Source organism: Microchirus variegatus (assembly GCF_963457635.1).
Source record: "Microchirus variegatus genome assembly, chromosome: 5".
NCBI lineage: Eukaryota > Metazoa > Chordata > Actinopteri > Pleuronectiformes > Soleidae > Microchirus > Microchirus variegatus.
Genome location: NC_139806.1, coordinates 17,438,762 through 17,582,940, shown reverse-complemented (window position 1 = coordinate 17,582,940; position 144,179 = coordinate 17,438,762). Strand labels below are relative to the sequence as shown.

The 144,179-nt window shown below is 40.4% G+C and overlaps 5 protein-coding genes across 7 annotated transcripts; 3 read left to right on the top strand and 2 right to left on the bottom strand.

The window, feature by feature from the left end:
- The first annotated feature begins 223 nt into the window (after window positions 1-223).
- Window positions 224-9,099, top strand: vps4b (vacuolar protein sorting 4 homolog B). Of its 2 annotated transcripts, XM_083890083.1 has the most exons (13): window positions 224-348; window positions 1,792-1,903; window positions 2,866-2,966; window positions 4,832-4,943; window positions 5,297-5,447; window positions 5,582-5,640; window positions 5,742-5,861; window positions 6,425-6,581; window positions 6,704-6,852; window positions 7,047-7,128; window positions 7,220-7,439; window positions 7,518-7,658; window positions 7,747-9,099. In XM_083890083.1, the coding sequence occupies exons 1-13, from the start codon at window positions 328-330 to the stop codon at window positions 7,846-7,848; spliced, it is 1,527 nt and encodes a 508-aa protein (XP_083746209.1). In that variant the 5' UTR covers window positions 224-327; the 3' UTR covers window positions 7,849-9,099. The 2 variants fall into 2 exon arrangements, with proteins under 2 accessions (XP_083746209.1, XP_083746210.1); XM_083890084.1 differs by lacking the exons at window positions 224-348; window positions 1,792-1,903; window positions 2,866-2,966 and adding an exon at window positions 3,508-3,709.
- A 1,142-nt stretch (window positions 9,100-10,241) lies between these two features.
- On the top strand, window positions 10,242-16,954 carry kdsr (3-ketodihydrosphingosine reductase). The gene is made up of 10 exons (XM_083890277.1): window positions 10,242-10,609; window positions 12,188-12,277; window positions 12,415-12,471; window positions 12,590-12,655; window positions 12,749-12,844; window positions 12,979-13,170; window positions 13,457-13,540; window positions 13,633-13,716; window positions 14,318-14,419; window positions 14,498-16,954. Exons 1-10 carry the CDS (start codon window positions 10,421-10,423, stop codon window positions 14,615-14,617), a joined length of 1,080 nt encoding a protein of 359 aa, XP_083746403.1. The 5' UTR covers window positions 10,242-10,420; the 3' UTR covers window positions 14,618-16,954.
- Window positions 16,955-18,424: 1,470 nt separating this feature from the next.
- bcl2b (BCL2 apoptosis regulator b) lies at window positions 18,425-47,866 on the top strand. Its single transcript, XM_083890221.1, has 2 exons — window positions 18,425-19,473; window positions 46,726-47,866. The coding sequence occupies exons 1-2, from the start codon at window positions 18,925-18,927 to the stop codon at window positions 46,861-46,863; spliced, it is 687 nt and encodes a 228-aa protein (XP_083746347.1). The 5' UTR covers window positions 18,425-18,924; the 3' UTR covers window positions 46,864-47,866.
- A 4,584-nt stretch (window positions 47,867-52,450) lies between these two features.
- On the bottom strand, window positions 52,451-77,389 carry LOC310926918 (5'-AMP-activated protein kinase subunit gamma-1-like). 2 transcript variants are annotated; one of them, XR_014592818.1, is made up of 16 exons: window positions 77,182-77,389; window positions 75,089-75,154; window positions 72,747-73,011; window positions 64,326-64,552; window positions 60,797-60,848; window positions 59,381-59,487; window positions 58,712-58,793; window positions 57,589-57,647; window positions 57,427-57,472; window positions 57,287-57,341; window positions 57,026-57,152; window positions 56,627-56,792; window positions 55,958-55,995; window positions 55,709-55,855; window positions 55,440-55,622; window positions 52,451-53,807 (listed from the first exon to the last, which is right to left on the bottom strand). XR_014592818.1 is itself a non-coding variant. In XM_083889130.1 (16 exons), exons 1-16 carry the CDS (start codon window positions 77,263-77,265, stop codon window positions 53,716-53,718), a joined length of 1,707 nt encoding a protein of 568 aa, XP_083745256.1. In that variant the 5' UTR covers window positions 77,266-77,389; the 3' UTR covers window positions 52,451-53,715. The 2 variants fall into 2 exon arrangements, 1 of the variants encoding a protein (XP_083745256.1); XM_083889130.1 differs by having other exon boundaries at window positions 55,529-55,622.
- A 1,597-nt stretch (window positions 77,390-78,986) lies between these two features.
- Window positions 78,987-143,901, bottom strand: kmt2cb (lysine (K)-specific methyltransferase 2Cb). The gene is made up of 61 exons (XM_083889355.1): window positions 143,828-143,901; window positions 138,269-138,457; window positions 132,055-132,143; window positions 130,252-130,399; window positions 129,126-129,332; window positions 126,413-126,528; window positions 126,226-126,335; window positions 125,205-125,367; window positions 124,776-124,947; window positions 122,902-123,016; window positions 120,919-121,094; window positions 119,784-120,136; window positions 116,808-116,885; window positions 115,676-116,400; window positions 114,247-114,369; window positions 111,474-111,593; window positions 111,035-111,139; window positions 110,260-110,364; window positions 109,969-110,150; window positions 108,851-109,015; window positions 108,639-108,745; window positions 108,449-108,520; window positions 108,124-108,336; window positions 107,526-107,645; window positions 107,145-107,270; window positions 106,379-106,509; window positions 105,444-105,636; window positions 104,250-104,342; window positions 103,930-103,974; window positions 102,210-102,350; window positions 102,079-102,111; window positions 101,501-101,629; window positions 101,257-101,398; window positions 100,918-101,153; window positions 100,678-100,751; window positions 99,699-99,896; window positions 97,491-99,470; window positions 96,555-96,862; window positions 94,899-96,469; window positions 94,680-94,791; window positions 94,034-94,184; window positions 93,876-93,936; window positions 93,499-93,731; window positions 90,587-92,209; window positions 90,132-90,323; window positions 89,192-89,356; window positions 88,961-89,090; window positions 88,386-88,533; window positions 87,968-88,152; window positions 87,696-87,832; window positions 87,059-87,344; window positions 86,417-86,544; window positions 85,288-85,401; window positions 83,247-84,363; window positions 83,003-83,139; window positions 82,766-82,908; window positions 81,731-81,905; window positions 81,527-81,643; window positions 81,369-81,442; window positions 80,771-80,879; window positions 78,987-80,674 (listed from the first exon to the last, which is right to left on the bottom strand). Exons 2-61 carry the CDS (start codon window positions 138,454-138,456, stop codon window positions 80,582-80,584), a joined length of 14,982 nt encoding a protein of 4,993 aa, XP_083745481.1. The 5' UTR covers window position 138,457; window positions 143,828-143,901; the 3' UTR covers window positions 78,987-80,581.
- Between the last annotated feature and the right edge of the window lie 278 nt (window positions 143,902-144,179).

Below are 144,179 nucleotides of genomic sequence, written 5' to 3'. Positions count from 1 at the left end.
GCTCTCACAGAGTGTAAAGAATCAGGCATTCAGTCACAGATGATCATTAAAAGCTCTATTTCTTGCGTTGTCTTGGTAACGTACTGAACAACCGTGAGTCACAGACTCAGCAGACTTTCCCCTTGGCCCGGCATCGCTGCCATTCCTCAGACTGGGCAGACGACTTTCTTAGTTTCTTTTCTGGAACGCTCGTGTCAGTGCTGAGGAGGGAGTGACAAGCAAACAGGAACTGGTTGTGCGGAGACTGGGCTCACACACACACACACCACTGAATAAACCAAACAAGGCTGGTGAGGATCACAAGCTACGTTTTTTTTATTTCTCCACATGGACGCAACAAATCTCCAGGTAGGTCGAATAATAACACGGTTCGCTGAAACCGGAAACCTGCCTGTTTGTTGATTATTGATGCGGGTGTCACAAGTTTGGTGACGTGTGGGAACAACAACACAGCATGTGTATGACCTTATTGTTTGCTGTTGTGCTGTACGTTTGTTGAATTTAAGCAGTGCAGATGCAGTCTGAGTCTACTGACGATGACTGTGTTGGTATGTTTATGTTTCTGTGTCTGTCAACTGAACTTCATCACTGACCTAAAACAGCGAATGACATCAATCGGAATCAGATTGCCAGGTGAAGTTTCCACAGTGTTGTAACAACACTGTACACATACTTCGTTACTGTACCTAAGTACTTTGTTATTAATATTTCTAGCAAATTGAACTAATTTCCTGTAACTATCTTCCTTACTACCAAACAAAACCAAAAGAAGAAGAGTTGGTAATGGTCTGTATTTATATAGAGCTTTTCTAGTCTTGATGCTTTTACACTATAGTTCTGCCATTCACACATCTTTTCATTCATATGCTGCAACATGGAAGTGTCTTGCTCAAGGACACATACATATATATTATATATATATATATAGAAAGACTTTCCAGCAGAAAGACTTTCCAGTTGAAACACAGCTCACCCTACCATGTACCAAGTACAGTAATTGTCATATACTTATAATATATAGAATAATAAGAAGAATTTTACTTAGGTAATATTGTTTTTTTTTTTTTGTTTTTGTTTTTTTTTAATGACTTCAACTTCTACCAAAGTAATTTTCTGGTAAGATACTTGTAAAGTATCCCTTATAGGTACTTTATAAAAGACTGAGTTTACACATTACTAGGATTTTGTCAGTGGTGCACATACATGTATAGTATAAGAAGAGAGTGCCCTGATTCCGTGTTAGTATGTGAAAATATTCATTTACTGTTTGTTTTTTTTTGTTGTTGTTGTTTTTTAAAGGGGGTTGTGTTTGTGTTTTATATGTCATATATATATAGCAGGGTAAGACCCGGGTTCCCTGGGTTCAATCCCCGGTTTGAACAAGGTCCTTTCTGCAAGGAGTTTGCACGTTCTCCCTGTGTGTGCATGGGTTTTCTCAGTGTTCTCCAGCTTTCTCCCATAGTCCAAAAACATGCAGATTTGGGGATTAGGTGAAATGGTCACTCTAAATTGACCGTAGGTGTGAGAGTGTGAGTGGATGGTTGTTTGTCTCTATGTGTGGCCTTGTGATGGACTGGCAAACTGTCCAGAGTGTACCCCGCCTATCGCCCTATGTCAGGTGAGATAGGCACAGCACCCCCCGCGACCCTCCGAGAGGATAAAGCGGTAGATAATGGATGTATGATGGATTGATGGATAAAGCAGGGTTCTCTTGATATGGCAGATCCCCACCCATAATATGTGGCATTATTCTTTAATTATATAATAATGATTCATTACATGCTGTTGCAGAAAGCCATTGCGGTAGCCCAGAAGGCCTCGCAGGAGGATGAGGCTGGGAACTATGAGGAGGCCATTCGCTCCTACCAACATGCAGTCAAGTACTTTCTACATATTGTTAAACGTGAGTCAGAATGTCAACATTGATCATGTTGATGGTTGTCTGTATGTTTGTGTTTACTAATTTGGGACCTTTTCTGGTATATAACACTAACCTTTTTAGGATCAGTAGTCCTCATATGGACCAAAGCCTGGTCCAAATTTGGCAAAAATACAACACATTTTTGAGATGTAGTAAAGATGTGAACCATTTACATGCATATAAAAAAATCGGATTTTAGTCAGACTAAGACAATAATTTGGTTTTCTTAATGTCATGTAAACACGTTAGTCTAACTAACATAACTGGATAATGTGATTCATAGTCGGATTACTCCAGCATGTATATGCTTAGTGGGACTGGACTCAGACTTTGTGTTCTGCGCATGCACCAACATTTCCTTCCAGCCTTTGACACGGAAGTAAAACGAGACGACGTATAAACTGCAGTGCTGCGGCGTTGTCTTTCTTCAGACAACACAGCGACCACAAGAGCCATGCTCCATCTAATTTTTATTCCGTTTAACATGTACAGCAAGTATGAAACATGCAGAACCACAGCACGATCCAGCTCACTGGTTGTTTTTCTGTGACATAAAGGTCAACAAGGAACTGATTAAATAAATATCGTGTTCTACTAAACATAGTGAGTGATGGTGTGAGAAGCCATATCAAGAAGGCACAGTGTTTTGGTAATTACTCAGAAGTCCACAGAGCGCAGTAGAAATTCCACACTGGAGTTTGAACTGGGTCGTGTCAAGGTTTGGGAGAAGGTTTTATTAAGCTCTCCAAATGAATGTACATAGGTGCACAAGCCTGTGTGCGTGCGTGTGTGCGTGCATGTGTGTGTGCGTGTGTGTGTGTGTGTGTGTGCTCGTGCGTGCATGTGCGTGTGTGTGTGTGTGTGTGTTTACTTGTAAAATGTTATTAACTAAAATACGTAACACTCAATGACGATTAATTGAATGCTCTCCTTTCCATCATCAGGTGAACCACAGGGTAAAGATGGCAACCAGAAGATCAGAGATAAATGTAAACAGTACCTGGACAGAGTGGAAGAACTTCAGGAGTACCTCGTGAATAAAGAGGTTCTTACAAAATTACACTTTGTTTCAGGAATATACACAGGGTGTCAGATTTGTGGCTAACGAAAAGTCTCCTGAGATTTATTTTGGGTAAACCCATTGACTGCAGTGTACGTATGTGAGAGGTAAAGGGTATTAGCTATGGATAAAACAAAAAAAAAAGCCACATCAACAGCAAACAAAAATAAAAGTAATATATAAATAGATTTTTTTTTTTAATGAGGAAAAAGGTGGTACACATAAGAGTTCCATAGTCTGTGCTGTATATGTTTGGAATCAAAATTAGTTAGCATTTGTCTTCCAGGTGATGCATGCCTAAAAATATGATATGTGGCTCCAAGTATTTTTGGTTTAATAACACTTTTGGGTTGGCGTTTTATTGGGGAGGCTTGTATATTAACGTTGTCATTAGGTAAGTGTAGGGTTTGAGCCGAATCAGTTTCTGGCAGACAAATTATTTTTGGCACGACACCAAAGGCAAGCCACTTGTACGTCTTGACGTCATTACATTCCGTGTACGCCAGTATCGACTTTTCAATGCGGAAGTTTCCTCCTTGCTGTGACTCGGTAGCGATCCAGGAAACGAAAACAAGTCTGAAAAAGATCGATATTCCAGTTAATTTGCAATTGTGAGGCTAAACTTCATAGCAGGATAAAGAAGAGTTGTTTAACCGCGGCGGTGTAACATTCCTTTGGATTATTGGACAGAGTGATCGGCCCTTATGGCTACCAACAATAATTTACAGGTAAGTTGAAGAACCACCACGGAGCTAAACACACTGCGTAAATGCGGTATCAAAGTTGTCAACGTCTTGAAATAAACCGGCAAAAGTGCTCTTGTTTGTGTTGACTAAAAGTGTGAGCTGCTTGTGTTAGGTAGTGTTCGTTTATTATGCTTCTGGTAGTTTTACACGCAAGTTAGCATTAGCATGCTAACTAGCATGCTAGCTAGCGCAGCCAACATGACATAAATCCCGTGTTTAACTTTGCAGTAACTAACAGATCGACAAAAACTAATGCTACGAGTAGTGCGCAATGTGTATGGTTTATTTGGTTACAGTATGTGCCGAAAGGTGGCAGGTATTTTCTACTGACTACGTAGAGTCTGCTAATGAGATTACTATTGCTAAGTGAGTGATTTTATTTGGCCTTTAAAAACAGCAAACTCAGAACGCAGAACTGTTCAGGTGATATGGTTGTGCTTATTTACAGTATTTTTTTTTAAATTATTTTATTATTAGTGTTAGACATTCCTGACTCTAGTGTGTGACATCAACCAAAACCAGCGCCTGAGTGATGTCATGGCGTTTAATAATATCATTACATAATAAAGTACAGTACATAAAGGCCATTTGTAAAGCGACATGGCACCTACTAATTTTCTTTTACATATTTGTACTTGCATATCTTCATGTAGACACTTAATTATGACAAATGTATGTGGGTTACACGTTTTTTTTTTAAATGTCTAAGTCTATTTCTTCAATTACTTAGTTTGTATGTTAATATTATGTTTACGTCAATTTAGTTCAGTTATGTTACTTCAGTGACTATAAGCCACTAATAAAATCTAATGGTGTTTGAGTCATGCTATACTGTGTATCATTTATTATGTGACATATCAAATGGAGGGGAAAATAACACACACCATCCAAATATACTACTCAGAATAAATTGGCATCATATAAGGACATCAGCTGATCTTATATATGAATATTGGCATCTGCCATAGAAAAATGTATATTGGTAAACCTTTAGTTACTTGTAATATTAGTTCATGTTTTTTCTGTGTTATTGACCTTTCTTTGCCAGTGCCAGACTGGACACCTGCCAATGTAGCTGAAGTTGTTCTTTCCGTTTTCTTTCAGAAAGCAATTGATCTTGCCAGCAAGGCGGCTCAGGAGGATAAAGCTCAGAACTTTGAGGAGGCACTGCGTCTCTACCAGGCTGCTGTTCAGTACTTCCTACACGTGGTGAAATGTAAGACATAAATAAGACGACACATTGGCATTACATACAGTATGTTGTTTTTTTCTATCTGATATCTGTCTATTCTATCTGAATAATTACAGGGCCTTTATCGACAATCATGAATAGACAATTATGGTAGCGGCAGAAATAACCAGATAAAACACAGAGAGAGCACACATCTTTAACATGACCACTCAGTTTCCAACGTTGTCAATCCAGTCCTCCCCATGTTAACAATCCTTTTTCAAATGAAAAATCCTGAATCTAGATCAGTGTTCAGATCACTGCGACAATCTAATAATATGACTGACAAACATGGCTAAAAATTAACCTTTTCTCCTTTGTGCTTTTGTTCCCCACAGATGAAGCTCAAGGAGATAAAGCTAAACAAAGCATCCGGGCAAAATGTGCTGAATACTTGGACAGAGCAGAGAAGTTGAAGGAGTATCTAAAGAAGAAAGAGAAAGCTCCTCCTGCTAAGCCTGTCAAAGAGTCACAGTCAGATGATAAAGGGTGTGTTTATGGGTGGGGCAGTGGGGTATGTCTGCTCATGTCATGCCATTTAAAGCCGGGTTAAAATGTCCACATTGTCCAACCATGTGTAGGCAATACAAGCATGTTTAACGATGGTGTGTTTGTGAGTCTAGGAATGAAAGTGATGAAGGTGATGATCCAGAGAAAAAGAAGTTCCAAAATCAGCTCTCAGGTTTGTGATATTTTATGCTGTGATAATTATGCTATCAAATGTTATGTGGGCTTTGCATATTTATGAATTGTAACTTACAAGCAATGTACTTTGTTTTTTAGGTGCAATTGTCATGGAGAAACCAAATATCAAATGGAATGATGTTGCTGGTTTAGAAGGAGCCAAGGAGGCCTTGAAAGAAGCTGTTATTCTTCCTATCAAATTCCCACACCTTTTCACAGGTATTTAATGTTAGTTAATAGGAAGATCACCTCTCTACTTTGTTCTAGAATGATACATCTACACTTACTTGCCACTTTATTAGGTACACATGACACCTAATTAAGTGGCAGGGGTGGTTCTGAGCAACAGCATTGTGGTCTTTGTGCTGTAGCACATCAGTATCAAGGTTTGATGTGTTGTGTGTTCAGAGGTGGTCTGCACACCTGTGATGATTGGTTACTTGTCACAAGTTTCTATAATTTCTTTGGCATCATCAATACATTTTTCCACCAGAGGCTTGCTGGTTATTTTCTCTCTTTTTTAACCATTCTCTGTAAACCGCACTGATGGTTGTGTGTGAAAAGGGTAGATTAGCAGTTTCTGAAATTCTCAGACCGGCTTCTCTGGCACCATCAACCCGTGCCAAGTAATTTAAATCACATTTCTTTCATTTTGTGATGCTCGGTCTGTTTTAGCAGGTTGTCTTGACCATGCCTAAATGTATGGAGTTGATGGTTCTTTGTTGATACTAAATTAGTATAGGCTGAAGTTATTAAGTTGTTAAGTTGTGCTTCAATAACAGGAAAGAGAACTCCATGGAGGGGGATCTTGCTCTTTGGACCTCCAGGTACAGGAAAGTCCTATCTAGCTAAGGCTGTGGCCACAGAGGCAAACAACTCAACATTCTTCTCCATCTCCTCATCTGACCTTGTCTCCAAATGGCTGGGAGAGAGTGAAAAGTGAGTAATTTCATCAGCAATCCACATGCGTGTTTAAGTTAAAAATACATTTAAAAAAAAGAAGCTACATCCAGCTGCACACTCCGATTTCTTGTCTTGAAAGTTTTCTTTCTTTTTCTCAGATTGGTCAAGAACCTTTTTAGTCTTGCAAGGGAGCACAAGCCTTCCATCATCTTCATTGATGAGATTGACTCTCTTTGCGGCTCAAGAAGTGAGAACGAGAGTGAGGCTGCTCGTCGTATTAAGACAGAATTCCTGGTTCAGATGCAGGGTGAGTGTGAAAATAAGTAGTAACTGCTAAATATTGTCATGTGTCACATTGCTTTTTCTTTTTAGAATAGCCTCCTTGCCTATAAGACAGACTTTATGTAAAACATAGCAGAAGCCCCACAGTGGGTGTGCAGCAGATCATTGCTGCTGGTAGTGTAATACATTTTTTTTTTATTTGTTATTGTCATTAAACAGGTGTGGGGAATGACAATGAGGGAGTGCTGGTACTTGGGGCAACAAACATCCCATGGACTCTAGACTCAGCCATCAGAAGAAGGTTGATAACTTTTTTATTAATTAAAAGTGATTATGAACCATGTGGCCCTTCAAGAGTACGCTGACTGTCCATGAATAATGCTTTGTTTCAGATTTGAGAAAAGGATCTACATCCCTCTGCCTGAGGAGCACGCCCGCTCTTTCATGTTCAAACTCCACCTGGGATCAACTCCTAACAGCCTCAATGAATCTGACTTTGTCACTCTGGGCAAGAAGACTGATGGATATTCAGGAGCAGATATAAGTGTCATTGTCAGAGACGCTCTAATGCAGCCAGTTCGAAAGGTCCAGTCAGCAACCCACTTCAAACGGGTATGTCTTTTATATCACAGTTTATTCTGTACGTCAGTGTAATGTCTTATTATAGCTATATTTTTTGTTATAAATAAGGCACGAGGTCCATCCAGAGATGACCCTAAAATGATCATAGAGGACCTTTTGACTCCATGCTCACCTGGTGATCCCAATGCAGTTGAAATGACATGGATGGAGGTTCCCAGCGACAAACTATTGGAGCCTGTAGTTTGCACGGTCAGTGTATTAAAATACTAAATGGTAATAAAAATGCATGTCAGAACCCGTACTTAAAATACCATTTCGTATTTGTTCCTCTTTTCAGTCTGACATGCTGAGGTCTCTGTCCAACACAAAGCCAACAGTCAACGATCAAGATCTGGACAAACTGAAAAAATTCACAGATGACTTTGGACAGGAAGGCTAGGCAAGATGAATCGGTCAAATTGAACCAAAGCAAAAGAAGTGTGATTGTTTCTCTTTACTGTCCTTGTCGTTTTTGTTTGTTTCTCTGTTTCAGCCATTCATTAGATTTGGTTGTGCATCATAAATGGGCAAGAATACTCTCTTCTGCCACTCTGATAACCACACTAAAGTTGGAAGGTGTACTTTTATTTGATATTCACTCGTGTCCAAAGAAGATTAAAGGCTTCCCATCTGCAACTGTCCTGATTAAAAAAATCAATGCCACAGACTCTAGAGGGTTGTTGACTCAAGACGTAAGGTGTTGATGAGCTGAATACTACGCAGACTATGGAAACCAACTGAAGATGATATACACAACAGTTACTGCAAATGAGATTTTAAGTGAGGACTAGTTATTTCATACTTAATTTTTAGTCAATTCATCTCACCAGGCTAATAATTACCCCTTATATATTCTCTCTTGTAGTAAGAAAAACAAGCATTTTACTGTGTATACTGTACTTTGGAATATATACCTTGGAGTGGGGATGTGAACTGGGGAAGCATTAGTTCACAGGATTTGTGTCGGTGAAATATCATTATCATCACAAGGTGGCAGACATTGCAGAGTTTGAGACAGAGATACTCAGCATTAGCCCCAGTGGCAATTTTGGTTCCATGGTTCACCAATCGTGCCGTATCAGAATTATTTTCCCTTTTTATTTTTTGAAAGACTTGTTAGCTTTGTCCCTCAGCTCATGTTTATTCTCACAACCCACAGGCTGATTATTCTTCATAGATACTGCAAAAAAAAACTAAGCCTTACACTAAAAACAAATTACACAGCAAAATTTGGTCAAACAATCTTGATTTGGTGAAGCTGGACACAGGTGGTTCAGGTTAAACTTGTACACTTAACAACATTGGAATGCATCGCCCTGCGTGGAGTATGTGTAGCCATAAGTGTCGGTGTGTACCATGTGCCTTCGAGAAATGCAGCATAATCCTTTTTTACAGGATTATTTCTAAATTGTCAAACTGCATAAACGAGTGATTTGTCATTACAGCTAAGTAGAATACTTGCACATTTCATTTAAGCTCTTTTAGAGATCGTACTTACTAAACGCTGAAGGTGTGCAAACTGTCTCTTTTGAGTTTTGATGGGAAATGTCTTTTATCTCACTGTTAATGTCTATACATGTACCCAACTCTTCAGACTTTATTTTATGAAGACGTCAACCCATGCATAAGATTTTCTGTTTTTCATTTCCAACATGTAAATAAAGGTTATAGCTATATCAGGAACAGTTTTTTACTTTTTGTAAGGGGGAAAAAACAACTTATTTCATATTTAAGTTTTTCAGTAGTGGTGTAGGATTGTTAATAAAGGTTGCACACTTTATTTTTATACTTATTTATATTCTCTTACCAATTGACAAACCTGTTTTTTAAATATTTATTAACGTTTTTTAGGTAGTTCAATGTACCAAACAAATAGTCTTCTAATCAAACAGAGAGGTAAAACAACATAATAACTAAGGTTATTAATGCAGAATGAATCTGTTCAGCGTTACGAAGGCATTGAACAAATCCAATTTAAAAATGAAACTGAGGGGAAAAAGTATAATGGATAAATCCATTTTGACAGGATCCTTGTATAACGGTTATGTCGACCAGCAGCTCCTGTTGGCCTGTAAGCTAAAAATGCTGACTTTTCTCTTGGACTTTGGCACAGAAGATTGGGCAGTTTACAACATTCATTTTCCAGTCAGAATAGTCCAAAAGTGAGATAAAGCAGCAAACACAAGACATCGAAGACTTGACAGACACTTTGTCAAGTGAGACTTCAGTCAAGCTAACCCACGCTACCACGAGATCTGTCATTTTTGTGTCAAAAGTTGTGAAGGCAGCTCTATTTTAGCGCTACTGTAAAATTAAAAGGGAGCACATTTCAGTGGATTCTTGTTCATGTCAACTTTTAAGCTATTTTACATTATTATATCAAAATGGAGATTAATACTCCTTAGTGTTTAAAACTAGTTATTGTTTTAGGTGTAAGACTTCTTAAAAGGTGAAAAACATTTAATATATAAATTAATATTTGAGAAAATGAAAATGAAAAAAGTCAGTTAATCTGTTTTTATAAGTCAGTTTTTATAGCTAATTGACGGTCAACTGCTTGAAACCGCCCCGACACGGATACGACGAATGAGAAAGCAGTGCGTTGCATTCTGGTAGTTGTAGTTCATACCCAACCAATGTGATGGCGCAATAGCAGAGATGCTCTCTTGTTAAGGACTACAAGTACCGAATGCAACCACACGGCGTCCGTTCACAGTGCACAGTTGTATTTGTTTTGGTTTATGCAGACTGCGTTTTTGTCACGGGGGCCAAGGTCCATCCCGGTACTTTGGCTTCGAACCTGACTGTTCACTTCTTTGAACCAGCGCCAGTCCTTCCATCAACTCCTCCTCCGACTTTTGCGTTTCCCCACCCCCTTTTCCAGGGCCGCCACCTGCTTTTGGGGCTGTTATCGCACGGTAGAAGCTGGCCTGCTAGTTAGCAAATAAGCTAACGACTGCCAGATTTCACCCATGTCCTCTGAGGAAGGGTTGATCTCCACGATCGCGGATTGGCTTTTCATAAATTCCTGGTGGCTCCTTCTGCCGTTCATCATGCTTCTGGTAGTCGCTGCATTCATCGTTGCCTTTGTGTTGCTGTTATACATGATATCGCCTCTCATCAGCCCCAAACCCCTGAAACTGAACGGGGCCCACGTCGTGGTAAGTACACCGGAGAGCTAGCATCTCTCTGCACGGGAGCTAACATTCACTTCACAGTGGGGAAACTCAGAAGCTACCTTTTAGACTAAACAACACCAGAGTTAATGCTCTGTATGCCTGCTGGGGCTGTATAACCATTATAACATTTAATAGCTTGTCTACTAATGTGACGTCATTTGTCTCAGTAATAATAAAGGTGTTGATGTTTTCTCCCTCACTGTATCTTCTGTGCCTGTCACAGCACTCTTTACACGCCTCCTTCCACAGTGAGAGGTGTATATTGCATATTATGCAAAAATCTTGTGATCAAAAAATTATAATTGACCTTTATATTTTGTTTTTCATTATTTATTATTGGTCATTCTGCTGATATTTTGTCGACATCTGTTTGCTGCTATAACAAGTGAATTTTTGTGATCAAGAAAGTTACATTTAATCTAACCAAAGATCTAATATTAGAAATGACCACTGAGGACAGGAAGAATATCACTTTGTGTATCTGAAATTTTAATTTAGATGAGGAAGAATTACATTACAGATGTTTTATTGCCTATCCAGACTAGATGAAGTTGACACAGTCCATTAGTAGCTACTTACTGATTTACAACAAAAATTAAAATAAAATGCATAGTGCATCATTTATCACAGTTAACTGTCGGGTTTGAACAGTGACCTAACCATACAGCGATGAAAAATACATATGTGTTTTAGTTTTTGAGTCTGGGGATTGTCTGGAGAATATTGTGTGAAGTGGATCTGTTAAAATATGAATTTATTTCCTGTCCATTGCATATACTCACAATGTGGTATGCATTGTTCTTTATCATATATAATAGGGCTGGTGCATGTTCTTAATCATGCGGTATGCAATAACATTTAATATTGTGATGATGATGATGATATGACTTGTGATAAGTAATCAAATACTTAGGTAAGTATACAGTGTAGATGTATTTCTATTTTGGGTTGGCTGCTAACATAGAGTAGCCTACACAGACACTGGGGGGAAAGCATTCATAATTTCCATTTCAACAGAATCTATAATGTATTTATTTCGCAAGTTAACAAAGAGCATTTGAAAACAGTTCACCTAGATAAAACGGCTCATTTCATGCTCCTCAGATAAAAGCGCTCTAGAAATGTAATGAATAATAATAATAATAATAATAATAGCAATTTACATTTTGCTTTGTAATTTTGCTTAGTAACTAGAGACATTACGTGTAACATAGCAAACTGCTGGCATTTTTATCCCTGAAGTTGAACATACGTCTGTATAGCAGTCTAACCAAAGCTATGTGTAATTGTCCAGTCTGCTGTTCTGCTCATTTCATTATGCAGATATGGTAACAGCCTATGGTAGATGTGGCATATGTAGATGTAAAATATAATGGAATGTTTTAGAAGATGAATGTTCACAAAAATCCAACAGACAAAACATAGATAAAAAAAGATTTTAAAAAACAGGCGACTGTAACATTTATCTATTTTAAGATGCTTTCCTTGCTGCACCACCCATAATGTTGATTTTATTAGTCCTTTGATGAATGATCCTCTCACCTTTTCTTTAATTTGTAGGTGACAGGAGGCTCCAGTGGGATTGGGAAATGCATTGCAATGGAGTGTTACAGACAAGGTGCATTCATCACGTTGGTGGCACGAGATGAGGTGAGCACAAAACTCTGTCAAAACCTGGTGAGACTAATTCTCCAGGGAAACTGGTTCTGTATCAAGTTTAGGGATGTGCTCAACTCCTTTGCTTAGTGTGCTCTATTTTTAATTTAACACGTTTGTTTCCCCTTCAGGCCAAATTACTTCAAGCTAAGAAAGAGGTGGAGAAATTTGCCATCAATGACAAGCAGGTTTGGATTTAGTTTGTTTTCCTTTTTTATTAAAAACAAAGACTGTTTAAATGTTTGGAAAGGATAATGCCGCTTTGTATTAAATCCAAAAAGATCATGTAATATTTTCTGTGTTCAGGTGGTGCTCTGTATATCAGTGGATGTCTCCAGTGATTATAATCAAGTGGAAAGTGTGATAAAACAGGTAATGTTACCCTCGCCATCACAGTGGAACATCTCAGACGTATTTAATAATGCAGGGCTGAAGGGCTGAGGTGGAGTTTTTCCTTTCATGCAGGCTCAAGAGAAGCTGGGACCTGTTGATATGCTTGTGAACTGTGCCGGAACGTCCATTTCTGGGAAGTTTGACGAAATGGAGGTGGACCGCTTTAAAGTAAGTGCCTACGCATAACACCAAGGCCACCCACGTTATAAAGACGAATCGTGCTTAAGATCGACGTAATGATTGAAGACCACAGATGAGTTTGCATTATTTTATGTGAAAACTTTGGCCATTTTTCCCAAAAGAAACTGATGGAGGTGAACTACCTGGGCAGCGTTTACCCGACACGGGCTGTCATCACCACCATGAAGGAGCGAAGAATGGGTCGCATCATGTTTGTGTCCTCCCAGGCAGGTCAGATTGGCCTGTTTGGATATACAGCTTACTCCCCATCTAAGTTTGCCCTGCGTGGCTTAGCAGAGTCGCTTCAGATGGAGGTGAGTTTTGCCTTCTCATGTCTCATTATCCTTTAGCACAGGTTTTCATGTGTATATCTTAGAAATTCACTGCAGCCGAAGTGGAATTTTCAGGTTTGTGTTATGTGTCTGATAGTTTATTATTACTATTACTATTGTTATTATTATTATTATTATTATTGACTGTTGGGATTTCTAATATACCATAACCTTATTTAATTTCCTCTATTTAAGTGAGTTTTTTTTTTTTATCAATAAGGTCAAAAGCTAGCACATGATAGAGAGTTTTACTGTTTTTCTACTCCAGATAAAGCCCTACAATATCTATGTGACTGTGGCGTACCCACCTGACACCGACACTCCAGGACTGACTGAGGAAAATAAGACAAAGGTTAATAACTCTTCAACACAATTATCAGTAACAGCATTTTTACTTCCCATGTAACGTCTCCTTTTTTTGTTCCCTGTTTTGTTCTCTCAAAGCCTCTAGAGACCAAATTAATCTCTGAAACGTCTGGAGTGTGTCAACCAGACCAAGTAGCCAAAGTTATTGTGCGAGATGCAGTGGTAAGCAATTCAGTTCAATCACTGCTGTGCTGCGTGTACTGTTTTTTGTTGTTGTTGAAATGTATTTATTGGAAACATGTTGGTGTATCTGCTTGTGTACATCCTTTTTTTTTATTAAAGTGTGGCTTTTTTTGGCCAAAGCACATACTGTTAAAAAAGTATATAAACGGGTGGTAATACAGAATCATAATAATGAAAATAAGAAAATCAAAGATAACCTTTCTCAGAGAAGAGTGCTTAGCCACAATTCATAACAATCGTATGTCCGTTATAGAACAGGGTTTACATCACTCAATGATAATTACTCCTTGTCATTATCTACTAAATTCGGGTTGAATGGTCCCCATATTTTCTCAAACGCTACCTTCTCAAAAGGAAAGTTGTTAATGGTATTAGTTTCAACCAGCATGCAAAAGTTGAAGTACTGGTGTGTTACCAGAATAATTAAATAGTTGTTATAGCATATAGGAGACACATTATTGTGCTTTCTTTCCTAGTGTAGAGGCCAATAATTAAATAACTAAAGATATTCTAGGCTGCTTGTTCTATTAAACAACCAAGTAAATCATTTTTGGTGTCCTTTTTTTCGTTGTTTTTGCAGCAGGGGAATTTCAACAGCTCAGTTGGACCTGATGGTTACATGCTGTCAGCCCTCACTTGTGGAATGTCACCTGTCACCTCTATCACAGAAGGTCTCCAGCAGGTACAGGAACACGAATGACACTGTGACTGTGAATTAAGTGAGCTACAGGTCTCTAACCTCAGGTTATCTTCTGTTCAGATCGTTACGATGGGATTATTCAGGACCATCGCCCTCTTCTACCTGGGGAGTTTCGATAGCATTGTGCGCCGCTGCATGATTCAGAGGGAGCAGTTAAAAGCAGCTGACAAGAGGGACTAACGGCAGCCTTACCTTTGTCAAAAGCCCAGTTCCTGTCCTCCTCCTGGTTCTCCTCCACAGCCCCTATCCCTTCCCTTCATCCAGCTGTACAAGTGCACAACCGTAGGTGGGAAATAGGCTAAGCTTTGAGTGCATACCTGATGGGATGAAAGAAAATGGTAGATGATTACTCTTTGCTTGCCCTCAGTAGACTTCACAGCCATTTCAAATTGTCTGTCTTCTCAGAGCATTCCAGTGACTTTTCAGTTTGTGTGTCCACCTGCTTCTTTTGTCGGAGCAGCCTTACATTTTGTGGAATGAGGGCAGCCTAAACATCCCACAGCCTGTCTTTTGAAGTAGGTAGACTTTGTGAGCAACCTAAACGTTTGATATCGGGCCACCCTGCCTCTTCTCGCACAGTGTTAATCTTCCCCTCACCGAGAGGAATAGCAGCAGCGTCTCACCATTTGTGCCAAATATGGCTTGAAAATCCCTCCCACCACGAGTTATGGAAATCAGAATGGTAACGTTTCACGTTTTTTTTTTTTCCATATTGTTGCATGTTATTACAAACTGGGTGACACCTTGTAAGAATTTTTTTTTCTTTACTAGAATCTCTCTCCTTCTTGACCCTCGTTTTTGTACCACAAGTCTTTGCAGGCAAAGCACCTTCCTTTACCACTGTTTGAAACCAGTTGTAACCAGTAGCGTTTTGTGTCTGCTGTGGGGTGTTTTGCTTTTGTTGCATCTGAAACAAACTGTACTCCTGATATCAGAGAGCCAGAGAGGATGTGGTGTTTCTTTTCTTTTCTTTTTTAAAATCAATGCAAATATATACAGTTCTCTCCAAAAAAAACAAAAAAACATTCAAGAATTTTACAGTTTTGGGTGAATCATTTCCATGATGGTGTGTGTTGATATTTGCTGTGACTGAGCCACCCACCCCCGACCCCCCCAGGGAGAGAAAAGCCATTCAATTATATTGTCTCGGGAATAAATGCACCAAATTATTTTTTGCTTATTTCCAGCTTATTTCGTTGGGAAAAGAAACAGGTACTATGTGAGCTGAAGCCATGACAATGAAAATGAGAGGGGGGGACTTAAGTTCAGGTGATTTTTCACCTGTGTAAAGGAAACAAACAAATTTGACATACAATTTTGTGTGTCTGTGCACATTTTCAGTCACTCCCGTCAAGATCCACGTAGGATTCATTAACTGTTGGGGTGGTGAAAGTCATGACTGGGCATATGGGGGACGACTTGCTGGCTCGAGTCATGTCCCTGCCAGTCTAGAGAGGGCGCTAGAGATTTGTTTTACATAAAGGGTAATATAGTAGGGTGGCCAAGATAGAAGTGTGAGTCTTGTCCTGATTTTTGACCTGCTGTCACTCTGCCATGCACAGTTAGGACTCTGTAGCTCCCTTCCTGAATTCTGTCAAGCATTTGGAAAAAAAAAAATCACCTACTTATCATATGACCTTACATAAAGGGAGGAAAAAGTACAGCTTCAACTCTTGCAAGTCTTCCTTTGGTCTATCGTAAACGGGGAGAATGTACTTTTAATACAAAGCAAATGAATCAGAACCTAGTGATGTTGTTTTTTAAATACACCAACATCTGAATGCCAAAATGTGTTAAGACAATTTTTGTAGGTGCAATGCATTTATTTGAGATTCATTTTAATGTTGCTGCTCTGTTGATCTTTAGAGATTGTTTGTAAAAAAAAAAAAAAGTTGTGGAGCAGTGTGGGGACCCATTCTTAGCAGCCTTAAGACATGACTACTGATGAAGCTAATGCTTTAAGAATGGACCTGTCCACAGAACAATGTGGCCTAACCCACACGTGGTTCACCAGTTCATTTAATAATGTGACTTTTCCGTGTACGACATGTTTTTTTTCTGTGAATTTTGACAATTTTCAGTCTTTGTATGACAAAAAGAAGCCTTAGTGAAATCCAAGAAATGAAAGTGGGAATGGATGACTTTGTGTTTGATGATGTTCTCATTTGACATTGGTTAAAAGGCATACTGTTCTGCACTTCAGGCGTTTTCATAACTGTACATTTATTGCTTTCAGGCGTTCTCTGTTTTCCTCGAGGTAGCAACACATAGTCAATAGAACATGTAGCTCATGTAAAAGCAGTTCCGTTATAATGCCTTTTAAGCTATGCAAAGAAACATATGCTTACACTATGTTGAAACTAATATGATTTCTCCGACATGACGGTCACTCATTTCCCCAATTTAATAATTTCATCATTGCATACTGAATATTGAACATGGAAGTTATGACGCATGTTTCATTCTTCTTCTCTTTTTTTCTGGCTTTTTACTTTCATTTTTTTCCTTTCTGCCGAAAAAAACTTAACACCTTCACCTTGTGTGCCATTGAAAGATAATGTGAGTGAACGTTTCTTTGTCTTATTTTCTTACATGATAAACTAAATAAATACCTGTGAGGAAAAACAAACTCCTAGTTTTCATGCTTGGTTTTAGGAGTCAATTAATGTTTGTACGATTTAATCCCACTTGTGTCTTTATTTGATGCACAGAAAAGACAGAACTGTGCACATAATACTGGAAATGTAACATGACTTCAGACCACTCGACTCGACTCTGTCGCTCAAATATCACTCTAAATTACAGTTTGCACAAATAGAACCAGCACACTTTGTTCACCCAGAGACACTGACCTTTAAAATGCAACTCGGTCTCACTTGTGCAAACTCAACTGGAGGAACAATCGAGTGACTTTGTAACTGATTTTCTGTTTGTTTTCTGAAGCGTTTCTTTGTACTGGCAGTTTTGCTACATAGCGTGAGAAATTGCTAAAAAAAATATGTGTTGCATATATGATGTTAATGCTGTTTTGCATTTTATGTTCACCAGAACAAGAAAAAAAACTGACGATGAGTCAGTTTCTGAGAAGCGAATTTCCACTTAGTCGACTCTTTTCAATTTACATTTTGAGAAATTGAGTCACAGTTTTAGGAAATGTGTTCAGACGTGCCGAAAATGAAGCTGCCTCTTGTCCATTTTACTTCCCGTTATATGCAACTTTACAGCATTTATGGCTGTGATCTAGTTCAGGCAAATACTGAGCCAAGTTTCATGTCGGCGTGAGTGACTTTAGCCTTTCAGAAGTTTGATGTATGAGTGTTCGTTGAGGGTTGTGGTAAAATTGAAGTATTCTGTTTGATGAGATTTTAATCTTCCATGCAGGGACTTTCCTGGGGAGCTGCTTTCTCTTATATTTGCTGCATGCAGAATTTCAGATGCCTTTGTCTGTCCCATCTGAGAATAAGAAGCAGACGTGTGGTATAAAAAAAACGCTAAAGGAGACTGGAGAGGGCATCAAAGACCTCAGGGAAACTGTATACAGGTACATTAATTTTGCACTGCAACACTGGATCTCGACCCACAAGGGGGTGGCTGGACCACATCAAAGCAGCACTTCCTCTGAATGGAATGGTCTCGTTCTCCTCATGAATTAACCACAACTGTTTTAAAAGCGCACTTGCAGGTGAGGAGCCCAATGAAAACTGTCCCTTTTTCTATTCATTTGGGTGAAATTTGATTTTTTTTTTTTTTAGCTTTTATTGGTGGATTTGAATGTGCAATGATGAGAAAAGGAGACGTGGATCTTTCATTTTAGTGCAGTCACTTGGAGTCTCCGAGCGCAGCCACAGGAATAACTGCGCGTCGGTGACGTCAGGAAATACCTCACCAGCAGAGTGCGGCCCACTGGCGGTGGGCAGGGTGATCTGCCTCTACAGAGGAGGATATGAGGAGCAATCGTGGAAGAAGGGGACTCAGTCCGACCTTGTCTGACTCACAGTCCCGCGCACGGTCGTGCGTAAACGCCGCTAAAGCAGTCGGTGGCGTTTGAAGCCCCCGCCGGACGCGCACAACTCAGGCCTTCATTCATGTTTTCTTTATTTGCAACATATTCACTTCTGGGTTGTGTGCACAGGAGAGCAACAGCACTCCAACCGTCTTCCGCATAGTGGATTACCACGCAAAGAGAAGGTCGCCTGTGTTTCTCCAAGGGTTCGGGAAATGAAGACAGCTGCCCGCAAGGAATCGGACATAATTAGGACTTTGGAAACGTTTCCTGTTCAGCTTTAATTGAGGAATTGCTTCAACTCTAAAAAGCTTCTCTTTTTTTTTGCTCCCTGGCGGGGGATTTGCATTGCTCGCATTTGAATATAGTTGACCGATTTTCGGACCAGCCCGTGCTGGAGGAGTGTACGGCGCACGAATCCGAGCAAGAATGCATTTGATTTAAGGTCACTCTGTGTGCGTACTCAGTGCCAAATTCAGCCGGAATGGCGAGCGAGTGCAACCGCAGCATAGTGGAAAAGTACATCTACCATAAACTCTCCAAACGTGGTTACGCGTGGTCGTTTGGGGATGTCCGGGATGAAGATGATGCTAATAACGGGTCGATAGTTTCCCCTCCACCGACTTTGGTCCGCCGGTGCCGTGAAGCCAGCACCGGGCCTGACAATGACAGCAGCCCCAACCTCTGCAGGCGACAGCCCGCGTCCGAGCCGCACGCCGCCATCCACAGAGTCCTGCGCGAAGCTGGAGACGAGCTGGAGAGACTGTACCAGCCGGACTTCACGGAGATGTCGCGGCAGCTGTATCTCACCTCCACCACGGCGCAGAGAAGATTCGCCGAGGTGATAGACGAACTGTTCCGGGACGGAGTGAACTGGGGCCGGATTATCGCCTTCTTCGAGTTCGGCGGCACCGTGTGCGTGGAGTGTGCGGCCAAGGAGGAGATGTCATCCCAGGTGGACAACATCGCGGAGTGGATGACAGAGTATTTAAATGGACCTCTTAACAGCTGGATTAAAGAGAACGGGGGATGGGTAGGTGTGATTCCGTGTAGATTTAGCGATTTGCAATTCTGTGCCACGGTGGCGCAAAAAGTCATCTTTGTTTACTCAGTTAATTCAGCCGCTGACATGTTTTTATTTCAAACATGAACGCGTATTTCGCGTCAGAACCACATATGTAGGCGACCATAACTAATAAAAAAGTAAATAAATAAATAAACCAGCTCTAAATGTGTCCGAGATGATCGGCCTCACTCAAGAGCGGCTCCGATTGGAGGTTCTCCGTGACTGTTGGTGTACTTTGACCAATCAGGCAGGGTTTTCTGTCACACCTCCCGACGAGAGCCCGCCCAGTCAAGTGGAGCGCCAGTGGCAGCCACGCAGATGTCAGGAAGTGTAGTGGGTCTTTATATGCGTCTGCGTAATCCAGAGGAAAAACTGAGCTCACACAGCCAGTACTTGATGCGTCACATCAGAGAAGCATTTGATTCTCTCTCTCCTAAGCCTCTTGTGAAGCTGTGATGTGACGCATGTAGTCATGACTCCTGCAGCAGGGAGGAGGTCAGACATATTCAATTATTAACCTTGTTCATAAATCTTTTTTTTTTTGCATATTTGAATTGAATCCATAATTTATTTTGAAAGTCTGGGGGTTTTTTCCAACCACATTTGAATGTGGTTACAAATGTGATCAGATTTCTACAGATGCTTCTCAGTCTGACCCACTGACTGTTGAGGACATTGTACTCCTCTGGTTGCAGAAATAACTAAATTGTCGTCTAACTTGATTGATAAACATTTGCATGAGGGGTTACTGTTCCCAATCCCCAGTTTTATGATTTCCTCATTAGAACATGATGTTAATTTTGTAAATTATGTCCCCATTTAGTTCGAACAAGAACCTTCTCCCACAGTAAATTGGACACTTTAAATTGTGAATGGTTGTTTGTCTCTACATGTGGCCCTGTGATGGACCTGTGATGGACCGGTGACCTCCGATAACGGAGCCTGGATGCAGATGCAGCCTGTGGCTTTAAAATGGGAGTTTGTTTTGCACCCGGATGACTATGTCCACTTTTGTATTATGGTCTAGGCTCTGAACACGACACACGTGTTGCACAGTGAAACACAGGATTACTACTGCAACTGTACATCATCAGTAGAGGAAAATCTAACCTGGCTCATATTCCATGCTTTTGTGTGTACAATCCAGTGTTTGGTGAATTCTGCTTCACAGAGATAGGATCGACCAGCACAAACATCATGAATACAACATGGATAATTGCGATGCAAACATAGTTTCTTTTGTTGGTTTTCTTGTGCGATGGAGCGACTCTTTCCTGTGACCAAACGGGGCTTTTTGTTCGGCATTTTTTGCTCCATCCACATTTCAAAGTCACTTTTACAAATCTTACTTTCGCTTAACAGTGCAGACTTACCTGCAGTCCAATTTGTTGAGGTCTCTCGCAGTGGCTGGTCAGGGTTCAGTTGTTATGACTGTGTTCTGCTGCTGTTAGCTCCAGGTACAGATGAGGACACGTGTCAGACACGCATATTAATAAAGTGCCTTTTTCTGCATTGTTCCCAGTAAGCAGCCTCCTCTTCTGTGCTCCTCAGCAACTTTTGAACCGAATACCTGCCACGTATTAGCCCCTAATTAGCAGAGGTGCTTTTAATGAGAGCATAACATTTGTGCTCCTTGGATATCTTAGCTGGAAGGTATCAGTTTTGTAGGGGAGGAGGGGGAATCATCAATGATTCATATTGAACACTTCTTCTCAAAGGGAAGGACCGTTTAACATTCCCCTTGAGTGTGCCTTGCCCCTGGAGGTGGCAGGTTGTGGCACATATCAAAGGCAGCAACAGAGGGAAAGGCCCTGCAGGAACACGGAGTGCTCATCCACAGCCGCTGTGTTTAACATGCAGTCCCTCTGTGCAATTGAGGCTGCAACTCTTTTGTCTGCTTTTTGTTTTTTATACCTGTGCCTTGAAGCTGGCAGGGGCAGAAACTGCTCGAGGTCTCTGGAGCCTGTGCTCACTGTACAATAATGTAGGTCATCAGACACTCTGTTTTCCAGCTGGATGAAGAGGGGATGTGTCTCTGCTGTGCGAGAGAGAGAGAGAGAGAGAGAGAGAGAAATCAGTCTTTTAATCCAAAGGATTATTTAGGATTGTACTGTTAAAGTGTATGTGACCAGTTTGGGTTGAGCACTTTAAAACATATCCACGATTTGGGTTCAAATTCGGGGCTTTAAAACAATCAAATGCAGAACACATAATCACCATGGAAGTTTCAGCGCCTCAGCTTATGCGTGTTGGGTTTTTAACAGCTATTGAAGTTGATTCATGTGTTCATTTGAATATCTATCAGGTGGGGAATTTCCTAAGGTGCGTGTTTCTCTTATTACATGACCTTTACTAACTGCCACTGCAGGCAGGTGTTTGTGATATTCAGCTTCTGCTTTTTTTTTTTTTTACAAACTTGTCAGCTCGGTATTGAAATATGAATGGAATAATTTACAAACAGGCTGGTTACTTGTTATTCATAGGTTCACTTAGAGCTCAAGAGTTGGCTCTATTCTCAGTTTTAAGTAAGTAAGGTGTATTTACTTATTTACGTTTTGATATAGATCTGGGAGAGGTTGTTGATTTCTTTGTTCACGTAACCCTTGAATCATCTCAGGGCATTGACCTGGATTTAAGAGAGTAATTATATCTGTTGGAGATAATATTAGAGCCAACCTTTTGAGCACTCATTATGTCTAGGTTTTTTTTTTATTTTTTAATGCACATAAACACTCTCAGTTGCAGGAAAAAAAAACAGAGGACATGACCTCTGTGTTGTTAGTTGTTGCTCAGTATGGACGCGACAAAGGCTGCCACTGTTTGGAAATAATGTGGGTTTGTTTGCGTAAGCCTGGAGTGAAATGCAATGAAGCAAATGCACTCGATTTCTGTGTCCAATCCACTCAATTGTGGAGGGACTTCGGCCATTTAGGGGCCACATTTTTTGGAGGCACAAATGGGTCAGTGAGACTTTCCTTCATTTCATCCACCATCTGCCAGAAGGTCATTCAAACTGGAATCCTATTGAAGCCCATTTCATGTTTCAATCACTGCATTTTCTTTTTTTTATAAACGAGACTCTGTCACATTAAGCTATCTAACATTGATAATGTGTAACAAACATGGTTATATAATCCTGTATTTTCCTTCCTCTTAATAACAAGTGGGAGCTAATCAAGCTTTTAATGACATTTTGACATGTGAGAGTGCTGTGGAAACACCTTTCTATCAGCCACCCTCTTGCTTCCTGTTGTTTCTGAGACAATTTCAGCTCAAATGTGCCTGCTAATTGTTGTTGAGTCTAGGCATCAACAGTGAGTCAAATATAGCCGAAGTTAAATCAAACTATCTCCCTCGTAAACCCAGCTTAGATTGAAATTGCTGCTCTTCTGCACTGATTAGCTTCCCACACTCCAGGATGTGAAACACTGTCCTTTCATTGTCCTCGACACTCAGTTTTGAATTCAGCCCTTGTGGTGACAGAAAAATGCTCTCATCAGAGGACAATTGCATGAGCGCTACAGTCTCACTTCACATACGGTGCACCTGTGTTTATTTACCGGCACTCGCAGTAAATGCAAAAAAAATATAACGACTGAAATAAGTGGCAGGCAGCATACAACCTCTGAAATTACACACTTAACCTCAGAGGTTTGATTGGCAGGGGGCAGCACAGAGCAAAATGCCTAAATGTGTTGCAAAGAAAAACAACACTTTCACAATCTGGAAGATTGTGTTATTTTTAGCTTTGTGCTGTCATGTTCAAGTGGGCCAGAGTGGAACAGTTTGGTACAGAATGGTATTTTTTTAAAATTTTATTTTGCGTTTCTATTAGGAATAGTACTAAAATAACCAGCCTCTACCGTTCCATTTTTTGGCACCCTTTTCTTGGAGTACAATGATACAGTAAGGTCAGTCCAGACCTGCTGGATGTCCTCCATTGTTGTCTGTTGTGTCACATTCAATGTCGTCATTCCTTGACGTTGCACCGGTAAAACGTCGCGGTGCGTATCACGCTGACATCGCCGTTGGGCACAGCACAAACCCCCATCTACCAAGTGAAGGTACTGTTCTCAGTTGAAACTCAACTTAAATTGGCATTCCCCACAGGATTAACGATATTACCTTTTGGTTAAAATAACCTGTATGCTACATCTGCATTAGCTGTTAATTTATTTGCATGTTCGGTTCGATACAGAATGGTATGCATTTTTTTGGATTTACATTAGGAATAGAACCAGAATAACTGGCCCCAACCATTCCCTTTTTCAGAACCCTTCCCCTGGGATACCAGAGAAATTGTACGGTAAGGTCAGGGTGGAGCAAGTCCCACTACAATCAGCTAATTGGATGACCGAACAGCGCCACTCCCTTGCGATGGATGGTTCTTCGATGCTGCTTCAGAGCTGCTCTGTTGTGTTGTTGTACCCACTGTACCATGATGGAGACATGGCTTTATTTTCATGTAGAAGATGAGAGTAAGGAGTAAAGTCATTGTTGAAGCAGGAGGATCAGGTGTCTGAGGAATGCTGCTAACCAGGTGGCCTATTTTTCTGCATGAGCACAGGACAATATAACTGTATGTTGGCTTGGTTTGGGTCCAGCCAGTGGGGGATTCCCCGAGCACAATCTGCTCATCGACGGGTGGGACCCGCATGCTGCTACGGTGTTGTGGATATCTGGCTACTCCCCCAATACTCCCGCGTTGTGGCTGAGTGGATTTAGTGCAGCGAGGAAGTCATTAATCTTCATATAGGTGACATGTCTGCGTAGTAGAGGAGAGGAAACGAAAAGCAAACTGAAAAGCAGGAGGCACATACAGTCCATGACAGTAGAGCCAAAAAAGAAAATCTCACTTGTATTCAATATTTGTCTCCTTGATGCTAATTATTTATCTTTCACACGTCCGTGCTAACCATGGCACCATTTATGGGGTGTTCAAGGCTGCGCTTCCACAGGCTTAACTAACAAAAAGCAGCCTCATTCAAGAATGAATGGAATTCTACATTTGAGAAGACATGTTCATAGTGAGCTCTATATTCAAAGTCATAGTTGATCCAGCTGAAATCTTCTTTTTCGCTCTGTCTCGCCCTCTGTCCGTCAGTTTGTAGCCGTTGTGTCAGTCTGTCCTCACAAACTAGACTGTGGGACTGACTCTGATTTCTCGTTCCCATGCATCAGACAGAGCAGCGATTACTCATGCAAATAGCATTCAGGGTTTTTTTCTCTCCCAGCCATCATTTGAAAACAGAGAAATAACATAATTTCACTGCTTTGAGAAAGTAGAAATCTCTGCAACTGAGAGAGGGTTTGGAGATATCGACGACAATGTTATCGCATGTTGTGGACTGAGAGCTGTGTAACAGAGACTGCACCACCAAAGGGCTTTAGTGTGGCGAGAGGCAGCCAAGATTTCCCCCCCTGTACTGTACCCCTTTTTGCTGCGCAGGCCTCAGTCGCTCACCATCTGCCGCTGTGTTTACACCCTTCAGTCGGCTGCGACCGTAATCGCAGAAACGCTTCTTACAAACACGGGCTGTAACTTTTGAATCAAACTGCAATGAATGCTTTCCTTTAGGAGCAACCCAGGGGATACGGGGCCTCTCTGGGTCTGAGTGTGTGGATTATTAAGGAGTGCATAGTTAACCCTGCACAGTTGAGGCTGTGCAGTCTGAATGACAGTTATGGGGTCCATTTCAGTGTCTGTATCACTGCTGAAAATAATAATAATGCTTTTGTTAATTAAGAAGAATGTTTACTTGAAAATACATTTCATTACTTTAGAGGCACAAGACAAAGTTGCTCTTTTTCATTGTTCCGTTGAGCCTTTGGCTGAGAGCAAACATTTGACAAACCTCTTTACCAAAGGTAAATTATAGAAGACGACATGAAAAGCTGCAACAGGTGATGTCACTCACAGTCTATACAGGCTCACGTTGTTGCTTCACAAACCTTCGTTACACACAATAACAAACGTGAGCTTTTGTGGCAGCGGGATAATAAATAATTCAGCTATTTATTCAAAAAGTTCAACTGCAATTCTTTTATTTTCTGCCAATAAGATGGAATTGATTCTCACCCTGCAGACACGCTGTCACTCTTAATCACAGGAGCACAGCGTTTCTCTTCAACTAAATTCAACCAAATAAGGCTTTTTTTTTCCTTTGAACTTGAGGTCAGACAATCACTTTGAGATCTTTTCAGCTTGACGGGACACTCGATTACCATTCAATGCATTCCGTGCACTGCATGAATGGAGCAATAATGTGCACCTTTGGTGTGTGTGTGTGTGTGTGTGTGTGTGCAGAGAAATACAGTTTAATGGAACATTTTATGATTCTTTCCAAGTTGCTCTGCCTGTTTCCATGACCTCTAGTTTCCCTCAGAGACCCTCCACCCCGTCCTGTGTGCTTATTTCCGGGCGAGCTCAGGAGACCCGGAGGAATGTCTGCTGGGGAACGGTGACTGTAAATAAATAATAGAGATGACCTGGGTGTTCCTTTCCTGTGCAGAGGGTGTGTGCAGGTTTTGTTCTGTTGTCGGGCGATCTCGTCGGCTGAGCTTGTTTCATTTAGCAGTCACTGTAGGTAGCCACCATGCTGAGGTGTGTGTGTGTGTGGTTTTTGTTTTGTTTGCTTATTTTGTACTTCAGAAAAGCTGAGACTATACAGACTGGATTTTGTCACTTAAAACATATATTTGTGTTTACTTTTTACTGCAAAACTGCAGTTTTCCTGTTACACGAGTGACGTCTACGCTCTTAGAAATGAAGTTTCCAAAAGTGTTCTTCTACAAGGGCTGAGGTTCTACCTGGAACCATTTGCTTCTGAAAAACCCTTTCCCAAAGAAAGGGTTTTTCAATGGTTCTTGGTAACACTAATGGTTCCAGTAAGAACCATTTTGATCCAGAGAACCCTTTAAAACCCCTTTCCTGATTAAAGGATTTTACAAGGGTTCTTGGTGGAGGAACCTTTATAAAAAGGTTCTACCTGGAGCCAAATGGGTTCTCCTATGAAGACAAGCCGAAGAACCTTATATGGTTCTGCTTAACACTTTTATATTTAAGAGTGTACCTGAACTGTTTAAAATTAGAACTCTCTCAGTCTGAATGCCACCCGTGATGAATAATATATAGACAATATAAACTCGGACATTTCCCTCAAGCTTAATTTTAAAGGCTGTCTAAGACCCTTATTGCATCCTCATGTGCTACCTGTTTCTGTTTCTCACTCCACCACCACAACACCACACTCATTTAAGCACATACACGTGCCCAGTCCCTTTACAAACAACACGCTAATACCCAGAGACGTGCCTCTCAGTGTCAGGTAACACCCCGCATCCCTGAAAAATGCAGGAACAACACGTGAGAGGCTTCTATATATAGTAGCGTTGCCATCACTGCTCCTCTCCTCTGGTCCTCTTAATTGTCATATTACGCACATATTAATCCCTGTCCTCGTTTGCTTCTGTGCTCTCGTGATGCCTCACTCACTCTCACGCTGATAATTTGCATAGACAAAAATGTCGGAATGAGCCTTTTAGAGTTGGCAGACGAGAGTTTCCCCACCTTCCCTGTCAAAGTGGGAGCTGGATAATGAGGAGCCTACTGAGACGTGCTGTGACTTTGCCACTGGGCACACTCTTGCAAGCGACACAATTTATTGATTTAGGGCAAGGTTAAATGGTTCCTCCTATTGTCTCGCTTCTGTAGATATTTTTGGGACAAACCCCCCCCAAAAGAGTCTTTAAAAGATTGTATATTCCCTATTCATATCCAGAGCAACAAAGGCTGTTAGGAAAAGCATAATTAAAATAAATGAATACCAAAAATAAATCTGTGTTAAACATATCAGCCAATGATTGACAGCTTTCATTAGGAAACAGTATTAACTGATATCCTAATATTAAAAATAAACCCAGAGGTCTGTGAGATTAGTACTGACCCTACTGTTCCTGGAGGAAAATTAATTTTTAATGATGAAAACAAATACTTTTTGTTCTGTTTTTGAGGAGGAGAGAGTGTGTAAAGGTGGCATTTCCACTTTGGATCAGTGGAACTGGCACAGATTATCATCACCTGCCTGCTGGTTGTTTACATATGTAGCAGAGTGGAAGTAACATTAGCATTTATATGAACCCATGATCCTGACATCCAAAAAAAGGTCTATTCTCTCCTGTGCTTTTTGGTCACCTGACTTTTTTTTTACCTTTTTCTTCTGTTTGGAGCAGATTAGGTGACATATAGTGGGTTTTTAGACTTTACGTTGTTTGATGCAGCTGAACATATCCACGTGAGGGTGAAAGACCGAAAAACAGCAACCTGTGTTTATTCTCGATTACAACTATATTACGTAGTTATTCAATCAAGTTAGTTATTTTGGTGAACTGATCCTTTTAGGCATTATACATGTACACACACGCGCGCACACACACACACACACACACACACTGGCAAACACAAAAGCGGATGTCCTGGTGCTAATCAATTATTTGCTGTTCACAAAATGGCTGTGTACACACACACACACACACACACACACACAGTGTGCAGACACAGAAGTGGATGTGATGGTGTGAATCAATAATGCTGTGTTGTCACAGGGTGACATGTGAGCCATGGCAGTGAGCAGATGGCCCCGGGGTGCCTTGCTTCCTGTTAGTGGTGCTCATACACACTACATGCATATACACACACACACACAGAGAGACACACACCACTACTATCTCCATTGGGATTTCCCGGTGCAACTAGCCACAGCACTGGCCATTAACAAACAGCAAGCCATTATTGCCTCCTCTCTTAAATGCTGAGTACATGCCCTCCCCAAAAAAAAAAAAATGACAACAGCCAGATAATGGTAAATAGATTGCTCTGCCTCGTCCATGGAGGTCTGGGGTAAATAATTCTGCACACCCCCCTCCCCGATGTGATATTTGGTAGAGGAGCGAAATAGCCCACAGGAAATGCGATCTATTTCAGTGGACACTGAGTGAGGTCAGCCAACGCTCCCATTTCACTTTGACTATGTTGTATTGATTGAGTGTTTCCGATGGTTTGTGTTGGTATCTCTGAGCAAAGACTCAATTAACACAGTGAACTGCAGTGGCTGGAAATGGCAGCTGAAATAGACGGGTGATTTATTGAAATTCATGCCGAGGTAAAAAGTGAACCGCCCTAAAGACTCTTAAGAGACATTCCTGTGTTTTGAGCTGATGGCGTTCACCTGTTGCAGGTGCAGAGAAAGCAGCTCGTCCTTAAAGTCTGTAAACTGAGATAAAAAGAATGTCACTCCGTATGTTTCCATGCACAGTTAAGTTTGTGGCGGGGTGGTCTGGTCCAAATAATTTGTTTTTTTTCTTATGTCTTAATGTATTTCAGGGGAGCTTGAGGCCACATTGACATACTCCTGCATTTAAAAACACATCATTCCGCTGTGGATCCACCTGCCAGCCACAGAATTCGTCTTTTCGTCTCCATTTTTCTAGTACTGAAAATGGAAAAGTTTGAAAAACGCCACTGGCTCACATTTTTTTTAATGCGAATACGTTTGATTTCGAAAACACAATTATCTGCATTCACTCCCCCCGAGTGGGTTTTATCAGCTACTGCTTGCATGCCAGCTGCGGAAAGGAAAGCTTTGTGAAAAAGCTTACTTTCTGTTTTAGTTTGACCCCGTTATTTGTCCATTACCGTGTCTTCTCAGTGGTTCTTTCTGAATTGAATCGAGCAGAAGAAAGAATCTGGCACAAACATGCTCAGTGTACCTGAATAGTCTTGTGATATACTTTTTCAGGTGTGGTAGTATCTGGACACAGGTCGTTTTTTTAAATTTATTTATTTTTATCTTTAAACAGTGTTTTCAAATTAAATTGCAGCAGTGTTGATGTTTCCTGAGTGTAGTCAGCATGCTGCAGTGGTGAGGACATTTTGTTGTTGTCACAGTCAGACACTGCTGTTGCCTCTGGAGACCACCTCGGCCTACAGACCTACTTCAGACAGGAATATTCTGGCAAAAACATAACCAGGACTATGACAGTGTTATATTACATCAATTGCTCTGAGTCTGCCGTGGAAGGCTGCCTTTTAATTGGTTGCTGGGCTGTTATTGCAACTCAAATAATGACATGATACTTCAAAGAAAGTGGGACGGATTGAAAACATGAAAAGTGACAGTGAGTCCTTTTCTTCTTAGGTATTTTCTTTAGCTTTTTTTTTTTTTGTATTTTTTTGACAACACAGTGATTTATGTCTGTTTGTGTTCCAGTTTTTTCTTCTTCTTCTTCTTTATTTATTTTTAAAGATTCCTTGATTCAGTGATGTCAGGCGCCGTCTTTGCTTTATAGAGGTGTTAGCTCTGTGACATGTCTAGACGAGGCTCATGTCTGCAGATCTAACCACCAGTAGTTCAATCATCTCTGTAAAAATGACCTATAAAACGCTTCATTTATCTTTTACATTTTATGACCACTTGTGGTTTCGAAAAAGAAGAAGAAACGCGTTAAACAAGAACGAGCGCGAGAAAGTATATTCTCTCCCTTTAATGAACAGAATCTCATTAAGCCATTGTAAAAGAAAAAAAAGAAAGAAGGGACATTTGATTACCAGTGTGCCACATTATCAGCCGTCTGAGCAAACTCTATATTCTGATAGCACCCAGTCTATCAGTGTCACCTAGGCTCCTTGACCTTCAATATTTCCCCCTGTTTGAATTAATACGAGTCCACATTCCTCCACTCCAGGGAGGCTATGGGTTTGAAGAATATTTACTGGATGAAATAGCCAGACTTCACAAGGTGTCTTTGATCACAAGGTGAAGCTAACAGGGTTATGGAGGAGGAGGAGGAGGAGAGATGGAAGGGCGAGCAGGGAGAGGAGGCTCATAAACAGACAGTCCGGTGACTCTGACCGTCACATGTACTGCAGCCAGTATGTTTATGGATGGAAAAATGTGATTATTGTTGGCAAAGTCTGACGAGGCCACCGGGGTTGACGGATCAAAACAAGAAACGAACTGATAAAACGGTTTTGCTTTCACTGGAGTTCCTGCTGTGAGAGTTTCTGTTTTGTGTGTTTTGGATTAGCTCACTGCACAGTCTCCTGTTAAAGTCATCTGACTAAACAAGCATCTGATGCTCAGCTGATCCAGCTCCTGACGAGAAAGCACAGGAATGTTTACGCAGGCACTAAATCTAAATAGCACAAAGTAAAAAAAATAACACTTTCAACACGGTTTCCAGTGTTTTCCCTTCATGCACAAGCGTCTCCGTTTGACGTCATTCATGTTTTCTCATTCTTGGTGCACGCCAGCGTCAAGGCTTCTTACATGGAAACAGTCATTAAAGGCACCTAACAACATTTTCCATGGATTATCCTAAAGAGACAGTGCCCCCCTAAAAAGAACTCTATCATGAGTCTCATTAGCTTTCCGCACATTTTCTCACCAGAGCGTCAATGTCACAATAGGCACCTGATTATCATTCGCCGTGGAGGCTGTGCTTGTTCTCCTCTCGTGGTGTGTACAGAATGGGAAGGTCACACAGCTTCGACTGAGCCAACCTGCAGCGATATTTCAAACAATCCCCGTTTTTAAAGTATACTGATCCACGTAGTTTTTTTCCAAGGTCACTTTTTAAGCACAGGGGGCTATAAACGACTGTCCTCCCCAGCTCTTAGCTGCTTTATTAGGCTTTAATTACTCTCATTTATTGAGTTTTTGTTATTTTGTGACATAAAGTGTGAGTCTTAGAGGTGCTCCTTGCCGTCGACTCGATTATCTCAAAGTTCATTCCTTCTCATATCAGGCCTCTTGGGTACGCACAGTGCAGTTGTTTGTCTCCACACATCAATGCATTCCTCACATTCCTCTCCCCCGTCCTGGATGAAAATCAGCTGGTTGCCTGAGAGAGGTCATTGAACTTTTCCTCCAGTATTCCCAGTCTGAGAAAAGAAGAACAAGAGGGAAGAGGGGGTGTGGGGGGGGTGGTTCTCCGTGGAGAACGCCTATGTTGAAAACAGAGATGATATGGGCTGTGTGGACATTCAGCATTAGATTTTTCACTCTGAAGTTGTGTTAGGAATAATTATATCCTTCCCTTCCCCTTGTTGATAAATGACCTCATGCACGATGCAGCACGGAGATGTTTTGTCACGCATTTCACAATTTTCAGTCTGTGGGGAAGCTGTGCTTACCTTCCAAAAACTGACTTTGGCTTTTGTCTGCACACACACCACATACTTTAGTTTTTAATCACCAGATGCAAATGTGATGGAATTTTTCTTTGACTGAACAAATAGTACAGGTACAACACCTTTAAAGTGGTCTCTGACAAAGTAAACATCCTTAATTCAAATCCAGAAGTCCTATAATTTAGTCTTGCAGTACATTAGCTTCCATCCTGTGTATCAGTATCAGCCTCCTAAGGGCATAACATAAATTAAGAGGTCATCATGATATTATTAATAGGAGTACATGGAAGCACATGGCACATTTTGAACTGTACTCTCTCGCACTCTTTGCTCTGTTATTTGTAAAATATTGCCCTGTGGGTTTACTTGTTTATGTACCTACGTTTCTAAAAGAAGAGTGCAAACTGTAACTGAAAATTACTTACAGCTTTCAGGAAAAAGTGTTACAGTAAAAAAAAAAGCACAGTTTTTCTCCCAAAATGTCAACAGTGTTGAATAAATAACAGAATATGAATAAATGCATTTTCAACACTGGCAGGAGATGCTGTCACTGAGACTTTGTGGGAAAACGTTTTTCCGTTCACTCCAGCTCCTCTTGTTTGCTCCTGACGGAGCTGCACCGCACACAGATGATTGTTTCCTCGGACATTATCGGACATCTGAGATCCTCAGTGTTTCGCCGCATGCTCCGCGGTGCTCGCAGCACGTCCCGTCGCACAACGCGGCCTCTTTCATTTACATGCATACATGGAGACGGGAGCTTAATCTGAAACCTGGCCTCCGTGCAAACCGCTCCAGTGCCCTCCTGCCAAAACTGACAAGCTTTCATTTAACAGCTGACTTTATTCAAGATGTCTATGAAAGAGGAGACTGCAGGAGGCGTTGGCTGACTAGCTTTGATGTCCTAATATGTTCTCCTCCGCTGACATGCTTAATTCTCTATCGGATGATATTACACTCGACTTGTTTGCCAATGCTTCCTAAATTACGGAGGCGAATTGGGCTTCCATCAAAGGCAAAATCACAACATTGCCGCTTTTAGTGAAAATAAAACCTTCCCTTTTGTTACAGTTTGGTTTTATGCTTTGACTCGGGGCTAAGATTTAGGAGTCGGCTAATGGTTCAAAACAAATACAAATCTCTTGGTTACAGTGTCTAACCAACTGTAGCTTTCCACCTCTCCTCCCCCACCCTTTCTCCATGGCATTAGTGTGACTACATGTTTGGCTTGCTTGTACTCTTTCCCTAGTTACCCACACAGAGTCTGTGATTTAGCCATACTTGGCCTTCGCTACCACAGAGAAGCCATAGTCTCAGCTTAGACAGTGATGTCATCCCCCCCTCCGTATCTGCACAGGAAGTGACTTCACACTTTACTGAACTGTTGAGGTCTTTCACAAAGACCTGACCTATCACTGTTGAGTGAAAAGGATTGTGTAACTTTGTTACATCATTGCTCAAAAGAAAGAAACGCTCAGATGCAAAGCACACAAAACCACAGTCGGCGCAATGCATCATTACAAGAAAGCACCATTACTAGCACCATGTTTGGGGCTCGATCGGGACAATTAGCCACCACATGCGCTTCACACTGTGTTTGCTGCAGCTGGTGTTCCCGACATGGCAACAGGTTGTGATGTCACACATAAGAATCTGAACTCCCGTTTTGAAGTGACGTGAGCTATTTGAGTAGCACAATGTTGAGCTTTTTTAACTGGAAATCCACAGACATGGCCTCCAACCAATAAGAAGATATTAGACTTCATAGACATTCAAGTACATTTATTTTTAAAACTAGCAGGGTCACCCTGCTGGGACAATATCCACTATTTGTATATGGTCTATGGTTCCCACACAAGCCATTACTCCATGTGAAATATTTATTTTTAACTCATATTGTTATGCTTGTTTTCAGCTTGGCTACTCAAAATTTGGTTGTTGTGTGGTCTCTAGGCTTCAGTGGATCTGACTTCAGCGTGCCGAAGCAGCGTGCTGCTGCCCCTTTCACAGGAAGTGAATCTCGTCTGTCACAAGAGAAGCAACAGGCCACTTGGGAATCCGCTGATTCCCACGGTCTCTATCAGTGTTTTTTATCTGAACAGCCTCTTGTGCTCCCTTGTTTTGCCAAAAATAAAGGGTGTTTTACTTCCTGTACAAAGCAATCTAACGCTGATAAAAGGAGTAAAAAATGTCGCCTAATAATTAACCTAAAGCATAGACTGGATGGGAAATACAACCTTGTCCTTCTGTCCAGTGAGTGCGTCTGCATGTTTTAAATGCCATAGATGCTGCATTCCAGTACCAACTGGCTCTTTATAGAAGTGCCCTTGCATGCCTGAGAGCAAAATTTGTACAAAAGGATGAGAGTTTCACACACACACACACACACACACACACACAAAAAAAAGTACCACAGCTCACTGGCTTCCACATGGTGTCCATGGATTTCTAAAGCCACAAACACGTCACTGGAGCTGCTGATGCGTAACGTGTGACTTCCTTGGAGAGAACACAGATTTATTAGACACTAACGTGGCAGACATCCGTTCTTGTCTTGAAAGCCGCTCTTGCCAGGTTTAATGCACTCCAAACACACTCCACACGTGTGTTTGTGCGTCGTGACTCACCGGCCCTTTTCCGTTCTCTGTACTTGTGCATCATAAATGGCCTTTACAGAGGCCGTGCAGCTGAAATGAGAGTTGTTTTATTAAACTGGGCAGCACTGAACCAGAAGCTGAGATGAAGCCGTCTCTTGATATTTGCAGCAGCGCGGCAGCTGCACTTCTGCCTGACTTAACTCTGTCACTTCCTCCCCGGATGGGCTTGGTGTAGACATCCTCAGACGCGCCAAACATCCCCTTTTAGCTGCATTGTATCTATTTCAGTGAGCCATTGTGGCAAGTTTCATCATATGTAAAGGGTTAAGGATTAATTGTTGCGGTTAAAATAGGTTTCAAGGCCAGAATCATGGGAACGGATCGTTTTAAAGAATAAAAGAAACGTATTGTCTGAGCTGCAGAGGCTGTCTGATTTAATGTGAGAGAAAAGAACGCTCTCCCTGGCTTTCCCTTTGCTTTGATGTCTCATCGCTCTGAATGCACAAGCGACTGATTGTAAATGATACTCTGACGTGCCAATAAACCAGGAGAGCAGAAGGAGAGAAGGTGACTGAGGAGGAAACTCTCACTGCATCCATCCACTGACACTCACTCCTCTGAACCTGCAAGGTCACCCAGTCATTTTATGTTGGAACAAAGATTTCCCAATAAAAAAGCAACAGGCTCGACGAGAATAAATGGCCTGCAGTGATGATACAGTTGTTCAGTCACGGTTACGGGAAGAGATGAGCAATGTTTGTCACTTCTTAATCTGTCTGTTCTTCCCGAAAACCTCAGAAACCTACAGTCGATGCTTCTGCACAATTTGCCTGGTTTAACTTCAATGTTTCTCCTCCCGCCGCCTCCTCGATGGGATGGAAAAAACGAAAAAAAAAAAAAAGTTCACTGAAGCATTATTCATCTCCTAAGAAACCAAAGTCTCATGTGTAAAGTTACAGTCCTTCCTTTATATGGCAGTTCAGACAATAAATAATGGCGACAATAATAAAAAAAAAAAAAACTACACAGGAGTGTGGGTGATTTAGTGGCGATGGCGTTTCATGTTCCAGTGGAGCGGGCCTACTCCCATGGGAGAAAGCACTGTTTTGTAAACACACAAACGCTGCTGCTGATGCAAATTTGAATATTTATGAGCCTTTAGGGTTGTATCCAGCGTCAAAAAATAGTTTTTGCCTTTTTTATGCCGGAGTTCAGGGTAATGAACTCGAGCGTAAAGACTGTTGAACTTAAATATGCGAGTGTGAAACATTAATTAAATTCTAGATGAGGAGGTTTAAAACAGTTTCCCATGTTGTCTAGAATCCTCTTTTGATATGTTTTTTTTTTCCACACAAGCTGATATTACATTTAAAAGGCTGTTATTTCCTTTATGGAGATAGTTATAACGCTTGAAAGGCCTTTTAAAGGATGTGTATCTGTCGGCCACCTGAGAGGTTAAATGCTCTTTGTGCTTAATACGCTAATAATATGATTTATCCTGATGCCACTGTGTTTCAGACTGTAAATGTACAGCATTTATTGCTTTTTAACACTGAATTAGTTTTTATTGGGAATTTAGAGAACATTGTAAAAATATTTATACACTGTTTTTACATCTGAGAATGAGGTTCCTAAATTCTTAATGTCTGTTTGTCAGAAACAACTTCCCGGGGTTTAAAACCTTTTCTCTTTCAACAAAAATGTGATTTTGAGAAGTCACAAATTGGCTTTGTAGATAGTGGTTAGTGTAGTTAAAAATGTGGTGGGTTGTGTGCTGCTTAACTGGGAACAATAACCTCATAGAAGCTCTGCCTGAGAACATTGAAGAGGATTGACTGGCAGAAATTGAATAGACCACCTTTAATGTCTTTAAAATGAAGGAGAAATGTTAGCCTAAACCATTTGTATGTACTTTGAGCAAGGCCCTTGCTGTATGGAGGCCACCATCTTGTGCCGACTTGTTTCTACAACAGCATGAGGGTGGTATATGTTATCACTTCTCTCACATAACTCAGAAAACGAATGAGCATCCACAGTGTTGTTTATGCAAAAATGATAGGTGATGGTTTTCTTATTTTACAGAAGATTTTTGAGCGGCTTCCCGTTAACCAGCTGCCGTGCTGTTTCCAGGTGTTGCACTATTGTCACAGTAAAGTGATTTGTGAAGCGCTCGGTGTCCCCAGCTCCGAGCTGTTTGCTGATGCTGACACAGCAGGGACTCACCGGGTAATGACTATTGCAACAAACTCGCCCGTCATCTCGTCTTTGCCAGTCCAGTCGATGGATGACAGTCTCACTCCAGAGACATTTGATCGAACCTGACCTTGCTGCCAGACGAGAGGGCTGCTGTGTTTTTCCCCCGTGTGTGTGTGTATGTATAAATAAAGTAATAATGGGATAGATATATATGTATAAATGCAGCCTATATTTTTGATCAAAACAGATAAATTACAGTACAGGACATCCATGCCTTTCTTGTGTTTCTCTCACATTACTTCCCCGTGGCTCCTGAAATGGGAGTTTTGTTTGACTTTAATTAGCTGCGGCGAAGTCTGCGAGAAGCTCATTAGAAAATCAAAGAGCAGCAGCGTATGCAATATTGTAAGTGTGTTACTATATGAATGCTTAGGAAATAAACAGAGCGTGGGGAGAAACTCGCTTCACAAGTGGATATAGCAGCAAAGCCACAGCAGGCACTTTAATTACAAGTTGAACTTTAACCCTCATTCCTTTCTCTCGGTCTCAGCCTGCCCGCAATTACCCACACAAACGTCCCAAAACAGAGATCACTGCCTAATCATTTTTCTGTTTTGGCAGAGGCACTTGCTTGGGGTTTTAACGGAGGTACAGCTGAGTGCACAAGATGACTCATTATCCTCCACACAAGCCAGGGGATACCCAAAGGAGTTGGCAAATCTTTGGTAGGCTTATTTCCTGTTGCCCTTAAGACAGCGAAAGGCCATCCTACAAAGACAACACTGACATTCTTTATGCTCGTGAGCAAAACCTGGAGGTCGAAATCATGCGGAAAAACAAATCAGAGGTCGATGACAAGCTCTTTCCTGCTGGTGGGAAAAGCAAATCATGTGTGAAGTTTCCAGCCTGGGTAACAATGACACTCAGGCAGCGAGTTGCCACCCCAGCGTGGCTGAGTATGAGATCCTCTCAAGTCTTTACTGTTCAGTCTGACTCCTTTACTCTGTATGTGTCTCTCCCAGGGATTCATTGTTTGCAGTAAAAACGAGAGGAAGGGAGTGTGTAAACCTGGCGTGGCATTTTCCCCTCTGGATTCATGGCTTCTGTGGGGCAGCTGTGACCTTTTAAAAGCCATTGATCCAAAAAACTGAATACTGTAGTGAGTTGCAGCCAGGACTTTATTTCCCAGATGCACACCTGCTGCTTGTGGCAGATGGTTTGCTGCAGGGCAAAGATGAGTTTTTTGAGGATTATAGTCTTTTGTTGATGTGATGAATGCAGATGTTTTGTCCTCTACTGTCCCGGCTACCCTTCTGTGTCCTCCTTTGCCAGCTGCTTATTGTTATTGTGACTTTCTTCAAAGGCTAGGGTTTTTCTCGCAATGGCGGTCAACGCAGGCGGAGGGAGAGAGGGAAGAGAGAGGAGAAAATAGAGAGCGCCGAGGTTTGTTTTTCACACCGCTCACATGGTTGTGTGGCAGTGCTGCTCGCTAACGTGTGAGTGAAAAAAGTTCCAGTGAAGTGGAGCATGCCTCAGTCTCATGATATCCACCTGACACCCCCTACTCCCCTCCTCTGTCTCTGCTCTCTCCCCTGACTCACTCTGGAGTTATTACCATCCCTGTCCTTGTGGGATTCTTTAAACATCCATCACCGCTGTTACGAACCTCTTACTGTAATTGGCTCGCTTTTGTTTCAGACTTAAATAGATGATAATCTATGCTGACTGTCTGGGACATATCAAGGACACACATCATGAGGTTGTCATTTTTTATTTCTAGCCTTGATAGTGGTCAGATATGCACAGTCTGTGCTGCTGGACCTTTAGTGGCTGTTTGGTGCTCCTCCCTCAATAGATTTCCAGAACTAGTTGAAGAAGTACAATAAGAGCAGTGGTTTTGCCAACCAAGTCATTCAGCTCTGCTGGAGGTCTAACTGAAGAGCTCATTCTATAATTAGTACCTGAACCCTGGGGGGCACAAGTGGGGGGTAACCAAGCCTTCAGTGAGAGAGACAGGGCATGTTTCGAGTTCAGAGATGGCAGTGTTGGTCTGTCAGTCAGTCCAGAGTAAAATACTGTATCTCACAAACTGTTGGGCATATTTTTACAGACTTCCTTAGTTCTAAGGGCAACTGATTGTACTGACTTGATATATCCCATGGATGATCACGCTGGTAGTCAAATTCACGTCCCTCTCAAGATTTAGGTCTTCTGTGATTACACGCCATATAGCACCATCATTGTTCTATACCCTTTACAATGTGAAAACCTGCAACATATGTACTTACTGCTGCTATTCTCTATCAAAACAGTAACAAAAGGCAGAGTTTGATGTCACTGGGAAGATGTGTGGGATCCTGGGAACTGTTGTTCTGCGGGTTTTATGGCAGCGCTGAATAGTTGTGAACCATGACTTTATTGTTTTTGCCTCACAAGTTATAGCAGGAATGGATAGAGTGGACTACGTCATTAAAAGGCAGCCAAAACAAAGAGGTCCGGACCTTGAATATGAATATGGATTTCTATGGATTTAAAGAGTGTTTGGAGAACTCTTTGGAGCACTCTTGCCTTTGCAGCAAGAAGACCCAGGTCTGCGACTCAGTCGGAACAACGTCCTTTCTGTATGGAGTTTTGGAGTTTGCGTGTTCTCCCCGTGTGTGTGTGGGTTTTCTCCGGGTTCTCCAGTTTCCTCCTACAGTCCAAAAACATTTTGGGGATGCAGCAAATTAGACAGTCTAAATTGACCGTAGGTGTGAGAGTGAATGGTTTGTCTCTATGTGGCCCTGTGATAGACCCGCCCAGGATGTACCCTGCCTTTCACCCTATGCCAGCTGAGTTCGACACCAGTGCCCCCCGCGACCCTCATTTGGGTTTTACCTATTTTGGTTACACTTTACAATAAGGATCCCTTAATTAACGTTAGTTAGTGCATTATATTAATTAACTGTTTAATAATATATTGGTAATCATCATTATGTATTACTTAGCTTTAGTTCACATTGGTTTGTCGTCCAAAATTTGACAAAAAAAGTCATAGTATAGTATGTCGTCCAAAAATGGTCAAAAGTTGTCAAAAACTTAATAGTATAGTATGTCGTCCAAAACTGGTCAAAAACATCATAGTATAGTATGTTGTCCAAAAATGGTCAAAATGTCATTGTATAGTTTGTAATCAAAAATGGTCAAAAACATCATAAACGTCACATTAACGGAGATTTAGAAATAGTATAGTATGATGCTTTGGACCAAAAAAATTGTCAGTTTTTGGACGACATAGTTTAGTATGTCGTTTTTGTCAAATATTTGACTCAATAAATGTTACTAAAAAAACAATTCTATTCAACTTTGTCTTTGGCTCAGGTGCTAGAGCACCCAACTTGCCACATGTGTTGAAGCTTTTGTCCACTCTGCATGTGGCCCTGGTTCGAATCCCGTGTCGAGTGGCCGATCCAGTATGTCATTCTCCCCCTCTCTGCCTCCCATTAACGGAGATGTAGAAATTTAGACAAAGTATAATATGACTTTTTTGTCTCATTTGGACCAAAAAAATGTTTTTCAAAAAAATTGTCAGATTTTGGACGACATTGTGTAGTATGACGTACTACATAGTATAGTATGACGTTTTTGTCAAGTTTTGGACCAAAAAAAAGTTTTTCAAAAATATTGTCAGATTTTGGACGACATAGTATAGTATGTCGTTTTTGTCAAATTTTGGACCAAAATTTTTGTTCAAAAAATGGTCACATTGTGGACGACATAGTGTAGTAATACGTACTACATAGTATAGTATGACGTTTTTGTCAGGTATTGGACCTTAAAAATGTTTTTCAAAAAAATTGTCAGATTTTGGACCACATAGTATAGTATGTCGCTTCTGTCAAATTTTGGACCAAATTTTTTTTTCCAAAAATGGTCACATTTTGGATGACATAGTGTAGTATGACGTACTACATAGTATAGTATGACGTTTTTGTCAAGTTTTGGACCAAAAAAAATGTTATTCAAAAAAAATTTCTGATTTTGGACGACATAGTATAGTATGTCGTTTTTGTCAAATTTTGGACCAAATTTTTTTTTCAAAAAATTGTCACATTGTGGACGACATAGTGTAGTTATACGTACTACATAGTATAGTATGACGTTTTGTCAAGTTTTGGACCTAAAAAGTGTTTTTCAAAAAAATGGTCAGATTTTGGACAACATAGTATAGTATGTTGTTCTTGTCAAATTTTGGACCAAAATTTTTCTTCAAAAAATGGTCACATTGTGGACGACATAGTGTAGTAATACGTACTAAATAGTATAGTATGACGTTTTTGTCAAGTTTTGGACCTAAAAAGTGTTTTTCAAAATAATTGTCAGATTTTGGACGACATAGTATAGTATGTCGTCTTTGTCAAATATTCGACTCAATAAATCTTACTAAAAAAGCAGTTCTATTCAACTTCCTCTTTGGCTCAGATGGTAGAGCACCCGACCTGCCCCATGTGTTGAACCTTTGGTCCCCTCTGCATGTGGCTATGGTTCGAATCCCGCGTCGGGTGTTCTGATCCGGTATGTCATTCTCCCCCTCTCTGCCTCCCATTAACGGAGATGTAGAAATTAAGACATAGTATGGTATGATGTATTTGGCAAGTTTTGGACCAAAAAAGTGTTTTTCAAAAAAAAATTCAGATTTTGGACGACATTGTATAGTATGTCGTTTTTGTCAAATATTTGACTCAATAAATGTTACCAAAAAAAACTGTTCTATTCAACTTTGTCTTTGGCTCAGATGGTAGCGCACCCGACTTGCCACATGTGTTGAAGCATATGTGGCCCTGGTTCGAATCCCGCATCGAGTGTTCTGATCTAATATGTCATTCTGCCTCCCACTAACGGAGATGTCGAAATTTAGACAAAGTATAGTATGATGTTTTTGTCTCTTTTGGACCTAAAAAGTGTTTTTCAAAAAAATTGTCAGCTTTTGGACGACATAGTGTAGTATGACGTTTTTGTCAAGTTCTGGACCACAGCTTTTTGTTCAAAAAATGATCACATTTTGGTCGACAGTGTAGTATGACGTACGTACTATGTCGTCCAAAATCGGACCATTTTTTTGAAAAAAAAATTTGGTCCAAAACTTGACATAAACGTCATACTATACTATGTAGTATGTCATACTACACTATGTCGTCCAAAATGTGACCATTTTTAAAAAAAAATTTTTTTTCAAAATTTGTCAAAAACGTCATAGTATAGTATGTCGTCCAAATATGATCAAAAATGCATAGTATAGTAAGTTGTACAAAAACGGTCACAAACGTCATAGTATAGTATGTCGTCCAAATATGATCAAAAATGCATAGTATAGTACGTTGTCTAAAAATGATCAAAAACGTCATAGTATAGTATGTCGTCCAAAAATCGTCAAAATTGGTCAAAAACCTCATATTAAAGTATGTCGTCCAAATATGATAAAAAATGTCATAGTATAGTATGGCGTCCAAAAATGGTCAAAAACATCATTGTATAGTATGTCGTCCAAAAATGGTCAAAAAGGTCATATTATATATCTCGTCCAAAAATGGCCAAAAATGCCATTGTATAGTATGTCATCCAAAATTTGTCAAAATTGGTCAAAAACATCATACTATACGTATGTCATCCAAATATGGTCAAAAACGTCATAGTACAGTATGTTGTCCAAAAATGGTCAAAATTGGCCAAAAACATCAGACTATAGTAAATCGTCCAAAAATGGTCAACAACGTCATAGTATAGTATGTTATTAAAAAATGGTCAAAGACATCATAGTATAGTTTGTCGTCCAAAAATTATCAAAATTGGTCATAAATGTCATAGTATAGTATGTCGTCCAAAAAGGTCAAAAACGTCATAGTATAGTATGTCGTCCAAAAATGGTCAGAATTGGTCGAAAACGTCATAGTATAGTATGTCGTCCAAAAATGGTCAAAAACGTCATTGTATAGTATGTCGTCCAAAAATGGTCAGAATTGGTCGAAAACATCATACTATAGTATGTCGTCCAAAAATGGTCAAAAACGTCATAGTATAGTATGTCGTCCAAAAATGGTCAGAATTGGTCGAAAACGTCATACTATAGTATGTCGTCCAAAAATGGTCAAAAACGTCAATGTAAAGTATGTCGTCCAAAGATGGTCGAAATTTGTGAAAAATTGCCATAGTATAGTATGTCGTCCAAAAATGGTCAAAAACGTCTATAGTATTTCGTCAAAAATTGTCGAAATTAGTAAAAAACATCATAGTGTAGTATGTCGATGAAAAATTGTCTGAATTGGTCAAAAACATTATAGTGTAGTATGTCATCCAAAAGTGGTCAAAAACGTCATAGTATAGTATGTCGTCCAAAAAGGTCAAAAACGTCATAGTATAGTATGTCGTCCAAAAATGGTCAGAATTGGTCAAAAACGTCATAGTATAGTATGTCGTCCAAAAATGGTCAGAATTGGTCAAAAACGTCATTGTATAGTATGTCGTCCAAAAATGGTCAGAATTGGTCGAAAACATCATACTATAGTATGTCGTCCAAAAATGGTCAAAAACGTCATAGTATAGTATGTCGTCCAAAAATGGTCAGAATTGGTCGAAAACGTCATACTATAGTATGTCGTCCAAAAATGGTCAAAAACGTCAATGTAAAGTATGTCGTCCAAAGATGGTCGAAATTTGTGAAAAATTGCCATAGTATAGTATGTCGTCCAAAAATGGTCAAAAACGTCTATAGTATTTCGTCAAAAATTGTCGAAATTAGTAAAAAACATCATAGTGTAGTATGTCGATGAAAAATTGTCTGAATTGGTCAAAAACATTATAGTGTAGTATGTCATCCAAAAGTGGTCAAAAACGTCATAGTATAGTATGTCGTCCAAAAAGGTCAAAAACGTCATAGTATAGTATGTCGTCCAAAAATGGTCAGAATTGGTCGAAAACGTCATACTATAATATGTCGTCCAAAAATGGTCAAAAACGTCATTGTATAGTATGTCGTCCAAAAATGGTCATAGTATAGTATGTCGTCCAAAAATGGCCAAAAACATCATAGTATAGTATGTCGTCCAAAAATGGTCAAAATTGGTCAAAAACGTCATAGTATAGTATGTCGTCCAAAAATGGTCATAGTATAGTATGTCGTCAAAAATTGACAAAAACATCATAGTATAGTATGTCGTCCAAAGATGGTCAAAAATTGTCAAAAACATCATAGTAAAGTATGTCGTCCAAAAATGGTCAAAAACGTCATAGTATAGTATTTCGTCAAAAATTGTCGAAATTAGTAAAAAACATCATAGTGTAGTATGTCGATGAAAAATTGTCTAAATTGGTCAAAAACATTATAGTGTAGTATGTCATCCAAAAGTGGTCAAAAATGTCATAGTATAGTATGTTGTCAAAAAATGGTCAAAATTGGTAAAAATCGTCATAGTATAGTATGTCATCAAAAACTGGTCAAAAAAGTCTTCGTATAGTATGTCGTTCAAAAATGGTCAAATTGGTCAAAAACGTCATAGTATAGTATGTCGTCCAGAAACAAGTGGTTAAGTTTTGGGCATGATCCATAGACGATATCACTATTTCTATCGCTATTTTGTGGGGGGCTGATCTGCCCTGGTGGAGGTCTGCGCTCTCCTAGGGCTACTAGTTATATAAGTTACTATAACACTATAGAATGAGTCATTTTACCCTCCTTGCATTAGCATGTTAGTATTGCACAAGCTACAGTTGTTATAGTTGGTTCAAGCTATTTCCAGCTGATTTGAGAGTGCTGTGTGTTTTGCATAAAGAGGATCTAAACTGGGAAGAAACTGCTGATCCTTCATCCTCTGTGTCACTGACTTGCCCCCCAACCTCAAGAATGCCAGAGGAACGGGAAGGGAGGAGAGGGAAACAGGAAATACTTCTGTCTCCACGCTGAACTTCAGAATGGATATGCCTTTTTTAGTCCTGTGTGGGCTTTTGTTTGATTATAGGAAGCTATATATTAATGACAACTTTTGGAAAGGAGTCCAATGACCCAGTTTTGTTCCTGTTGGATCAAGGTCGAATAAAATGTGTGTATTTCAGCTCAAGTTTCATGCAAAACACAATAACTGCAAAGCTATGCAAGTCTTTACACAGTGTAATGGCTGTTTATACTATTTCAACTTCATTTATATTCCATCTTAACCTAAATTGATACAGTTTTCTTATTACGCAGACTCACATTTTACTTCCTACTTGCAGCGGAGACATATTAAAATTAAACGTTGATAGATTCCTATGGGAACGGACAGTTATATTTCAGGGGAATTGCTAAACATGTCTCCAAATAAAGGTCAAATTTTTTTTTAGACACTTACATATTCATTTGGAAACACTGGCAATAATGCACTATAGTAGTTTAGTTTTAGGATAATCGTGTCTGTGTGTGTGTGTATGTGTGTGTGTGTGTGTGCGGTTTAGCGGCTTAGCGCCATGACTTCCTGTCCAGCTGTTCCTGCTGTCACCTCTTGTGAGCAGATGTCTGTATTTCCTATTATAAGACACACACACACACACACACACACACACACACACACATTCATGGTATTCAGTGTTGAGGGCTTGTGTGCTTTGCCCACGCTCTCAGTTTGTTAGCAGCAGAGAGCGTACACGAGTATCATTAATATATTAATGCTAATGCTCAAGTGTTGCGGTGCACGTCCACATGCAACAAAAAAAAAAAAAAAGGAAGAAAAAAAATTGTTGATATGCAGTTTCCAATGGGCTCTTTGTGATTCCCCTGTTTGTTTATTGTGTGTTTCTGGGCGTGTTGCGTCTGAGGTTGTGCGTAGGAGAGTGTTAGAGACAATTAACAGTGGATGGTTGGATATGCTGCCAACCTAAATGTAGTAACACTGTTTACATCTTAATGGGTCTTTCCAAAGATTGATGCAAGCACAGAGTTTGCACTGTGTTCATGTTTCAGACTCCCACAGCCACCTCCAAAACAAACTGACGTGGATGCAGTTGAGTTTTTAAAAAGACGCAACTAAACCACAACATCGTGCAAACTAAAAAACTAGAAAACTAAAACTGTCCCTTTAAAAACTGCTCACACTGAAGTCTGTGAATATTTAAAGCTCCAGTTTGTATTGTACAACTGCATTGGCAACCGAAGTAGACATTTGAAATCATAATTTGGATGGCTATCCCTAAAGGATATATCTTCAACTGTAATACATAATAATAGTAATATTTATAATAATACGTGTTCAGTGAACAGTTTTCTATGTTTTCAAAGCCAGAAATAATCTATTTTATCACCCTGTGCCACGGATGCACCCTTGGTAAATTGCCGTGGGAATAACACACAACTCCTTATATGGACATCCTGTGGGTGTGTGTTTCGGTCACATATTCAGGCTTTAAAAAACTTTCTTACGTGTTGTTGTGTCAAAGTTATGATTCAGTAAATATCGCATTTTTAGTCGTGATATAAAGTAGCAATAATTATGCAGAAGCCACAAAATAGAGCGTCTTTTCTTTTTTTAAATCTTTAAAATGAGCCAAGTGGATTTTGAACTGTGACGTATTTCCAAATTCACAAATCCAATCTGATTTTTAAACATTTTGAGTACTTTTTGCTCAGGTGTGTTTGTGAAAATGAAAAAAAAAAAACGACGTTTCGACACATTGCATAGGTTGTGCTGGGGAAAAAAAGGATGTAAGACATTCCATATTGCACATTCTTATAGCCTCTGTATACACTGTACAACATAGTCATGGAAAAATGCTAAGGGTTAACCTGAAGCTATTAAAAAACTGACAATGTTCCTTTATAATAATGAACATATGGCACTGCATCTATATTGAGTCAGTCTGGCACATCCATAGCTGTAAATACTCACTAAAATACCAAATGTGTATCAACGGCTAAGGGTCTACTTCCTCCTGTTGGAACTACCGTCCACAGATATTTTAGAAAATCCCTGTGGGGTTTTTCCAATTTGTGAAATGACATATTCGGACCACATTTGAATGTACGCACCCCGTGTTGTCAGATGTCGTGTTTGTCTTCAAGCACGCCTGCATTATCTGCCGTCATGTCTTCTTCTAGCAGACAACACCCATCTGATAAAGAACAAATGATGCAACAACACAAACACAGGTAAACACATAGTAATTCTTCAACAGTCGCAATTAATCAACTGTCTCTCCCTGTGTGTGTGTGTGTGTGTGTGTGTGTTTTCCCAGGATGCCTTTGTGGAGCTGTATGACAGAAAGGGGGAGTCGGTGTTCAGTTGCTCCTGGCCCTCCATCAAGACCGTGTTCGGTCTGGCTGCACTCGGGGCCGCGAGCCTCACCATCGGAGCATACCTGACACAGAAGTGAACGAGGCCTGGGCTCCGTCAACTCCACTTTATTTCTCAACATCCTGCTCTATTTCCTCGTGCCTCTCTTTATTTCTTCTACAGCCGCTCCTGACCCCCTCAGAGACGAACCTTCAGACTCTTCCCAAACCCCTGGCTCCCTTCAAAGCCTTCTCTCTTAAAAAAAACAAAAAAAAAAAAAAAAAAAACAATCTCCCCTCTTCCTCGCCCCTTCACGTCAAAGCAGACACAAATCAAAAACAAGTGAAAGAACCAGACGCGCGGCCCATGCAGAGCAAAGGAATTCTTGAAGAGAGGCGGCTTAGATGTAATCACACTAAGCTGAGAGTGGAGGGATCACTGGTATGCATCTCTCTCTTTTTTTCTTTTTGCTTTTGTTTTGTTTTGTTTTTCGTTCTGCCTGCTTGTGTAGTTATAGCATGAACGTCGAGTGTTAGTGTAGATGCTGCATGTGTCAGAGCTGTCTGTTTGAAGGCCTTGATGATGAGGTGTCGGGACAATGATGATGATGATGATGATGATTATGCTGGAGAGAAAACAGCCGCAGACCCGCACCCCTGCAAGTTTGGTTGAAAAACCCTGTTTGAACTGTGGACTCAGGTCCACCCCCCTCACGCCGCCTCCACACAGCCGTCCTCCAAAGGACTTCCTCCACAGAACAGCTGCTCAGAATGTATAATGGACACATCCTGACGGAAGCAGCCTGGTGTGCGTCTGCTGCTTTTCACGCCTCGGACAGCTCCGGTGATCACCGTTCACTACTTTCCCTGGTGTCTAATCGAAGACGGGCCGGAGACAGACTGAGCTCAGCTGCTTCTCCCAAGTTTTTAAAAGCTCCTTGTTTTTTTTTTTTATGTTAATTTTTATTCTTGCAACACACTAAATCCTTCTTCTTTTTTTTCCCCGAGTGAAAAACATACCAGGGAAGCCTGCTGTTGCTGAGAAATGACATATTCAAATGAATATACTGCAAGGAACGATGAGCTCAGCACAAAACAGTGAAGTCAAAGTCAAAAAACTGTCTTTTTTTTTTGGGGGGGGGGGGGGGGTTGTTATGAGTGAAGGCTCATGCAGCGGGAAAAAAAATATGGGATTTTTGGAGTGCATTCCTCAAGCAAAGTGTAAACAAGCTTCATTATTCCACCTCAGAACTCCACAGGGCTCACACTGTTAGCACGAAGCCACCACTTTGTATTTTCTATCCCTGTTGCAGCGTTTGTACTCTTCAACTCAGAGGTGACCGGTCAACACGTGGCTCCTCCAGCTGCCGAGGCCACACAGTGACTCTGTCGTGTTAGAAATCCGCTCTGTCGTCGTTGGCACAAACAGAGTAAGTGAAACAGCACAGCAGCAGAGTCTCAGTGAATCCCGTGTGATGAAACCTGAGACGTCCCCTCTGTCTCTCTCCCTCTCTCTCCAGTCTGCAGATCCATTCACCCATTCATTTGTTCCGTTCAGCCTGTTTTCTTTTCTTTAAGGTATTGTTTTGTCTTGTGTTACAGCCTGATAGAACGTGTGGAAAGGCTCATGTCAGCTCTGGGATGTTTTTATTGTTGTTTGCAGTTCTTGGAAAAAAGTTGGTTATAGAAAAGTAATTTGAGATCTCATTCAAAAATCTTTATCTTTCTTTGTTGCACGGTCACTGTCTTCGCACAATCTCTATTGTGTGCAGCCATATTTATAACTGAATAGGTTAGAGGATAACAAATAACAACAAGGAAGTCGCGTTTTCTATTTATTGAGAGGTACCAGATCAGATTTCTAATAGTCCTTTGATGAGAAATAAGACGTTTTCACCTCTGTTCTATGGAATAACACTGTAACTACATTATTTCCTCGCTGCTATTATAACAACAACAACAACAACAACAAAAAAATAAAGTACAAAAAAAAGTGAATTGTGTTGTATTAATATCGGCTAATGGCTGCTATACTGTTGATTTCACTTTAATTTACAGCTTAAACTGCCACAAATTAACAGTATGGTTGTAGAGAGCTGGAAACCAAAGTTAGCTTGTATTAATCTTTGATTTAAAACAAACAAAAAAAATAAAAGAAAAGAAAAGAAAAGCAAAAGAAAAAATAATAAAATAAACCACAAAAACAAAAGTAGAATACATGTGGCTTCCCTTCACTGTGGCGTCGGCTCAGTGAAGGGTTGGTGATCTCTCTCTCTCTCTGTGTGGAGGGTTTGTCTAAGTGTTACTGTACTATATCACATTAACTTTGTGCTCCAATGATAACTCAGTGCTTAACTGTAAAATGTTCACCTGCCTGACCCACAACTTCCTCAGTTATCACATACAAACGCACACACACACACAAACACAAACACACGTCACGCTCATCGTCACAAACAGCAGTGTGTGATATAATTCCAGTGATGTGTATGTGAGAGACGAGCGGAGGGTGATTTATGAGCAGTTTCACAGCAATATACTGTCATTTTATATTCTCTGTGCATATATGAATGTAGGGCACGATGGTTGCTGTACTGTTTTATGTCTATAATCGCAAAAACCTGTAGCACTTAACAAAAAAAAAAAGAAAAAAAGAAAGTGAATTGTGTTTCTGTTGTTTACTGCTATATCCACAATAAGCTAGTGGGATCATATTGTTCCTAATAAACCAGATTTCTCAAGCAGCACAAGTCCAAGTGCCTTTGTCTGTTTGTTTATTCTACGCCTTTGTTAGGGCTGCAACTAACGATTGTTTTCATTATCAATTAATCTGTTGATTGTTTTCATGATTAACTGAGTCAAGAAATATCAGAAAACTTGAAAAAAACAAAAAAATCTTGATCAAACGTGGAAATCATGATGTTCTCGAATGTCTTCGTTTTGTCCACAAACCAAAATGATTCAGTTTTTAATGATTTCTTTGTTTTATGGAGCAAAGAAACCAGAAAATATTCACATTTAAGAAGCTGAAACAATCAGAAATCTGGTTTTAATCACGATAAAAAGCTTCAAACCGATGAATCGATTATCAAAATAGTTGACGATTAACTCAGTAATCGGTTAATAATCGATTCATTGAGTAATTGTTTCAGCTCTACTTGTCATGTTTTGATTATATCGCATTACTTAATATAATAAGTAATACAAATTTGCAATTCGATAGTATCAATAATTGAGATTTTCTTTTCCTCCCCTGAAATGGAATGGTGTCATTTTCCCCACAATCAAAGCACATCACCTGTCAATTCTCAGTCTGTGCCACAATGAACGGAGCTTTTCAAAAAGCCTGGATTGCAGATAACTCATAAACACACACAGTCTTCAACTATGTGTTCCAATGATGAATTGACAACTGTTTCTTTTAGCAGTTTCAGTTCATCAAGCTTGTTAAAATAAAAACCTCTCGGGGGCAGAAAACCAAAATTTCAAATTGCCTTAAAGAAAAATCACCATATTTCACAATTCAGTCACCAGCAGCAGCCCGAGTTCTTATCCCTGTGGATGTCAACAAGGCAGCAGCAGAAGACTCGGAGATGGTTATGATGAGCTGTTATCAGTCCAGGCCTGAGAACTGTGCTCGTTTCACTGTGACACACACACAGTCTTCTTGTTAAGGACTGGTGCAGAAGCAGCAGCCACACCCCATCACACATCAAAGCTGTCCCCAAACACTGCACTTGTCAGCCTCCCTCTTCTGCTCCATTCACAGCTAAACATAAGTGCAAAAACCCCAAATGCCCTGCGGCTAGTTTTTTTTTCCTTGCCTCTGTTCTGATCACACTTGTCTTCAAAGGCCATGGCACTCGGCCTGCTTTGTGGAATTTGTAAAAAGCACGATACTCTAAGACTAATGTTGAATGAGTGGAGTTGGTGCAGGAAAAAGGAGGAAAGACGTGGTAGAGAGTGCGTGTGTGTGGATGTATTTCCCTGAGGAGACGAAACAGTGTGGGGAAGTTCATTTGGGCTTGAGCCCCATGCAATCCCTCCTCTCTCTCCCCACTCGCCATGCATATAAAATGCATGACACGGTCTGAAGAGGAATTTTAAATCAAGCCCTAGACTTTCAAAAGAGAGTCCAGTGTGGGTGTGGATGGTGAAAGTGTGTAAAGAAAAACCAGTGGAAGAGGAGGAGGAGGAGAGGGGGGAGATAGTGAAGCCCTCCTGCCTTTTCTGCTTTAGGGCTACAAGGTGTAGATGAGGCTTTCCCAGCGCTGGCTTTCACAGGGGAGATTGGGAGATCAAAGCAGATTGTCTGGAGTCAGTCTGGTCCACTTTAATCCCTAATTTGGAAGTCCATCAGATCCATGCATGAAATCTGTGCCTCATTTAGAGGCAAGCTCAAAAAAACACATTAAAAACTTCCCTCTGAGATCTGGTAATTTCCATGAAAGAGGTCAAATAAAGCACAGCCTGGGAAAAATCATTAATCTCTAATATGTCCAATAAATGTAAATAATGAATGAGAAAGTGGTCAGTACTTATCACAGAATATTACATCAACCACACAAACTGACCAGTTTCTTCATATAGTCTGTAGCTGAAACCTCCAAACAGCACTGTGCTACAGTGCCACCTGGTGGCTGCAACGCATCACAACACCACAAGCACTCCCGCAACTAGTGATTAGAGAGTGTGATTACCTCTTCAGCTACAGGAAATGGCAGCTGACGACACACAGAGCAGATCATCTTCATTTTCAGTTGCTGAGCTCTCAGCTGCTGTGGCGCTCATCTGAAATAAAAACCAGCCTTTTCCCAGCACTCCACCACTCGGCTGCCTATCCCTGCTCAAAATATCCTGGGGGCAGCATGCCATGAGGAGAAAAAGGCTCCAGGGCTGAAAGCTCAACAGCTCACAGCTTTGGGGATGACTGCTCGGCCATCTGTGGCCGGGGAAGCATTCACTCCAACAGAAATGTTTAAAGAACTGTGCACGTACAGTAAATCTCACGCTCAGTGGGAGGGCGGTGTAGAGAGAATATGGTGTTTAGGAAGTACAAATTATGCCGGTGATCAAACTGAAAGAGAATTATTTAATCAAAGCTTAAAAGGATTTAAAATCTAATTCTACAAAGTTACTTCAAAATGAAACGCTGACGCTGCTTCTTGCTTCTGTCTATGAACGGTCAGTCTCTGCTGTTTGAATCAGTGTAACTGAATAAAAATGATACTACACATACACATCCCTGCCACCAAGTCAAGGATTTGGTAAAAGAGATATGTAAATAAAACCGTGGATTAGCATACTTGATTTAAACCATTCTGTGTAATGTGAGTGACTTGGTAAAGAAAAAAACTGGTGCCACAACAAAACCAGTAACCACGAGGCCAAAAACACAGGAATGAACTGAGTCAGTTTAAAAACCACGTAGCGCTGAGTCAGCATTAAAAACGAGTCGGAACAAATACACAAAAGCAACAACAGCTGATGCATAATTGACTTGACTGTAAAAAAAACCTGAAACTCCAGAATCACCGTGATCATATTCATGTTCCACATAATCAGCACAGGCACTGTTTGCTCTGCAGTGAAACACTCATTCATAAACAGTACATCTATCCAAGGATTAGGATGAAAAATATGCTCTGGATTCCCAAAATACGTGATGTAAGAAGTATGAACCGGGCGTACATTCAGTGTCAATTTATTTTTCTGCAGCCAGAAAAATAGAAAAAGTAAAACAAGGAACATTCATACTGCTGAAGTGTAGGTTCTCATGCTTGCACATTTACAGTACACGTTGATCTGATACAAAGTTTGGTAGAACTCGACATATTGCCACAAGATATTTACAAAAATAACGTTAAAACTGCAGTCTCTTTAAACACGTCGACACGTTCATAAAAATAAAGCTTTCTGTGACACTTTTTACCCCCAAAAGAACAACAAACCTATATACAGTCGATGATGGAGATGAGTCCTGTGGAGCCACAGCTGAGGGGAGTAAAGCAACTATCAGATTATGTGTAGCAACAAAACCACAGAAGAAAAAAGCATCTAAAAACATTCAGTCTCGTCATACCATCATAAATATGCATCTCCGTATTCGGGATGTCTCGATGTACGACAGATTCTCACTCACACTTATATTATATTTGCCTCTGATAGATGCACTTTGTGTCAAAAAATATTTTGATTTTATTCATCATATCATTTTTCATGTACGTAACAAATTCAAAAAGATGTGAATTATAGACACAGAGAATGAATCCTTATACAGGAGAAGGTACTACTCATCTTATCACACCAATACATTGTTAAAATTACAAAGGGACTGCACTGTTGTGACAAAAAAAAAAGAAAAAAAAACAGCATTACTGGTGTGGGCAAACCAAAAGGCACAAATAAAGCCTGGGCATGGAGTGTTCCATAATGGCACTGGCAAATCGTTTTTGTTTTAACAGTCGTAAAATGGCCACGTTGTCGGTGAAGCGCGGTTTTAAACGCGTCTGTTTCGTCTCCACCTTTCACAGCAAACGCTGAGGAAAAGAGCGTTTTCCTGATTCAGCATCGGCCACCTGAACGTGACGTCACAATCGACGGACGACAGCAACGCGGTCGTAAAAATATACAAAACAACTGAAGCCCAAATCCACGAGAACTCGCGTCAACGTCCCCACTAAACCATAAACGATACCCATGATGCATCTCTGTGTGTGTACGAGCGCGTGCGCCTTTATACAGTGTAATGTACATGTGTGCAACTGATCAGCGTTCAAACAAATGCAAAAAAAACCACAAACAAACTCTGAAAAAAAAAATCACTCATCAGTGCAGGGACTCCACTTCACTCAGCTGTCTAGCTCTTTGGTTTCCAAGCGTCTATAGTGCATCAACTTGCAGGCGTCAACTGTGACTTTCTTCAGACCGGCTCTGCTCACCCTCACACTGCCTTAACCTTCACACTTAGTCCCTCCCACCACGTCTTCACTGCTGCTGACGGTTCCTCCCTCGTACACGGTCAGGTTCTCCTCCTTACAGGTGTCTGGTGAGGAGATGAGGAGAGGACACATGTTAAGACAGAGATGTGTGAGTGTATATGAAGACAGTTATCAACCCCAACTGTGTATAAAGGTCCAGTGTGTAAGAATAAGTGACATCTAGTGGAGAGACTGCAGAGTGCAAGAGAGAAGACTATTGGGCCGAACAACTAATAGTTTTAAAATCGAAGTTTTTTTTTAATGTTATGGCTGCAGTAATGTCAGCTAAATTAACACCAACCCTGTGATATCAGCTCCTCAAATGTGTTGGTTTCTTATATTTCTGAGAAGTTGCAGATTTCCTGAAACCAGAAATTAAAAATTGGGAGCAAAACTAAATCTTGAATTAATTGATATTTATTGTGCTGATACTGACCGATTAAAACCTTTGTGGTAATGTTTTTCGTCATAGTCTACATAGCCTTAGGTTTTGCATTAAATTTCTGCCAACAGGCTTTCTTTTTTTAAATCATCATTATAAATGATGCAAAACAAAACTTCACTGATATCTTAATAATTTCAGATGAACTTCCTGCTCTGCTGCAGAATCTCACTGGGGAAACAACATTCATGTCATATCTTGCAAAAGTTTTGCTATAAACATGCAAGTAAATCCTGCATCAAAATACCACTTCTGTTTCTTCTGTTTCATTGACAATACAGTCACTAAATTCATGCAAGCATTCTTTTTCACACAACATTTCCAAAACAGTGTATTATATATAATGTGTGAAGTGTCTCAATAGTGAAGATCAGTAGTGCATGAGACTTCTTTGACTCAAACTACAATGGAGACGTAACTATTTTGTATCCTTTGGTTAATTAACAGGTTGAGTTAAAAACAAACCAAGTTCTAGCAGCTACGTCTAATACCACAGCTGAATACGGTCATCTAAACTGAACTGAAGTTCATCTTGATTCAACAAATGTCAACACATTCACACACTGAAACACCCTTAGAGTTACATTCAAGATTATGTACTTTGTCCAACCACGAACCTGTGGATATCAGTCGTGTCGATCTAACGTCGTACACCGGAGAAAAACATGTATCGGTGTCAAATTGTATTCTCCTCACAAACAAGAGAGTCAAGAGTGTCTGACAAATGTTCTAGTGATCCGCTCAGACCATGATAGTACGACTGTGCTCTAGTTTGAGTGTCAATAGCCTTCTTTGTTGTCAAAACCTAGAACCTGCGATACCCACAATGCAACGTAGCTGCTGATTCGTTTGTGATCAGTCTGCATTTTTAATTGGTGTTTGCTGCAGCTAATGTAGCCATGAGCTTCTCGACTCCACAACAAACAAGTGGATTACTCCACACTCAGTCGAGCTACAAAGAGCTGGTAAATGCCAACTCCAGTGAAAAACTCAGACTTTGCCACAAAATGCTTGACAAGTTCTTAATCCCACTTTGACAAAACAAAACAAAGTTAACTCCTCCTACATTTTGTGTGAAAGTAAATGCTTTCATTCAATCTGTCCATCTGCTCAAATCTCTATTCGCTCTATTGCATTATATGTGGAACTGGCAGCGAGTTCTTGTCCTGACCGAGAATCACCCTGAAACAAAAGAACACCACTGCAACCATGCCTCCTCACAGCCAGCCGCGAGCAAAACTGGCGTGATTCCTACCTGGGGCAAGGTTAAAGGGCAGGTGAGGGGAGAGAGCTCAGGGTCCAGGACAGAAGGAGGGAGTCGGTGCTAATGCTGAGCATCTATACCTGTAGGGCTGAGCACCAGAGCCTGGAGGATGTCCGACAGGGAGACGATGCCCTCGATGCTGGAGCGCTTGTCCACCACCACCAACCGATGCACCTGGAATAAACAAAATCGGATGAACTGAACAGAGCGGAACAAATGTTAAAGTTTGTCACGTAAGCACGTTAGCGTTGGAGCCTCACCTCAGCTTTGACTATTCTGTCCACGATGGTCTCCATCGTTTCTGTTTTATGGCACTTGACTACTCCTTCAAAGTACTGGGAGCGATGTTTCAGAGCCTGTGTCACCGTATTGTCCAGGTTGTTGTACGTCTTCTCAGCAGCCAAATTCTACACACACACACACACAAGCATTAGAGTGTATTGTATAAAGTAAGACAATACATCTAATATTTGCCTTTACGGCTCTTCCTCAAAAAGATTTCGACTTACAATCACATCGAACTTGGAGTAAATATCCACAACTTTACCTGTAAGAGAACAAGAGCAACATAAATTAATTTAGAGAATATTCAAAACATACAGAAAGTATGTACCATAGACTGCATATAAACATGAGTAGTAAAGCCAAGGAAGTAGGACAGAAGTAGCATTTAGCCACCAGGGGGCAATGGTTGCAAAGTGAACTCAGTTTAAATGGAAGTAAATGGTAAAATGAGTCTCTTTCTGACAATATTTGTTAATTAATGGTCTCAATTGTTATTTCTTCTTCTTCAATAGAACACAGTGCTGATTTTGTAGATTATGTTGTCATTTGGAGGTAAACAGATGATTAACTCACTGGCTGCCAGCCATTTTCAGCACTGCCAAGCATTTTACAGCATTTTGACTGATATTCCAAGACACACAAAATGGTGTATGACGATGTGAACGCCAACACTACCAAGAGAAAGAGTAGACTCTATTCTTTCATCAGACGTCATGAGTTAAGTGAAGCACACCGAGTGACCACTAGTGTGTTAGACAGATGGTTTTGCCCAAAAGGTTCTGGTGAAATCACAAACCTTGAGGCTTCAAAATGGGAGTCTGTTTTACAACCGCAGGACTGTGTTCCTCTTTTATATACAGTCTATGGTCAGTGGCAGAAGGTTGTCAGCTTACCCGAGTCATCCACCACAGGCAGAGCAGACACTCGTCTCTCCACAAAGATGTTGAGTGCTTTAATGATGGGCGTGTCCGGGTGGATAAAAGCAATGTCATGGTACGTACCAATGCCCAGCTCCTCGACAGTCTGCTTCATGAAGGCCGGCTTAGGCATTTCACACATCTGCGTTACACAGGAACACAAGGAGACATGGACACACTAAATGTGAACGCCGTCCAGACTCACTGAGGTTAAAAAATACATTTCATTAATGTGCACATTAAACCACAAGGGGGCAGCAGACAATGAAAGCAGGAGGAGAGATTGTTTTCCAGCAGAAGTCATCATAATGGCTCATATTTTAAAAACAGTCCGGCTTAACACAAGTTCACAGATGATTGTGCTGCTGGACTCACAAAGAGCTGGAGGAACTTGAGGATCCGCTTGTGTGTGAGAATATAAAGTGCATTCCCCGTGACGGGGTCAATGACAGGCAGACGGTGAATTTTGTTTTTGATGAGGGTGTACACTGCATCAAACAGGCTGCAAACACAACACACACAAGGACCAGTTAGGGAAAGCACAAAAACCTGCTCACAGATATGTACCTAAGCAGGTTCACTTATCTACAGCCAAAATAGATGGATACATACATACATACACACATACATACATACCTTGCATCGGGTGATATGTTGACCAGAGGTTTGAACGTTGCTTGAAGGTAAACCTCTGTGTAAGCAAGAAATATTTGCATATTCAGTTTGGACTTTTTCATTCTACTCGTATAAGAACGTGACATAAATATGTTAATCACCTCTCCACGTCTCAAGCTTATGTTCCTCTAATTCATAAATCTGCACCTGCAACAACAAAGAATTTAAGTTGGTTTTGGAATAAAAAAAATAAAAATAAAAAAAAGGAGAAATTCCTAATTTGGTGAGAAGCAAACGACATGCAACATCTGAAGTGAGCCTACCATTGGTGACTTATAGTATCTGTGTAGTATGATGATGAAATCTGTGATGGTCAGCATTCCTGCAATGGACGGGAGCAAAGAAACACTGAATCAGTAAACAACATACAGTGGAATTGCCTGCGGGCATAGCACAATTGGTAGAAGAGACAGTGCATACAAGGGTGCGGTTCAAACAACACATCACCCACCCCACCACCACCACCTTTACCCTCGAGCTGAGTGGGCATTCATTATTTATCACAGGCTGACTTGCAATAAACGAAGCACAACAAAATAAATTCACTGCTGGGTTGGATTTTAACACCGCCTTCCTGGCACCAAGCTCATTTTTCTGAGACGCCCAACCTGACCATGTGCTGGTCAACACAGCGGAGTCATTGCTGTGCTTAATGGCTTATGACAGCTCTAATGACTACTGCTTAATATAGCGTCATGCTCCCCTAGTCATGGCCACCGTCATTAATACGCAGCACTGTCTGCCTCTGTGTCCGTCTGGCAAAAGGTGCACAGACACTGCAAGAACATTCTCCATCTCATTTTTGTGGAGTTGTGAAATAGAAATGAGCATGGCAGAAGCAGCTGCAGCCATTTTGACAGGTCACAGTGGGAAAACTCACAGATGTAAATCATCATGGCCGAGTACTATTTAGCTTCCTCATTTTCAGGGTGCATGCTCGTTCACCGCCTCACACTGTCCTGATTTGCATAACCTGAACATAGCCATTGCTACTGTGATCGGATACACCTGTTCTTTCCTGGGTAAAACATGTCAAAATGGCCGCTGTAAAAAGATAAAAAAATAAATAAATGGGGGATAAAAACACTGTTTGCCTTGAGTCTACAGAGCAGAACACATTTAATTTGAGATATTCTGTAAACATTTCAACTCATCTTTAAAGGAAGACACTGGACTCAAAGGAAAGCGAGTCAATCTCAAAAGATATGGACGCCTTTTTTCTTTGCTTATTTGAAAACTGTAAACTGAGAAAGCACTAGACATTCTTTAAAAGACAGACAAAATACTCACAAAACCCACAGTGCATATCCTTTTGTAAACACTGTTATTTTAGTATGTGACAGGAAAAAAAATAAAATAAATATTCCCACGTTTTGGGCTCCTTACCCACAAAGCTTTGCTTCTCTGTGTCCCATAATGGTGCAGCTCGCACACCATTTGATACCAAGGCGAAGAATGCTTTCTTAACCTGTCAAGCAACATTTGAAAGGAAGCGCTGCAATCAAGTCGTTAATAAGAAACCATTTGGATGCACAACAACAAGTTATTTTAAGATGTCACCTCCTCATACATGAAACTACTGAGCAAAAACTAAAAACCTCAACAAAACAATATCTAATCAACATCACATTTGCATGAGTGGTGAAGTGTGGTGTAACCTCTGGATGTTTGTGTTGTTTGTTTGTTTTTCCCTCTTGGCATCCGTGGATTTTGTGGTTGAAGATCTACACATCAAAGAGGTCACATCTCCCAAAGGATTACTGTTTAACAGCTTTATGACAATCCCAACATACCATCTCAGAGAAATGGACCCAAGGTAAAAATGATCCTGTTCATTTTATTGAACATTAACTTTCACTCGTCACAACAAGCAACCTCTAAATCATAGAACTGTTGTAAATTCTACTGTGAAGCAGTATGTGACGGTGTTAAGGGTATTTTTAATGAAACCAAGGCAAAAAAATGCAGGCAAGACACTGAATACTGATGCAAAACTGAGCTGACAATGTATTATTTTTCATGAATATATATAAAAACAAAAATATAAATACTAACTTGGAGTGCCGTGTCGAACACAACCAGCTTGGAGCTTGTGGGGACAATATCGTAGCACTTGTGTGATTTCATAAAGCGTGTGTAAATATCACTCTCAGGTTCAGCAGCTGGAAGAAGAAGAAGAAGAAAAAAAGGCAGGATAATGTTTTCAGAGGAAGGAGAAATCTCACAGGGAATAATATAATGAGAACGCCTAAAAACAAAAACAGACTCTGGGAGCCTAAACAACCATTACAGGTCTGAGCCACTTACTGCCACTTTAGCGTTCCGTGTTACTGATAATTATGCTCCGCTTTAAGCACAGAAACAGTAGTGGCTTGGATCTCCTCACAGACGATGCAATTTGAACATTACAGTAATCTCTTTCCAACAAGCACTGAGCAGATTAGCTGATTTACAGAAAATTATCAAGTGATATTATTTGTCCCACCTCAAGATTTGCTAATTTTAAATGATCTTGAACAGAAAAAGAAAAGGTTTGTAGTATCAGTTAGATATAAATGCATCTTTTTAACTCATTGGCTACCAATGACGCCTATAGACGTCAAATGAAACAGTCACTGCCAATGACGTCTGATGAAAGAAGAGAGTCTACTCTTTCTTTTGGTCGTTCCAGTGTTTACATCATAGAACACACCATTTTGTGGGTCTTGGAAAATCAGTCAAAATGCTGTAAAGCACTTCTGTTCAGAGATTACCTCCACTAAGGAGGTTATGTTTTAGCCATATTTGTCTGTTTTTCCTTTTTTCCCCCCAGTTTTTCAGTAGCACAACTCAAAAACTGAAAGACAGATTTGGATTACATTTGGTGAGGCTGTAAGATTATGGCTCCAGAAAGTAATGAATAGATTTTGGTTGGTATGTAAATATAGATCAGGATGTTTTTTGAAAAACAACTGTTAACCTTGAAAGTTTAGGGAGCATTATAACACTGTGGGAAACTGAGCGGCCTTGGTAGAGGTTTTCACCCTCTGGGTGATTTTCTTTAGTTATCTATTAATCAGGGAGGCCAGATACCGCTTACATCTGTACTCAATCTAGTTAAATAACAACATACTGCAAAAACACACATGTATCAATGCATTCCATTCAAGTACCATAATAAAAGGTAGATCATAATTTGTTATATATTTTATTTACATGCACCGGGATTTGCCAACTGTGACCTCTGCGTCAAATGTATATGAATGAAGAGACAAAAAGAAGAAGTCAGCAGCCTATAAAGTCCACAGTGAATGACTCTTTGTGAATGAGACTGGACAGATGCTATCCATGGCACACAGCTCACGCAACTCCAATAATCCTGTGACATAGACTATTTTAATGTGTCAGTGTAACTCAAACACCTATGGCACAATGATCACCTTTATGATGAACGGAAGCAGTAAAGAGCAGCAGCAGCAGCAGAACTCTTACCTTCATCATCTAGTTCAAGTTTCTCCAGCATGCCTTCAGATAATCCGTAGACCTGAGAGAAGAGGGAAGACAAGTTTGCGGTGAAACCTTCACAACAGCGCACCGCAAAACTTTGCTGTAAATAGTGAGTGAGCAGCGGGTTGAAGCTACTTCCCCCCAGCGGCCCCCAACAAACTGTGGTCACGGCGCGAGATAGCGGTGCGCAAACGTAAGGAAAATAAACACGAAATAAAACCACACGTCGTGCTCCCAAAGCGATAACATGAAACTCTAAGAGGTCCGCTACATATAAACGGGCGACACGACAAAAACAATGTGGAGCAGCAACTTCAGTGGCATGTTATTAATAGACGGCGCGCACACCCCCCTTAACCGCGGAGTGGAACAGTCCTGATCCATTTGCTGCAGTAGAGGGAGAACCACAACACACACGCTGCTCAAACAACCACACGCGTGTCACATTTAATCCCACCAGGACTAAACACTGGAATTCACGGTTTAAAACCACAATGTGCCGCTCAACACTGACTCACCTGAGGAAAAGTGTGACATGAAGCGTAGGCTACAAAGCAGGAAGCTCCATACACGCTGTGGACACACCCCTCCATGCAGACGGAGACAGAGGGGTGCCTCTCCATATTAGGAAATCCCTTGCGTTGCTAAGCAGCAAGAAGCTAAGGATACCTTGTCACACCCTCCTCCAATGTGGGTCGATATGATCATGTTCCGTCACGATTGTACTCAGAAAAAAACAATTGCGATTCACGATAATATTGTAATAATTAATAATAATAAAAAATAATGATAATAAAAAAAATGGTTTGACAGTTTTTCTACTTTCTTAATGATACCTAAATGATATACCTTAGTTAATTTGCTTCTTGTCCATAATCTTACAAATACATAATGTTATGTAAAGAAAATGTGACCTGGTAAAGAATGTTGAAATGTTAAAAAAATTTAAGCAAATACGTTATATTAATAAAAAAAAAAAAAACACATGATAATAAAATGCATTACTTACAAAAATATTACTTGTATTATGAAACAAGTAACATCATTTTGTAATGTTACCAAAACATACCAATGCTATAACTAAATTATTTACCATAGAAATGTTTTTTTTTTAAATTATGTGATATTGTAGTGATGTTACTACATTATCAAAATATATATATCAAAAAATCACACAATATTGTAACGTTACAAAAATGTTTACATACAAATATACTTACAATTAAAAAAAATAAAATAAGGATACATGCTTTCTGTGAACATTCTAAAACAGGAATTAGAATCTGACGCCCCCTTGTGGCAATAAAACATTAGGAGTTTACTAAAGATTTTCTCCATTTATGACTATCTTCATCATGGAAATTCACCATGATCGATTTATTGGGAGCGCTTTTTATCACACGAATGTGTTGTATATATGTAATCCTTGCAATTCATTTCATTTGAAAAGAAAAACCCAACATGGTTAAGATCTACAAATACTCTCATCCTTGGCTACAGCAATCTGGGCTTGTTGTTGCATCTCACACTAAGCACAGGCAAGTTCCCAGCACCAACTATGCTGTGTCATGTTAATACATTTGCATAGGCTACTATAGGAACACAGAGCATTTAAACTGCTTTTTTCCATCACTTTGTTAAAACATATATACAGAGGCTACAAATGTGCAATATTAAGTGTCTTATATCCTTTTACAGCTCAAACTATAGGCAATCTGATGATAATTTTTTTTTCCATTTTCCCTGAACTATATAAACACACCTGAGCACAAAGTACTACAATTAAAAAAAAAAAAATTGGATTGGAATTTGTGAAATATGGAAATATGTCAAACTCAAAATTTGCTTGGCTCATTTTTATGAACAAAAATAAGAATGAAATAGTCTATTTTGTGATACAAAAACAACACATACAAAGACAAAAACAATTATTTTGTAAAGTCTGAAGATCCGACCTGTAAACACACCCCAGGATGTCCATTTAAGGAATTGTGTATTACTGCAACTGCAGTGACACAGATCTGTGCCACATGAGCACTCAGGGTTAAAAGGTGCTTCTTATTTACACTTTTCCTTTGGTCTCAGGTTTTGCTGGTACGTTCACAACAAGCCACTGCAGTAGTATGAGGAGGCTTGCATACCTGCTGTGGGACGTTAAAACAGTCCCGAGTGTCGCCCCTGCAGTGGTGACACAGCAATTCTCTTGCCAAAAACTACTCCCGCACTTTCATAAATCTCACGCTGCAGTGGCCATGCCGTCTGCTCTACTATTTCACACAGATTCGTAAAATTAACCAAAAAAGATTAAACTAAAAGTAAACTAAAAAGCCACATGTTTTTGTTAGCCTTCTTTTTACATGATGGAGGAGGACACTGAAGACTCATCACTGTTCAACCACAATCATGAGTCCTTGGGTGTTATTCTCAACAGTATACAATGATGCTGATGAAATATTGATTTATCCTCTCTGGCTAGGATCCACCATCACTCACAGCAGACATGTTCGGCACAGACCTTCAAATAATTATTCATTAAATCTGCAGAGCAAGCCGTGAAGTCATTTGTCATTAGCAGTGGAAACCTGGTATGACATCCTGACTCAGACCGCCTGAATCCTGATAAACCTTCACTGAGAAGTCTTGTGACAGTGACTATGTTTGTTCTCTGCTCTGTTTCTCAGTAACAGTCAACTTTGCAGTGGCTTTGCTGACATCTAACACTATTTGAGATACAGGGTCGATGCCAAAGCAATGTTAGCACCTTCACTTGTGCCAGTGATGCAGAGCAAACAGAGGCTTGATGCTATAGACATCTGTATCATACACTGTTAACTATGACTGAATAAAGTAACACATTATTCAAGGCATGCCACTTTATATGACTATAAAAAATGGAAAATGGCATCTATGAATGACAAAAGTTAATATAGTATTGTGATTTAAGAGGTTGTTGGTGCCAGATGGGCTGATCTGAGTATTTCAGAAACTGCTGATCTGCTGATCTTTCACGCACAACCATCTTGAGGGTTTACAGAGGATGGTGTAAAAAAAGAGAGAGCTCCCAGTGAGTGGGAGTTCTCTGAGTGAAAATGCTGTGTTGATGCCAGAGGTCAGAGGAGAATGAACAGACTGGTTTGGAATGATAGTAAGGACAACAGTAACTCAAGGTATGCAAAAGACAGTCTGTGTCATGTGTACCTTATAAAGTGGCCAGTGACTGTCATTTCATTTTTCAGTAAAACCATATCAGACAGTTCAGTATATACTTGTGCTATGATCTGAAACGTTTGTACCTTAACTAATTAGTTAATATTCTAATATTGCTGACTAGAGCAATAATAAGTCACATTTAAATCTCTTTAAGAATGTGTCACTGTCACATTAATTTACATATCTGAGTTAACAAGCAGCCAATGAACCGCTGCAAGGCAACGACTCACATTCCTAAAATAGATGGCATTGCAAATTTAACAGCTTCCTAAAACGATTGACATTTTACTGCATCGCGACTCACTTGTCGTGAGGTAGAATAAGACGACCCAGGGTTTGAGGAAGGGATCGGGGGTTTAGCAGAGGGGAGGCTTAGCTGCTGTCCAGTGTCCGGAGGTGTGGAGAGGGAGCGGGTTCTGTAGCTTGGTTCCATCCGCTCCGGACTGAGCCAACTCTGCGGTGCTTCCTGGGTGAACACAGGTTGGCTGGTCACCTGGGTCGGCGTGGTGGGTGGTGTGGAAAGTCCTGAGGCTGTGGAGAGACAAAAAGTGTCAACTGTCAACCAATCCTGCGTTAGTAATGTCACCAAGAAACTGCACAGATTGACATGGGTGATAGGTTTAGTTCAAGACTGAGGTGATATATTCATTACTGCTATAGATACTATAAATGTTGTCACATGCTAGGACAGAGAGGGAATGAGTATCTGATCCATCAGGGACTGATAGGCCCGAGTACGGCACAGATACCAGAGCTAAACCAAAGCCAAGTCGCTGACAGACAGGGATGCATCATGTGAACCAGCATTACAAATGAAGTGAGAAAACGGAGCTGCGTTAACTTATCAAGCGCATTTCCACTATGTGTCACCTTTAAGAGGTGAATGACAAATATAATTTTGAAATGTTCAAATATAAACATTTAGGGTCCAGTAAGTCGATGTATGATGGAAGTTGCAATTTCTCATGTATGTAAGACATAAATAGATAAACAGATAGTCATCAATGAAAACTAAACTTTTTTTGTATTTGCTGTGGGGCTACATATGTGGACATATGACCGTATTCTTACCCAGTGAATATCTAAATCTCTTCAAAATCTATACGTGAACAAATTACATACAGCCTGTAATGTCATTTTAATTGTAATTAAGATGTTAATGATGCTCACACTAGCTAAAAGAAAATCTGAAAACATGCTCTGTCAAGCAGAATCACAACTGACTGAGGGAGCGTTTGTGTGTATACACCAGCAGCGTAAGGGCGTGTTGGAGAAAGAAACACCAGACAATGAACTAAATAACACTAAGAAACACACAGAGTCTATGGACCTGATAGGCTTCATTACAATGCTTTGAATGTAGCAGACATCTTTTAGATCCACAAGTTACGCACTGCAGTTTTAAGTAATGATAAAAACTACTTTCAAGGAGACATTTTTTGAGTCAAATTCCTAAAGCCCTAAACATCCAGGGTTTACTCACACAGATATTTCCATGTATTTTGTCTACTGAGAACCTATCTGACATCTGTGTGCAGGGAAGTGAAGACACCATAGTTTCTCTGAACCTCAGCCTGAGGTGAAGTCTAAACAGTCAGAAACAAAAACACCTGTGTGGGCGTGCACTGCCTTTCACTTTTGTTACTTACAAATACGTCTTCCAAACGTACACTTATTTTATCTAATTATTTTAATGTCGTTGTAGGTTGTTTATACCCACAACTTCAATGAAATCCACTTTTCTCTCTAATTCCAAGTCTCCTTCAGACATTACAGCATCATATACATGCTATATGATGCTGTAGGAGGTGGGATTGTTCCAGTGTGGGGATCAGAGGGTGAAGGCTAACCAGTGAGATCTCCTGTTACGTCTCTGCGTGTGGCACCTCATTAAAGTTTTACAGCGACAAATTTGCTCCATGTTCAGAAAATAAAATATGGATGATAAACAAGCTGTAAGTCAGAAAATTTGAGTTTAATTGTTTTAACTGTTCCACAATAAAGCATTATAAGCAATGAATTATGCTTAACTGCCGTCTATAGGCTAGAGCTATTATGTGGTGTATTACACAAGACACAAGACAATAGTCTAATTCCAACATTAAGCCCAGTGCTAGCGTAACAGTCAGCTGTCTGTGATGTAGCCACCCCTGTGACATGTCACAGGACCCTTTCACATCAGGTGTCACAAGCTTACGCATGACGACATGCGACACTCACGCTGTGCTGGCTCCTCCCCACTGACATGTTTCTCAAACTATCCAACGAGGGACACGGATGATCGGGACCAAATGGGTCGCGTTACAAATCTTCCACGATGAGACGCCATGTTTACACTTGTGTGACAGGAGTGCCAAGATAAGATGTGTAAAGATCACATGATGTTCAGGACTCGACCTCCTGCATTAAAATACTAAAATAATACTAAATAGTAAAATAATAATCAGTTTCTGTCATTTTCTTTTTCTGCAAGATGAATTCAAGAATGGTTTGTCATAAATGAGGCCCTGTGCGTTAGGTGAAATGTTTTCCTTGGTCTGTCTATTTGCACTCCACACTATCTCTCTTGACATTTAGTTGGCGTATATGGACCCTCTTTGGCGCGCTCTGCTTCCGCCCTGTAGCCTTCTTATTTTAGCCACGCTGTTGTGGCACATTCCACAGACAGAGATAACAGCGGGACTGGGAGTCCTCTCCTGAGCCTGGTTGATAGGGGGCAGCCAGGCACCACCAAGGAAACAGGAAATGGATGGAAAATGGAAACTAACATGCTAGCATTATATACAAGTTAGTTTCAACTAACTTACCAGCATTTAAGTGTATGAGTTTAACACAAATTAAAGTGTCTAAACACTGATCCAATGCACCTATGCATTGGACACAGCTTTGTCAGTGCAACCGATCAACCCATAGAAAATGTACTTATTTACAATTTTAGTAATTGAGTGGTTGTTTTAATAATTTCTAAAGAAAAGTGACAAACATTTCCATGAGTGAGGACTTCCATGATAGTGGAATGGACTGTCTATTATTGGATTTGAGCTGTGTTTTTCTTAAAACCACAGTTTTCTGATTTAGTACAGATCAAGCAATGAATCTAGAGAAATCACTCCGAATTTTGCAAACAAAATGGCTGCTTAGTTTCCCACAGTGTCAATACACTCATCAAAATTAAATCACTTCCTTCCTAGGCCATAACCTAAACCCTGAGAAAATTCAATCAAAAATCAGTCTTAAGTATGTATTAAAGCAGGGGTGTCAAACAAATTTTCACTGAGGGCCACATCAGCATAATGGTTGACAGAATAAATGTAACTAAATGTAAACACACCATCAGAAAAAGACTCAGAAAAGCAGAGGTGATTTCTTCAGCCACAATAAAGCTAGCTTTCACTGCCGCATCATTTTTGGTTATGGCTTTTGTGAACACATTCTGCTGCGATCGCAGATTGTTGTTTTTCTCGAAGGCTAACTTTGGCATACTTGGTGTCAAAATGCCGACTGGATTGTACTCTTTGACGACGGTCACCGCCTCACAACACAAAAGACATACTGGTTTGTCGGTATGTCTTTTGTGTTAAATATCTTTCTCTTCCTGGATATTTTGGGATCATTTGTGGATATTTCAATCTCAATTTCATTCGTTGCATGATGCATATACAATGATACACTGCAAACTAGTGGCGGGATGCCGTCACTTCACGGGTAACACAATCACTATGCATCGTGGGAAATGTAGTTTATTGTCAATACACACCTTAAAGCAGCATAGACCTCGCGGGCCACATCTAGCCCCCGGGCCTTGAGTTTGACACATGTGTTTTAAAGAGTATTAAATATCATAATATTTCCAGCCATTATACTGTATGTTTTGCTGGTAAAAAAAACCCTGTTATTTGCGAAGTTGCAAGTTGGGTTAGTAATCAGGCTAGTAAGGCTAAGCTTATATTTTACTGCAAATTTGCAATATTAATGCAACACCATTAAAAGTGGGCCATGTATGTGTGGGTGTCCTATGACTTTGTTTTGACCTCTGAGCGGCACTTAGGTCAACGCAGACACAATGGGCCTACTGTATTCATCTCTGCTCAGGCATGCAACACAAGGTATCACAACTGAGAATGGCTGTTCATGCACTGCTTAGAACAGGTGTGTAGACTGAATGCTGTGAAATGACAGTCAGTCACAACAAGGGTTTCAAAATAATGTGGTAAGTACACTGTGGTGCACAGGAGCAGTGAAAAGAAAAAAAAGAGTTCACGAAATCACACAAGAGTGCAAACTAGGTCATTTGAATGAGCAGTCACGTTTCAAACTGACATACAGCACACTTATGAAGTCCTCTTATTGGCTACTAATGAAATTTCACATGGAAATGGCAACTTATTTTTTATCTGTGCCTCTGTTTGATGAAAATGAGGGAGCAGGAGTGACATGTAGTAAATAGTTCAGTCAGTAAAACACACTTGCTGCTTTATAGGACAACTCCTTGTGTTGTGTTCTTAAAAAGGTGCCATGAGTACCATAAGCAGCATCGCTGCCACCTTTATAGAGTAGAGGCTCTGGATCAAAGGGCTTATAATTCAGACTGATGTGTCAACACGCTGTTCACTGCTGTTACAATCAACCCTACATCCTTCCACAACCACATATAGACGTGCATCAATATGACAGGACCCTGCTCCTCTCACCAACTCCACCGAGGTCAGCCTGGCTCTAAATCAGGAACTGTGAAGTCTGTGATGAAGAGCCACTTAAACACCACACAGTGGGGCCCCGGCACACCACTCATCAAACATTATGAGGAAAACACTTTACAGTAGCTGCAGTTCTTATATTAAAAGCCTGAAACAACATTAGGTGGCAGGAGATTTAAGACCAAGTGAAGAAACTCCACTTAGTTTCACAATAAAGTGTCTTGTCTATTTTAATGACGTTTTCAAATGGGGCAGCTATTTTTAAGAGATTCTCTTTGGATATGGGACAGCATACTGACATTAACCTCACACGTACTACGCAGAGGGGCTACCAATTACATAATGACACTACTTTGAAATAAGTAGCTTTTATTTTTATTCAGATGCCGCATGATACAACAAGCTTTCAATTAATTATTTCACATACCACTAAAACAATTAAATTACAGGGAACCTTTTAACGCAATGCATAAATGACAGTGCAGTAAATCTGTGATGGCAAACCTCTTGCCACTGCTCTGCCTCTCATCCAGTTTTACCACTTGCCTATGTCCTGTCACTGTAGACTAGAGACCAGTCATGTAATCAACACCTACAGCTATATGGAGCACACACAGCTACAACGAACAACATTCATCACAGACACCGATACCATATAAAATATATAGACATCCTCTCTTCAAATTAAGACTATTTATGCAGGAGTTTAATTATTGTAAAACATCAAAAACAGCCTGCCGTTACCGGTAGTATAAATGCTGTTATGTGTGGAAGAAGTGGCAGCATAATTTAAATGCAAAGGGCTAATGTAGCAAATGGAGAGCTCAGCACATTACCAGACAGACATGATGCCATGGACTGAGGTCTCCCTCCTAACCCATCTTGCTCCTTCCGTTTCTTGCTCCTTCTTAAGCTGCCAAACCTCTTCATGGAACACAGTGGGTTGTGCGATCAAAACTGAATCCAACCATGACCATCCACATAACGAAAGGGGCGCTTAAAGTGAGAGTCACTCCATTCCTTGGCGAGGAAAGTTGTCGAGAAATTAAAGGTAAATAAGAATATCTGACTGATGACCAGGGATGGGTCACAAAATACAGAGAATGGTTAGTCTTTTAAGTGGTTTGGTCCTTTTTCAGGCACAATAGCCTCTACGTCTGGATCAAGAAGCATACAATAGTCCCTTTAACCTTGTATTAATCCACAAGAGAAAAAAATATTTTGATTATGCCAATAAGTTGCACATTCCAATTTTTCTTGAAGCCAGCATTAGCAGAAAACAAATCCTCCAGAGAGAATGGAGCCAGAAGGAGGCAGCGCATAAGATGGAGTATGAAAGCTGTTAATTCCACACAGCTTCAGCCAAGAAATGTCCCTCTCACAAGTGATCCGAAATTACAACCAGAGCAGACCACAGCGCCTCTTCAACCTCGCAGCAGTGTCAGTGCTTTAAATTGTCAGGTGCAGCTGTGGGTGGCATCTCTTTAATATAGCGGCCGTGTCAGCAGCCTGTAAAAGGAGGCCAGTCAGCGAAGGTTACACCAGCGATTGGCTCAGGCCGCACATCTCCCCACCCCCCCATCTTTCAATGCCCTCCCTCTGCCAGAGAGTAAATTCAACATGCACATCTGTCTCACTCCGTCCAACAATATAAGACACAATTTAAGTTTTCCAGAGAATAAAATCCTCGACTTTAAATTCTTCTGAATCTGCAGCTCAGCCATTAAAGAGACAGTGAGATCAGAGGCACACAGTCATGCAGCTCTGTCATTTGTACACTCAGTTGTCCGTAACTTTTGGGGGGGCCTGACCTTTAAAGAGTGTGTGGGCCTGCCCCTGTCAGATGACAGCAGGGGGACATCCCATGTTCTGTCAGCTGATCAGAACACTTCCATTATCAGCACCAATGGCCTCTCCTACCCTTAACAGATGGCCCACTCAGTATCTGCTTCTCACATTAGCTACAGCATATCCAGTACAGATCTCAATTATCATGTTATGCAAGTGCCCCACTCTGCTCAGTAGGTCAAAATGAGGTAGTATCTGAGACGTCAGTGACAAAAGCAAATGTCATGTGACACTCATTGTGTTTCCATTTATAGTGCAGGCTGCCAGGTTTCATATCCAAGAGGATTTTAAATATTTCTTCACATCTATGTCTTCAAGGTGTCTTATGTTAATCTTTCCAGCTCAAGTTTCCCACACAGAAAAAGAAAAAAAGAGAAAGAGACTCACCCAGGCCTTGTAAGGCCGGTGTTTTGTGAATTTGGAAAGTCAAAACTGCCCAGTTACTTTATTTACTGTCAACATGCAGTACGCACTAGCAACAGGGAGAGTGAAAGTGAGAGAGAGAAAACCTTGCATGGTTGTGTGAAGAGCTCGTGTGAGTCTGGTCGACTTCCAGATAAGGATATGAGAGTTGCCTTTAGCAGTGAGAGACTCACAATGTCCAGGCGATGGGAAATCAGAAGGTATTCTGATCCTATTTGTGGCAAATGTAAAATACTATGGAGGGAAAGGAATCTGTTATATCATCTATAATTATATAACTTTATAATAACTTAGTTATGCACATGATCAGAAAGATCAGGTGCTCATGAAAGGTTAAAATTCCAATTTTCCAAGTATAATCAAGTGAAAACATTTCAAAGTCAAACCAAGACAAGAGCACACCCTTGTGGCGAACCTAGGTTGTCTACAAAAGCACCCCGACTAATAAAAACACAGTTGTACCCTCTCACTTGTAAGATATTCATTCATACACATATTTTACTGCTGCTACCATTGGTCACTATTCCCTTAAAACCACATAATTAGTCAGTGAACCACTGGAGAGGATGTCGGGTCTCAAACCGCACCACGTCATGGCAGCTGCCCAGGCCACTGAGTTAAGGTGTGCTGGTGTGCTTTAGTTTACAAAGTCTACAGAGTAAACAGAACAGAGCCGTGAGGTCTGGCTCGAGCAGTAGATATTCCACCAAACACTGCCAACCCATTTACCAGGAAATAGAGAAGAATGGGCGGGTTACATGTACAAGCCAAAAACACATGAGTCATCACTGTACTGTTTGATGCTGCTTCCATCATGGCTGTTGTCACGAAGAACAAGCTAGCTTTTGTTATGTAATGATGAGCTTCACAAATACATGGAGAGACTAAGGAGAGCTAAAACCTTGCCTGACACTTTTGTGCCTCATAAGACAAGGCCTTATTCTGCCTCGTCTGTCACAGTTTCACTTCCTTGCACACATCAGTGGCACCACTGTGTTATTACTAGGTTCTTATGATGATATGGAGACTGTACTGTAGCTGTGGGACAACATGTCTGTAACCTAATCTAATCTGTAATGCAGCGCTCAGTGCTAAGAACAGATAAGAGAGACACAATATGTTTTGATTTTCAAAAACAACAAACGTTAACCATTTCCCTTCCTTCTTACGTGACAGTTGTTGGCGTCAATAAGAAGACGGTGACAATGAAGGAATGTCTGTCTGTCCTCGAGTGATGGCCCATGTCTCTGCTGAGGATCTTAACCAGGTTGGCTTGCAGGTCACAAAACATTGCAGTGGAATTTTCTGTTTTGTTTTGGTTTAACATGAACAAAACAAGGCTTATACTTCCTGACTAGCACAATAATGTCCATTGTGCATCACAGGGATGAACTTATACAATACTAAGAATTGGTATAAGGCTGATACTGGTCAAAATCACGAGATCGGTTATCGGACGCATAAAAATCGCATGCTTCACTATGCACAGATGGAGAAAACGTAAATAATAACAGAATATTAGCTGAGACATGTTGTGATCATGTCTTGGAAAACACTTGAAATGGCTAGGTGGGGAATGCACCAGGTGTAATATGACTGCATTGGACCGATATCAGTATCGGACTTTAAAAGTGACATTGAGCCAACCCTAGTGCATACACGAATCTGTAAAAAAATGCAACAGGACACATTCTGAAGTCTGTTCTGAACATTACCTTACTGACTTTCTAGAATAATTAAACTTCTTCTCAACTCACCTCTCCTGGTTCGAGAGAAGATTTTGATGCTTGCAGGTGTGGAGTTGGATGATGAGCGGAAGATACCACTGAAGCTTAGGCGGTGGGGGGATTTCGGAGATTTTGGTGGGGAGTTCTGGTGGGAGGCAAACGGGAAGATATTTCTGGGTGAACTTGAGCTCGTCTTTGTCTGGACTGGAGCAGACTGGGGACATGCTGGCATTATGGCTCTGGCAGGACTCCTCGCAAACACTCCTATGGTGGGGCTTGCTGTACGGATCTCTCCCTGTGAGACAGTTAGGAAGAAGTTTTATTTTCATGTGCTTGACGTTATGTTCAGTGTTTTCACATAATACCAAAGCAGGGCCTAACTGTAAAAACCGCAAGTAAAAGACGACAAACAAAAAGCTGTGAAGAGAGTATTATGAAATGACAGCTGCTGATTGCACTGATTTTTTGTGGAGCTGCTATAGTGGTTCTCCTTTTTCACTATTTGTCATATTTGCTGCACTGTCACACATGCCACTAGGGGTCTCTCATTCAAAACAGTAACAAAACACCACACAATAAGATGACGCGAACACAAGTCAACTAGTAGTAATAAATATTTCCTTCCTCACTCTAACGAGGGTTTGACCCATATGTTATAAATGTTAAAGCTGATGACATCGTTAAAAGGAGTGCATTACCTTGAACAGAAATATGGATTTCAACAGATTTAAAGAGTATCGGAAATGTTTTGGCTAATGCAGATACACTCATTTACTCATCTTCTACAGCTTTATCCTCCACATGAGGGTCACAGGGGGGTATGTAGATACACTAATCAACAAAATATATACCACTAGTCTCCTGATGTTTTAATGCAGAAATTACACGAATTACAGCTTTTGGAGGCATGTTGAAAAAGTCTGCATGAGAATGCATTGGGTGCAAAATGCAAAAAGGCATGTTCATGTTGTTTCACAACATCTCTTTTACCTGTGTAGTAACTCTGCATAATGTTTTACTCAAAGCAACAAAATTCAGAGAGCAGACTCTAACTAACTAAGATACCCTGTGATGTTGAAGATGATATATCGTTTGGCACAGAGCAAAACATCTCCTTCGAAACAGGCTTTAATCTGCATTTTTTTTTCTTTAATTATGACTTTTAATGTCTGTTTAATGTAAACAGGCAGAAAATCTCTTACTCCCTACTGACGGTGCAGTCACAGCAGACAAACTAACTGCAGACACGGAAAGCCTCTTCCCACCACTGACTGCTGCTGGCTCTGAATATGCCAACAACAAATCTTTTAACCATTTGTGGGCTCTGATGCAGTGAAGCCTGATACAGTAATATCCAGTGCTGGGGTTACCAGAAACAGATAAAGATAATATGAAGTAGAAAGACTATATTTTGGGTCTGTGTGTCTCTCTGATCATTTAAATTTCCTTTAAAACAAGTCTTTGTTTGATTTTGGTAAATATGAGAAGATCAAAATCTAAAAAGTGGTGTTGAATTTAAAACAGAAACCAAAAACAGAGACAAAAAAATGCCTTTTTTATACTTGAGAAAACTACAAACATTACATTACAGCAACAACAAGCAGTCAAACCATCACACCCTGTGATAGAGCCACATGCTATAATTTGGCCAGTTTAGAAAAAAAAAAGGTCTTTAAATGTCCTCATCTCTAGGATTTGTGTGCACACTGTCAAGACACAAGACACACTTTATAAAACCATCAGATTGTCCACCTCTTGTGCAGGTAGGATAGTTATTTGTTGAAGGCTTGTCCTTCATGTGCACATTTTTTAACCAATCCTGTGACAACAAATCTGAGGGTGTGAGCACACACACCCATCCCCCGTTTGTTTGCCAAAAACTCTCACTCCGACGTTGAGCAAGAGCTTGCTGAGGTGGCGAATGAACCAGCAGCTATGGACTTTGACTAGATATTAATCAGCTCTTTAATACAGACACGTGTCATATATTTATCATCACTGCAGTTGAACGGAATATGCGCTATGGTTGACTTATGGTAAGCTAACAGTCAATGATTAATCCTATTTAGGGCAATTAGACTAGACAGAATTGCAGAGGCTGATTTCTTTTAGAAAAATCAATTTCCTCTATTCCTGCTCTTGCCATGGCTGAACACAGTGGGCGTAATGTTACTGTAAGCAAGGGTTGGCAGTAGAAGATGGCCTTGTGTATTATTTTGCTCTCCTTAATCCTTGCTAAATGTGCTCAAAGCCAAACAAACAGAGCCAAGTGATAAATCACGTGTGTGGGGAGAAAGCAAGGTTGAGAAAACAACAACAAATGGATGAAAAATAATGACACAAAAACCATGAAATAAAAATCATTTCCATACCGTTTGAGAGCCACTTTTATTCGGGCCACTTCTCTCCACTTGTGAGGAAGTAAATGCTCCAAAATCCTACACAGAAAAAAACAAACAGATCCAGGTGTCAAGGATCAAGACAACATTCAGGAAAAACAGCAGGAAAAACAAAATGACAAGTCATAACAGGAAATACAATGAATGGTGCTCTTTTCTATCACCTTGAGGGAAAGTGAAAAGTGTACTGTACACCCCACCGATTATTTAGCTTTTAGCGCTGCCACTCAAAAAAGAAGACAGACATGTTATGCCACAGCAGGAACCTTGGCAAGACAACGCAACATAGCTTCTTCCCCATTCCAAGGGCTGGGTTTGTGCGGGACATTTTAGAGTAGTGATGATAAACATTCTGCTGCAAAAAATGCCATTTACTTAGACAGGATTGATTATGTGACAAAGAAAACCTGTTCCGTTTACGTGGTTTCAACTCAGTTGAATTTTAAGAATAGTTCATGTATTGGTGTAAAACCCAAGTATGTCGCACTTTATGGTTTGTCACAAAAGCACTGTTGCTTTTGCTGATAAATACAAACATATTATACATCATACACAAAATCCTGAGTGGGATCATATGCAGTCAGTGTCTGATCGAAGATGGACAGGATGGATGCAATCAAAGAAAAATAAATAACTCGAAATCAAAATACCTGAGCTACATGCATACATACAACATGCTACACAACAAAACATACTAGTGTCAACACAGTTTGCTCGTGGGACTGAGGAGACACTGACCTTGATAAACAGGATGTTGAAGAGAGCTTTTAAGTGTCTTGTACAATGATTCCATTCAGTTCATAAGACTCATTAAGCAAAGAAAAGCACAATCCCTAACATGGCCTGATGAATAGAGGCTGAATCTGGCCCCACTACAGACATTTTTGTTAAATAAAGCAAGCGCCTCCAAGAGGTGATCATAATGAGTCATGACTCGCCGGTTTGAACTCGGCTCGTTAATCTGAAACAAAAATACAAAAATAATATATATTTCACAGGTCAATCAATATGGGTTTTTCCTTAAAAACCTGGGCAGTCGATACTGATTTTTTTGCATATGTTGCTGCCTGGCTTTCATTTTTCCTCCAAGTGATAAAATATAACATTTTAACATGAAAAAACAATGTGCAAAATTGCTCAAACTTGGTGGTGGTGTGCTTCTTTAATCTCCATTTTGTGTATGCATTGTTAAGTTTTAGTGACCTAGCAGCCTTCAGCAAATTTCTGAGAACAAAATCAGCCGACGGCGAGACAACAATCAGCTGAGGCCACTGTCATTCCACGTATACATCAATACACAACGTCAAGAGACACATGAATACTATTCCAGCTGCACATATGAGATTATCCTGTGTTGTTCACTGTGAGATGAATATGTTTTGGGTTTTGACGGCTGATGCAACGAGACATTTGAATGAATTTCCTGAAAATGTACATGAAAATTTCCTGGAATTTGAATCCTTTTTTATATTGTTGATATGTTGTTTATTTATAGCTAGTGGATATTGCATCTATCTATCTATCTATCTATCTATCTATCTATCTATCTATCTATCTATCTATCTAGTTGTGTTTTGTGAACTGTTTTGGAAAATGTTAAATGTTGTTGTATTGTGTCAAATGCTATGTAAAACGTTGTGTTTTCTATAATGCTGCAGTGCATTGACCTTCCACCTTAGAGGAATCCATCAGTACAAACAAGGACTTTTCTGGAAAACAACAGACAGTGATATGACACTGAAGGGCTGAAGTTAAATAGCCTGAATACGATTATTTTAATACGGAAGACAAAAGGTCCATCAGCACAGATGTCGTGGACTTTTGAGTTGTGGACTTTTGAGTAACATAAGTGAGGAAATGTAGGTCGCGGTGCAGGGTCAGCTGTCAATCACACTCACTCAATACGTCACGTGCGAGGCAACAAACGCAAACACACGTCCAAAAATGACGACTAAAAACTCCAGCTACTCCTGCTTTCAAAACCAAAACTTTAATAGGTCGATTTTTTTTTTTTTGAACAGTCACGGCATAAAGAAGACAATTTAGTTGATACTTCACCGACTCACTGGCATGTTAATACGCAGACTCCGTCTCTTCTTTGGCGTTTTCTTTGAGTCCTGCTTGTTGGACTCCATCACTGTGCTTCCCATGTTTTTTGTTTTTACTTCAAAAACACACAATAACACTCGTGTTTACAAAAGAGAACAGCGAAGCAGCTGCACGGACACTCCAGAGTCCTGTACACCGCCTGCGCCTTCGCTTTTATCTGCTGCCCCTTTTACTTTGTACGACAACAGTGAGGAGCTGCTGCCTCCCCTCTCCACCAGGAAGTAGACGCACAGAGGCAGGGCACACTCATCATCTCTGTTTACAGGTGCTGTGTCATAATCTGTACCCCGCACACACCAATGTGCGCGCCCCCTTACTCTGAAACACTAAAGTCGTTTTTTGAAGCGACAAAATATACGTAATAGTACATTTTCTGTTAATATTATTATTATTATTATTATTATTGGATAGTGGTGATAGCTTCAATTATCTCTCTTCCACCCCCCTTGCAGTGACTAAATAAGAACAGGCACAACTGAGGGCACACAACCAGGAAGACACAGTTTCGTGAAGGGGAAGCTAATTCTAACACAACACCAGGCAGATTTATCTGGCTTATTTATACACACAAGCTTCACCATCATGTCAGTGCGAGTCAGATTTTAAATGGATTATGACGCGAATATAGTACATTTGCTGCCATAATCTGCCCGTAAACATGACACTATAGCATTATTAGGTTGATTATTATCATCATTAGTAGTAGAAGCAGTAGTGGTAGCTATGTGAGTGGTTGGGTTAGAAGTGGTCTTAGCAATAGAATAAAATATAAATCATTTCGCTAGGATTTGTGTTACAGCAGCAGAACAAACAGTAGACAGAATAATGACTAGATAATAGTGAATACTAAATACAAGGTAAATGCAATGCAAATTGAAGTAGTTGTTGTAAGCAGTATCAGAGGTAGTATGGGAATAATAACTATCACAGGTTTATTTTAACTATTACAGGTTTGTAATTAAAAAAAAAATAATAATAAAAAATCCAAACTCTGGGCCATTTGGTTTCAGATTCAGATTACTTTATTAATCCCAGGGGGAAATTGTTCCATGGGGCCAATAAAAAAAATACTAATTTTGGGACATTGTTGTTGCCAAGATGATGCAGCTGCAAATATTACGGTACTATGGTACAGTAAACAAAACTATTCACTCACCTCAAATGAACTAAGACAGGGAAATCTGCTCTCATGTGCAGCCACTGCTACCTGAAGAATAAACAAGTAGAGAAACAAATATTAAGTTGTAATGTCATTTTTACACTTTGTCACCTACTCCATGTATGTTGGATATTTCATAGTTCCGTGTTTTACACAGCATCATGAAGCAGCAGCATTTTTATTCACAAAGGTCCAGCATAGAGAGGATGATTGATTCATCATCTGTGGTGACAGGACACAGCAGTTTTATTTTTGAAGATTGTTTACATTTTCTCAAAACCAAAGATCTCAGCTTCTTGGTCCAGCTCCTCAAGAGGGAGTATTTGTTTATTTTCCCAATCCTCTCCATCTGCACTACCATGAGAGATATTCAAACAAATAACTGCAGATGCTAAAAGTGGTAGCTTAAAACAAACAACACATACAACATACAAACATGTAAAATAGTTTATTTTTGTAAATGTTTCTAAATTCAATTCCACAAACTCCATAATCTGTACACTTCAAAAGGCATTTTCAAAAAAAAAGAAAGAGAAAAGAAACAAAAAAGGAACAAAGAAAGAAAAAATTCTGACTACTTTACACGACCAAGAAAATGTTGCACAAACACACTGGCAGGATGATGTAATATCATACAAGAGAAGAAAAATATCAAGAAACAATTTTGTTACAACCATTCATTGAGAAAATATATACAATTGAGTCTTCGGAAAGTTAAAAAAATACATGCCATATACATTACAAGTTCTACGACTGTCTCCAAAATTTTACAGTCAACTTGAAATTGTGCACGCAAAAACTCTTCCGCTTCTAAGCATGTGACTTGTGAAGTGTCAGTATAAGAAATATTTCTGATTAAGGAGAATGCCATTTCTGTTCAAAAAAGGTAGAACCACATGATTCCATGTCCTTGTGTCACACACCAGTTCGTCTAATTCAAAACACCATTAGACGTTTGCACCTTGTTTTAAAAGTAAAGTAAAAACAGAAACAGATAAATACATTGTTGGTGTTCCTATTTGTGTTAAAAAGTTAAAAAGCTGTTTTTTTGGGTTTCAAAACCTAATTCACAGTTCTTTAAAATTAAACCTGATTAACAGCAATCAGATTACAATGATCTCTTACTATCTTGAAGTCTTTCTTTTCTGTAACTGATAACTTGTGCTAGTCGACAAAAATATTTATTTTTTGAGTGGTCAAAGTATGTGTAAGTCACAAAACAATACGCTACAATACCTTACTTTTAATACAACAAAAATACTTTGCGAATTATTGTGGTTATATTACAAATTCTGTACAGAATAATCATAATATATACTCTCAAACTGAAATAACGTCCATCTTAAATAAATTTCAATGACAAACAGAACAGAAACAGTTCAAAAAACACCCAAACATCAAGAAGGTTAAGGTAGTATTTGGTCGGTTATTCCTATAGTTTTCTTTATGTACATTTATACAAAAAGTAACAGCATGTCTTCTTCAGTCTTCAAAAACAATAGCAATCTAGCCTTCTTCAACACAATCTCATCATTTTGAGAATAAAATTCATTCATTCAGTAATAAATACAAAACCTCTCAAATTCCACACAAATCACATGACAGAGACCTATGATAAAACTGACTCATGGAATCAAGTATTTTAAAAGTTTTTGTGTGTATGTGTGTTTTGTTTTTGTTTATTTTCTTTTTTTTTAGTGCAAGTTAATATTCCCTTCGCAGTATTCGTTGCTGTACATTCCTCATTCAGTGATGTCTACATTTAGTCATACGGTATACATTAACAGTATGTAACAAAAGGGCCTGCCCTTAGTACGCAATAAGGCCGCACCCTGCACAGTGCTTTCTCATTCGCTGGTGGATTCCGCACCCCATGTACACCGAACACACACACACACACACACACACACACACACACTCACACACACACAGATACATACAGTCAGAGGCTTCACATACAACACAGCCCCTCACAATATGGCACAAGTCACATCCTGCTACTGTGTTAACGTTTTCCCTTCCTCCACCACAACACGGTTTTCTCCACGATCTTAATGAACCAACTTGTAAAATTCATTCATCTCATTCCAAGGGTTCATAAAAATGACTAAGGTGTGAAGCCTCCATTTCTCTGAGCAGAGATCCACAGCATCCACACACTATAGCAAGGAATGCATTTAGGTTTGTCGTTTTTTTTCTTAGTTAATCCACTTCCTGCACTCGGGAGCTCCACAGTGGCAGGCGATCTTTTGCCGATCCTCCATGGCGTCAAACTGGTAGTCGAAGCACAGCTAAAGAAACACGGAGAGAAACACAGGTTCTCAGGGCCATAGTTGCATGTGTAAAATCCAATGTAATCACAGTCTGGTTGAACACAGAAAACTCACCTCCTCTCCTTTTTCAAGTCTGCGATTGCAGCTGATGATGATTTTGTAACCCCTCTCGAATGTTACTACCTCAGCAACACAGTTCGGGGCACAAGAGTGGTTGATATATCTGTTGGAGAAAAATGGGAAGAGACACATTTATCAATTTCTTTTTTTATTTTTACATTTGAAATTTATGCATACAACTCAACTAGTTTTAAAAGACCTTTCAAAATTTCAAATACTTTTCCAGACATAATACGGTTTAAAAACAGCCTTTAGTATATTATTACCTCCGCCAAGGAGGTTATGTTTTTGCTGGAGTTTTTATGTATTTATGTAAAGAAACCTTACAAAAGACTTAATCCTGCTCTGGTTGAATGACTTGGGGATAAAATGTTCTTGTACAGATATACTTGTACAAATGTACAGATTTTCGATTGCAATGGCAATGCAAGGTCAAATTTCAATTCAATATTCAACGTGTAACACATTGAGAAAGGGAGCATGAACACCACACACCATCAAACTATTAATGAAAGGAAAATGAGAATATATTTAAAATCAAAATGATCAAATTCACATAACCACAGACAATGCATACAGAATATCACTGTACCTTGCAAGCCCTCCGGTTCGAGACGCGTCAACAACATGTTCACTATCGATGCGGAACATGAACACTTCCCGGTTCTATAAGACAGAAATGTTTTTTAACTGTGGACAAAAGTAACTTTACACAAAGGGAATTTCAAATGGTTTTGCACAAACAGGAACCTGAGATCTGTAGGTCTTCTCCTTCCTGACAGCGACCTCATTACGGAGGACGGTTCCATTGTACTCAATCACCATAGTTTGTTTTTCGATGTCTCTCGCAGAAAACAGCCCCAAGCCCTGTGAATGCATCACATATGTAGCCCTTCATTTTTTCCATGAGGCCAAGAATACTCGTGTCACATCATTAGTTCATGCAAAACTCACCTGGATGCGGGAGCGGCCCAGATACACGTTGGCTCTCCACTCGCTCTTCATCCAGCGGTACTGAGAAGACCTGGGGTGGATGACTGGAGGCTTGGTATGGGGGGCGCCACCTTCTCCTTGAGCCACATTCTGATTAGACCTGGCGTTGCTGCTGGGTACAGCCTGTGGTTGTGGCCTGTAATTGAAAGGGGGAAATCATTAAACACAAGCATGCAGTGTGTAGCCACTGTGAGGCGCTGTGAGGCCAACACAACTCACAATTCCACTTCTTCTAATGAATTCTAACTAGCAATACACCAAGAGGTTAAAGGTCACCCACCACAGTACGAAGTCCTGAATCCTGACTCTTAATTTAACCCATATTTAAACCCAGTATGAGACATTGGTCTGACCTTCATTGTTTGACTTGATTATATGTTTTTATATTTTATTTGTTTTATTTATCTCTGATGTACAGCACTGTGTTTCACCTGTCGTTTTTAAAAAGCTTTAAAAATAATTTTGATTGGATAAGGAAATGTTACTATGGAGTATGATTAACGTTTATAATTCATCTCCCCACAAATTTCAGGGATAATTTGTACTAAAATAAAACCCTACAACAGTAGTTAAACAACATCATCATATGTAGGTCAACTATTCAACCAACACCATGAACTCTATAAACATTATTAAATATATCAATTACTCACAGCAGCATCATTTTTGATATGAAGTAGTAGGACAAACACAGGTATGACAAGGTAAAATAAACATAGTTAAACTTCCTGTAAATTTTTAATCCGCAAATAGATTCTTCAGAACTAAATCCTGTTTAAATAATGAGGAATTTGTTGAAATTATTGGAGGAACCAAATATTAAATGTGACAATTGGGACAACTCGCATCTGTGACGCATTTTGACAAACAACCAGTCAAATCCACATTTGTAACGATCTAGCTCTAGGATTCGGATACAGCTCCTGACTGAATAATATCTTTGGAAAAGTGAGAATTGTTTGCTTTGGGTTAACAGTTGCTTCCACCAAAAGGTACCTTATGATCAGTGAAGTGAAGAGAGAACTCGTCCTTGGCTGGGCACGGGCACTGCCAGCTGGGCTGAAAATGATAGGCACCTCCACAAGAGGGTTTCGTCCATAACGGAACGAGTATCTGTCACAGGCCTCCACCCCTGGGAGCTAATATAAATGGGAAAAATTACAAGTGAGTTGTATCCTACAGAATATTTGTTCAAATGTTAAATAAATCTAATAACAAAAGGCAGCTACAAACCGATTCAGTGATCTTGGTGACAGCAGGGACTGTGAGCCCAAACAGATCCTCTCCTTTCAGGTAAACAGGAAAGAGTTTCAGCGTCCCTAATTCGGCTCTTTTCTCAGCTACAGGACCCAGAACCTTATCCCACACGCCTATTTGCAGAGAAACAAAGACACATGATGGTTATAAACTATTCTCCTCAAACTCCACTGGAACACAACAGTCAAACTATTTCTGTCAGGCATCAGCAAGGACATACCTTTAACAGAAGTGTCAGTCAGCAGAATGTCTTGGTAGCCTTGTTCAATGACTCTAATTGTAAACTCCGGCAGACCTTCTCTTTCTTCAACAGAACAGATGTAGCGGCAACGACGGTTGCCATGCCGCATGCTCCAGTAAATGCGGCAAGCCTCATAGCCGATTGGAAAGATGGCTGTTGTGGAATGGAAAGCTGCCATCTGTGGAGGCGTTAGTTGGCCCATAGCATGCAACACCAGGCTGCCTACTCGAAAGGTGTAGCCCAACTCGGGGTGCCGCACTGCAGCGGCGATCTGACGCAATTCATCTCTTTGGACGTAGACACGTCGAAAGACAGCAAAGCAACGCAGCTCATGATCCAGCGCTTGTCCTGTTGTTCCGCGAGGCCGGTGGGCGTGACACAGCATGGTCTTATCCTTAAAGAAGGTGCAGTGAGCATGCAGAGCACAGGTGAAATGGTAGACATTGGTGCAGCGCAGGCGATGGCAGCCACTTGTGGCTCCAGTCTGCTGGCAGTAGGCACAACGTACAGTTTGACCTCGACGTAGCGCAAGCTCCACGTTGATAAGGGCTCCAGCCTGGGTTTCATACACCTCGGTCGACCACAGGGCGCAGTTTAGGTGAACCCATACATCAAGATCGAGATTAAGCAGCCTAGCTGGGCCATCGGTGTTTCCGTCACCAAACTGGTGGCAAAAACAACAACGTCTGTGATCCCGGAGCAGGGCAGGAGGGCGAAGGGAGGCCCCAAGTTTCCTGAGGAGATCGTCAATTTTATCCTCGTCTGGGAGTTGGGAATTCCCTCTAGGCACAACTATCTGGACAGTCCACTTTCTCCATCGCAGCCCTTTCTGTCGTTTTCCCTGATTCCAGCCATCATGGGACCTTGGCCGGGCCTTCAGCTTTACTGTCACTTTGATGGCATCAGACTTTAATTCCATCTTTGGTGTTTCACCTGCTCTGGGGAAGGGAATAGGAGGGGTCGAAGGGGGAGACTGCTTGGGCTGAAGCTGGGCCAGGCAATGAACATCCAGTGATGACATGTTGTTACTGTACTGGTGCTGAGCTTTAGAAAGGCACTCAGTTTGCTGCGAGGCTGGGAGGAGGGACCCTGATTCCTGAAATCAAGGAAAGACAGCCATGACAATCAGCAAAATACAAAATGGCCATATGCCACACGCCACACTTTTAACCCATTGACGCCAGGAAAGCATTGCCGCATTTCTACCATTAGAGCCGGGAGAGAGGCTGCGCGTTTTATTCTACCATAGACGCCAGTAAAGCAGATACGTCAAATTTCTTCGAGCAAATATGGAGAACTTTGACAGCGGAAAGATTTCTGAAGGCAGTGATTTTGAGTTTCTCGTCTTCGATGATGTCATCGCTGATAACTTCGAACGCACTGAACAAATCGACCGGGATGGTTAAGACATAATTATGTTTGAAGACGACGAGGTCGGCGATAATGACGATACGTACCACCGGAATCAAAGGAGTGTTCACAACCGCGCACCAGGGGTGACAGTGGATTTACCTCCAGATGCCACAGCGCTGTAAGCACTATCACTGTTGCATGTGAAGCAGACTGTTACAGTCGTTACATGCTGTTCTTGTTCTTCACACTCCATCAGGACTAAATCAAGGCACTGACACAAGTTGATATTACTTTATTTTCTTACTGTTTTTTAATTGAAAATAGTTATTCACTTTACTTTTACATTTTTCTATCTAAATAAGCTAGATTTCACAGGAGAGCCACCGGTGTAAGCTCTCAAATACTTTTTGAAATGTGTTCCTATCTGCTACAGAGGCTGAGAAATCAGTCATTTAGTAGGCATTGAACCTCAGGTTTTAGAGGCATTTTTTCCAGGCTTTTCAGGCTTTAATGGGTTAAAAAACAACTCAGTGTATTAAAAATTTCTCAGCTCTACAAGTGATTTTCACACTTGATGACTTCATTTTATTTTTTTGATAAAGATACAATTTGTGATGTGCTTTCTATGTTGCATACTAAATGTCCTGTTTTCACTGTAGTCTCGAACCTTAGTTTCTGAGGCTGTTCTGGATTGCAGTGGTGGTGAGGAACAGAACAGGAGGAAGCAGCTGTGGCTACAGAAGACCAGGTCTTCCTCAGACTTCAAACGACCTTCAGATTCCTAGAGAGACAAAATGTAAAGGTTTTAACATGATTAATGAGACATAGGTTGTTAATCAAAAGCCTGCCCATGTGAACGTGTAGATGACACAATCAGAATTAGAACTGGGACGCAGGAGCAGTGGGCAGCACTCATCTGCGAACAAGGGATCAATGAGGGATTGGGTGCCTTGCTCAGGGACAATCGATAACTGACAAGTTTTTAATAATGTACAACTCTCAATCAGAATCTAAAAAAATCAGAGGATGTAGGCAGATATATTGTGGTACTGTGTGGAAAAATATATATATATCGATGTAACATTGTATATAAAAAACAGTGCAGCATAGGGTGGAAGCAGCAGTTAGCCACCAGGGGGCGACTATGCTAGCTGAAAAAAATGTAATGCAAGTCTAAGGGAAAATGAGCCTCACTTGATTTAAAACATCAGTAATAATTTACCTGAGTAGTTAACGGTCTCAATCACTTGTTTCAGATCTTCAAATGAACATGATGCCAATTTTGTAAATTAGGTTTCCATTTAGAGGAAAACGGATGATAAAGAACAGCAGATGGACACTAGCGTGATTAACAGCTGGCCTGGTTTCAGGTGTAATGCAGGTCTGTGAATTTCCAGTTGCAAAACTGACATGATCAAATCACAAATATCAAAGCTTCACAACAGGAGTTTGACTTTGCCCATTAATCTATGGTGGCACAAGACTGAAAGTAAATAATACAGTACATCCTCCAATGTGAAGATCTAGCCATGGAGTCGTTACTCATCTTGTCTGCCCCCACTATATACACACACGCAAGCAATAATGCATACATGATGTTGCAATTTATTAGACCCCATTTGTAGATATCTGGCACCACATAAATCAAGAGGTAATCTGATTGTTAGTTGCTACAGTTAGCTCTCAATTAAAAACTGAGAGGCGGAATTTACTCCATACTTTAAAAAAAAAAGTATCTGCTGACTATATACCACCCAGCTACCCTGGTGAGTTGTAAAACCCACTCCATTTGTTACCTTCATGTGGACAGGAATATCTTTGATGGATTTCTGTACTCCATTTCCCAGAACCACCACCTTACAGTGGCAGCACCAGTGTGGGCTGGCAGGGGTTTTCTGGTCAGGTCCTCGAAGTAACGCAGCACCTGATGCAACACAGAGCACATTTTCAAAATGCTAACCATTTAAAATATATAATGTGGTTGTATGTGACTGTAAACCTGCAGAGACTTAAAGCCCACAAATTAATAATAGCTTGGAAACAAAAGCCATGGACTCTTGGCGAGTTGCCCACCTTCTTCTGTTGACAGAACTCATTAAACCTGCATGACTTTGTCTTGTAAACAAAAAACATTCTTATATTTGTATAGCTGAGAGAATCACTGAAATCAACAAGGATGCCTCTCAGCAACTAAGCAATATTCTGCCGACAGCTCGAGTCCAATGACATGAAAAACAAAACAGTGACTTGTAAATACTGTTAAGAACAATAGTTGCAGGATTGTGATTAAATACAATGATTGCATTTCTCCTGTGTTCCTTTTCATAGTAAAGTCATTATTTTAGATTTAAATTAGACATGACATTTTAATTAAAGCCTGTGTTGCAATACCTATGGAACCAGACATTTTCCTGTTTCATCAAAGTTTAATCTCTCACCTGGGCTGTTGGGATGGAAGCGAAAATGATGTGCCTGCTGCTGCTGTTGCATCATGGCCTGTGCTCCACTGGGTCTTATCATGTGTCCCGGCCGCCCATGAAACCCTCCGTTGTCTCCTTGTCCATGGAAGAGCAAAGGAGGCCGGGGGTCCATGCCGTGGGGGCCCATCTTGTGACCACTGTGCATAGATAGTGGCCCTCTGTCTGGAGTGCTGCTGACCTCATAACTGCTGGGGATCTTCACACACAGTAGGTCTGAAATGGCTGCCACTACACCTGTGATGTTCTGAGGGAAAACATGTAAATATGGGTAAGTCCTGTGAGACTGGTCTAGATTTAAATGCCTTGCCATTTAACAGTGCTAATGTACAGTATATAAGGATTAACCATATATTAATAGAAACACAATATAGCCAAGTATTAAAGTGTACTTAATTTAGACTGTAAATAATAAAAACCTATACATGAACCCTAATATGAACTCTCACCAGTGTGTCACAATATAAATGATCATGCCCCTCATTAACTGGCTGTATTTTGCACATTATTTTTACTGATTCAGAGAACTAGAAACAGAAAAAGTAGGACTAAACTATGCTAAATTCTGAGAAATGCCAGTAAGACTATGGATTCTTACCTCAGCTGCAGCTGGTCTCAGTGTGATCGCTACAGACACCAGCCTTTGTTTGGATTCATTAGACACATGGTCAAAGGGGGAGCCAAAGAACATTGCTGATGGCTCACTCTTGATATCTTGCAGTTTGATCACTGAGCCTTGACAGAAAGAGATGAAAATCATATAAGTTGTCACTGTTAAGGACGGCTGACGAATTTTGCTTCACCAACATACACAAACACATTACAAAATTATCAAATGTAATCAGTTGCAATGGATGTATGTATATCTACCTTTCCCATCAGGTGGAGGAAACATGGGAAGGACAGGAGACAAACAGGGGGATGGCGGCTCTTCCTTCACGAGAGAAAGGTCTGGATAGCGGCTGATCTCCATGCCAACCACACTCTCAGGAGATGACGATGGAACAAAACTGTCAGGTGTGTCTCGGTCTTTGCAAGGCTCCTGACCTCTGTTACTATTGATCAGAATCAGAATGAGAATCAGGTTTATAGCCAGGTATGGCTTACACAATACAGAGAAATTGTTCGGGTCGTGGTACAAGACAAGAGCAACATGCAAATAATGAAATAGATCATCAAAACATGAATTTACAAGACAAATCAACATAGACAAATTTATTTTATGAGAGATGATGATGGGGCTTTAGTTCTTTAAGAAATTATCCCTTATTTATTTATTATCTATTACCTGAGCTCCTCCTGGTTGTTGTGTGGAGGGGTGGGGAGCGAGGCTGGAACGTCCACTGTTTTGGGTCCCTGTGCTATGGCCCTGGCAAGAAGATCTTCCTCCGTCCTAAATGGGACATGCAGTGGCTTTGGTACCAAACCTTTGGACACTATATGGAAGAGGAGCACAAATGTTATTATGAGTGTTATGGCTGGATGATATGGCCAAAAATGCAATCTGAAATACAGAATACAGATAATGAAGCACTGATTTTTGCCTGAAGCTGTTGAAGAAAATAAATCAACTTTGGCTTTAAATCAAAACCAAACATGGGACACCTCTGGGGTATAACAAAAGTAGTACATTTACACATTTTTAGTAACATGTAGTAATGTAAGTATTTATACAATTTTAACCTTTAAAATAAAGTTATACTGTGAAGTAAATGAACCATGTCTGCTTCCTGATTTCTTTTAAAAGTTGTGTAATGTAAGACGGTGGGAAATTGTCACCCTTTTGCTTAAACTTTTGTTGGAGATTGCTCTTTACAAGTCTTCAGAAACGTGACACTTATGTACACCCTCATGTATTCTTACCCATAGCAGCAGCTTTGCTTGCCAGTTCCTCTGTTGTGGCAAATCCATTGATCATTTTCTGTCGGTTTACGGGTGGTGGGGTGGGAGGAAGTGATGCCGGTGGTGTTGGTGGATTGCTCAGATTACTCTGCTGTGGAAATCAACACCAGAACAACATCAGCACACACTGCAGACACATTTGACTCACATCGTTTATCCAGCATAAACACAGTACAATAAGCATGCAAGTACCTTGTAGGCCAGTTGGGAGTAATAATCTGAGACTCCATCTAGTGATGCGCTGCCAAAAGTACCAGATAAGAGGTTCTCTCCATTGAGCTGACCACTACCGTAGGGAGCAAAATGAGCAAAGTTGACCCCAATTAAGGGCTCCATGAGGGGCAGCAGGGAGAGCTGCTATACGAGGAGAGAAACAACGTGGGAAGAGAGAAGAGTAAAATGAGAACTATACGTTTAGTACAATGGATGTTGCTGCACAAATCTCCAAATAAAACAACATGATAGAACACAATAGAATATAAGAAGTCATATGACTCATCCACTGCACTGAATTGGCACCGCTACTTTCAGGAAGTTGCTTGAGACTCCCACGATCGACAAAAAGTTTTTACTGCCTTTATTTTTAAATTGTTGTTTGTATTTGTTATTTATGCTGTCTGTATGGGGTGCCAAAGACACATTTCAATACGGTGGACAACACATTAAATCTAACTTACATGATTGAAAAATGTATTAAAATCAACAACATCAAGCAGTACACTCTCCATTACTGACCATTGTACCATTAACCGCTAAAATGGCACTTAACCTTTCAGCAAAATTCTTGTAATAGTTGTGAGAATGCTCTAATAACACATACAGTTTTTGCTGAGCTGGGTTAGATGCGATGAGTTGATATCAAATTATACACACAAGGAAGTTTGCTTGAGAAAGTTTCAGTCGATAAAAAATCAATGAGGGATGCAATATAACATGAACCCTGGCAAATAAGAACTTCTAATACTTGAATGTTCAATTGCCATCCACCAAATGTCTAATTTCAGCAATGTGTTGGTATTTCAAATTAGAATATGTTGGCTTGGCAATTTTCTACTGTGGCAGTAATTGGTGCCATAAAATTCAGAATTAAAGCATTGTATAAGTAGAAGGTGATTAAAAAAAACACTCTTACCTGTTTGATTTGGGTCATTACAGTGTCATTGCCAGAGTGCATCAATTGCCTCTCATCCCCTTCCTTCTTCCTCTTCTTGTAGCGAGATGCAGGTTTCTCTCCTCCTTTCGGTGCTCTCTTGTTCCTCCCTTTCTTTTTCTCCTGTTCAGGGAGCAGAGGACCAGGAAAGTCAGGTGTGCCATCTGAGTAAGCCTGAAGACCAGAAAAAAAAAGATGCTTATGCATGAAAAAGCAAACAAACACCTAATGACTCAGGTCAACTTGTGTCACTTGTGTGTTAAGGCCTTCAATATAGATGTTTTACCACATTAACGTTGCAATTATTTCTTTAAAAAATTGCAACAATGATCTAACCATCATGTGCCCCCACATCTGAATCACGGTCTGCCTATGACTCCCCATGTTCATCGCCCCCCTCGTCATTCTACAACGGCATAAAAGACACAATGACTGACCCCATTGCTGTCCATAGAGCTTTGCCGAAGCAGGGACTTGCAGTCCACAGGCTCCTCCTCCTCCGAGCGCAGGCTCTCCTCTAACCTATGCTGGGGTAATCCAGGAGGGGTTGTAGTCTTGTTCTTCAGAAGGTGTTTTAATAGTTCATTACCAGCTTCACCCTTGCTTGGACTTTGCCCAGCAGGGAAGGGAGACATGCTTCCTTTACTACCCTCCTCCTTCACGTAGCTCATTTCTGAGCCGATTGACCCATGACATTCGCTGGCATCAATCTGCTCCAGCTTTATGTTATTGAGGATGCGGTCATGCTCCTGTGCCTGTGCCTTTGCTAGGTCTGATAAAAGACCAGATTGTCCAGACTGTCCTCCTCCAGAAAGCTGTCTTTCCAGTTCTGAGTGACTGGGCGTGGAAGATCCTAGTAATGGGGACCTTGACAAGTCTTGGTCTCCAAAGAGATGGGTGTTTCTGGTTGGAGTTGAGGACGTGTCAGAAACGCATGGTGTCAGGGGGGCCGTTAGGTCTGAGTGTGGAGTTGAAGGTGTTTTGACTGAGTCTGCATCATCATCTTTCTTCTTTTTGCGAGTCCTCTTCTTTTTTCCTTTCTCATCTGGGATGATGTTGGAGTAGAGCTGGATAAGAGACTGACCTGAACCTGGAAAGTTAGATGGCAGAGGTGTAGAGGAATCAAATGGCAGACTCTCACCTGGCATCATTCCTGGGCCACTGAACTGACGGGGCCTTGGTTGAACTTGAGGAAAGTTAGGTGCTTGTAGGGGAAGATTGTCAGGCCCAAAACTAGGTCCAATATCTGGGGGCATCATCCCATTGCCCATCATAGCTCTCCTTTCACCTTGCATAAATCCTCCAGGTGGTGAGCCCATTCCTGGCTGCATGCCATGCTGCTGGGGAAACACAGGTCCCAGGGGCTGTTGTTGTAGAGGAGGCCTCTGAGGCTGCATGAAGTCTTGAGGAAGCTCTGCATTATAAAATGGCATCTGAGAGAGAGGTGCCATGTTACCGTCTGGCCCCATCATCCCCTGCTGTTCCATTTCCATGCGGTGTTTCAGGGCTCTCTGTCGTTCAACTTCCTGCATGAGCTGCACCCGTTGCCTCTCCTGCTGCTCCCGAAGCCTCTCCCTCCTCTCCCGCTCCTGAAAGCCTTCACTGAATGGGTTGTTGTCATCAAACTTTACACCACCTGCTTGCATGGGTTTTACCCCACCTGGTGGAACTGGTGTTGCCTGGGGCTCCACAGGCATTTGTGGGTGCTGAGGCATGTTACCCATTGGCATGTTCTGATGGTGCTGCCCTGGATTTCCCACAGGTACCTGGGGGGGCATTATCGGTTGCATGCCTGGTCCACCCATGGGCATGGGAGCACCTGGATGCCAGCCAGGTGGTGGGTTGGGCATACGTGAGGGTATATTTGTTTGGCCAGGATGAAGTGGCATCTGCATCATAGGGTTCATGGGAGGCTGGACTATTGTTGGTCCACTGGGGCCCATGCCTGCAGGACCTGGCATCGGGTGCATCCCAGGCATGATGGGTGTCATACTGTTTTGCTGTTGTTTGACTCTGTACTCCTCGATAAGTTCAGCATGCTCCTTCTGCTGCTTGCGGATCTGGATGGGGAAAAAGGATGTTCATATAAAATTTGACAGCTTTAGAAATTATGCATTGTTTGAATAGTGTTTTATCATCTTTACAAGACAAACTTATATGGGACAGGTTAACTCAAAGATTAATCCGCAGCTAGAGAATTCAACTTCATAAAGCCACTGTTGTGAAATAGGATCATCTGGAAGCTTTTGTTAAATAGCCCTTCTCTTCTCGGGAATAAAAGCAGTGTGTGCTTGACCGGTGCTGTGGAAAATGCGCTTTTGAAATGTGAATTTGAATAAAATGTATAGCTCAATGCATGTCTTACTACATTACCAGTAGTAGAAGGGTGGTCTGACCATCAACCAAAGCATTTGCAAATTAGTAATGTAAAGGAATATGAACAGTGACCAAAGCCAACTAAGCCCAAGGAAAAGAAAATGGCACCCACTTTAGCACCTCAATGGCCACTCATTCAATTGAAGGCAACTCTACAGCAAAGAACTAAAAGAAACACCCAACATAATGGGTGGAATGCATAAACCACATTTTGTGAATGTGGTCCAGCACACATTCAACAACAGTGAACATTTGCCTGTATATTACCATTACGGTACTCAATGTGAGGTGAGAAACCTAACATTGGCCTGAAATGACTGAAAAATGTATTGCCTAAGCAAGTAAAATACACAAGTAGAGTATGTAAACAAAAGTACAGTGTTACTCTTTCAAAATCAAAATTTCTTAAAAAGAAGCATTTGAAGGAGAAAATAAAACTGGAGAACAAAAAATCCTATTTTGGATCCTGGATTTTGGATCAAAACTGCTAATCATGCATGAAATACAATATTCTCCATTTGTCTTATTTTTCACAGTTTCGTATTTCCCAATACACCAGAATGGATACTAGCACTGTATCACTTCCCACTCGTAGACCAAGTAAATATATTCTAAATTTTTATAAAAATATGATTGCTAGACATTTGCCCCAAAAAGCATGATCAGAACCCCCTTTTATGTTATTATTATACCAATGATGGTGTGATTAAATGCAACTTGGTGCTTGAAAAATATATTATTTTGTGTCTGTGAGAAATTAAAATAATTTGGTTAAAAAAATTACACATTTTCAAATGACTGAAAACTATACTGTTGAATATTGTTAGTTGCATGTGGCAAGGTGTCATATTTGACCCAATCACTAAGATAAAACTAACAGGAGGAAAAAGGATAATGGATGGGTGGCCTTTATGTGGAATATGTAGGGTTATGATATAATTCGGTGGTGGAGCCTGACAGGCCAAGCATTTACCTGCTCCAGTTGTTTCTGCACTACACCCTGCTGCTCTGTGACATGTTTGAGCTGCTCAGCATCCTCCTCTGGGAACTCTCTCCCTGCCTTCTTTGCCGTTCTCTGTTTGGCAGACAGGGCTTTCTTAGACTTTCTGTGAGCTCCAATCTTCTCTTCCAGAAACTTCTGCTGCATTTGAAGTAGTTGCTGAGTCTCCTGGAGCCACTCCTCATACTGAGCCCTCTGAGCATTGTCTGAAAGAAGAAAAGGGCTCCTTCATTAACAATCTGAAGAGCATAAAAAACAAACATCTTAACTTTTCTTTTTCTGTCTCGACACAACCTTCAAACCCAAAAAGTTGAAAATGCATATAATGTTTTTTTTTCCCCAGAACTTACTGACAAATCCTGGTCCAAAGTTAGGAGGATTTGGTCTCACAACTTGTGTCAATTTCCCATCCTGAAAACAAGTTTGACATTGTCAAATATGTGGAACTTTTATTTTATAATTATGATAGTTTTGATGTAACATTGAAGAAAAATAATGATGGCATTACCTGTCCAACAACTTTTGGAGGAAGTGGCGTACTTTCAGGACAAGGTGGAACAGGACCAGGACCAGGACCAGGACCAGGAACAGGACCAGCACCAGCACCAGCACCAGCATCAGCACCAGGACCAGCACCAGGACCAGCACCAGGAGGAAACCTATAATGCAGCAATATCACAGTCATGCACCATTTCCAATCAATCCATCAAACTGTTGTGCACAATATTATGTACATAAGTGTACAAATTATTATGTTGGTGCTATTATTCGTGTTTACTAGTAAAGAAGGGGAGCTCAGCTACCCTGCATAGGACACATGCTCTGAAACATCGTCCATTTTTGTGATTTTCTGCACAATAAGGTTCCTGAAATAAACAACCTAATAATATTAAAATATATCAACATGTGTTTATTTGCTCATTACATACCAATTTTCGAACATGTCAATGTCTCCACTAATAGTGGTGGAGACGAAAACATTTTTTTTCGTAGTACTCCGCACTTCCGTGTGTGTGTGCATATGACATGATATAGTAGTGTGCCACTGCCATCTGAAAGTAGGGCTCCCCCAAAAGGTCCCCGTGTAATTGGAACACTGCTGTTATTGCTTTGAATCAGTAATTTAAGAAATTCAAAAGTTTTTTTTTTTTTACCTGTTCATGACTACCGGAGGCATTCCCATGTTGTTCTGAACCATGACTTTGTTGATTCCTTTCAGGGCAACCATTTTCGCTTTCATGATGGGGTCGGTGATGGCATCAAAGTCTACAAATAAATCAGTGCACTCTAAGAAATAATCACAAAAACAGTGATCATCTTGAAAACATAAACCTATATGATGATATGTAGAAATTCTGACCCAAATAATTTACCTATGTTGGGGAAGAAGGAGTCACTGGAACGCTGTCGTATCATGGCTTGCATCTGCCTTTGCTGCTGTTGCTCCTGTCTCTCCTGGTCTAGAAGGTCTTGCAATAGGAGTGGCTGCTCCTCCAGCAGTAGAGGACGATGTAGCTGGCCATGCTGACCCAATGCCTGGTTCAATGCGGCTTGCTGGGCCTGACTCAGACTGCTCGGGTCTACTCCAAGGGTTAGCCCAACCTGGTGGTCTGCTCCAAAGCCAGTCATAGAGGATTCTCCGGCAGTGTTGTCAGATATTGTTTGACTCATTGCAAGTCCTGAGGTATGCTGAGTGTCAGTGACTTGGTTCTGCTGGGGCATTAGGTTACCTCCATGACTGACAGATTCAACAATTTGATTTAATGACTGCTCCTCAGGCTGCTGCTTAATGAGTAAACTAGAAAGGACTGGGGTGGAGTCAGAGAGCACTCCTTGCTGGTTGGTCGTTAAGGTGTTTCCACCTACCACCTCAGGTTGTTTTTGACAGTCTTTGACCTCTGTTTTAATTTCTTTACCAGGTGCTAAAGCAGTAGAGTCCTGATTGCCAATGGCTTCCAGCTTGACATCACATAAAGACTGCTCACTTGAGGCCTCTGATTTTTCCAGTGCTGAAGCTGAACTGGATGAAGCTTCAGTTTCAGTTTTGTTAATGTCCGTAGTAGTGTCAGCATTATCGTCCATGGGATCACTGAGATCCAGTTCCTCGTTAAACAGGTCTTTCTTTATGTCATCTAAGTCAGGATCTGTATATGCAATGATGTCAAATTTCCCAGATGTTAGGAAGTCATCAAGGTGTAGGTCATTTGTCTCCAGGTCTAGGTCTTTACTATCTTCAGGATCCAAATGTAGGTTTTCCAAGTCAGCATCCACTAAATCCTTCACCTCTACATCCTCAAGATCTTTAACTGCAGATTCCTCTGCATCCAATTTCTCATCCACAGCTTCACTGCTGGGCACTGAGACAGACTCGGTGTGGCCAGCAGGGGGTGCAGTCAGAGTCATTGATACCATCATGTTCTGGGTCTCATTTGATGCAGGCTGGCTCATGGATCTCATCAAAGGAGACTGTTTGAGTGCATTGTTAGCTGACATTTGACTTTGCTGATGAAGATTGTCCATGCTGGCAGATAGCTGCATATGGCCAGCCTGGCTGGACATGTGGTCCATCATCCTGGACCCCTGATTTAAGGGAAACCTTGAATCGTGTGCACCTGGAAAACCTGCTGGCCTTTGAACCTGCAAGTTGGAATCACTGCTGCTTCCTTGCATAGGACCTGGTGGAAATGGCATGCGTGGCCTGTTTTCTGCAGCTCTGTGTCGCAGCTCGATGAAAGGCTGGCCCATTATGTTGTGCTGCTGCACCGGCATTCCACGTGGTGGAAAGTGCTGGGGTATTCCAATGGGGTTGCCTCCCATGCTCTTTGCCATTTCCGCAGACATGGAGCGTCTCATTTGAGGAGGAACATCCTGCATTGGATGATGGCCCCGGGGGAAAAATTCTTGTGCCCCATGTTGTCCGATGACGCCAGGTGGAAATGCAAACCTAAAATAGGATAGAAATAAAAGATTAAGTTAATTGTTGAGTTAAATTACAGACTATTTAAAACATAAAGTTAAATAACACAAACCTTGGTCCCTGATGTCTCAAATTAGGATCCCCAGGATGTGGGCCCCGAGGCATTTGCCCCTCATTAGGGAAAGAGATGCGTGGATCTCCTGGAAAAGGTCCAGGAAACCTCATTGGCCCTCTAACAGGTCCTTGTCCAGGATAAGGTGGAGGTGGTCGGTTGAATATTTCCCCCTGGCCCTCCAGAGGCCAGGGTCGTGGTGCTCCTTGGGGCAGGGTGGTACCAGTAGGCTCCTGAGGGCCCCGCTCCTGTCGTATTGCACTCCTTTGCTGCTGCTGCTTGAGGATTAGTTCTCTAATTCGTTGTCTCTACAAAACACAATGACAAGTGTTATTGTTTTTCCATGAAATGCTGATGCATACCTGCATTTCTGAAAACTTAGTTTCCAGTTTCTACATCCAATAGGTTATCACTACCTATGTTTTTCTATCCATTACACTTTCCACATTTATTTTTGTATTGCGTGTGCATTAGGCTAAACTGGATAGCTGTGCAATGACAAACTTAGGCATTATTGTACTATTCTACTAATATATTCTATACATATAATGAATTAGATATAGACCATAGAACAGTAGTGGATTTTACATTTTCATTTTGTTTAAAGATGGTCATGTGTGATATTGGGTTGAATCTGTATCTGTAAAAAGTGTAATATTTTATCCATGTTAACTTTTGGTTTTATGTCCTTATCAAGGCTTTACGCATAAAAAGGGGGTTCATTAACAAGGGTGATCATTTGACTGTCAGCTTGTATTGTTGTACAAAATCATCAACTAAGATTCTGATGAATGAAATAATAAAAATATTCATCTGTCATTGTCAAACACACACTACTGCTTGTCATTATATTTATTATTAATATGAATTAGTTTAAATTAGAATTTTAATCATGTGTGTATGAAGTTTAAGACTTAAACATCAATGTTCACACACCTGTCTGAGTCTCTCCTCAGTCTCAGCAAGAGCACCACCATGAGCCTCAGAGGATGCACCAGGTATGTGTGGGTTGTTTGACAGCTGGCCAGGCTCTTGGGGGACATTGTTGCCCACACCTGACTGATCTTTCATTTCCATTTTCTCTGTCGACTGAGGATGGGGAGTCATGGGGGCCTGTTCAAATGGGTCGTGGCCAGGTGTTTGACCAGGTCTTCTGGAGGGGGACTGAGTAAATCCATCTTCAGACACACTTGAGTGTTTTGGTGTTTGAGAGCCTGGGTGAGCAAAAGGCTCTTGGTGCCTTCCTTGAGGTGACTGGAAAGGATCCTGGCTTCCCATAGGCCCTGGCCTTGGCACTTGTCTGCCGAGTCCATCAGGAACCGGACCAGGACGTGGGGTACCTGGAGGCTGGGCATAGGGGTCATTAAGCATTGGTCTGGGGGTCCCAGGTTGAGAAAACATATCGCTACTTCCTGGCCTTGATGTCCCAGGTGTGCTAGTAAATGGCTCTATTGCCCCTCTCTGGCTACCTGGTGACTTGGAAAACCTCTCTCCAACTGAGGGCCGTGGAGTACCTGGTGGCTGAGCATAAGGGTCTACTGAGTGGGATGGGGACATCCTCTGTCCAGGGTGTGCCTGATGAGTAAACTGGTTCATCCCACTGGAGCGTGGAGTAGCAGGAGCCTGTGAGTAAGGGTCTGAGGATGGGCTAGGGGTGTTTGATGGCTGGCCATAGTTGTCATGTGGACGTGGGGTGCCAGGGGGACGAGCATAGGGTTCAAAAAACGGACGAGGTTGAGCACTGGATTCATTAAACTGTCTCTGGTTAACTGCGACCTGAGAAAAGGGATCAGTAGCTGGCTTGTTGGGACCAGAGGGTTGGGCAAAGGGGTCATATGTAAAGTGGTCTGGCCTTGGAGTGGAAGGTGCATGAGCATAAGGATTTCTTGACATTTGAGTCATTGGTCCTGGTTGAACAAATTGGTGCCCCTGTGGGTGATGCTGGCTCATTCTAGGAGGACTGGTGAAGTTGTCATTCCCAGATGGTCTTGGTGTATGCAGAGGTTGAGCAAAGGGATCATTCTGTGGATTCTGGGGGAATCGATCAGAAGGATGAAGACCTGGTCGGCTGAATGGATCCTGAGTCTGAGGAGGGGGCATAGGTGTTTTGAACAGAGGAATTGAGCCAGACTCATTACTTCCAGGGATTGGTGTTAGTAAAGGCCTTGAATAGGGGTCAGACAAAATCATCCTGTTCTGGGCCATACGTTGATACGCCTCGTTCCTTATCATGGGCCTTGAGTAGGAGTCTCTACCTGGAGAACCCATTGGGGGTCTTCCTTGGGCAGCCTGACTGGCCCTGGGTGGACCCATGGGCTTCAAAAAAGGGTCGATTTCTCCACTTGGCCTTGGGGTGTCAGGAGGTTTGGCATAAGGATCACTGCTCATGGATGTTGGTGAGCCAAAGGACTCATGAGCAGGAGATGGTCGACCTCTGTCCTGCTGCTCCATCAAGGAAGTGGGGGATTTGCCAGATTCCACAGCAATTCTACGACACGCATTTGGCCCAAGAGTCGGAGGTCTTGGGGTTCCAACCATCTTGGCATATGGGTCCCATGGAGATGAAGGTCTGGAGCCAGAGGAACCTGGAGAGAATACCTGTGGGGACTGAGGTTGGGAAGAAGGGCCAGATGGAGGGGGAGGAGGGGGTCTTAAGAACACATCCTCTTGAAGGCCTGAAGTGGGCGTTCCTGGTAGCTGTGGCCTGGCAAAGGCTTCTTTAGAGTTGAGCTGCTGCATGGGGGACATGCTGCCATTGCTGGGCTGGGAGGCTGGGCTCTGGTTTCCACTGATGTTGCCATCTCCATCTGACTGTTGTTGTTGCTGCTGTTGTTGCTGGAGTTGCTCATTCTTAACTTGCTCCAATTTCTGTGTGGCTTCAATTTTGGCTTGCTGTTTGCTTTTCTGCCTCATTTGCTGTTAGAGGGGCACATCGGAAAGAGGAATTAGACATCAGAAGGAACACAGCAAATATCAGTTTCATGCCAAAAATGAACTGGACCTACTAACCACCAATGTCATCAGGGTTAATGTGGAGGATAGTGAAGATGTTTAGGGAGCTTTACTAAAACACCACTTCTTAGCTGTCTTAAAATAATGTGGACCTGCCGCTGCATTCCCTGACTTCATTGCATACACTCTTACCTGTCTAAACTTCCACTCTTGTTCATGCTCTGACTCTTTTGTTTTCAAAGGGTCTTTAAACAGCAGTTCTGTGTCTAGTGGTATGTTGGGATCAAACACCTCAGGGGGCTGTTGCTGTGGATGATGCCTCTTCACCGTCTCATTCGACATCTGGACTTTGTTGATGCGCAGGGCTGCTCGGTTATCTCTTGCCTTTTGCTAAACAGCAAATCAATCACAATTGCAAAACAAAACACATCAGACAAAAATACTTGCACAATATTGCAGAAATAAGAATTAGCTCTGCATGCCTGAATCTCAAATTGCTGTACTGGGGTAATTTCACTTAATCCAACATAACATACTAGAGCATATGATGTGTAAAGTGTGTAATATTAAATCCTCTTTAACAACATTTGCTTTAATATTTAATTACTGTAATCGGATGATAAAACAAAACGGTACTTCAGTACTGGCAGGAAACAACGTCAGGTGATGACATCTACTGTCCCTCTCCTGAGTCCAACTATCACATAGTGGGCTTTACACTCAATCACGAAAACAGGAACTATAACATTCACATTTTACAACCTCCCAACATGCATTGATTGAGCATCAATTAGCATCAGCACCAATTATTCTGGATAAATATAGCAGGATAGCAAAATAAACAGCTACGAAAGAGAACTGCCACCATGTGACCTTTGATCAAGTCTACATCTGTAAAGCTGGTTCTGCAAGATAAAATGACTTGTGGTAAAGTTCATTCCTAACACCATACAGTTTTAACACTGAGCGAAGATTCCAATCATAAATCAGTTTCTGAGAATGGCTGGATTTCCAATTGCATTGACAAAAGACAAGAGGCCAGATGTCATGCAGGGATCTACATACTAATGTCAATACAAATAGCAGTCACAAATTGATACATGGACCAAAGAGTTTAGGTTTTAAAAGAGTTGAAAAATAATAATAATAATAATAATAATAATAATCTTACCACATATGGGGCCCTATCTTGTGAACTAGCTTTCCTCCAAAGTTTTGCAATTTGCTTTACTCTTGTAGACCAATCTGTGAAAAGAAAGAGTAGTTGGCAAACCAACATTCTCACAGAACATCCCAGGGTATTTTTTAACTGTGCGACAGTGTGGACAAGGGTACACTAAACGATACAGATGAAATGAAATAAAAATAAAACACAAAATGAGGGAAATCAACTTTACAATAATCTACCAACCTGGATATTCCTCTTTGAGATTGGGAAAGTTGACATTGGTATACAGGACTGGTGCAACAGTGGCTAGCTCTCCAAGGGTCTCCTCCTTCTCCCACTTGAGTGTGCTCCTTTGGGCATTTGACATGGCTTCAGTCTCAGCCTCGGGCAGAGATCCAGGGGGTGTCGGGCCAGGGCAATGGGCAGGGGAGAGCCATGGACCTACTGCCTCTCTAGGCATCTGATTAAACTTTCTATCCCTGTAACAACAAACACAAAAATGGCCATGAAGTCACTAATGCTTGATTTTTCAGAGGAAAGGGGAAAATGTATCGTTAACAATTTTGGTGCAAGACACATTACCTTGGATTGTCAGAGAAAGGCATACGGTTAAGGGGGGAGAAGTTTTCTGGGATACAGGGTCCTGCTCCTGGATTTGTGGGGAAGCGCTGGTTTGGTCCCATCATACCATTGATCATTGGCATCCTTGGAAACATGGGATTACCTACACATATGAATTTGTAGAGTTGGGTTAGATACACATCATTCAGAAACCAAACAGTCAAGGGCTATATATCCGATGATGACAAGTTGATAAATGATGTACCTGTGTTAGGGTGAGGCATGCTAGTACCAGGTGTGGCAGGGTGAGGCAACTGTGGTGGGGGAGTTGGTTGGCTTGTGCTAGGGCTAAGGACTGCTGTGAAGAGATCCTCCACGTCCTTACCTTCCAGCTCTGTAATACAATGTGACAACACAATGCGGTTATGCATTAATATCCATGAAGGGTTTAGTGAAAACATGAGTATGTGCGTTTACATGAGTAAAAAGCCCATTATAATTAATTATATTATGATGGCCCATTACTTTAAAAAAGACACAACTGATAAAGAATTTAAAGAATAATGTATAACATCGTCAATAGTACATGGTCTGTGAAGGTTCTCATTTATCCTCAGCATTGATATCTTAAGGAGCTCAGATACATCGACAACTGGATTTTACTATTCAAGACACACGATTAGAGAAATAATTGGATTTTGCTTAAATGTATTGCTGCTATAATACTGAACCATGGTCCAATCTGTGACAAAAAAAGGAGATTCACAGGTGAGTCGTATTCATTTCCGTGGATTAACACTGCCTAAAAGTTCACGGTTCTACAAAAAGAAGGAAAGTACAAACCTGGAATTTTGTAAAGTTTGCTGAGAATCGATTCTGAAACAAGACAAGAACCAGAAAAGATAATTAGCCTGATACAATCTTATATAAAACTTTACAATAACAGTTATGTGCTGGATGTCTCCTTCACTGACCATCAGTGACCATCTTGTCTAGCTCTGGGCTAAGAATGCCGTCCAGGGGTTCCTCAGGGAGAGTTCGAGGTGTCCTCCGGCCAGCCTGACAGTGGGGAGCCACTGGGGAATTGTCTGACAGGGGTCCAATGTCCAGCCCAGCTGTGGAAACACACACGGACATAGAAAAACAAATCACAACATGTATGTGAGCACTCACACAAACTTAGACACGCACACTCTCAAAGCAACCAAGAAAACATCCAACCAAGAACATGATTATAATTATAAGTTTGAAGTGAGTAAATGTTTATTGACTTAACAACCAGTGGAATGCAACCAAAACTGAGCTGTATATGCTTACATCTCCTTGGGGTGCCCATGTTGTTTAAAAAAAAAAGTGTTTTTGGAAATGTGAGGAGACAGAAGGGTCAATACTAATTCTCATTTAAGATACACAAACATGTGAATGTTTGCAAAGGAAAATATATCCTTATTTAATACTTAGGTCTTTTGTAATAAGCTAGTTTAGTTTTAAAAAGCATTTTAAAAGTGCTTTATGAAAACAATTTAAAAAAATGTAATACATGAAGATCACATTAGACAAATTCAAATAATAATAATATATTTGATGGCCAGCGAGGAAGCGCAGAGCTTGATTTATTCTCTGTTGCATGTGCTCCTGTTTAACCGTCTTGTGTTGCAGACAATATACTTGTTTGATCGTTTACTGGAGCATTTAAATGAAAACGTCAAACAAAATAAGGAACAATTTTCAAAAGTGTGGCGCACTGAAGTACAAATCAGGCTTAAAGCTGAGGATGAGTGGTCTGGAGGTGCAGTGTGATTGAAGGTGCTATGAGATGTGGGTTGGGGTGAGACCATGGAGGGCTTTGCACTTTTGAGTAATCAAAAGTCAGCAGAGAGATGTGGGGATGGGAGTGATACGCGATTTCGGACTGGTTTTTCCTGGGGAACCTGGCTGCTACATTTAGTCCAATGTGAAGATGGGAGAAGGATGCTTTGCTGAAGTGTGAGAGGAAGATGTTATATGTTAAATTATATTATTGTGTGAATTAATTGTCCATTAACTGAATTTGAAAAACGATGTTTCACAATCTGCATTAACCATTAGGACTATAAACACAAAAATCCTTTCCTATGGTTTTCTTTGTATTTTTTTTAATAACTTCATCACAAAGCCGTCTACCATCTTGACAATGTCAATCTGTACCGGAAATTCATTCCATCAGCCCAAGATATATTTTCAGCTGAACAACTTTATTTATTTTAACAAAAACCCAAGGCTTATTTTCATCCAGCCACAGAACTATGAAGACAAGACCTTCACCATCCTCAGGACTTGGAAGGACAAAGCATCTGCTTGTCTTATTCCATCAGTTTTAACTGCTATGTTCTTGAATAGCAGAATGTTTTCTTGCCATCTTGAGGGTATATTCAATTAAGCAGCTGTGAATTAGTTTATTAAGTCTTTCAGAAAATGTTACAACTGTGAAAGCATTGAGAAGACTCATGAATAAAGACAGATACAGTGTAGACATCTGAGGGAATACTGTGCACTGGGTCAAGTAAGTACTAAGCTCTTTATGAGTGTTACAACAGTCTGAAATGGTGGAGAAACACCAAGTATAAAGCAGCTTATATACATGCACACTTAACTCAAGACACACATTGTGAGAAAGGAAGAAAGCAAGGGATTAGTAGGCCATAGCACCCTTACCAAAAGGAGGTGAGCCGTCAACCTGGAAGGGGCAAAAATCAAGACCTACAAGAACCCAAAACCAGATAAAATGAGTGAAAAAATTGTGAAGACAGAACAAGCACAACACGCTTTAGACAATGAAATCAAAAAAATATAAAACCAAGAATGAATAAAACACATTTTCAAAGAATGTGATGATTAAAAAAATTGTAAGTGGTGAAAGCAAAATAAACGAGAGGAAACGTCTGAACTGGCAGCTTAGGATTTTGTCTACCCATGACTAAGTCACTACGAATATATTCTTAGTGCTGTGATTGGCTGTGAGATATATGACGCACCAGAGTCATTGCTTGGCTTTCCGAGCATTCCCAAGATGTCTGCATCAGTGTTCAGAACCTCAGACAGATCAACTAATGGTTCCTCGGATGTCTCTGTAAATGAAAAAAGGAAGAAACAAAAAAGAAAGGAAACAAAACTGTCACAAATCATAAAATGATGGTGATGTTGAATGGATTTGAGAGTGTGATTTGGAACCAATGCCTTGGAGGCCATGTTTAGAATTTGATCTGGATTTCAAAAGGAGAAAAAAAAACACACTGTGTATATAGAATCATCACACTGAAGAACTGAAATGTACTTCATTAAGTTGTTCTTTTCGAGAAGGACAATCACTACCTAATATAAACTGTTTACACCTGCATACCAAAATACAAAATCGCTGTTCTCCATCCGAGACATCATTGGTTCAGTCAATACTGTTGTTCCAGCTTTGAGAGTTGATAAATGCGAGTCTCAAAGCTTTGTACTGTTTGAAAGTTATACAAACATGATTTAATTTGAGGGAGCGAAAAAGCACTCTGTCTTTGAAAACAGTCACCTAGTTAAGCAGACTGTTTTTTAAAAACCCTGTGCCTTTCTATAGAGTTTGCGAGTAGCATAACATAGACCTCCTCAATCTTCGGTGTGCAAATTAGCGTCAATAAATCCTGGTGAACATATGCTGATCAAACAATGACAAGATGCTGTAACCATCACCGTCTGCAGCACAAATATGTTAAAACACAGCTTGTATGCCTACACAACAATTTTTGTGTTTGAATTTAGCTATGACAAGTGGTGTAAATGGTGTACTCAGTTAAAATTGTTTCCAAACTTCAGTTTATTTGGTATTTTGAATGGTTTATAGACTCTCTGATAAACCTTCAACACTCTGCCTTGAATGAATGGGTAAAATAAAATGTGTCAGCAGGATTGAGGAAACATGTCAGGGGACCACCATCATATCCAGTTCTTCCTGTATGACATTGGTTTTGGTCTTGGTCGTGTTAGGTAATGACAAATGAGGAAAAAACATGCATAGAGGGAAGAAACTTATGGACCAAGAAAGATGAACATAAAATACTTTTTTGTGTTGATTCCTTCAGCCCTGGTCTAATCCAAACATTCTTAGTTCTGTGGCCATCCCAATGGTTTTGATTCAGTGCATAAACTCATGTCTTGTACTGATGTAACAAAGTAACGTGTATACATACGTGCTGCTGTGGGTCTGGTAGGAAGAGATGTTGCTGAGGCACTGAGCAGAGGGTCTGAAGAAGAGCCCATGAAGCCGGTAGTGTTGTGCTTCCTCTCCACGTGGCTCTGCCCTTCTTCCAGCAAGCCTGATTCAACACCCTGCTGCCTGGTCTGCTTGCTCTTGTCCAGCAGGTCCTTTCCAAAGAATGCCTCCTGATCATGTCAACACAGAGCACCGTTTAGAAGACATCTTGGTATTCACATTTTTCCTTCAAAAACCTTTCAGGACAGCTTCCTTGTCAATGTCAAAATTATTCAGCATATGCTGAAAAATGTCAGACAGTGAAACCAAAAGTCTTATTTTGTGCCCACTTCACTTTTGTCCTGACCTCCCCCATTCACTTATACCCAAAACTCATCTGCTGTCCCCAATGACATGCTACTTCAGCTCCACGCTGCACCAAGGCATTAAAAGCCCAACATGTCACAATCTCAATAATTAATGACATGTGATTCATTGTGTTGGACCTTTAAGTTAGACTGAACAACCCTCCCCCCTACTGTGGCAGGATACAAAATGGCACTGACAGCTGCCAGTGTCTTAATGCACATAACATATCTATGTTTTGGCCAACACAAGGTGACACTAAGATACTGGCTTGAGCCTAGGAGCACTGAAGTCATCTCCAGTTAAGATTTTATGTTAGTTCACAACCAGGACAAGAGCAATTTAAAACACAAGATGACAGAAAATCCTCAACTGCAACTTCATTTAAACTAAAATTACATTGGTGTTGATACATTTTGTGAAAATATATGATATCAATGACTAACAAGCAGTTAAAGGATATACAGGGACTCAAGGCTAAAATCCTTTTAAATCCCTGCTGTGTTTAAACAAGATCATTAGTTACACACCATGTCAATGGAAGGTGTGCTATCAAAAGAAACAGACCTGAAGATATGTGGGAAAGGCCTCCTCCAGTTTTGTTTTCTTCTTCCTGTAACGTTTCTTTATTTTTTCTTGAACTTCTTGCCCAGGGGGCATCTCATCCACAGGGGTATCAGGCAGTGCTTCAGTCCATCCTGGAGAAAAAACAAATAAAAAACATTGGTACTGGCTTTTTCAGGCAGATGTTATGAAATTAAAATGTTAATTGTAGGGCTGCAACGATTACTCGAGTAACTCGATTACAAAAACTCTGCCTCGAGTATTCGTTTCCCATCTCGCATGTTATGCGGCCTGTTCAGCGCAGAGATCATTGTTCCACACGGACTGTTTTAGCAGACGCACACCTGGATTTCAGCTGGCGCGATGACAGAGAGAGAAATAGCCCGTAAAAGGCAGAAAATGTCCAAAGCCAACAAGACCTCAATGATTCAGTATCTGAGCCGAACGGCACACGCTGACGTAATCGTTGATGTTCGCTGATTTAATGTAGTTTACAGGAGCTTAGAGCTTACTGTATTTGTAGCGATGTACTGACTCGTGATGCGATTTGACTAGATGTGATGCAAACACGCACACACAAATTATTATTAATATTTAATTAAAAATCAAAAAACAACAACAAAAAAACAGATTACTCCATTAATCAGGGAATTATTGGTAGAATACTCAATTACAAAAATATGTGATAGCTGCAGCCATAGTTAATTGACAGATGAAGGGAAGAATAGGATATAATTCTATAAATAGGATACATTATTGCCATACAGACCCTCATCTTTTCCAGTAGGATTCTCTGACACCGATCCAGAAGAGTCTTTTCTGCAGAGGGGTCGTTTGGCCTTGCCTGGACCTTGGCCTGGACGGCTCCTCTGGCGAACCATGAAACCACCGATGCCTTTTAGGAAGAAATTAGACATTTAACATTAACAAATCGACCAATAAAATAACAGTTTCATGTCACAGATTAAGCATTGATTGATTTTATTAATTGTCAATTGATTCTATTCAGCATGAATGATCAAAAGCACTCGGTAGTGCACTCTGTACACCACAGGCCCAAAGTAAGATGGCAGTTCTTTTTAAGAGCTACAGCGTGTACTGCACCATTTTACGCTTCAGAGGAGCTGTCTCCTTCAATCGAGTGCCCTACCCGGCCGGTACGGTTTCCTCTTCCTCTTCTTGCCACCGTCGGCCCCCTTGGAGTCGTCTTCTACTGGCTCTCGCTCCAGGCTCGAGTCAGACTTTGCCTCACAATCTATGAGCTCCGCCTCTGTAAGAGGGAGAGAGAAGCGAGGAGTAACAAGCCTGCAGCAAAGAGCACCTCAACACAGCGTCAGGGTCACTTTTATGTGAACTCCACTCAAAAGGACATTTGCCTGATTGAAATTAAGTTCCAGTTCAAGAGAGATTTTTTTTTTCATAGACTACATTTTTAAAAGGGAAAGTTGTGTTTAATTTGTGTCGGATAAAAAAAAAAAGAGAAACATCAGAAACCATATCTAGAAAAATAAAAATGTAATATAACCATTATAATTGTAGGGTGCAGGTGAGACTGTATAACCCTGCATTAATTGTAGTTAAGTTGACTTAATAAATTGGCAATGTGCGCATAATCTCTGTCAAACATTTGTTGGGGAAATTGCATTACCCTTTGATGTGAACTGTGCAACAGTTTAGTGTTGACATACATACAGACAAGTACTCCAAATCACTGCTATACGTCTCTGCTTGTGTGACAAAACAAGTACCTCTGTTGTCCTCCATGTCTTCATCGCGAGAATGTTCTGAGAGGGGGTCTACAGGAGGTTGAAGCACCGCCACGCTGTTCTGGTTAATGATTTTTAGCTTCAGCTTTGGCTTGGGTTTCCTGCGCCGTGAGGCTGTAGCAGACAAGCTCTGCAGTTGGCATAGCCCGGATTCTGTCAAACAAACCCCATCCTGAGTGTAGGTCCTTGACAAATCTGAAAGGACCAGAAAAAAACTCGAATGAGCATAGACTATAATAATTGGAATCAAATCATTATCTTGCAGAAATGTTTTTGATTATATACATTTTTTTTAGTCTGAGCTTACCCATTTCTCTAGCTTTTGTAATGGTCTGCATCATAACTACAGGCTCAATGGCGTCCCTGGCCTTGGTCACAACTACAGCAGCACAGGACAAAAAAGCCATCAAACAATGGGACGGGGGGGGGGGACATCATGGCTCAGGTTATTCATCTAGTTCAACCAAAAATATTAAGACAAATCACTAGTTTCCCACCTTTAGTGGTCTTAAAAGTTCGGCACATTGTGCAGTCAAAGCTGCTGTCTGCAGCTTTCTCTACATCTTCCTCTGAATGGAGACCCTGACAAGAGGCATGGAACCATCTATGGAGAGAGATAGAAAAAAAACAAGGTAAAGATAAGAGAAAATTATGTTCAAAAAGAATATGAAGCTCTTAAAGTGACAGCTTCTGTGGAAAAGCTTCTCACCTATCACACTGGCGGCACTGCACAACAATGGTGCCTTCACTGTAGTCCTCTAGGCAAATGGGACATGTTGGAAGGCTGGCACAGGGGGCACACTGGGTGTAATTATTCTGCCACTCACACCTTAGGCCTGGTGTGGTGGCACCACACTGGGTACAGGACACACACCTGCAGGACACAAGGGGGACAGCTGTTATTCTACACAGGTTACTTCAAAGACGATACCACAGAATAACTGGGCAGTTATTCTCTCTACATATACACATTACACAATATACTAGTGGGGAATCAATTTACTGAATGAAGTGTGTCCACCGCCATGAACCATGAAATATTAAATTGTTTGAGCTGGCAGTACATAAAGGCCTTACCCAAATGGAAACGGACTTTCCCTATATGATCTTTTTTGTTCTTAAAAAGTTAAACATGATATTGTTTCAATCAATCAAAAAACATCTCGGCATGCTGTAGTATATACGCCAGGCCTGCATGTGGTGTGGTAACACTGCCACAGAAATACACCAAGAAGGGAGAAAAAGCTGGAGCCTTGCACATAAAGCTTGCAGGCTGTGTACAGATGTAGAGCAATGACGAAGTTGTTTTCCCTAAATTGCGTATTGGTTGTACACACAAAAATGCATGGTGTTTTGAGATTCACAAATTTCCAAAATAGTGCTTTAGGGATCACAAAATGCCAGTTCCATGTGGATTAAAAAACAACATGAAACAAAACTTTTACATATTCTCCCAAATTTGTTCTTGCGTGTACGTGCACAAAGTCAGCCTCCTCTTGGTCATTGCACACAACACAACATACAGCTCTCTTCTATATACCAGCTTCTACTTTAACTTCCGTGACAAAGCCAAGTGGTGGGGACTGTGGTGAGAGTACCTAAGAGTGCCTAAGTCACTGATTGAAGTCTGATTAAACATATTAATATCTAAATAAACAATAATATCGCAAAAAGGTACAACTATATATATTGTGCTTGGGCTGATTACAATTGGCACAAAAAAAATATGAAGGTAAATTGTTGCCAAAATAAAAACAACGCAATTTTCAAAAACCATGTAACCCACTTCTAAGTTATTCTGGGCAAGATGGTCACCATGTTGCTCACCATTTGCACTTCCAGCTGTCCTTGGGTACGTTCTGCAGTGGAGGATCCAGGCAGTAGGTGTGATAACTGATGTCACAGTCATCACACAGCAGCAAACGGCCAGGATCTGTGGCTTGGCCACAGGCCTCGCACACAGTGCACTCCAGACAACGCCAGCCTTTACTCAGCACCACCTTGGTGATCTGTTAAAGTAAGAATGAGACATTTACATGTGGGTCTATGTGTCAAAGATGGATTAGGTATTTCCATCTTGCATTGCCATTGTGTGGTGAACACAGTGTGAAATTGCACCTTTATGCCAACACAGAAAGGATGATAGCACTGGCCACACTGAGCACAGGCCAGAAGACGGCCTTCTGCACCAAGACCAAAACTCCCACACACCACGCACATGTCCTAAAACAAAGAAACACATCATGAGTTATTTCTTCTCTCTGTGGCGGCGAGTTCCAATTAAAATACATTTTACAAAAAAATAATAATAATACACAACTGCTTAACATTTGGCTCACCACCCATATTTATTGCCAATGACACCATAATTAACCATAAAAAGAGCTTATATTGTCTATTTTGCAATCCTGAAAAACCCTACCAGGTAAACCCTACAGTCTCAAATTTCAATGTGCACAAACAGCTTGAAAAACATACCATAATGGCCCTTACTTATGACCTTATATCTGAACATGATTTTTTTAATGATAGACACTAATGGGATTTCACCATAATGTTAATTTGTCCTCTTTTGTACCTGTAATTGTTTCACCACATTTCTCAAGCCACAGACCGCTCTAATACAATAGTCAAATAGTCACACACAGTCTACAGGTACAGGAGCATTAATTTGAAGGCATAAACTAAAAAAAAAAAGTTGGGTTATATAATCCACTCAATTTCCTGCCGGAAAAACTCCACAGGCATTAATTATCTCCAGTAGGAAAGGTCTTTAACCAAAGATTTAATTTCAGGTGACAATAGTGCAAGGAGCAAGGCATGGCTCAGGATTTAAAATGAAATTCATCAGCCTCATACTCTTGGAGATTAAAAAAAAAAATGACCAAGTCACCTGTTTTAGAGTGAAATTGTCGTTGCTGGAGAATATCACCACTGTGTTATGCATGGCATTCTCCTCTTCCTCCTTGACTTGGTATGGAGTCTCTATTGTGATGATCTGCGTGTCAGAGAAGAATACACAAAAATAATAAATGTAATATTATGTGATGGCACAAGCAGCCCCCCACACCAAAATGTTAAAATGACTAATTGGGATGCAGATACTTTACTGGATTAGTTGCAATGTGACATCACTATTGAAGTATCTATCAAGCAGACGAATGCAATGTTTACCTTAAAATAAAACTGGCAGCTTTACAATCATCTTTAACATTAATGCTGCTTTTTATACATTATCTGCATTGTTAGCTGGAGGGAAGGCAAATGCTGATTTGCATATAGTGCAATAATTGAGGAAGATGTCAACATGTAATCCAGTTGATGGCTCATACCCCCGGGTTGAAGCTGGGACATGAGACTCCATTCTTGCCTCTGGCTCTGCCGCGTCCAGCTCTACCTGATAGACCAGCCCCTCTGGGCCTCCTTCTCCCAGGGAAGCCTGAGCCTCGACCCTGTGATACAGGGAGCAAAACAAAAACAAAGAAAAAGGAACAGTCAGGTCAGACAGCAACTACTACACATATAAAACACTAGAATCTAAACTAGGTGAAAGCTTTCTTTGTTTGTTTTTGCTCTTGCACCGATGATTGACTTGAATCTATTCACTGCTACAGCTTTGAAGAGAACCGTTTTTAAGGGAGTTAAGATATCCTCAACTTATTAGAAATGTGCAGCATCTGAACTGCTGCAATGAATCATTGACAATTGGATTCTAAGGCTATGAGATAGAAAAGTGGCGTCGTGTCTTCACTTTTTATTCCACGTTAAGACAAGCGTTTTCGGGAGGAAATCTGCATGCATACGGTGACGCAAACGTGTGTGGAATTCGATTGGGTATGCATGCCAGGCGGCTAGGTGGTGCTGTGATACACTATCATACAACACCGCCATATCTGAGCGCATGCGTGGAATCTTCCTTCTTCTCTCATCTGTGCCGTGAAAACCAAAACATGGCTACCACTTGTAATAAGACTTGTGTAAGTTTATTAGAGCTGCCAGAGCAGCTTGAAGGTCCGACGCATGGAAATAATCCGACATGTTTGTTTCCCTGTACTGGTGCATGTATGTGACATAAACGTATATGTGATGTCTGCAGATCTGAGCAGAGTTTTGCGTCTTGGCAGTGTAGACAGAAACGCTACAGCGGAGCATATTCAAGTTTACCACTCTGGAGGGTGGTTTCAGATCTATGCGTTTTTAAGCCCAAAAAACGTTGTCACCTTCTAAACGGAAGGCACTTCCGATAAAATATTTTGTCGTTTTTACCCGTAAGCATCCACGTGTAAACGGGGCCTCAGTCAACCGTTAACTTTTCATTGACTTGAGAAGATAGAGCCCATAAACCTACTCCATTCACACAATTTTTTTGAAGGACACAATCTATTGACACAATCTATGGATGTGGCTCTTTCTCAGGAGATGCAATTTTTAACAAATGATAAAATAAATCTTGAAATGATCAGCAGACTAATCAACAAAGCAAAAAATCCATAATTGGAACACTAATTAGAACAAACGCTCAACAAGAAAACACTATCCAATCTTTAACCAGACTGAGCATTGAAACGCGTGGTTAGTCTCCAGACCACGTGTGGTCACGAAAACACATGCGAGAAATGGCACAGGAAATATTGTGCTCATTTAATTCTGATTGTTTTTGATTGTCTCTATGTTGACTGATAGTCCATAATGTATGTTTCCACCAGAGACGCCTATGCACGCCTCTCTAATTAGGTCTTTTCATAGTTCACACAATCTGTATGAGCACTGTTTGGGGGCGTTTATCGGCAAGTAGCAAATACTTGCCAGTGATGGAAAATTCAGACTGAAAAACTGTGGTGTGAGCTAGTTTAACAGAACCTTCCAGTAGCCCAAAATCTAATCCCCTCCACAGTTGGCTCTGATCCCAGCCTGGGGCTCCTCCCATCTACTACACCCATCAGAAACACTGTATAATGGTGCTCAAAAATAACTGGGTCCCAGCTAATGGTATACAAATTAACCTCCTCAAGCTTTGCTTAGCGTAATGACTGTCACCATGGCAACCAACTACCACAGACATTAAACCAAGTAAAGAAGTACCAAATCAAATGTAAGAAGTAAAATTATTAAACCAAAAAAGCTTTAAATAAGAGAACAGAGCAAAGCGGGGCATGGTTGATGATATTTAAAAACCAGAGAAGGCAATTTCTAAGGAAATTGCGGCCTTCTGCCCGACCTGGCATGCTGAATCGACTTGGTATGAATGAGAAGTTGACATGATGAATTCAAGTTTTCAAGACCATATTTTCTTGTAGCTGAATGGTGTCACAAGGATTGGCCAAAGATCCTGATATTAGTTTTGTAAAGATGGCTGGGAAATGGCAATTTTAAAAATGGGGACTTATGTTTGTCAGTTTATATTTTGCACCCTAAGGAGAAACTACATGGTACTTCTCTCACTCTGGGAGTCACAGTTAAAATCATGTAAATCAGTGTATTTTGATAGTCACATTGTATGAAACTAGACAAATGTGTCTATGTTCTAGTAAAAATTATGGATGAAGAGTGAAATTTGAATTTGAAAGTTGAAGAGAGTTTGTTCAACAACCCCTCTCTATTTTGTGCGACTTCGTCCACTGTGAACTGAATAATGTCCTGACAGACCTGGCATTTTAAATTTCGAATGATATTTCTACGTAAAAGTATGTGAAACTAGTAAGAAGCTAAAAATATGTGTCTTTGAAGAAGTTTTCAATTAATTTAAATAAGATAGAGATTTCCAATTAGAAAGAGTTTCTGCATTGAAGTGTGTGGAACTAGTGAATGGAAAACAAACAGAAGAAAAAGACTAGTAGTAATGGCTGCCACAGAACAACGCGTAGTAGAAAACTCCACAGTCAAACCAACTTATTTTCATCTCTGCCAAATTAAACTTTAATTTGATTGATGTTCAGGTTGACAGTTTAGCCATAGGTTTCTGCCATGCTAGTGCTTATTGTTATTGTGGAATTTAAAATAGAGCGACACTCAGGAGCATTTGGGGAGTGTGTATCACTCGGGTAAACAGAGGGCTGATAGAGGGCAGCTGCTGCCCTGCCATCTCTGGTGAGCCACAGTATTTACCACTCTGATGCTCCAGCCGGGGCTGCCAGAGGACTGCCTGGTCTTTGGGACGTCCCACCCCTCTGACCGGTCTGGTGACCAGGACAAAGGGGAGCTCACACTGCTATGGGGGCTCCATGCACCCTAAGGTAAGGGGGGGTGGGTGAGAGAGTGAGAGAGTGAGAGAGAGGGAGGGAGGGAGAGAGGAGGGCGACAAAATGCAGCAACTTAAAAACAAAGCCAGCGAAAAATAAAACATACGAAGAAAGATGTTAGACAGATGCAGTGAGCGTCTACTGTAGCTTTTTGGGAACAATTCAATACACACCCATGTAATGCAGCCTTATGATTTGAGAATCAGGTGCGCCAAAATATGTTATTCCATTCTGTATTAAAATTAATCATTAGGCTTTCCATGCTTACAAGTCAGACAGGCATGTTGATACAATTGTGTACAATTGTGTTAGTTGCATTTAAGACAGGAGAATCTGACAGGGCATCATGGTACGATACTGCAGAAAAAGGGGTCATGTAACCTCTCACCATGACAAGAGTGTGTGGTTAGCATGTTGACAAAACAAGGGGATTGCGTCAGCATGGCAGCACATGAACACATTAGAAAAAAGCATGCTGGACTTAACAGGGGAAACATTTGAATTTGTGGGAAAAAGTCCTCAGGCCTTGTGTTGAGCTTGAGACATAAAATGTTAACTTAATAGATTTTACAAAAAATTATTGCCATGGGTCTGATTTGACATTCACCATCAGTGATGGTCGACTGTAATGTATTTGTTTTTGAGACACTAATATTTAATTTCATAGCTACTTGTGACCTACTGCTGTTGTAATATGGAGATAATTAGAATATGGAAATGGTAATGATCACGGTAATTTATGATTTGATGAATGCCCATTCCTACATGAACAGTACAGTGGCATGTTTTTAACCAGGACATGAGGTGAACAGAGTGATGACAATGCTGCCGAGGTTAAACATGTTGAGGAACTGTGAGCAACGTGTGTTTCAGCCATAAACATTACAAAAGTCTTTCAGGAGATAATTAATATCTCAGCTAAGTTCAGTATGAAAACTGTGACTAACTAGTCATGTGGTGCACAAATTGAGGAAAGCAGAGGGGGACGAGAGAGCATAATTTGCCAAACAGTTCTCCTGCTGTGTTAGAATATAATGCTGCAGAGCACAACTTGACTGAAAAATAACTGAAAAGATATCCTTAACTGAAGAAGCCGTTTCAACCAACACTGTGGCACTGAAAATATTCCCCTTCATAGAGCAGAGCCCATGAGACACAAGGAATACACTGATTATTGACTACAATTCCGGCAATATCAGGTTCAGTAGTATTTGGTCAAGGAGAGAAAAACAGACCAGCCAGACAGTGACAAAACACATTACTAGGCTTTTGTAACATGATATTCAGGCTCCTACCTGTTTCACTCTTGGCCTCCCAGGAGAAAACTTCCTCTTGGTGATAGCTGGCTTTCCCATTCCAATCTTTGGGGTGAGTGGTATGAGAGTGGTGGTGGGTGTGACACTGCTGTGGTCACCCAGTGAAGGTAGGATCTGGATCTGCGGAAGTTCTCTGGGACATGTCCCGTGAAGAGATGAGGAGTGGGAGGAGGAAGCAGAGACCATTTCAGCCAGCCTTTCCACTGACGTCTGAAGGGGTCTCTCCTCTGAAAACAGGCTGGGAAATGACAGATTAGGCTTGTTCTCCAGTGTAGTGTCCATCTCTTCAGATGTACTAGAAGCTGAAGGATTAACAGTCTCTGCCAGGTTCCTGTGAAAAATATCATCCTTCATCTCCTCAAGCTCTTCTGGAGCGGTTTCCAGAAAAGAAGTCCTGACAACATCCATAGTAGGAGGCTGGGGTAATGAGACTTCCACTGGTTGGTCCATGAAAGGTACTGGTGCAGTACTTGGTTCTTTGGTGGCTGAGATGATGGCCTTAAAATCCTTTGTGCTGGGGTTAGCCATGCCCTGTTCAGAGCAGACCTCCGTGATTGCTGGTTTGATTTTTAATGCAGTGTCCTGTGACTGTAGTGCCTCTGCAGAGAGCTGGGCCGGAGAAGTCTCCAGTTCCTGACAGGGTGTCGCTGAAGATGCAGGACTCTCTGTAGATGTCAGCTGGGTTCTTGCTGCTGGTTTTGTTTCTGTTGGGGCAAATACACAAGTCAAGTCAGAATTTATGTCATTACCATGAATGCCATGAAGATTGAAAATATTAAACTAATATAATGTTCACCTAATGAATTTCTAATAATCTGCATCACTATAGAAATGATGTCATTAATGTAAATGAAATATGGATTTGGCATATGCACTTGTCTAGGAAACCTAACCGGGATGGCTGGATGCCACCAATATCTGGGACCAAAATGTAAGAAAATATGATAATAGTGCAGCCCTCACAGTGCCCATACAATGTGTGCACAGCATTTCAACCGTGTCAGCAAACTGTGAGCATTACACTTAAAATCAATTCTACAAGAGCAATAATTGTTAAATTAATGCAAATCAATGTCGATCCAGTCTAAATAAACCAGCTGTGACTACAAACCTGGTTTGAATTCTGTGAGGACTTTGTTGACGGATGGTTCAGTAACCTGCCTTTCAATGTCTTCTACCACTGAGACTTCTGAAAGAGATTCATTACAATTATATTAGAGTATCAAAATGTAGTAAAAAATAAAAAAAATAAAAATTTATAATGGTGAGGAAATAAAGAAAAAAGGCCATACAGAAATAACCAGTTTGGATAACTAGCAGTCAATTCTTCAAAATAAATCATCAAAACAAGAGACTATTCTTTTTGTTTTCATTGACCGTTGCAAGAATATAAAAAAGGGGAAATGGTACAATAACACATGTCTGAATATAACTAAATGATTTGAGTTATTTTCCCTATTGCCTAATAGGGCTAGTGGTTAACCCTTTTTTTAAGTGGAAGAGAGAACATAAAATCATCTGATTGGCATTACAAGTCTTTCTACTTGAAGGGAATAAAAATATATAAGGTATAAACGTAGTAGATTCTTTAAAGCTCATCCACTAATTGATTCATCCCGTCATCACTTTAGCTCTAAATTCAGTTCGGCTAATGTGATGTGCTTCACATCACAAAATGTTAATGTCCTCTAATAAAACTGCTGAGCATTTTTCTGTGAAAAAGGCCAATCATCTGATTTAACTCATAAAACCATTTGTTGCAGATCACCAGTTATCTCTCGAGCCAATAAATAGAAACATGAATTTTTATGGATTCTTTTGATCAGTGCAAGGAAAATATTAGATCCTATATAGATATGTAACATTAATTTTTAATGTTTAAACTTAATGAAGCATTGCATGACCTTTAAAATGAAAGCTGCCATTTTACTAGTAGCATTACTAGTAGAGGTGGCTTTCAAGTTAAAAGCAGTTATAATTTTTCAAAGATATGGGACACTTGATATTAATCTACTGAGTCTCTCGCTCTCTGTTTATGTGTCTCCTAACCACTCTCTTCATTTGGTTTTGTGTTATAGACATCACTGCATTTGACTAGTCTGGTATGAATAGAACTAGTCATTCCTGGCTATCAGGCATCCACACTTGGAGCCAATATTCTGCCAGACAGTACAGATAGCCCAGTATTAACGAGGCACCCACCATTTCAATCCACAAGTTCCCATGTCACAGTGATCCTGACACACACATGCACCTGCTAAGCATCTCTGCCAGGGAAGGGAGTAACCATGACAACCAACATCCCCGGGTCTGTGTGCTCTAGGCTCATGACTGTGCAGCTTGCAGGTGCTCATCCGGTGCTGATGCCAGAAAGTCAATTAGGAGATGGGCTTCCAACCATGGGCTGGAGGCCTTCAACTACTGACCAGGCTGAACACACGTTCTCATTCATATTAACGCCATGCTTCCTATATTTCTTACAGTGATAATAAAGTGATGGTTTAGATAAATGATTGGTATGATTAATGCAGATCCAAGCCTGCACAACATGAGGTAATTCTGTAAAAATTGCCTTGATAATAACGTGGGATAAATTGACAAATACTGAGGTGCATATGAAATGCATACATCTTCCACGGCCAACTTCCCAGTCACAATCAAATTAGCATCAAGTAGTCTGAGGGTAGCTAATGAGACGCTGATGAGTGAAATACTTGCACAGTCAACCAAAATTTTAAAAAGTTCCGACACTGAATGAGGATGGACACAGACAGGACACAGTCTCCTCAATCCACCTCTCTCTGTTGCTGATGTGGATTAATTTCCTGCAGGTCACACTGCTGCCTTAGCCTGGAGCTTTAATTTTTACAAAAAAACGACACATTTGAAGACATGTGGCCATACAAGCAAGCAGTCTTCAAGTTGAAAGCTGTAATTTTCATGTTTTAATTATTCACAATTACCTTAAAACTGTGGTTTAAAGATTAACAGCACAGCATATGGGAGTAGTTAAAATTTCAATGATGTGAAAGGATGTGTGGAAATAATACCTTTTTCCCAATTCATCACATTTCAATATGCATGTCGATAATGTATTTCAAAAGGCTAAAACCTACAACTCCCAATGATCCATCAGGGGCAGAGAGTTATATGATCTACCAAATAAAAAAAAAATAGGTAAAGCCTGACAGAATTTCATTTTTGGTAAGCTCATTTTGAATCAAAACACGATCAGATCACATGCACAATCATCAAAGAAAATTGCATCGACTAATATGCTACCTCTAATAATGCAGCCATTTAAGACCGCAGCAGAAATTGGTGTGTGGTGCACAGGACAAGCAAGCAAGCTGTGTGAGCAGCCATGGGTGAGCAGCGTAGCTCTAAGGCAGGTTTGAAGATGGGGGATCGGATATCATAACCACCATGCTAACTCAACTCAATTTCTGCTGCCACTGGAGTCTGCTGTCTAGACAAGCGTGGGTAGCCTAGCTACATGTGCAGCTCACAGCTTACTTCTACAATATTTAACTCCACTTCAGGCAGCAAAAAGCAGCATCATGCAGCTTACAGTACATGAAAAAAAGACGTTTTTACACCACAACTCATCACCGAAACTCTGCAGCTGGTGTCACAATTTGATGTTATGTCAAATATTGACTCAAAAACCTAAATCTAAGAGTTGAAGTGATAAATCGCTCTGAATGGACTTAAAATCGATATTCCTAGAAATTAACTTTAATGAATGCATCTTCACTTACTGTCCGACACCATCTGCTTATTGAGGTACTTCGAAAATGCTTCAAAAAAGACAGAGCAATTTTCTCTCGCCCTCATTCAAAAAACTAATCCTTTAATCTAAAGCAACTACAACTTTCTGAAATTCAGAGTTGAATTACAGGCCAGTTTATAGCCAAAAGTTAAGATTCCTTCCTTGTCCTTGCAATACCAAAACATGATACATATTCAAATAAAACAGATTAGACTTCCAGGTGGGGACATATGGAAATAAAAAATAAAAAATGAAGGAGGTCAGGGCAGGTGTCTTCCTGTGATTGAGCTAACCATTGTGGGACAAGGGACTTACCAGGCATCTGGGCTGATGTGGCCAGCTTCTCCTCCTGGACAGTAGCCTGAGCAGGCTCTGGATCCGAGTGCAATGGAACAGCAAGTAATTCCGGTTTGGGGTCATTGTGCATTTCAGGAGGCTGCTGAGTGCCAGGTTCTAGGTCCGTGTGCTTTTGAGCCAGCTGTAGGCTGGACTCAGAGTCTGTGTGCATGGAAACAGGCTGGGGGCTGAGCTCTGGGCCAGTATCCATATCTTCTGCCTGTAGTGACTGCTCTGCAGCAGGGGACCTGCAGCTGGAACAGACATAGTCCTCTCTGGGGTGGATTTCTGCTTGGCCTGAGTTTTGACGCTCACACTCAAGGTGTAGCCATCTGAAAGGAGTGTAAAGGAATTTGAGGACATGTTGACAAATTCTAAATTGTGACATCATTTCTGTGTTTCTTCTAGTGTGACTAATAGTGATGCGTGGGTCAACTCCGATATGGCAGGTTCTTGAAAGGAAATTTATCAGGTTCGAGTGAGTCGGCATCAAAATAAATGACAAACTATGAATGACTCTGTCCCTTTGTCCCCATCTCTCACTCACTCACACACGCAGACACGGGTACACAGAGAAAGACTTCACTGCTATTTTATTTTTCTTAGATGGGTAATCTGACACGTTTGTTGAGATGCACCACTGGCACTAAAAAAACCTTCTGGAAGATCACCGCTCTATATGCTCTCTCCTCTCATGCTAGCCAGAGCAGTGTTGTGTATTTCAAGCTACCAGTGCCTCAAGCAAGCACATAATCAGCTAAGCTGAAATCGCATATAGAAACAATTCTTTTGCAAAGACAAAAAGAAAAAAGTTTGTAAGTGGGACATTTTTTTTGTTCTTTAAGATGTTTGTTTGTGATCGGTTCTTTTGTTACAGTTGATTGATGAAGGTTTTTTCTCTCACTCAATTAAAAAACATAGTTTGTAATGGATTGTCTGTTTACTTGTCTATATTATTTAACCTCTTCCTACACCTGTAGCCAGGTGTGGGTGAGTGCAGGTCATAAAAATCCCTGACCCGTGCATCACTAGTACACAGAACACAAATTTGCAACATGAGTAAAACATTGCATGAAATCACTGGCTATTGTGTTTATTAATAAACGTGCATTACCTTTTACAAGTGTGGCAGAATAGTAAATCTTTATGATGTTCAGGGTCCAGGATGCAAGTACACGTAGGACAACTCAGAGTGGGGTCCTGGTTTTGGACGCAGTTCTCACACAGCAGGCTGGTGTGGTGCCATTGCCCGCTGGTTCGTGTTCCACATTGGATGCAAACTCGGCAGTTCTGAGGAGCAAAGAAGGCATTCTCACTACTATGTCATTCAAAATCTTTCAACCCCAATGTAGTATAAATAACAGTGTTGCTGCAATACCGATTTGGCACCTGAGTCACTCGACAGGAAACCAAAGCATGAAACCTGTCCAGGCCCACAGCAAGTTTGGGTATGATTCAGATCATGAATCTTTGCAACTAAAACAGACAGAGCTGAATAACACCAAGTCAGAGTCATAATCTGCACTTCTGTTCCTAAAAAATTATACTGAATAATGACCGTGATCACAGTGAAGTTGAAATTTGCCACAAATGCTCATCACTTAAATGCTCATCCTAAAACAAACAAACAAAAAAAAATAGAGCATGTAAGTCTTTGTCTTTCTGCTCCTTTAGCCATCCCAATTGATTTTCTGGGGGATTTAAGCAACTTGACTACATCCAGCAGCTTCTCAAAAGTCTCTGAACAGCTTCCCTGAGCACAGTGTTGCGAGTAACAGGACCACAGAGTGGCAAAAGGAAATAAATGGCAGCCAGCATTTTGACAGTATATCCACACTAACAGCGAGTGCCAGCAATCAGAGCTGCTTTGGGTAAAATCTGCTGTAATTTGGCATTTGTCTCCACAGCATGCCTCTTAAGTGCCACTGTTCATTTGAAATGGCACTTGGTTCTTAGTATTTTGCACATACTGGGAATGGAAACAAAGAGGCTGTGGGTAAGCCAAAGGTGTCCAGACACAAAAAAATATCATAACGCTTTTATTGACATCGTTTACTTCAGAAACATTTAGGTAATCATTTTTTAGTTTTTAAAGCAGGGCTACTAAAGGTTACATTTTAATAAATACTTTACATAGTCAATGCTAACGCAGCCATTCTGGTGTGAAGGGAAGTGAGGTTGGTGAATATCTCTAGTTAAGTTAACCATGTTTGATCTTACATAATATTGAAGAGGTTTTCATAGTGATGGTTATTTTTAAGTTGTCCAACTAGAAGTGTACTGCTATTTCTGTCAGCAATACGCTAACTGGCTACTTGGCATTCTGAAGCCTATACGTGGTGAACACCATATAGATGAAAGTGCATTGAAATTGGTACACTGACTGATTTTTCACTAATCTCAGTTTCAAAAAGGGGTTCAAGGTTTTGTTGCAGCAGAAACAACAGCAAATGCTCTGTGTGTGAATTGTGTTCCTCCTGCACCGAGTCAAAGAAGCAAAGTGTAAAGATCCTTTGTCACCTGCTGCCTCGCTTCTACTGCAGCAGCTTCCTCTGACCACTGCAGAAAATTGTGTGGTGGGTTAGCCAGCTGCGTGGTTCACAAGCATGCCATTTACGCTGCTAGGGTATGAACGGTGGGACTGAACCAAGGGATGTGGGTGATTAACATGCACACACATGTACACACATCTTAGAGCACTGAGGCTAAAAGATGAGCCAGTGTGAATTGTTTCTTAACCACAGGAAGAACACTTTTACACCAGCAAAAAAATCCATTTACACAGGTGGTAAACGAGGCAGACATAGAAGACTTATATTCAGAAGGAAAGTATTCAAGAACATGGCTGTCTTTAATAATGTAACATGGTTATTTTTGCATTCCAATAACTAAGAATGGAATTTAGCTAGTGGGTACATTTGGTTATAGAACATATAACCTTATTGTTCAGCATTAATGTATACTTGTTAAGATTACTTAAAAAAAATCCCTGTATTATGTTTCGTGAAAAAACCCTTTCATATCATTGCATATTGGACATCGATACAAATATATCTGTGTCAGACAGGTTCTACGCATCACATGAGTGGTTTCTTACCTTGCACCTCCATCCATTGGTGGGAAGAGAGTCTATAGCAGGTTGTAGACAAAATGTATGGTAGCCTTTGTCACACATGTCGCACACCAGCATTTTAGTGTCCTCTCCTGGATTCCTGCAGAAAAAAAGAGGGTTGAACAAAAACATAAACCAGAGGATGATGCACACTGAGGCCTACACATTAATTGTACATGTAAATGTATGATGTAATTTACAGTTGTCATGGTTGGGTTATTTTCTCTGTTATGGATCGTCATTGTTAGGCTTCCTGAAATAGACTTGTAGATACACATATGTATATGTGTATATATATATATATATATATATATATATATATATATATATATATATATATATATATATATATATATATATATATGTATATATGTATATATGTATATATATATATATATATATATATATATATATATATGTGTATATGTGTGTATATATATATATATATATATATATATATATATATATATATATACATACATACACACACACACACACAATTCTACAATTGAGCAATGAGCATCAATTGTCCAAGCTAGATTAAGGACAACAAGCAATTTAGTTTCATAGCTAATGTGCATTGTTATTTTTCAGGAAATAGCGTTAACATTGTTTTGTGTACTTTTTTCATCAACTCTCCAACCTGAAAAAAACAACAACATTATAAACAAAACAAATACAAATGATAATACTACACCAGCTTAGACCAGCTGAGCACAATGAGAGTCATTTACCTACTGACAACCCATTTTTAATAAACACATACAGAAGAGAACTACAGCAACGTGTGGGCGAGGACATATCAAGTTGCTCCGATATATTCCATCCAGGGTTTTAGTGCTTTCCTCTGGGGAACATAGAGGGGGCTCATAGTAACATTTTATTCATCAGGTGGATTATGGGTGCACATAGCTATGGGAAAGACTTGTCAATTATTGTGACAGTAATTTTATGCATAATACCTATTCCAAAACTTCATATTTTGTGTCTGTAGTTTTACAATTGAACAATGAACTAATCTATCCCTCTGCTGTTCTATTGCCAGAAGTATTCTTTTTTTTGTTAGTAAACACAGCTAAGCTAGGAGATTTTGCTACTTTGATTGTTCTTTATAAGAAGAGCAAATGGAAATGAGGGTACCATGGGTAATGTTTGCTCCTGCAGAGATGTTAGTATGCTTAAATATTAGTCTAGCGGATATACAGTAGCTCAGGGCATGTAGCGGTGCGTCATGATGTGTGGGTGCTGCTTCTTTAATTGCAGGTTTGGAAATGAGTAATACTGAGGAATCAGTTGGGGAAAAAAAGAGCGCTTAACTGTAAACACGCAAATGTTTTTTTTTCCCTGGCCAACACTGAAGTACTTTATGTTTATGGACTATAAATAAAAGGTAAGATTCAATATTGATGTCACTACAGTAAAAGTCATGTTTCACATTTGTGTCAGATCTTTCAATTCAAAAACTAGTCTCAATTCCCATCCCATAAATTACAGTTTGTGACAGCATAATCATAAAACCCAACTCAATCTCGCAAAATACCAAGCTAGAAAAAAATACTATGCAGTGCCACAGTTTCTGTGTAGCAATAAACTGGAAACTCAATGGACGATGTTCACCTGAAGCTAACAGCCCTTCTTGCCAACAATCCCCTGTCCTGCTTTAATGGGTTCAGAGGTTATAAAACTGTGCTTCAGGGTACAACATTCAGTTAAGTCTTTGCAAACCTCAGAAGGATACAAACCAGTCGTGGTAATCATGCCTGGTAGCTTAAGAGAAAATTAGACAAGAAAAACGAGAATAGAGACAGGACAAAAACATTCACTACACATAATACAGGGGGGTTTGAAGGTTGACTTACTTGCATGTCTGGCAGACCTTGCACTCGGGGCACTGCCAACCTGCCCTTCTAAGAGGGGTCACGGCCATGTCCAGGCAAATTCCATGGTAATGCTGACCACAGCTGGTGCAGAAGAGCTGGTCCAGTAGGTCCCCCGGGCTATCGCAGAGTGCGCAATTTACATCATCTACAACTATGGGAAAGAAAATTAAAGAAATAGGCATGGAGTGAGGCAAGGTGGGTGACTTCTTTAGTATAAAAACTCAACTATGCATTTAATTTTTATACTGTAGTTTATAAAAAATAAAATACTGTCCCCAATCGGGCTGCCACTTTGAACAAATATTAAATGACAAAAACTACCGAACAAAGATATTTAGTTTGAACCCCTCCCCCACCCAAGTTATTACAATTTGGATAAAAAAGTGACTGCACTAGAATCCAACTTACATTTGTGAATGGCCAATTCGATGTGTTCTGGGCAGAGGAGCGAGAGACTCCTGATATCCTGAAAGGTCCCAGCTGCCCCTGCACAGGGGTAATGGTAATGTTGAGCACATCCTTCAGCACAGCACTTAATGGATGCTCCAAGGCGCTTACAGTATGCACAGTGCTGCAGAGTGAGAGAGAGAGGGAGTGAGAGAGAAAGGGAGGGAGGGAGAGGGAGAGAGATGTCAATATGTCAAAAACGTCTTTGTCCTAAAACAATGAATAAGCAAGATTGAGTTTATCTTACACTACCGTTCAAAAGTTTGGGGTCACCTATACACTCACATTTTCTTCATCAAAAGAGTTGTGAAAATTGCAAAATTAAGAGAAAATATAGTCAAGACATTGTCAAGGTTAGAAATAATGATTTTTATTCAAAATAATAATTTTGCCCTTCAAACTTTGCTTTCGTCAAAGAACCAGCAAAACTATTTTCAGCTGTGCTAACATAATTGTACAAGGCTTTTCAAATCATCCAATAGCCTTCTAACACGATTAGCAAACACAATGTACCATTAGAACATTGGAGAGATGGTTTTGTGTAGTGTTTTTCCTTCAAAAATAAGGACATTTCTAAGTGACCCGCATTGAATAAAATCCCTAACCTGACCTGCAGACTTCTATGACTAGACACTTTTAAAAGGTAAATTTAGATTGTACAGTTAATATTAGTCCAAGTTCACAAGTGTTTACACAACCACTCTTGAGAACGAGTGGAAGACTTTGCAAATACAAATTGAGTGCTGTTAGGTGTGCCACTGCTAATGCTATGAGCTAAGCTGCCACGAGAGCTCAGCTCTGTTGAGTGGCATGACCTTTTCCATTTCACAGTTGAGAGATCCATGCTGCCGGGCCGACCTTTACCAGCCAGTCTGATCCTTCAGCTTTGCTGTGCCTCACTGAAGCAGACCCTCCCTGCTGCCTCAACACATTAAGATGGTGTTAACACCCATTAGTCTATGGATGTTCTTTCCCGACTTACCTTTGTGCTCCCTGAGTCAATGGCTCTGTCCACATTAAGCAGAGATTGTCCCTCGCCCTCACAAACACCTTCAGACCACAAGGCACAATTCTGATGTGCCCAGCATTGCCCTGAAATTTCAGTCAAAGACAGAGTCAGAATCAAAGAACTCACTTCAACATACAGTATTAAGAGTATTTTTTTTTACCTGACTCAAACAGAGACTGGACTTTAAAATCTTGTGGAAGGCCGACGTGAGAAAGTTCATCCCAAAATCGACTGGCTGGGTCTGGTTCTGGTTCTTCCTCGCAGCTTTCAGACTCACTGAAACAAAAGGAAAAAGTTTGTAAAGAAAGCACACCAGCAATTTTTTTTAAAGAAGGAGAGCTAAAAGATTTGGTACACAAGAGAGGGAAGGCTTGATTCAACTTAAAAATGAATCAAAAAGAGCAAGATAAAAGGTAAAAGATGTTGTGCAGTTTTTACAAAGGCAGAGAGCTGTAGACGGGGAGAATGAGCTGGGGGAAAATGTTAGAGAGCAAATAAAAAGCTGTGGGGGAGGAGAGAGGGAAAGGAGGAGGAGGAGGAGGAAGAGGGCCATCTTGTTTGGTGTGCGCACAAGAGGCTGGCTGTTCAGTCTCATAAAATCTGTTGAAAAGGATGCGTTTCTCCGAGTCCCTGGCTTGAACTAGTGAGCCACATAGCATGCAGAAAATGTGGAGAGGGTGCATTTGCATTTAAAAAGGACCCAAGCTCCAGTAAACAAGCCAACGGCCAAAATCCAGAGACTCTCTTCTGGAAGCATGATGGTGTAAAGATGACAAAGAGTCTTGACCACTTCTTGATCAGAGCCAAAGTTTAATCAAATATTATGAAACGATCTTCTCCCACCACCTCATATTTACTCAGTCCCCCCCCCCCCTTTCCACTATCACTGCTTCTCTGACAAATCAATATTTAATTTATCCTCCTGCCCTGGGCTCCCTGCTCCCAGGGACTGGCCCCAATGACCAATCACACAGCTACAATACAACAGCTACTGGTTGGGCTTGGCATGCTGCCAGACCCATACTGCTCACATTATTTCACAGGGAACCCACAGAGACACCCAATTGGTTCCAAAGGACCAAAACAAATTAGGCAGCTGACGAAAGTGTCCGGGGAGGGGCCTTTGTTGGCATGGTGTGCACTCATCTGAACATTTGCGTGTGCTCTCACTCTCTCTCTGACACACACACACCTGATGTGGCAACCTCTCAGCCTCAGGGCACTAACGGATACTATTCCGGCTGAAGCAAATTGATTTAGCCTTCAAATGTAGACTGACAACACAACGTGCTAACTGAGGGATGCCCTTTGGCTCCTCAGGTTAGAGTAGGTGTTTATGTACATGGTCCCGTGTGTTTACTGGCAAATGTGTAAATAAAACCCATTTCAATAAGAATTTCACACAACATGAAATCAACAAAGATTTACATAAGTAACCAAACCAAATAACCAAAGTAAATGTCTTTCCATACAAATGCCTTCTGACAGAATTGGTTATTTCCTGTTGAGCATTCAGCTTGTACAATAACGCTGATTGTTTTAGTTAGGGGTGGGAATCTCTTGGCACCTCATGATTCAATCCGATTACGATTCAGAGGTCAACGATTCGATTCTAAACCGATTATCGATGCATCTCGATGCAACCATTTTTTACTTTAATACTTTGCTACTCATTTAAAAGTAAGATAAAGCAACATAAATATAAAAGTGGTAGTGCCCCCTTATCTGCCTCATCTGGTGCAGACAAACGGCCCTTTTATTTCTGCGCACCGCCCCTGCGCCGTTCTCTTCTCTCTCTCCTGCGCCGTTCGTCGCTCCCCTGCGCTTCTGCGTCTCCAAGCGCTCATTTCATATCTAAAGCAGACTGGATCCATTCTCTACGTGTTTTATCCCCACATAAAAATAATGATCTTTATGAAAAGGATGGAGTACAGTCGTGATGAAGTGCAGGTGATCCGAGTGAAACGTGGTGACAGACTCTGAAGAGCAGAGCGCACTTTTCATCGTTTTCACTTCGTGGTCTAAATCTTTGTGAAAGAAGACGCTTTATCGCTGTAATTAAGGGAATAACAGATGCTTCAGATGAGCTGATTTAGTCAACTGCTCAAAGAGAGAGAATGTTCTCTGGTGTGAAGTCAATGTCACAGGGAGTTCATAATCTGTGCAGCATGCAGCAAAGTTTCGCTTTTGCGCAGAGACTTTCCAGCGTTTAACAGGTGCTGTTCCACCGTGTTGTAGCTGTGTTTAGACCGCCGAATTATCAGTGCATCCCTAAATATAATATCCTTATTGACAAGAACGATGTAACCGTAATAATGACGGACTTTATAGTGTGACTTGGGTTTCAATCGGCACCTGGACAAGCGTGCGCTGCGCTGATTACATGGGGGAACATGCGCTCTTGTTCCCCGGTATAGAAAAAAGCAGAGGTGTATAAAAATAAATTTAAGAGATTTATATAAAAAAAATTAAATAAATAAAACAAGCAACGCAAAGCCTGGCGGGGGGTCAAGTAAAGTCTGGCAGCCCGCTAGGCTTATAACACACTGGGGGAAACCCTGGCTCTGCAGCGAGTGAAGCGAACAGAATGTTGCAGCAGGCGAAGTAATTACATTTCTTTAAATTCCGATTATTAACTTATCCGCATCGATTCGGAATCATTCTAGAGAGAATCACGATGCATCGAAGAATCAATTATTTTTCCCACCCCTAGTTTTAGTTATACCAAAACAATCTGTGAAATTACACCACAACCAAATTCTGATGTAGCTCATTTACTTCCTACAGGGAGACAACACAGATAAAATTGCTGTTCTAACTAAAAACTTCTAGCCAAACACTTTGTAATAACACCATCAGCAAGGTCTACTTACTTCGTCTTCTCCTTCTGTCCTGAGGTGGTCTCTTCAGCCATTTTAGGCTGAGTAGTTTTATCACCATCACTGCTATCACTCGTCGAGCCTCCTCCATCCTTCTGACTGAATGATGCTTCAAGCTGAGGCATGGTGCAGAAGAGTTGCAAATCCCCTTGACCCAGCAGGCTACGGCCACCGCAGTAACAGAAGGCACAGAGACGCTTACTGAAACAAAGAAAATGGGTGGTAGAGGGTATTTAATTATATATACCTGCTGTGGCTTAAGACAGTGGCATGCATGTCACCATTAATTAAGCCCTTCCTTTTCTGGCAATGAGACTGTCTGGGCACAACAGACATATAAACACAAGATGTGGATGTTTTTAAGGCTGACGTTTAATTTTAATGAAATAAAACAGTTAATTCAGCATGACTTAGTCACACTGTGGGAAGACAAATGTATTCACCTTGTATTTACGACTTGTTTTGGAAAGTACAACATCGAGATAAATAAAGAACAGTGGTCAAGAGATGAAAAATTTGGAAATTAAAAAATTGTGGTAAATATTTATTTAATTGTAAAGCAATTAGTTGGCCTTGCTAATAAGATCCCCTGAGGTGCCACTAGACTGCCCTCCATCACTAACATCAATGGCACGGACAGGTCTGAAGAGTGATTATAACCTTTAACTGAGTGGCACCTGGGAAGAAATTGCTGCCTTAACCAGCAGATTTGTCATTTCCAATCCATTCATGCATGTGCACACAACAAGGCATAGAAATGGCACACACACACTTGGTCACATTTCAAAATAGAAATGCATATGAATTTCCCAAACAACTAATTTCCTCATTCATTTAACAGAAATGTATACCTTGAACTAGATATTGAACTAAGAAAACAGTCAATATCGAGCAACAAAGCTTCCACAGACAGTATCTCCAATATTAGCAACACTAACAAAAGTCCCAGTCCAAGTTGAATGTGGCTGTGATAGCTGTGGCTGAGAGGCTATGTGGCCTTTTTACATCACAACTGTAGTGCTACAACTGTTTTTTTTATTTTTTTTTATGTCCAGCTTTGGAAAAATATGCATTGAAAAAACATTTCTTGAACAACTGTGGCAAGTTCAGCATTCCTAACCTGGTTTCCACTTCTCTGCTCCCTGGGACAGATGGTCCTGCTGAATTATCAGCTGGAGGGCTCTGGGCCAGAGGGCAGGAGGGCTCGTCCTTCTCTGGCACTTCACTTGTCACCTCTTCCACAGTCTCTGCTGGCAGGATTTGGGTTTCTAACAAAAGAAGGAAATTATCAAGTCAGTCAGTAAAGAAATAATAACTTAAGTGGAACTACAATTCGAATGCACTGTTGGCAATGCAGTCTCCAGAACCCGTACAAAATTTCCCCATATCCCATGAGTTGCTCTTTACTTAATTCCCAATTACTGTAAAATCAGTATGCAGTGTCCAACTGACACAAGCTGCCATGGAGAGAGATGCCTGCAATCCAGGTCAAAACTCTGCCTTTATCAGCGAGATGGATGTTACAAGATGGATGAACAGAGGCAGTGTAAAATATGAATAATTGCTGCCAAATGTTTCAAAAAGTGGATTTAAATTTGATGGGAGGGGAGGATTCCATATGACAACTGAGCCCAATGTTGTTGCCATCAATAGTCCTCTTAAACTAAGTTACCAAAAAACATCAAAACATTTACTGTGCTACAATATATAATACAACTCCTAAAAGCACTTCTCACTGAGACTTTGGGGCTTATAAAATTATATTTATTATCGTGATGTAATTAGACCACAATCATTCAGTGTCATCCAGTGGAATTACACAAGGACAAGTTAAAGCTCATTACCTCCTAATAACCCCATGTACCTGTGCAAGACTTGTAGTCTGAAATTTGTTTTCGATTAACTACAGTTAAACAATAACCACTGTTCCCCAATGAGCACTCAAAGTGTCACTATGGTCCGAAGATCAATGTAAAAATGTTTATGAATGTGCCCTGATCATATTACACGTGACACAAACACACAAACAAATGACGGGCAAAACAGTTATTTTCGGTGTAACTGAATCATTAGAATCAGCTAAATAAAAAGATTTGTTCACCGTATCGTTCAGTACTTCCTGCATGACCGGAGCAAAGATAAATATGGCCCGAACGGGTTGTGGTTTCGGCTCACGATTGATGGCTTTCGGCAGTACTCACTTGGTACCTCGTTAGAGCAGGTATCAAAAAAAAAAAAAACACCAGGTACCAGGTACTATCCATAATGGAAAAGCAAGAAAATAGAGTAGAGTTGAGCCGAGTAGTTCTAGAATTATATAATGGAAAAGTGCAATAAGTGGACCAAGGAATAGACTGATAGTGTAAATGTACATATATTTAACCCTAACCCTTGTTTTTAGTGTAAGGTAAACTAAAACTAAAAACCTTAGGGTTGCCTAGCCTTAGGTAGAATGTGAATACCCTAATATATCCAGCTACAGGGCTGCACTGAGATGCATAAGAATGGGAAGCATGGTCACATGATGTGATGTACATGCGTTAAAAAAAATGCACAAATGGGTCTGGAGAGACTGATGGGATTTTAAAAAGCTTTTAGAGGGCATTAGCCTTGGGCTCTTTCCCACTGCACCTCAATGCCAATCTCGGAGCGGGAGGAGAGATAGAAGCAGTAAGGGGAGAAAAAAAAAAGTGAACACCCACTGCAGCTTCACAGCTCAAGCTAAACCCTTTCAATTATAGCACTGAAGTAGAAGCATGAGGTGCCAGGAAAAAACTCTCATCCATCCTTCTCCAAGTGAGGAAGACTCCTCTGCCTTAACTGAAATAAGCACACTGTATGACGCAATCCCCAGTCTTGTGTCAGTTTCAGCAGAGCCAATGTGTACATAATGAATCAAAAATAGAGAAGTGCAAAGTCCCACCTGTGTCCTGAGTGCCGACGGACTCCGTTATCTCACTTCCATCCATGCTGTCCTCCTCATCTACAACAACCCTTCCTCTGGTGCGACCCCTAGGGTGAGGAAAATACACAAACAAACAGAGGCAGTGGAAAAAAAATTAGATATGGAAGAGCGACTATGTTCACCTCAACACAGGGTTGGTGATGCATTAATAAATTAGTGTAATAAAGTCATATCACCAATTTTTAATGGGCAAAAAAAATATAGTGGATTGGGGGTTGGGGTCATTGGTAGTATGTTGAATTTAAAAATGGAGAATGGTCAATCTGAATAACACTGTGGCAATAATGAAACACCATCCACAGACCAATAATCAGAATTGTGTTGTGTGTGTTACTATGACCACATGCCTTAATCTCAGCATGTTCTTGTTAAGTTTCAAATCTAAATTCAAACACCACTTGTGTTATTATGACATAAAAGCTCCGTGATTAAAGACAACACAAACAGTGAATCATGAATGTACATGAGTAATGAATGGGATTTGGGGATGTGTGACTATTTAGTGGCTGTACGTGTAAAAACATTTGATTATTACTATTGTGTTTCTGGTGGTGCAATAACAACTACAAAGGAAATAGTATTATATACACTTTAGAACTCCCAATTTCAGAATGCATGGTCATACCTGCTAGAACTGGGGGCAACATACAAGATATCGTCTTATAGTTTGGATATCGTCATGACGTTTTCTAGTTTAAAAGGCTGTTGCATTGATTATCACCATATTCATTATATTGAATAAATTACAGAAATACACTTGATATTACAAAATAAATATATTGATAAAAAAATGTATCAATAAAATTTTTATTTAAATAATTATATCTTAAGCCTAATCATTTGAGTTGTAACATAATTTGACCATATGTATGGGCAACATCATTGTTTGCAACACATGTGAATGTCCTTCAATGTATATTAACCCATTGACACCGGGAGAACATTGCCGCATTTGTACCATTAGATCCGGGAGAGCGGCTGCGTGTTTTATTCTACCATAGACGCCGGTAGAGCGGATACGTCAATTTTCGGGGGGTATAAGGGTTCCTCGCGACATTGTTTTGAAATTTCTTCGAGCAGATTTCTGAAGGCAGTGATTTTTAGGTGTTTCTCGTCTTTGATGACGCCATCGCTGATAACTTCGAACGCACTGAACAAAACGAACGGGATTTATGGTTAAGACAGTTATGTTTGAAGACGACGAGGTCGGCGATAATGACGATTAGTACCACCGTAATCGAAGGAGTGTTTACAACTGCGCACCAGGGGTGACAGTAGATTTACCTGCAGATGCCACACCGCTGTAAGCACTATCACCGTTACATGTGAAGCAGACTGTTAAAGTCATTACATGCTGTTCTTGTTCTGCACACTCCATCAGGACTAAATCAAGGCACTGACACGTTGATATTTCTTTATTTTCTTACTGTTTTTTTTAATTGAAAATAGTTTTTCACTTTACTTTTACATTTTTGTATCTAAATAAGCTAGATTTACAGGAGAGCCACAAGTGTAAGCTTTTTGAAATGTGTTCCTATCTGCTACAGAGGCTGAGAAATCAGTCATTTAGTAGGCATTGAACCTCAGGTTTTAGAGGCATTTTTTCCAGGAGCTTCAGGCCTTAATGGGTTAAAAAGCAGAAGAAAGAAACTGGGTATATACAGAAATGAAAGCTAAAAATTGTATTTCAGGCATGTAATACAGTTGATATTTGAGTGTATTCACAGCGTGAATTGACACTCTCCTATTAGCGCAAACATTAAAAAAAAAAAAATTGAGATATTATTTATAAATCATATTGCACAGACTTAGTCTGACAGAGATTTGAGTTACACCATGATATATATATCGATATCAAATGATATAAAAGGCATATCGTAATAAGATCTTCTCCAGTCCTAATACCAGCAAATTAAGAAAGCAACAACTATGACCTTTGATAATTGTTGGTAATCAGCATCCACTCTAACATTTAACCAAAAGCCACTGCAGCCAGTGTGTGTATAGAACAAGGCACTTTGAACATCTAAAAACAGGAATCGTTTTGATGGATCTACATTAGTAATAAGGTGTTGGTTATGCTTTCAGTTTGTGAAAAGGTCAATTCTCTAGTTAATTTTCCACTGTGCAAAATAATGTGTTGGCAGCAAAACCTAGACCATTACATTTAATATTTTGTTGCAGTGGTGTTCTTAACATAATCAGTTATTCTTGTTGCTTAATGTCAATGCACATCACTACCTAATTGCATTAAATAGACCCTGCCATGAAAAAGATTCACCAAGCCCATATGTGGTGATGTTTCGAGGGACGCTGTGTAATCAGCAACAGGCTACACTACTTTTTTTCAGATTTGTGATTTCTTTGACTTATTCATCATAATTACCTAAATGTTCATTTATTCAAGAAGCTACAGTACTAAATTAGACAACATTAATTCAGGGCAGGTGATGTGGGTGGTGGGTTCAAATCATTACCAATTGAGTACTTATTACCTTTTGTAAAATGAAAATTGATTTCAAGGAAACTTGTTTATATTAATTTGTCCTTCGACAAATTATACTGATTAGAGAAGAACAAGGAAGAACAGCCATTAGAAAAAACCCAGAATCATAAGACCCTTCTGAAGTCTAATTACTACTATCAAAATCCACTCAATAAATTGCCAGGCTAAAAATAATCTTTGCCTTTCCCCTCCAATCCACACCGTTATCTCTACGGGAGACGTCACTACTGTCTAAAAGACAGACAAATACGTTGCCATTGTATGATTACATTAGTGAAAATGCCCAGTCAGCATATCCGACAACCACACTGACAGTTCAAACCATATGCCTGTATGCAAATGCAGATATATACAAGCACCAGCACATACCCCTCTTGGAGGGCTCTGGGGAAGGTGGGGCTACATTTTCAATTGAAGTGGAGAGAAAAATCACAAATGGCTGAATGCCAAATCAACTCCTCCCTCTAAATGACTTCCATGTCAAGATAAGGAGCAACCAAAAGACCAAGAATGACAGAGGAGACCACTAGCAGTCCTATATATGCACTTATCAGTAAGACCGAGTTAAACATAATTGTCTTTAAACGGTAGACATTACCAAATAACAGAAAGCACTTTCCATGTAAAGCTGAACAAAGTGACTGTTGAACTATTTTAAACAATACTACAAAAATTATTTTAAATTAAATCTAATGCAACAGTAGTTATACACATCTTAGATGCAACAGCAGCCAAATTTAACTCTCACTTAATTTCTCATTCATAGGGCCTTGTTCACTGTAAAGCTTACACATTTGACGTGGATCTTGAACATGATGCAGTAAAAAAAAACCATCATGTCAGATGACACCATTGCCAAAATACACATTGCCTTACCTGTACAAGAGTTCAGAGGCACACTGCAGACAACCAAAACAAGAAAAATGTGTAGAATAACAAACCACGTATGCATTACACATTCTCCATCACATGCTTTCCTTTAAATGCTCACAAGCATGTAGGCAAGTTTTGATTGCAGGGAACAAATCCAATGGTGTGACATTTTCATTACTGACCACAATCTAAGGTATACCAACACACTAATTTGTGACCCATTTGCAGAGCCTGCTGCTACACAAGATGTAACTGTTACTGTTATTATATTATACAAATATGTTAACTCAAATTTCCCCTTAAAGCATAGTCATTATTCCACTGAAAAAGAAAATGCTCAAGACTAACATTCAAATCCCTTACCATACACCCCCCACCCCCCAACAGTTCCACCAGAAGGAGAGAGAGAAAAAAAGAGAAAAGGTGAAAATAATGCCATGGAAAGTAGTCCCAGCTCACACACTGCTGCCTAGAAAACCAGACACAGATTACCATTCTGAAACGGACTGACTGACAGATGGAGCGTGGGCAAATCGAGTAAATTCCAACAATTAAGTCTGCAAGAGCGATTTCTGACACATCCTCCTTTGTCACAAGGCTTTTCAAAAAGGTACACATTTATATTTTTACTTTCAGACTTATTTTTATATCTTAATATATTAGACAAACGTATCTGACCATGAGACTAGGGGTACTCTGTGTTAAGAGCATAGTCATAGTATAGCTTTGATCACTGGTGAGAGTTGGTGTAGAAGGACAAAATTCAAAGGTTCTAATTCAATGAAATCCAGGGTGAAATTAAAACAAATTGGGGTATCTTGATTACTGTGATAACAGCTGTAGCCGTAATCTGCAGCCGCAACAGAAACATGTTTATTTTTGAAGCAACTACAAACATGCATGTCATAACCAGTGTCAATTATCAAAATTCATCTACGTGTAATTTAATAGTTGAAAATGTTGAATTGAACCACGCCTCTGGCAAACCACCGCCAATAACTGCGATGCACAACAGTAAGTGCTAAGGCTAGTTAGTGTATGTAAATTGTTTATTTATTGACACTGGGGGGGTCATCAGGAGTATATTGCACTGCTAAAATAGAGGTAGAATAAGACACTGAAAGTGAATAGCGAGAACTATGGTGCTCGGATATAAAGCTAACCTTGAAGTTACGTTAGGCTAGCAAACCTTTTATATCAACACTCAGACATTCGCTGTGGATATAAATGAGACCAACAGTGGTAGCAGAGCAGCATATGTTCACTATGAAGCTGTTAAAACTTATTTGTCTGCAAGTCAATGCCAGTCAAAAGCCATGTTTGTGTGTGTTAAGGTGACTAAGGTTTTACACGACTTTGGCCATGGAGCAGTGGAACTCCGTACTCCTCAACTACATATTTGAGCTAAAACAATAAAAGAATGTCTCCTCTTGAATCAATTTGGGACATTGTGAATCTGGATCGAATAGATTCAGGAAATCGGCAGCGATACATGCCCTATGATCGACTGATCGAAAAAATAGGCAGCTGATTAGGTGCAGCCTATTTCTGCAGGTATAATCTCGACCTGTCAACGAGAAACAATTGAAATCTACCACAGGTCAAGCTTTCAACTTGGCATTAACACATCATCTGGATGCTTGCAGATTAAACGATCCACAAGGAGCAGGGTATTAAGACTGATCAAGAGGACAGAATAAGGATAGAGTACAAGAACATGGCAAGCAGCATATTACAGTACAGCTGTAAGCTGCATTATACTGAATATTGCTATGGGAGTCACAGAAAGCTAGGCATCTTGTACAATACCTACCTACAAAAGACATTTCTGTGCCGCAATTAATGAAAACGGTTTGAAACATCTAAATAACATGGGCTTTAATATACAATTCCTGCAAGGACATTTTATTCAAAATCTCTTTTCAACTAAATGGTTATAAAAGGACCAATTTTGAACTAAATATCTGCAATCCAGACAGACAGAGTCTGTCAGAGAATATTTTGAATTCAACTCAAATAAAAAATTTAATTTTTCAATAATACTGTGTATGGTTAACTACTCAGTCAACCTTAGAATTTGACAGCTTGATTTTGATAGTTACCAAAACACAAAGCTATAGATTTACTTTATAGAAAAATGTAAGGTTATAGTGACATTAAGATATTGTTGGTATGGTTAAAACCTAGACCGGAAGTTCCAATTAACGTTGTTTTTTTGGTGTGTATCTGCGCCATTACCTCGTTTATGAAGCCCTGAAGGTTCGAAACAAACAGTTCAGCCACTGCTGAGAACTCTGTTTTGTATGGTAATCTCGGGCTCAGGGAGATCTCTGAAAAAACCTGGTCCGGTTACGTAAACAGCATTTCTCCTGAACAGCGGATCCTCGTGGTCAGGGCATTTAAATTAATCCAACATTTCATGAGCTATGATATCAAGCTGTGAACATTGACAGATAGTATCAGTATATCATAATGAACCAAATTCTCCGAAAAAACACAAGATATCTCAATGTTTTGTAGTGAGCGGTTCTATTTGCAGTTGCAATTGTCACATATAAACCATACATGCTTTACCATGCACAGACAACCAGACCTCATGCACCTGTGTGCCTGTGCAAGAGACATGAAATGGAAACAGGATGCATGTCGCATACACCACAGATGTGGCCATAACCAGTGCTATCAAGTGGACAACCCCAACCCCTTTAAATCCCATATTATGATACCATATCATTCCAGAGATGAAAAAAAAAATACCAGGGTAAGTTTTTGCATGTAGAGTAAAAAACCTACTTCTTTCTGTTCTTAGGCAGGGATGAGGGTGGTGCCTGGGGTAGGATGGCAGCAGCATCTTTGCGTGGCCTGCCACGTGGTCGCTTGTCTGCGTGGGCAGGACTTCCTGTGGATGTGGCCCCTACACTGCTGGAGGGCGGTAAGGGTCCCTGGTCAGAGGGTTCCACAGTCTTATCCTCTGATGACATTCTGGAAAACGATTATAAGAAAAATTAGATCAAGGAAAGTGTTAAATTGTTTGGAAAATTATCTCAAGTTTCCAAACACAAGGTAGAGAAAAAACATGGCAACACGGTTTACACCTAATTGGATTTCATATTCTTAGCAAAGGGATGTCAGATCATAGGCAATTTCAATTAATTGAGTTTTTCACTTATACGTGAAGATCGGCAATCATTGCTGATCATCTAAGTCACCAGACTACAAGTCCTTGGGCAATCCCTCTTAACAGTGACACACACCTAGATCTAGTCATATTCAGTGGGTTTTAAGTGTCTTGGACATGGTTCATACAAAATATCTAACTAATCGAGATTCTGTCCCTTCTTCAAGAAACGCACTAAAGCTGAAACAATGCAAATGATCATCAGCCCGGCTTCTGTCCAATAGAGGTTCAGAAGCGGCCATTGCACAATCCCCTCGTGCAATATACAAAACTAAAAGGAGTACCAGGCCAATACTTGCCATTTTTAAAATAATTGGCACTGGCTACTTCATCATCATTTATTAATCTGCAATTAAACATGATACATTTGATTTGAAAGAAAATTGGCCAAAACAATCTGCATCAATTTATCAGTCATCGTCTGTCCTGCTTTCAAAAAATCTAAAAAAAAGATAGAACCCATCTGTTGAACCCTATTCGAAACCAAAATAACGTGGCTGTATTCATAAAAAGTGAAGAGTGGATATTTAAAGTGTCAAGTGAACTCTGTCAGATTGAAACTGGTACTGGTGCTGTACCATTTTTGCAGAACCTTATAATGTAACCATGGCAACATAAACAAACTAAGTCACATGACGTCCAGAGCTCTATATGAATGCAGTGAAAAGTAGCAAACTCATTTCCTTTACCAGACATTCTGCAATCACACCATAGCCAGTCAATCCAGGTTTTATATTAAACTGAAACCCACCCAATACAAATCACTAAAAAGGTAATTACCACGGATAATACCCCGAAGATGCATTTTGAAATGTTAAATGAAATTTAAAAAGAAAAAAGAAATCGCCATCATCATTTCTATTGTATATTTAGGCAAATGTGAGTTGTTATCATTACAACTAGGTGTATTTCATCAACACACGAGCAGTCAACTTTCGCACAACACAGCCAGACAAACAATGTCTACATATCGTCAATGTATGGGAGTTCAGCTCATTAATAGAAGGATAATGTATCCAATTTACACTACTAATTATACACCTCTCACAGGCCTTAATCCAATCAGATTGATAAATAATGGCAGGCATTTCATTCTTAAAACATTTAAGGGGAAACCATTGAAATTGAGGAAAGGCTTGTTTATCATATCTAGCAAAGGACATAATTATGATTGATAATTACTAATAGACAAGTAATTGTGTAATTATTTTTTGTTATTGACCAAATCAGTGAGTTCTTGTGATCAACAGATAAGTAACAAAACCCTTTATCAACACTGGTTCTATAACTGGGGAAACCAACCCATTTCTATTCCTCACTAGCTTTGACCCTGGATAACAAATGGCATGTCCAGTGGTCATCTTGCTCACTGACTTTTAAATACCAAAATTAAATCCTGTTAGAGATGATTACTCCCACATCCCATTAAAAAGAAAAAAATGTCATTAACCATCTTAATACAGTAGCCACCAAGAGCTGCCATAACAGTATCAGCTATTCTCAGCATATATTTGACAAAAGCTTGGAACTTTGTTAGAGGGACTCTTTGGAAATTATTCTCTTTTAAATGTGGCATTTCTATGATGACATCCAACTTCTGAGAGATGTGAGAGGAATAACTGCACACAGCTTTGTCCTTGGGCCATTTGGCAAACCCCATGCCCTGTATGAAAACAAATGGAATATTTTCACTCATATTTTTTTCCAATTTCTTCTTTTAATTTGTCACCTGTCTCATGTCATCTGATGTGCTGTGCAAGTTGCTTTGAAATGTGCTGTCTGCATCTGTGAACACTCGTCCACTCTCTACAACATACTGCAGCTAAAACTTTGACTCTACTGCAGGCAAGTGATGCAGCACGGCAAGTTTTCAGTTCATCCCTGAGAGCCCCATGGTCCTTTTTTGAAGGGAGGAGTCCATCAACAGAGATTGAATACAATACTTAAACCTGTTTTTTTATTTATTATGACCTGAAATCAAAATCTGTTCATTTTACGTTACCTCACAAGAACGCATTAGATCACACAGGGAATGTGTCGTCTACCTCAGAGTACACCATGTTGTAGCGTCATGTTTTTAGTAAGTGCCCAGAATGGACAAATCAAACACTGGCTCTAAGGTAGGCTTTTGTATGCAACCAGAGGGACATTGTATTTTCACATATACATTTGGATAGAAAGTGTAAGACACACAGTACACTATGAAATTAGATTAACACCAATTTTAGCTTAGAGTGAGATAACCCCTTAATTAGTATGTGGATATTTCCAGTAAACAAGCACAGAAGCAATGGTGGAACTGGCTATCCCATGGCAAGAAAGGACCACCACCACCCTATTGACGATCATTCACCTTTTTAAGTAGACCATTTTAATTGCATATGATGAAACTCAACATATCTTCTCATGAATGCCCACCGCTTCTGACTTCTGACTGATCACTTATTGGACAGCAAGCACTAAAGTCAATGCCTTCTCATCAGAACTGCACCAAAACCCAATACGATGTAGACGGTGAGGACTGAGTTCAGCAGACAGCAAGTTAAAGACTAGATGTTATCTTTCAGTGGTGCTAGGAGTATGAAAACATTTTATAGCAGAGTATTTTTCTATTCCAACAGTTTTGCGGAATACAGCAGTATTTTTTATGCATGAGCACGAATGAGTGCTACAGCAAGAGAGAGGTGCAGGTGAGAGTGTGTGTGTGTGTGTGTGGTTGAGCAAGAGAGAGGGAGTGGTAGAGTCGAGTGAGAGAGAGAGAGTGTGTGTGTGTGTGTGTGTGTGTGTTCATAGTGAGTGAGTGGTCGAGCAAGGGAGCAGGAGTAGCAGAGTTATGCGTGTGTCCTTTAATTTAACTACATACATTCTTGGTGCTCTAACATGCATTTTCTGCTAAGGTGGTGAATTGAAGATTACATGAAATTGCTTTTAATATTGTTATTTAAAATCCCAGCTACTGTGGGTTGTGCCTTAGAAGGTCAACGTATAACCTGAGCTTTTTTGAATGTTAAAGTGGAATGTTGGCCCAGATGCCAATATGAATACTTTTCACATACAGAAAATGCTCCACAATGATTAAGAAATTGCCACTGCACTGTTTCTAGCTGGGTTTGCTTAAACTACATAGATTACTCTTGAACTGTCCACTGGTGGAGTCAAGCGGACAGAAACACAATATATTTCTGTCTAACTGGAGAAATACTTAAAAGTTCATAAATAGGTGACCTTACCTCTCCTTTTAAATACAACATTTTGTATAATGCCTGAAAATTGTGTGTATTTTCAAAATCTTCCTCATCTAAATATGTTTGTTACAAGTGTTAAATAAAAACACTTGAGGTACCCTATCAACGTACATGCATCAAGGTCTATATACAAATTACAATAATCTCAACACAGAAAAGATGATGTACACCAAATGTAACGACTAGGTATGGTTTACAAAGACGCACAAAGCAAAACCAGGTCTGTGTGTGTATATTTGTATTGGCTTATATATTGTACGATCATTTTAGTTTTACCAATTTGTATTTGCACAAAAAGCAAATAATATATAGTATATAGTATATAGTATATATATATATATATATATATATATATATATATATATATATATATATAACAGGAGTTGGGTTTAACGATTTGGGGAAAATCTTTTTTTTTTTCTCCCACCTTTTTTACAATCACAATTAGTAGAAATGGCTCAATAGCACTTTTCATGCCCAATGCCATTACGAATGTCACAGGTTTGATTATCTACCAACACAAGTCCAATAGCCCATTCACAACATTTTTTAATTTTTCATAAACCGTATGGTATTGACCATGGTTTCTTAATGAGGCGAATCCTAAATTCCAGACATTGAAATTTCCTAATGGCCTTGTTCCAAATAGCAATTTCAATTTAAAAAGGATGAATTGTTCAGCCCTACTCAGGAGAGGGTTCAATTGTTGTTGGTCTGCATCTTTTGTTGCTCCTATGTGGCAATTCTCTCCTTCTCTTGTGTCTATATTGGGCTTCAACAGCCTCCAGGCTCTGTGGACAGATGGTGGACCATCAACACCAAACTCCACAGGAAATTGTCTTTACAGCAGAAAAACTGTCAGTACAATTATGCAGATAATGTGTATGTGTGCTTAAATCCTCAATTTGAGACAGAGAAGTGGTCCTGGAACTGTACACATATTTATGTGAAAAATGTTCAATTCGTTATTAGATTCAAACCCTGGTCAGGCTCAATTGAAAAGTGGTGAAAATAAAGACTCGAGGTTTGAATGTGGTGACTCCTAGGCAGTCACGACCACCGGGCACAATTGCTAGCGTTAGCTTTTGTTAACTCAGGCTGGGGCACAAAGCAGCAGTTGCATACAGCTAACGACAGCTAGCCTGTTGTTGTACAACTATGTTGCCTTTTCTTTGGCGATGAAAGATTAAAGTAGAATTGACATCGTCTTAATAACAAAGGAAACACACAAAGACATGAATCAACCTCACATCACAATGAACCCGGTGGTTGATTAGATATGGACATTTCCCAACAAACTTTGAAAAGGGTTCACACAGCAAACAGGTTACCTATGTTTGCAGTTAGTTGGCTAAGTCATCGCACCATCTTGAAACACCAACACAAAAACACCAAACATTACACCTTCAGCCTTTTGTTATGCCACTGCTCATATCATAGTATTGTTGTGGGGGAGATATAACTTGTAAACATTTTCCACACTGTCCATACAGAAATTTCCAAATGGATAGAAGGTATTGATGAGCAGTCGTGCCCAACACACAAAGGCTCGGTCTATAGAACGAAAAGGAACTGTTCTGGGGAACTACAATGCTACGTACAAAGTGAAAACGATACGATGTAAAATGACGTAAGCGTAGATTTGTGCCTATTGTTATGGAATAAAGACAGCTCGGTGCGACCACAGATCTAACCTTTCAGATAAACCGTTAAAAATGTGAACACTAATGTGTTTCTTGTTATATAGCATCTGCGGAATGCTCTACTGGATGTTGCCTTCCGTGTAATAGTCTGAGTCATGAAAGCCAAGGCGGCGACAAACCCCCATCAGGCTGGAGATGGATAATGTTGGCTCAGCTTCACTTCAGAAAGATGAATACCAAACAAGTACAGCCTGCACGGAAACAAACGATAGGACTTCACACTTACCTTCCAGCCCTATGAATAGCGAATTATCCTCTTCATGTCCGAAATACTGGGAGATGAAACGTCGCACTTTTATCACCAAGCAAGCTAGCTAGCTAGCAAGCTAACCAAGCTAGCTAGCCTCTCTCCAATGAAGCAACACCGCAGTTCTCAGAAATGTACAACGCATAGCATTAGATTCCAACGCTGCAATGTTATTCCCAACTTCGCCCATTTGATGGAAAGACAGTTCATGTAAATCCAACAGAAACCCGCTTCGCTTGCATTTGGAGGAGGGAGGGGGATCACTTTCCTTTCTCCAATGACAGCTGTCGTCGCACGAGTTGGGGTAATGTAGCTAGTTGGTGTTAGCCAC

What these genes read in the sequence shown, in the direction of transcription:
- kmt2cb (XM_083889355.1), bottom strand. Translation starts at nt 138,456, where the DNA reads ATGTCATCAGAGGATAAGACTGTGGAACCCTCTGACCAGGGACCCTTA. An exon ending in CACATCAGCCCAGATGCCTG is followed by an intron (nt 116,886 to 119,783) that starts GTAAGTCCCTTG and finishes AATCTCTTTCAG; the next exon opens with AAGTCTCAGTGGTAGAAGAC. An exon ending in TAATGACCCAAATCAAACAG is followed by an intron (nt 89,357 to 90,131) that starts GTAAGAGTGTTT and finishes CTCCTCGTATAG; the next exon opens with CAGCTCTCCCTGCTGCCCCT.
- kdsr (XM_083890277.1), top strand. Translation starts at nt 10,421, where the DNA reads ATGTCCTCTGAGGAAGGGTTGATCTCCACGATCGCGGATTGGCTTTTC. An exon ending in TTGCCATCAATGACAAGCAG is followed by an intron (nt 12,472 to 12,589) that starts GTTTGGATTTAG and finishes TTCTGTGTTCAG; the next exon opens with GTGGTGCTCTGTATATCAGT. An exon ending in TGGAAAGTGTGATAAAACAG is followed by an intron (nt 12,656 to 12,748) that starts GTAATGTTACCC and finishes CCTTTCATGCAG; the next exon opens with GCTCAAGAGAAGCTGGGACC.
- bcl2b (XM_083890221.1), top strand. Translation starts at nt 18,925, where the DNA reads ATGGCGAGCGAGTGCAACCGCAGCATAGTGGAAAAGTACATCTACCAT. An exon ending in TTAAAGAGAACGGGGGATGG is followed by an intron (nt 19,474 to 46,725) that starts GTAGGTGTGATT and finishes GTGTTTTCCCAG; the next exon opens with GATGCCTTTGTGGAGCTGTA.
- LOC310926918 (XM_083889130.1), bottom strand. Translation starts at nt 77,265, where the DNA reads ATGGGAAGCACAGTGATGGAGTCCAACAAGCAGGACTCAAAGAAAACG. An exon ending in TGTTCGACACGGCACTCCAA is followed by an intron (nt 58,794 to 59,380) that starts GTTAGTATTTAT and finishes GTTGCTTGACAG; the next exon opens with GTTAAGAAAGCATTCTTCGC. An exon ending in TAAGCTTGAGACGTGGAGAG is followed by an intron (nt 57,342 to 57,426) that starts GTGATTAACATA and finishes TTGCTTACACAG; the next exon opens with AGGTTTACCTTCAAGCAACG.
- vps4b (XM_083890083.1), top strand. Translation starts at nt 328, where the DNA reads ATGGACGCAACAAATCTCCAG. An exon ending in CTTCCTACACGTGGTGAAAT is followed by an intron (nt 4,944 to 5,296) that starts GTAAGACATAAA and finishes TGTTCCCCACAG; the next exon opens with ATGAAGCTCAAGGAGATAAA. An exon ending in TCACAGTCAGATGATAAAGG is followed by an intron (nt 5,448 to 5,581) that starts GTGTGTTTATGG and finishes TTGTGAGTCTAG; the next exon opens with GAATGAAAGTGATGAAGGTG.